Source organism: Mus musculus, chromosome 7, assembly GCF_000001635.26.
Source record: "Mus musculus strain C57BL/6J chromosome 7, GRCm38.p6 C57BL/6J".
Taxonomy (NCBI): Eukaryota; Metazoa; Chordata; class Mammalia; order Rodentia; family Muridae; genus Mus; species Mus musculus.
The window spans coordinates 70,496,633-70,640,811 of NC_000073.6; the positions used below are offsets into that span (position 1 = coordinate 70,496,633).

Consider the following 144,179-nt stretch of genomic DNA (forward strand, 5'->3'; position numbering starts at 1 on the left):
AACATTCTACCTCCCATTAGAGCTCCCCAGTGAGGATCCCATCACAGACAGGAAAGAGTTAATGTGGTGAGGCTGCCTCCCTCCCTCCCTCCCTTCCCCACTCTGGCCTGGGAGCCCTGCACCAGCTTTGTCCAGCCTGGCATGCATTTAGGTTCCTAGTATGTATTTTCTTTTCCCCACTCTGTTTATATCTCTGTTTTCTGTAAAATCCCCTAAACTTTAGCCATGTCTTCCAAAATCTTTGACAGTGTTATAAATTTCATGGAGAAGATGGAGCCTTCTGGGGCAATTAACTCCAAAAGTGGCACAAAGCAAGAGCCTGAGAGATAGTGGTTCGTGGTACTTAGCGCTGAGCTCTGAAATTGAGATAAGCCCTATCCACCCCGGGTTGTGTTTAATGTTCGCTGCCGCTTCCACACCACTGCTACAACCTCTCGGTCACCGTGCTAACACTCCCCAATATCTATTACAATTAGTTTTTGATTAAGAGGCCTAACATGGCTTTTGAAGCTTTTTATGTTGTGTCAAATGGCCGGTGATGGAGTGAGCCATGCAGACACCTCCCAGTAACAAAGTGTATTGTAAAAGGTTTCAAGTGAACTATTTTATCATCCTAATGGAAACCAGATGAGTTGGACTCTCCCCTTAATTTCAACTATTTACTGAAGAGTCCTTGTTTTGAATTACTGAAAGATTTATTCTGAAATGACGACCTCATGCATTAAGAATCGCTAATAACAGCCATTGGAAATTTGGGAAAGCTTTTAAAGATAGCCCAAGAGGTTTTTCACAGCGGGTTTATCCTCGTTTATTTTGTCCTAAGGTTTTTAAGAGAGCACATGCCTTTGCCCTTTTCTGGCATTTAATTATTATTCTAATTATTGTTTATGAGGATTTTCTTTGTCTAACCCCCTGCTTTTCCTGCCAGGGTTTCAGTCCATACTCTTGGTTTCTTACCTAAGAGAAAGGTCATGGATGCTTTGTGAAGAAAGAGAAACTTTGCTTAGTTTCTTAAGATATAATCCCATGTGCACTGAAAATGCATGCATGTTTTATAAAGGTTCAGATGAAGCAGAGAAAGATGACCAAACAAATTCTGTGGCTCTGGAAATGGCTCTGCAAGTTGGGTGCTTGTCATGCAAGCGTGAAGATCCGAGTTCAGTCCCCTAGGATCCCCAAGAATAAAAAATGGGTGCTATGGTGCGTGGCTGTAATCAAAGCACTGGAAAGAGAGATACTAGATCCCTTGGGCTTGCTGGCCCGTCTGGCTTTAGCTAAATTGGTGTGCTCTAGACTGTGTGAAAGACTTGTCTCTTTCAATTAGCTAGAAAGTGATTGAGGAAGACACATGACTTCAACTTCTGGCCTCTACACACAGTGCGTATACATGTACAAACACATACAGACACATATTTGTGAACCATAAGAGACATTTGTAAATAGAACGAAGATTATTTGTAAATGGGGAATAACAAACTTGTGAAGTAGACTCAAGCTGCTTAAATTGTTTTAAAAAATAATTTCAGGGGGGAAATCATGGTGTACACTCAGGGTTACAGTGTAGTGATTCTGTCTATCTAGCAAATGTTCTCTAATCACTAGAGCACTGCATCGACACCCTGAGTACTTGCAAATTATTTGTGTAAGAACACTCACAATCCTTTCTGTGAGCTATTCTCTGTTACACAATGAATTGCTGTTCACCACAGCGATAAAGCTTGCACGTTCATTGTTGCCCCGTCTAAAGCCCATGTGTTAAAGGTTTGGTCTCCAGGGTGGTGGTGTTTGTTAGGAGGTATTGATGAATGGGAGTTCCTTGGGCCTTTGGGGGCATGCCATCCAAGAGTCTGTAGGACTATGGTCACTTATTCTTTAACCTTCTAGCCATGAGGTTGGCTCTGCCATGTTCTCCTCGCTGTGGCCATCTGGTCTCCCCACTGGACACCTTAAAACAGTGATTCTGCCTGTTCATGGGGAAGGGCTTCCAAAAATGTCATCCAAACATTCAAAAGATGCTACCCTTGTTTAAAAGTCTGTTATCTTGGGCATTGCATTCTAGTGATGGAAAGTTGACTAAAGCTATTATCCCATTGAGCTACAGAAGACCAGAAGCCATTTCTCCTCCTCAGGTGCACCCTTGTACACACTAAGCAACCTCTGTACATCTCCCTCCTTTCCCTACTTCCCAGTCTGTGAGGTCCATGCACTGCTCTCTAATTCCCTGAGATGCTACATGGCAGACATGCTATAGCTTCTGTCTTCTGGTGCCTGCTTTTTCCACTGAGTATAATGCTCTCTAGATTATCCATGCTGCCATAAATGATAGGGTCTCATGTTTTTATGGCTTGAATAGTGTGTGTATGTGTGTGTGTGTGTGTGAGAGAGAGAGAGAGAGAGAGAGAGAGAGAGAGAGTCCTCTATAGAATAACATATATTAATATATAGTAATATTACTTTATCCAACCACCTGCTGATGAACACCTCTGTCAAGACCTTATCAAGTCTCTCTTGAGTACTGAGGCATTTCCACAGCCTGGCATTTTCTCACATACATTTTGTTACTCTCTTTCTCTGGCTTTGACAGTGTCCTTTTCCTTGAACCTCAGCCTCCTCATCTATAGTCTAGAGGTTAGACTAAAATCACAGTCATTGATTCAGTGAAGACAGAGATGCCGGAGACACTCTGCTCCAGGAGTGTAGGTCTTGATATAGCAAGGCAGTTTGGGATTCTGGGTAAGAATGCTGGCTCTTCCTGGGATTAACTGTGTATCCTTTGTATGATAGCCAATTCAGTAAGAATGGATTCTTTCCATGGAAAAGAAGATCAATATGAGTTACTTAATAGGCTTATAGGACATCTCCTAGTAAAATAAATAAAACTAGTTATCTAGAAAGCAGAGCAAAAGAGCCTGTTAGTAGGCTCATTTTTTTTTCTTCCTTTCCTTTCCTGTCCTGTCCTGCTTTTGCTTTGTTTGAGAAAGCATTTCAGTATGTAGTCCTGGTTTACCTGGAACTCTCTTTGTAGACCAGGCTAGCCTCAAACTCAAAGAGATCTGCCCGCCTCTGTGTCCTGAATGCAGGGACTAAAGGGGTGCTTCACTGCTCCTTGCCTGTCCTGTTCAGTATGTCTAATATTTGAGTGCACGAGGACACTATGATGCTTTCCAGGCCATTGTCATAAACATTCAGTGAATGTTGGCTCTGCAGTGCATAATGTTAGAAGTTTGCAAATCTTGAGACTAGAGGCAGAGTGCTGCCTCTGTACCAAGTAGGTGAAAGACTGTGGGCAAAGACTTATGAATTCTATCACAACATCAGATAATGGACTAGTGCGGCATGTGATCTAATAATGTAAACAGTACCTCCTACCTTCACAAAGGAAGCAAGCCACCTGGGGAATCACAAAGGAGTGTCCTTGTAACCCAGTGGAGAAGACTCAGCTGGGGTCATCTGGAAGAAGAGACATGCAGAGATAGCTAAACTTTAGAGATGCGCATGCCCCAAATGAGGAGGATGTAGAGAAGACTCTGTGAGGCCAGAAAAGATAACCCATTGTATTGGGCCTAGGATTCCTGATGAGAAGATTTCACAATGTAGGCTAGGGATGAAGTAGAGAGGGACCAGACTATAAAGCCATTAGACCCTTGTAGAACCTCCAATGGCAGGCTCAGAAGCAACTACCCCAGTTTTATTCCACTTGCCACCAGGAAGCAAGTTTGTGTCTTAAACTTCATGCTCCTCCCTTTGAAACACATCTCCTTTGTGCTGCCTTTGGCTTGCTTGGTTTTATAGTCCACCTTAGCAGATGGTTAGTGGCTGTTATTAGTATAACCAAGCTTAAATAATTTGATTTTCAGGTTGGGTACTTAACAATTTCTCCTGTGGGCTTGATAGTCGAACTATACATTTATTGAAAAAAAATTGGTTTCTTCACATTTTATGTGAAAGCAGTGCTGGCCATTCATCTGCAAGCCACATATTAAAAATATCAGAGTGGAAATTTTACTCACATGGTTCTGAGTAGTGTTTTTAGTACTTGGCTGATACTCTGTTTCCTTATTACATGTATTGACTTATACATAAATAGTTATATGTATATATATAATATATATATATATATATCCTCATATATTATAAGTTATATCTGTGCTCTTATAGACTACTATAGTCACACATTAGAAATTCGAATAAAAAAGATGCGAACTCTGGACTGAGGTGCTTATGTCTGTCACTCCAGCATGTTAGATTAAGACAGGAAGATTGACATGAATTTCAGGTAAGCCTGGGCTATATAAGGGGACTGTATCTCAGAGATGGAAAGTGGGCCAGGAGGGGCAGAGGGGATGAGGAGAAGGAGTCGGGGGGGAGGAACAGAAGGGAGGAAGAAAGAACTCTATAATCATTTTGAAAGATCCCTCCTCCCTGCTTTTTCTTGGCCAAGTTTTGAGAACTCCACTTTATTTATTTATTTATGCATTCATTCATTCATTCATTCATTCATTTTTTTCAAAGTGAACAGATTTCAATGAGCCTTATGTCTTATAGGTACTGTCTAGTGTTTAGCTTTAGCAGGGTTTCCATGAAGTCAGAACATTTAAAAGTCTAGAGATTTCAAAGACTTTGGGTTTTTCTAAACAGTTCCACAGGTGTCAAGCCTTTGATCCCAGTGACTCTGTGAGGACACAGGTACCTCTGTTCCCAGGTTCCTTTACACCCGTAGGAGACATGCCCCAGCCACCTGCTTTCCTGCCCTCTCAGGCTTTGCCTTCTGGGCCACAGTTCTGGACTTACCTTCCCTCCCCAAAGAACCTGGAGTGAGCCAGGGATAGTGGTGTATGCATGTATCTCAGTATCAGAGAGTCACAGAGGATAGGGCCAAGAGTTGAAGGCCATCCTTGCCTACATAGTGAGTTCAAGGCCCCCTTGGGCTATAATGAGAGCAGGGGACTAAAGACACTAACTAGTCTTAGAAGTTACACTTAACTTAGAAGTTTACATATGAGACACATGGTATAAAATACCGTGAGAAAGCTTATGTTTCTAGAATCTCAGAGTTTGTAGGGTAGTGATAAAGATCTGAGTGACTTTTACACGTCACAATAAAAGGAAAACAGGGCGGGGGCTTAAATGTTAGACTAAGCACTGTTCTCTGAACATCTTTTCACTGTCTTCTCTATCAACCTACTTTTCTTTTTAACATGACCATCTTTGAAATGGGTTTTGGTATCAATATGAGAAATGCAAAAAAGAGTTTTTCAGCCTCTGGCAACCAGGAAGTACGTCATCATCTGAGCTTTTCTGGGCTTGCTCCTGTGGGCTCACAGTTGCCCAAGTATAGTTGAAAGTGCTGCTTTTCCTGCTGTTAATTATTAATGTGAGTTGCTTACGAGCCAGTTATCGGCTAACCATTAATATCTGTTTACTCATTGATGACCTTTGCAATCGCCTACCTAGCTCCTGGCTGTAAATGTCACCCCCCTCCCCTTTTGTCATATGTTAAATGCTTTCTTCCTATCTATTAAGTACCTGGAACAACACCTTAAGAAAGTAAAATGGTATCAAACCATACAAATATAACCTTTATGTATGTGAAGTGGGGGAGGATAATCATGCTCATTTTCAGAGGACTCATAAATGGAACACTCCTTCTGGGAATGAACAAGAGATGGACACATGGGTTCCTCTTCTCTTCTCTTCTCTTCTCTTCTCTTCTCTTCTCTTCTCTTCTCTTCTCTTCTCTTCTCTTCTCTTCTCTTCTCTCCTCTCCTCTCCTCTCCTCTCCTCTCCTCTCCTCTCCTCTCCTCTCCTCTCCTCTCCTCTCCTCTTTCCTCTTTCTTTTCTTCTTCTTCTTCTTCTTCTTCTTCTTCTTCTTCTTCTTCTTCTTCTTCTTCTTCTTCTTCTTCTTCTTCTTCTTCTTCTTCTTCTTTCTTTTCTTTGAGACAAGATCTAATGTAGCCAAGGCTAGCCTCTAATTCCTGATTCCCTACCCCCACCCCCACCTCCACCTCCTAAGCTCCAGGATTATAGTCATGAGCCACTGAGAGATGATGAGAGGGTATAGCAATGACAGCTACACTGACAAGAAAATAAAACATTCTTTTAATTCATGGGCTTCCATGAGTGAAAACCAAGAAAGGAACTCTGATCCTGTCCTCACCACTGAACTCAATTTTCCTTTCTCAAAATGTCTCTGTTAAACACTCGCCTAGTCACAGAAGCCTGCAAGATTTTCCTCAAGCTATCTAATCAGTCTACACTAACAAGGACAACAGGTAGCAAGCCCTTTCGATTCCATGCCGTTGGAGTGGCTAAACCACTAAATGCTGGAATGAAACAACGAGCTGGATGAACAGTGCAATTGGTGACCTTAAGTTTACCCATCACTGGAGCCTGTGTATATAGAATTTCCTAATAGCATTTGCCTAATTTAAATAGGTAGTAGCAACCCAAGGTATTTTCTTTTTTTTCTTTTCCTTTCTTATCTTTTATCTCTTTTTTCTTTCTCTTTTTCTTTCTTTGTTTCTTTGTTTCCTTGTTTCTTTGTTTCTCTATCTCTTCCTTTCTTTATTTCTTCCTTCCTTCCTTCCTTCCTTCCTTTCTTTCTTTCTTTCTCTCTCTCTCTCTCTCTCTCTCTCTCTCTCTCTCTCTCTCTCTCTTTCTTTCTTTCTTTCTTTCTTTCTTTCTTTCCTTATCATAGTTTCCTCTGGCTACTTCTGGAGTAACCAAAGTAGTGGGTTTCCTTCTTTTTACACCATTAGCATAGCAGCGCAGAGAAAGATCCACTGAAATATTATTATCTTTGTATAACAATACCATTTCAAAGTCTCAGAGTGCTTCTTAGTGAAATCTTTTAAAATATTAATATCCTCCTGACCATAAATAACCATTATGGCTTTCATGGAGATTAAAGTTTAGAGCTATGCCCTAGGTGTTCATTCATATTTTCTCGTTCATTGAGTCCTAACTTCAGTAAAATTAGTTTTTTTCTTTTTTTTTTTTTCTTTTTAGGTAGAGCTGGAAACACTCGCTGTGACTGTCACTTCATGTTGAATTTATCATATAGAATTTAAGGTAGAAGACTGGGGAGCAATCTGTCACAAATGGTTGTCTGTGTAATCTTTGAGGGTTGGCCTGGGAGTGGGGGAATGGAGAGGAGATGAGCTTTGTAGAGAGCTTCTGTTGTCAGGCTCATTCATTCAGTCCAGGTAGCTACTGCAGTGTGGTGATTTGCTGGGCTGTGTGTATGACACGTGTTCTCTAGGCCTGCCTGGTGTCTGTGCTTTGTGAACACAAACGCCTCCCAGGTTTTCTTGGAGAAATGTAATAAATAAACTCACTTGGGTTGTTGTGACGGAGGTTGGTCCTCCATCCTTTTGTGTCTTAGAACAGACAAGTGGATTCAGTTTTGGTGCTGGTAACAAGTCACACCTTTCAAGGAAACTCAGATGCTGGGGATCTATGCTAGGTTTAGTTTCATATGCACTGAAGTCATTCAAAGTGAAGGCTGGTGTTGCCAGTTCATATTGAAGCCCCTGCACTTAGGCGGGAAACAGCCAAATGGCCACATCATTGTGCTTTAAACCCAATCATGTCTTTGGGGAGCTTGGAGTCGGGGAAGTCTCTCTTTCGTGGGAAGTGAGGATCTCTTTGCTGTGGCTGTGTGTTCTGATCTCTGACATGCCAGGGGAAAATTCCTTCACAACGCTGGCCCTTTGGAAATGGAGTCCATGATTTTGATAGCTTATAGATCTGTATCGGGGAAACCCAACTGGAGGCTTTTGAACTTGGCCAATTAGAATCCTACATTTACACTTCCTGTCTATGTCACCTGGCCAAAGAACTGAACTGACCCATGGGAAATTCCCTTTGTACATCTCACTCCAGAGAAGGCTGGAAACTTAGGCTCGTGGAATGCACTGGTTGCCCGGAGCTCTCTTGGCTTCTCAATAGGGTTGGTGTGGGGCTCCCAGCTATGCAAGTTACCCATGACTTAGAGCTCACAGATTCACTGCTGGAGCCATGATCAGAGGATGCTTGGACCCAGAAGCCATTGGGGGAAAGGGAGCAGCAGTGGCTCATGCTTTCACCCCAAAATGAGGTAGAGGTCACTGTTGCATGCAAAGCTTTACGCCATTAACTTCTGCATGAACCTCCCCCTCACTCCCAGTATGATTAGAGTCACACAACCTGGGATGATAGATAATAGCCCTTCCACTGCACTGAAAGCCTGTTGGTCAGTCTCCCACCAATGAGACTGTGGGCACTCCTCAAAAGTGTCAGACACCCTGTAGCTATAACCGCAGCTCCTAACATCATCCAATGACTGGACTGTTGTGCTAGGTGCTTCATGGATATCCATTTTACAGATGGGAAAAGTAAGGCTGAACAAGGAAGAGCAGGCAATGCTAACAGAATAGGAAAGGGAAGTCAGAGCATTGCAGAAGATGCTGGCGTTCCATGCAATCTCTGCTAGCTGGTTTGCTCTGCACCTGTACACTGCTGCTTCATTGGAGGAAGGCTATCACCATCCTCAATTCATTGAAGCAGCAGGTACAGGGTTAGTGACATCTATGCGACCCGGGTCCTGGCTGCAGTTTTCACAGTGGCACTGTTAGTTTTGTGACAGGCACTGTATGCCATTCTGAACATCTTACGATACGCTGATGGCTTTGTTCAATAGTCCTGTCTGACTCCCTTGTCCATGCTGTGTGATCTCAGACAGATCACTTCCATGTATCTCAGCTTCCTTTCCAACACCCATGGGAATCGAGCATTGTCTTCAGAAGTGCCTCGTCCTTTCCTGTGGATCCTGGAACTGGGCTTGGTGATTAGCTGATGCCAATAGTAGGCTTCACAGTGGCTCTCCAAGTCTGTCTCCTCTACTTTCTACTATTTCCCTGTGCGCACATTCTACATCCTGCTGCCCATAAGGGCACCGCTGTTCGGTCTGGAGGCCTGGGCCTGAGGCCTGGTGGTTGATTGTGACTCAGGAAAGGCCATCCTCTTTGAGACACTATCACTTTTCCAGAGGTCTGTCCCTGCTGGTGGCCTGATCCTCTAGCTACCCTTGTCACCCCTCCCCCCTCACGCGAAGCCTCTCTCTCCACTTTCATCCCTGTCTTCCTCCTCTCTAGGCTTCCATTCCTTTCCAGCTGCTGGCATGAACTCCTATGGGAGTCTGAGCTTTGGGGAAACAAAAGCCAGGTGTCTTGGCTTTGGGCTCTTAAAACAAACCTCCCCTGAGGCAGGGCACAGAGAGGCCTGGCTTCCTTTGTAGCTCAGAGCCAGCAAGTGCTGAGATTAAAAAAAATTAATATATCAGTAAATTATCCTGCCACACTGACATACTCTGTAATCAGGAAGACAGGGAAAACAGGGAGAACATGCCGGGGAGGAATCTGCAGGAGGTGGGAGGAGCTGGCCAGACAGCAGCAGGGCAGGCCCGGCCCTTGGGAGGCTTCAAAGCCTGAACTTTTCCCCTGCGATTTTACTAGAGGTTCAAGGGGCACCGGGCCCCAACGCCACATCAGTGACAGCAGGAGACAGATGATGGCACCTTCCCAACTTCTTAACCTAGGAAATGACAGAATCTGGCTTGGAGGCAGTTGCTGCAGTTAGATTTCATTTATCTGAAGCACTTTAACAGCAGCCTCCCTATTGAACAGACCTGTTCTGATCGAAGCAGCGATCTTATTGTAGGCGCACGGAGCCCAAGCAAGAGCCGGTTAGAACCTGGAGAAATTGAGGCAATCAAAGAAATTGTAGCTCTGCTCCTATGAGTGCAATGGTTTCAAAGTTTGAAATTGGACAAATAAAGCTGCCACATTCTAAACACAACTAAGAGCTTACCCAAACAGGGTGACAGTGCTTAGTTCAACCTGACGACGAACGTCAGGCTGAGAGTAGTAGACTCATTTTAAAGTTGGGCAAACTGAAGTCTAGAGAAAAGTGGGCCCAAGCTGAGTAGATAAAGTGTGAGTTCAAGACTGAAGATGACTACACTGGCTTGGAAGTCAAGGGTGAGGTGGTACCACGATACCACAGCCCCACGCTAAGAGCTTGGCCAAGAAGGGCTCTCTCTTTCCTCACTGAGGCCAGTGGGGTGGGCCAGGACTAATGCACAGTGTAGATAGTGTGGCAAAGATTGTACAGACACACAGAGAGTGGGCATGTTCAAGTGTCTTCAGCTGAGGATGAGATCTGGCAGAAGGGAGGTCTCCGATGTTAGAGACATGAAGAAAACAAGGCAGAGAGAGGAGAGCTACAAAAGTTATAGGGCGGTAGCATTGGAAGTGAACGAGGGAAGCATTTCAAAGCAGGGTCCAGGCTAGTGAGTCCTTTAACCGCAGATGGGGGGAAAGGCATGGGGAGAGAAAGGACATGAGTGCCTAGGAAGACTGGGCGTGTGGATGGTTATAGGAAGTTGTCCTGAGAATTTGCACAAAACAAAATGAATATAAAGCTCTGGGCAGGAAACATCTGTGAGAAGAAGGGTGTGGGAAAAATTAGAGCCACTTCCCAGATCAGAAGATTCAGGGAGAATGAAGGACTCCGTTATGATGGGAAGAGAAAACCTTTATTCGTGTGGTCAAAGAGCAAAGCAAAACAAATCAAAACTTAGAGCAGGCAAAAGAAAGCAAGCCAGTATTCTTTTCAGGGTTTGCTGAAACCACAGTGTAAACATTGACGTATTAGATCTGAGGAGACTATCTCCTAGATATAGCTGATGATGTGTCCTCCTACAGCTTTATGAACCATCATATACTATCTCATAAAGCTTTGGTTTTAGCACCATGGTTTGTAAAATGGCATCTCAGTCGCTGGGTAAGTGAGCTTTCAGTTTGTGCCAAAATTCTCCTAGTAGGAGGAATGGTTCTTTAGCCTTGTGGTCTTCCAGTTTTCAGTGCATGGTTTCTAGACCTTGTGTTTCTATTGTGTGTGGCTGAGGAAGACTGTTCGCATCACAGAGGCCAGGAAATGTATAATAAAAGGCTCCAGTCTCAAAATCTCCCTAAAAAGAAAACCTCTATTCTCTCCACTGGATACCAACTTCTAAAGATCCCATCCCTTTTCTGTGGCACCAAGCTTGCCACCAAACATCTCTGGTTTTGGGGGAACACGTAAGACTAAAATCATGGCGGTGGTATTTAGATGGTAGACCAAATATATTTTTAATCTCACATTCCATCTGCTCAAATTGTGTAGCTCTGAGGATTGGAATCATGGCTACTAATTCCTTTGGCTCTTGCTGTGCTCTCTGTGTCTGCAGAGATGCCGCCTCCCTTAGTATATGTACTGCAAATCCTGGCTCATTGGGATTTGAACTAATTAAGTGTCATAGGATTTTAAGTGTTGGTTTTGGCAATACGTAAGTGGCTAAGCTTGGCAACCCCCAGTGTTTTTCATGGCTCTTTTGACCAATCTCAGGACTTTTCTACTCACTTTCTTGATTCTCGGCCTCCAGTCTGAAGGCAGAGCTTTCCAGATACTTGGCCTCCAAATGGGTGAAGCATGGTTGTGTTAGGACTGCTAACACCAGCATTTCATGAAAGGAAAGGTCAGCCTGCAGATTGTGCACTATAGAGACCCTCTAAGGAAATACCGCATAAGGAGATGATACTGTGTATTTCAAGGACTGTTTTTGAATTTTTTGTCATGCATACACAGTCTTGTGATGCACGCTTACAATAGTAAGTGTTATGTACGAAAACGATAGTCTTAGGAATACGGAGCAACTGTAGGTGAGGTTTAAAGGCCAGGAACTCAGCCACTACCGAGTAGACTGCTTCTCTTTAAAGAGTCTCATCAGACAAGAACTCAGTTGTGGAATTTGCCCCGTGTCCTACAAGTATGCTTGCTCCAGACAGCTTACGGAGGATGCTTCTGCGACTTCCATTTGATGAATCTGTTTATAGAAAATTTAAACAGAGAAACAAAATCTGGTTTCTTTCTGTGGACTTAGACTCTACTGGAGAATATACTTGGATTACAGCCAATGGGCTTCAGAGTTAATCTCAAGGAAGATATACTTTAGCTCCATTTAAGGAAAATAAAAGCAACGGAACCAAGCACTATAGAAGCTAAAGCAAACCCACTGAGAGTTCTAGGCCAGCCTAGGCTAATAGAGCATTCCTTTGTCTCAAACAAAACCATACCTAACCCCAGTATAAGTGTGGCCAAGGAAAGGGACACTGGTCATTTTGTGCTGTATTTTGGGGATTTTTGTTCTATGCCTCTTCCCTACTTTGATGTAGGTTTTTTTTTTGTTGTTGTTGTTATTTTAGAGCCACTATTTAATTCATAATTTCTAAAGCAGTGGTAAAATATGTTATGAGTTCACCTTTCTATCTTATTTTAAAATTTTTTATTTATTTTATTTTGGCCATATATATGTCTATGTATCATGTATATACAGTATCCAAGAAAGTTGGAAGAGGGTGTTGGGTTCCCAGGACTGGAGTTACAGACAGTTGTAAGCCACCATGTGGGTACCAGGAAATGAACCTGGGTCCTCTGCAAGAGCAGTCAGTGCTATTACCTGCTGAGCTATCTCTCTTTCACTGAGTTCACCTCTTAAAATATTCTTTTTTTGAAGCATGATTGGCATGCAATAAACTGTGTCTATTTAATGTCTATGATTTAGTAACTTTTGACATAGATCTCAAACTATGACATCATTAGCATAAGAGCAAAGTTTTATTTTTCTCAAAGCACATTTTAGAATTACACAATTAAAGCACAGGAACTGAAAGAATTTAGAGGCTAAATATTCAAGTTCAGTACTTCTGCTTTCTTACCATAATGAACACTTCTCTTCTTGCTCGATCTAATGTCTTATCATCTACCTCTATATCCAACCTTCTGATGATCTAGATTTCCTTATGCGTTTCAGAATAGGCTCTACGACATGACAGCCCCAAGGTGATCCACATGCAGCTCACTGATTAGGGGAGAGTGTGTATTCACGAGATCTTTTCCTTTGGAAGCACAACAGTACAGTGTATAAGCTGTAAGTGTACAATTTGAGTTTTGTTTTTAATGTTTTCATTATATTTATTTATTTAGTGTTTGTATATATGTGTGCAAGTGCACACCTGTGTATACCCCATTGCACAAATGTGAAGGTCAACAGACAACTTGTAGGGATAGATTCTCTCCTTTAACTACTTAGGTATTGAAGAGCAAACTTGAGTTGCTGTCTGGCTTGGCAGCAAATACCTTTATCCACTTAGCCATCTTGATGGTCAGAGATGTTGACTGATTTTTGCCAAACAACCCGTGTTCTGTTTTTCTTTTTTACTAAATGACTATATTATTTTTGTTATAGATTCATTTTGTGTGCTTGGAAATTCCATAATCCTAGAAATACCCCACAAGACAATCTGTGCAAGGCTTTTTCCTTCAAATTCTGAGAATGAATTGTGTATTTACACCACCAAGCACCATTTTAAGAGGCATGAAGGATGTGTGTTACAACAGAAATGCTAGGAGATTCTAGGCCAGAGTCCAAGGGTGAGAAAATGCTGAAGAATTTGAAAAATGTTACCATAAGAAGAGCTTGGGGAGGGGGGGTAGAGTAGTGGTGGTAGAGAGATGGCCCAGTTGGCAAAATGCTTATGATGAAGGTAAGAGGACCTGAGTTCACTTCCTAGAATTCCATTATGAAAAATCTGGGCATGGTGGCAGGTGGAGCACATTTGTAGCCTCAGCGTTGGGGTGGTAGAAGCATGTAGACTGCTGGAGTGTACTAACAGCCAGTATGGCCAAGCTGGCGAGCTTCAGGCCAAGAGAGAGACCTTGATTCAGGACAACAAGGTGAACAGCAACTGAGGGCAACGCTAGATGAGAGCCGGGCAGTGGTGGCACACACCTTTAATTCCAGCACTTGGGAGGCAGAGAGAGGCAAATTTCTGAGTTTGAGGCCAGCCTGGTCTACAGAGTGAGTTCCAGAGAAACCCTGTCTTGAAAAACAAAAACAACAACAACAAAAAACCAACAACTACTCTGCCGTCTACACTTATACACACATGCACACATACACATGCGCACACACACACACATTCACACACACACACACACACACACACACACACCATTTTAGGAAAGAGCATGCATGAGAACGACCTACAACCGTTTAAAGCAGCAAACATTTAGTACAACTCACCAGAGAGCAGATATTCTAGGTTTCACTAGCCATAGAAAACTGTGCTGTAATTACTTAATTCAATCTGGAAGTTAGGTGCACTCAAGCCATAAGTAATACGCAAATGAAGTCTGACTCTATTTCAACCAAACTTTATTCATGGCTACTCATATTTGAGATTACTAATTTCAAGTGTTGTATAATATTCTTTGCTTTTGATTTTTCTCCTGGCCGTTTGGAAGTTTGAAATTTATTCTAATCTAGCCAATCACATAAAGAGATAAGCTATATTTGCTAATACTTTATATATAATGGGCTATCAAACAGAAAAGGATGATCATAATTATTTGTATTACAGTGATACCTATCAGCCATCTCTATCATCTACTGTCTATCTATCTATCTATCTATCTATCTATCTATCTATCTATCTATCATACATCTCTATCATCTACTATCTATCTGTCTGTCTATCTATCTATCTATCTATCTATCTATCTATCTATCTATCTATCTATCTATCTATGAGTGATGGAGAGTGCATTCCTATGACAGTAAGCCTGTGACAGTCAAAGGACAGTTGGCTGGAGCTGATTCTCTCCTAGGGATGGAACTCAGGTCAAAAGCCTTGGAGCCAAACACCTTCATGTCTGAGTAATTTCATTATCCCACACAAAGGTAAAAATTATTCTTCTCTTTAAGGCTAGTGTGCAATATATGAAGAGTCAAAGAAACCGCTTCCACTAGAATACTGAAGCTAAAAGACTGCAACAATTAGAGTAATTCCAATGGAATTACCAGTTTCTTCCTTTTCTCCTCTTGGGAGCAGAAGGGTAAAAGGCAGATTCCATACCTGCTCTGTGTAACTTAACGTCCCCTGCCATGTACTGTCTACTCTATGAACTTGGGATGATTAGTTAGCCCCATTCTGCGTCCAGGGATTCATCCAAAAATAAGAGTAATAATAGAACCATATATCTAAAGGTATCCTCAAGATTCAGTAAGTGAGTGTATATAAAATCCTGAGAACAGGGGATGACATCTTTGTCACTGTCATCATCATGATGGTTGGCCATGGTCTTGTCCCCGAGAGGCCGTATAGCTATGTGTGTTGCTCAATTGTTTATTGTTATCACAAAATACCTGAGGATAGCAACTTATAAGGAAAATTTATCTTGGCTCGGAGGGTTCAGCACGTACTCTGTAGTGAGCAGTATATTATGGCAGGGTTATGTGCTGGACGAAGCTGCCTATATATTGATGACCGGGAAGGAGAGGAAACAATAATTAGAGAGCAGGCGAGCTGGGGGGGGGGGGGAGGTGAAGCACATCAGTGAGCTGAGAATCCCAGGATCCCATTCAAAGGCACACTCTCCACAACCTGGCTTCCTCCCATTGGGCCAAACCTACTAAAGGACCTACGCTTCCTGGTAGCACTACAAATAGCAGGCTCAAGCCTTTAAGATGTGGACCTATAGGGGACAGGAAGACACGTCACATAAAAATTAGAGCAGTGTGTGCATTTTACTGAAAGGACTCCTTCTTTCCGTGCGCTGCCATAACAGATGGACTGAGATGCTTCCATTTATTAGTGACTATCAATCTCCTTAAGTTACTGTCCAGGGCTGCAATCCTGACACTCACCTGCTTTGAAACTTGAGAAGAAACAGCACCGTGTTTCCAGCCATACTATTAGTGTGGCTCATGTAAAAAGGATACAGAGTTTCTACTCAGTCTTGGCTCTTGTCCTTCGTCTCAAGTACATTATTAACTACAGGGCCCTATGCAGATACTGCCTGCTTGTAATTCTACTCGAACTTTTTGTCTCTTCATGAGAACATGCGATTTCTAGTGATCTTTGCTTTGTAAAGGGAAATGTGTTCAGTTGAACACACTAACCGTGGACAGCACTATCTCTTCAGGTTGTAGCCACTTCTTAGGCCACGATTAACCTGAGGAATGATTTGTAGTTGTGTCTGGATGTCACATGACCAGTGTTGTGGGCATTTCAAGCCCAACCCGATTCGTGGCAAGCCTTGGGAAGAGACCAGTCAATGTAGAATCAACAGTCAGAGCTCCCCATTTCTCCTTTGTCCCCTTTCTGGTGGGTGTCTTATATTACTGTGCTGGTTTGATCTCATCCATTACCCAAGCCCATTTATCTTTCCTTTGATTTTTGACCAAGTGCCTCGCTTTCTGTTATCTAGCTGGAATGATAATACCAATGTCCAGGAGCAGTACATACTACAGGAGTCGGCAACCAGCAGAAAAGGCCCATAAGGCTTTTCATAGGGTCATTTCCGTCTTTTAGATGAGGAAGCAAAGGGGCAGATGGCATAGAAACTCTTCTTGCCACCTTCTTAGCTTGTCTCTAAGTAGGATCTGATTAGGGGCGGGGGGTGTTGTGAGGGAAGTCAGAAAGGCCAGGTGGACATGAATTGGTCATTCCCGCTTTCAGGAGTGCTTCTTTACTATTTCCATTTGGAGCTATACAATGGCTGGAGTATTACCATGATGATGCGTGCTCTCAGAGAACATTAGGGAATATCAGTTAGTCAAGCCAAGCCTATATGTAAAATCATGTTTATGTTTTCATATAGGAATCTCAAACAATGTCAGTCTCAGACTTTCTATATACAAAAGCCCTAGCCAGTGAGAAAATGAAGTCCTCTAGTATTGACATAGATGTTTAAATGCCTAGATAGCCACATGAGCAGATGATTCCAGAAAGAGCTTTAAGGAGCCTGAAGCAACGTGGAGGGAGAAATCAGCTGCTGGTGGATGAGTGTTTGTCACATGGGATATATGGAAGTGGTGGCATAGGGCAAGACACAAGCAAAGCAGAAAGCAAAATGACAACGTGCAAGGAAAACCAAGAGTTAGCAAGGAGGGACATGGGTAAGAGCAGTGTGTAGGAAGTTAAGGTGGAGAAAGAAACCATGCAAAGCACTCCAGGAAGGGGTGTCCACCTTCCAGCTTATCACTTCATACACTTCAAGGTCCCAGGGGCTTTTTGAAGTGTCAAAGCATATGTGTGGTCTCTTTACCATTTTCTAGTTTGACTAAAAGATGGGTGTTTCCAGGTTGTAGAGAAACAATGACATTTTGAGTACAGAGGACAGTTTCCTAACTGACTGTCTAAATTTTCAATTTAGTATGTACTGCCCTGAATACAAGTGTACTCTCTCCATATAAAAAGGCTTTTCAGAATGTAATATAAAGTTACATACCGGTATGGACTTAAATGCTCAACTGATGCAAATTTTTATGCAAAATATTATATCTATAAATTTGGAAACTTATTTTACTTTCTCATGTAAGACACAAATACTAATAACTATTGATTCATTAAAAAAAACTGAAAATCCTCTTTATTTTGGAAGAGAATCAACAGCTTTATTGTACAAACAAGTTGAAGGCATAAACATACTGGTGTGCAAGTTCTAAGGCCACTCTTGTTCTTTGGAGCTTTCACTTTAGGGTCACAGTAAGACCTAGAAGAGATGGTAATTAGGTCTGTTTTCCTTTCCTAAGTCCTGTCTATTTTATTCACCCTTTTTAAAACACCCTTCAGAAGATAGATATATCATGAAAGTTAAAAGAAAAGAAAAAAAGACTAGGAACAACGAGAGCTTTCTTTTATAACCTAGTAGTCATGGGTAGCATAACTACCCATCCTTAGCAAGCGAAAAATGAAGCCATTGTTTGATAAGATGTACAACAAGGTATGTTAATATTCCACTTTGTCAAGGCATAAGTAGAGAAGAGCCAGGGAGGGGCATAGCTGTTTTCCCACAGTAGAAAAAAGATGGCTTCAACATTGCAGCTCAAGTATTTGCTTAGAGTGCGGAGGATCTAGACTTTCTGGTATTTGCAGTGAAATAACAACAGCGAGGCAACCTGTCTTTTCGGAAAGGAATGCTTGCTTAAATTGGCTCCACTCGGCCTTAGCAACCTCAACTCCCAGGCCACATTTTTCCCTCTCTAAGAAGCAAGTGGAAACTTGAAAAGTATGTACCACATCTCGAAGAGGGAGCAGTGAACTTTGCCCAGGTCTGCAGCCAGCTCTGAAATCTGAAACTTCAGACACTGCACCACCGGGTTTCCCTCCCCCTCCCTCCTTTCTAATCCTGCACATTTCTTGCCTTTGCAAACTCCCTTGGCCAGAAAGCCTAGGAGTGTCCCTGCTAAGAGAAAAACCTGTTCTTTAAGTCTTTCTGGTGTCATTAGAGAGGAAGTACTAAACAGAAAACAAAACATTAGACCCGACTTTATGCCTGGAGTGACAAAGTTCAGACCGTAGGCATTATGCACAAGGATTTATTTCTCATTCACTTTCAAAGCTAATCAACAACATCTTCAAGATTCCCCCATGTTGAAATGATCACAGGGTGGAAAGAGTTCCCTCAGTTTATTGGGGAGGGAGAGAAATTATGAAAAGCCCCGTGTTTGGGGTGCTCTCTGTATGAAAGGCTCACAATTGTTAAGTGACTTGGTAACGTGAGCTGTGTTAGCCGCTAAGATTCTTTGGCATAATTGAAGATTAATTTGATTCCTCAGATTGTTGAGGGTGGCTGACAGTGGGGGGCTGGGCTGGGTGGAAATACATTATTCGCATCACAAAGAAGTAGGTGTACCCTAAGTGGCTGCCTTATGACTGCTCATAAATGTTTGCCCTCCTAAGTAGTCACGGGGCTCTCTGTGGCAGAGATTGGATCCTGCTGCTTGGGAGGAGGGCGCCCTGCCAGCATGGATAAGGCAGGTGAACCCCAGAGCAACTTCAAATATTTTGTAAAGAAAGTAATATGTAGTAATGGCTACTCCAGAATCCATTAACTTGGAACAAGCCGACTCAAGGGCTCTGGCTTTCTCAAGTGTCTAATGTAAACAATATGAACGTCAATAGTGGGGGACATTCCAAGATAGTATTAACACGATTGATTTATTGATGGTTACACAATGGGAGGTTATCTTTCGTTAATTGACTCTGTAAATAAGCTTGCAGGCAGCGGTGCATGGGAGTGGAGGGAGGGGAGTAACCTGAAAAAGCCAGGCACCTGGATTGTAATTTTTCAACTCCCAGACTATTTTGGTAAATCCCAGGGCACTTCCTCTTGCAGTTTCAAACTCAGTTTAGCAGTGTTAATTCCACTCAAAGTTTCATACATGTCCTTCACTGGAGGGACACCTGCAGAGTGATGTGTCACTGTGGATACACTAAAATATGTCCAGTTAAAGTTCTGCTTCAGGAAGACATAAAGTCTAACGATTGTAGGGGTGGGAGACAGCAGGAGTGTGTGTGTGTGTGTGTGTGTGTGTGTGTGTGTGTGTGTGACAGAAATGTCTGAGAGACAGAGAGACTGAGAGACAGAGAGACACAGAGAGGCAGAGAGACAGAAACACACATAGAGACACACAAGGACAGGATGGAGAAACAGAATCCACCCATTTGAGTTATTCACAAATCCAGAAACAGGGAGCGAGTGGCAACTTTAGTTGAGGGAGTCTTGGAACCTCTGAGCAGTACACAATGACCTACGAACTCAACTCCTTTGCTGCTGACGCTATTTCTGCAGCCCCTTTCTGTAAAGGTGATTGCAATTTGGTAGGTCTTACTGGGAAAGAGAAAAAACCCTTTCTCAGTTCTAGCCTCTTCTAAGATTGATCAGCTGAAGTGGGTCTTTCTGGATGCACATCAACACTGTGAACGCTTCCATATGGATCTGTGGGTGCATGTGTGTGTGCATGCATGTATAAAGGCTAAGCATGTCTTTGCAGATGCATGGCCCGCATGGCCCTGTGTGTAGCTGTTAAGGTCAGAGTTTAACCTCTTGTGGTATCTCCCCCCCCCCCCACACACACACACCTCTTTTTTTAGATGAGGTCTCTTTCTGCCTTGAAATTTGCCTAGGCAGCTGAGCTGGGTGGTCAGTGAGCTCCAAACATCTGTGCGTCTCTACCTCCAGTGCTAGAATTCCAAGGGCCCACAATCACAGGTAGCTTTCCACAGGGGTTCTGGGGCTCAAACTCAGGCCTTCATCCTGGTTAGGCCAAGTGCTTTCTCAGATGAGCTGTCTCCCTAGCCCTGGACTGTTTCCTGGAAGTTTCCACATTCATCAGAGATCGTCTGAAAATTGAAATGTCCCACTGTTCATCTATTTACATTCAAAACAGGTCGGCTCTCCCTTGATGCTGCCTTTCCATCCGGCCCATCTACTTTGATCTGACTCTTTCTGACCTTGGCCTTTCCTTCTGCCTTGTTGTTTGTCAGATGCCCTGTTTCTCTTCCACTGGGCAGCTATGATTCCTTGCAGGAAAAGGCAGAGTCACACCTGCATCAATCCTGGCTTACTCTGTCTCCACTGAGAACCTGCTCTGGGTTATTTCTTCTAAGGCAATTCTTTGTTCTGGTCATCAATTTCCCTATTCCTTCACTGTTTGCTGGTTTGTTTTTTGTTTGTTTGTTTGTTTGTTTGGGAGGAGAGGGGGTGTGGGGGGGATTAGTTGTTAGTTGGTTTTTTGTTTTGTTTTCTTCTTCTTCTTCTTCTTCTTCTTCTTCTTCTTCTTCTTCTTCTTCTTCTTCTTCTTCTTCTCCTTCTCCTCCTCCTCCTCTTCTTCTTCTCCTCCTCCTCCTCCTCCTCCTCCTCCTTCTTCTTCTTCTTCTTCTTCTTCTTCTTCTTCTTCTTCTTCTCCTTCTCCTTCTCTTTCTCCTTCTCCTCCTCTTCCTCCTCCTCCCCCCTCCTCCTCCTCCCCCCTTCCTCCTCCTCCTCCTCCTTCTTCTCCTTCTCCTTCTCCTTCTCCTCCCCCCCCTCCTCCTCCTCCCCCCTCCTCCTCCTCCTCCTTCTTCTTCTTCTTCTCCTCCTCCTCCTTCTTCTTCTTCTTCTCCTCCTCTCCCTCCTCCTCCTCCTCCTTCCTCTTCCTCCTCCTTCCTCTTCCCCCTCCTCTTCTATTTTGTATTACATCTACAATTTATTTTTCTTGTAGTCTCTAGTATTAACCAGATACACTGTGCTTTGTATACAAGTTTAATATATAATTTTTTTCTTTTTCTCTATTTGTTTTACTGACGACTGATGCTACTGATGCCAAATATGCTGTGCTTTAAATAGATGGTCTTCAACTAAAGGTTTAATGTACAATATTTTTCATTCTTATTTATTTATTTGCAATACAGAAAGTTGTCATTAGGGCACCATTTTACTACTAAGATGGCTGAATCCCCAGCTACCTTTTACACTTTTAAAGTTTTATTTGAAATTATTATTATTCAAAATGTCTTCAGAGTGTTTTTTTTTCCTTTACACCACATTCTTGAATATTAAAACCCCATTAGCTCACTGTGGTCTTAGTAACTTCTCAACAAGGTCTGAGTAAGATCCCCCTCTACCCTTGAACTCTTTCTTCAGCCCCAGCTAGTCTTGAAATTTTGCTGCCCCTGCTTCAGCCTCTTGAGTAGCAGGGACTACAGTTTTGCCCCACCCTGTCTGGCGTTACTTACACACTTTTGATGCCTGGTAGGAAAGCAGTAGCCTTCAGTCCAAAGTGAGTCTTCAGTTTCCAACTTTAGTCTCCACTCAGGCTCGTGACTGTGGTATATTCTCTGTCAGAATGCTGGCCCACCACGGTGAGCCACATCTCTGCCAACCCCATGCTACTGGCTGTAAATCACTAGACACTCCGCAGTGTTCTGTGCTGCCAGTGTATTTTGGATACTGGCCTTCAACACATTCAGACAGGAGCTGGTCAGCACATCATTATAAAATGGGCTTTGTGTTAGATTGTTTTGCTTAGTGGGAGGTTTTTAGGTATTCTAAGTGTGTTTACAGACAGGCGAGTTTAAACTTAGATGTTCAGCAAGGTATCTCTTCTAAGTGTATTTGTTTTATATTCTCATTTGCCATGGATTTATTAGAAATAATTTTTGTCTTAAATCTGAGTCTCTGCATCGCTCATTTTCTACAAAACTTATACCTCTCCACTTCCTGGTCTTAGCTCATCTTCAGCTTTTCAACCTGGATGCTTATCTATCTATCTATCTATCTATCTATCTATCTATCTATCTATCTATGTATCTCTAAGACAGGAGTTTCTCTGTGTAGCCCTGACTGTCATGGAACTTGCTCTGTAGAGCAGGCTGGCCTTGAACTCACAGAGAGGTCTACCTTCCTCTGTCTCCTGAGTGGGTATGGGTATCACAGGCATGCACCCCCATTACCTAGCTCAGCTGTCTTTTGAGGTTGACTTTTTCCTGGGTTTTTAAGGCACATCCTTGAATGCTTCTTGGTCCATGGAGTTATCTTTGGTTCTCCACATCTTGTTCTCTATTGGTGACTTACTGCATTCAGCTTGTTCTCTAGTTATTTCTAGACTTGGATTCATTCTTTTCCAGAAGAATGTAAACACTTGGGAGACAGAAGCTAAATCTTAATTCTTTCTTCATGACTATGCTCTTCATGCCCCACACATAGTAGGTACACAGAATGTTATCACTCAATTAATTGATTTGCTGCTGCTCCTCCTCCTCTTCCTCCTCCTCCTCTTTTTCTTCCTATTCTTATACAATGTAGACATATTTCTTTCCCCTTGGATTGCATATTAGTGTTCAGTATTCTGGTATGTGTGTATAAGGGGAGTCCCCATGGACCTGTTGACTTGACTCCTTTAATCTGGAAGACCACATTTATTAATGATTGTATGAAAGTACTCTTCAGAATAAACTCTTCAGATCATGGGCAGGAACCTCCTTCAGTTTGGATCCAGGTCCAGGAAGCACACTTTGCGTTTATCCTATGCCTTTCTCATCTGAGAACAAGCTACACTGAAGCCCCAGGCTACACAGAGTTGCCTACAACTCAAAAGGCAAATGCCAGCACTGTGGGCCACTGGTTAGAAGCATGTGGTCATCCAGAAAACAAAGGCATCACTGTTTCCTCTTCTTGATAACAATGAAAACACACGATTAATAGAATCTTTCAGTTCTCTGAATGATGCTTGCAGACTAGTTTGTGTTTGCTTTAACACAAAGGAATACTTTCGAACTCTAAAGGTCACCTAAGAACTAGGAGAGAAACAGCTTATGAATATGTGCTGGTAGAATTTTCAAGAATGACATGAGTCCTTCGCAGTGTATTCTGGCCTAGAAGCTCCATAGCATGGGAGTTCTCTGTGATTTACCCCAGACAGGCATTTCCTGGGCCGAGTCCCCTGTATGGAAGGGCACGGCACTGGGAGGAGAGGATGCTGTGTTGGCGTGTGGAAGATGGCTTCTCAGTTCACATTTTAGAATTTACGTAATTAGCATAACGTTCTTGCTAATGGGGTCTGCCACAATTCCTTTCCCTAACCCTGCCTCCACAGAGGAAGACTAAGAGTCCTCTTTCCAATACAATAGTGTCTGCTTGGTAACTGAGCTGAAATCTGCTTTCCTTGTTTTCAAAGTGCTAATCTCAGAGTCATCCTGGCTCAGAAGTAAATGAGGAGCAGGACTCAGGTTTCTCTAAGGGGGGTGTAAATGAAGCAAGGATTGAGTGCTAGTGTAAGACCCTTCCTAACAGTAGACAAGGTGTCTGCTGCGAAACATTCTGTCATAGAGTGTTCTTAGTTCTCATTTTTTCACAAGGCTGGCAGTCAAGTTTTCATAGGGAGTAAATCAAGGCAATTGAGGTCCTTTCTAGAGTTGCTGGTTGGAGGGACAGGACTATATTTAGCTCTACCAACTTTAGGCAATTAAATAGTAAATGCTGTGGTGTGTGTGTGTGTGTGTGTGTGTGTGTGTGTTTATGTGAGTGTGTGTATGATGGTATGTAGGAAGAGGGCAAGGTGGATGATGATACCATAAGCTTTGGAAAAGGTCTGCTCAGGACAGCTACACTGGTGTCATGTAGATGAAACAGCTCACGGACTGATCCCAAGTCACACACGTTTACTCTGACATGATGTATGCAGAACCTGATTGGCTGATTCCAAGCTAGCCTGTTCCCTGCATCCCAGGCCCTCCACACTAGGAATGGAAATCATAAATTCTTTGCCTTTTACTGAGTAGCTAGTAATACCAAACATGGTACCTCACGTTCATTATGTTATTTGGTGTTGACAGCTGTGCTCTGAGGAAACGGGGAAGGGGAGGGTTTTGCTCAGAGGACAGGGCTGCTACGTGGTAGATACAGATTGGGGTCTAGTTCACTGACTCTGATTTTAGTTATTTTTTCTGCCCAGCTTTGCATGCTGTTCTACAGCATTTTAAATTCCTATGTGAGAGAACTCTTGGAATGTGCATGAATACACGGACACATGCACACATGCACTCACATGTGCACATATGTCTGTACATAAAAGAACAAAAGACTCTCATTTACTACATATTAATCTATATGCAGATCTCCTGAAGCTGTAGCTTGCTCTTCTCATTCCTGGTAACTCTCCCTTCTTGTCTCATGTTTATCAGGGTTCCCATGGATTTTTGCACTTAGTACATTTCAGATATGGGATGTGGGGAAAGGGACAGAGGTGGCAGTAAACCTGTTAGAACAAGAAACAAAAGAGCAGAACTGAGTAGTCCCTGGTGTTTATTCTGTTCCCTACGCTACATGATAAAACTAGTTTAGTGTCTTTTTGTTTAAACTCCATGCCAGATACACAGTAACCAGTGATTTCAAATGGAAATTACTTATTTCTAGACAGTTATGTAATTAGACCTAATCTAATTATATAATTATTCTTCTAAGAGTAGCTTTCAAGACACCCAGGGCAGTTCATTGGGTAGAGACCTTGTCTGTTCTTATCTATCTTCTTGTTCTTTTGTTTTCGTCTTCACTTTTTGTTTTGTTTTGTTTTGTATTATTAATATTATTTTTATAGAATATTACTGTGTAGCCCTGTTTGGGCTGGAACTCATTATTTAGACTATGCTGGCCTCAAACACACAGAGATCTGATTGTTCTTACTAGGATTAAAGGTATACCACCATACCTGGCATCTTGCCTAACGTCTTTATGAGACAGGTTGGATCCAAGTCTTGCTACTTTTGGAAGATGAATAAACATCCTGTTTGAAACAACAAGAACTGAGTATATACAAATGCTGCGATTGCTAATTTAATAAATTTGAGATTTAGAAATAACCGTTCCAGTTCAGAAAGCCTACCAAGGTTTCAGTAGAAGTAGGAAAAAACAAAAAAGAGTACTTGGCCCTCTTATTGGAACTGGGTGGACAAGACCATCTCTCAGGATTTGCAGATATGCTATGAATGGTAACTTTCAACTTTTCATTGCTCACCCTGTTTCTCAGGGAGCAGGGTAAGTGACCAAGGGTACAAAAGGGGCTGCTGAGCCCAGCTATGGCTTCGGATCTGAACCAGAGTCCTCCTCTCAGATCAAAGGGTAAGAGTCTTCTGATCTGTTGCCGTTTGAAGAACGTGAAGAGGGGCATCAAAAATCATGGTGAATTTAAAAAGCAAGGCTTACTACAGACACCTGGGAAGCAGTTCTCAAGGGACACTCTGGACGCCAGGTACCTGGGAGTATTTAATTAGAGGTCACCCATGAAAGAGAGGGAGGGAATGATAGAAAATAAACTTAGGTTACCCAAGATATAAGATACAACTTGCCAAACACATGAAATTCAAGAAGAACGAAGACCAAAGTGTGGACACTTTACCCTTTCTTAGAAATGGGAACAAAACACCCATAGAAGGAGTTACAGAGACAAAATTTGGAGCTGTGACGAAAGGATGGACCATCTAGTGACTGCCATATGCAGGGATCCATCCCATAATCAGCTTCCAAATGCTGACACCATTCCATACACTAGCAAGATTTCGCTGAAAGGACCCAGTTATAGCTCTCTCTTGTGAGACTATGCCGGGGCCTAGCAAACACAGAAGTGGATGATCACAGTCAGCTATTGGATGGGTCACATGGCCCCTAATGGAGGAGGTAGAGAAATTACCCAAGGAGCTAAAGGGAACTGCAACTCTATAGGTGGAACAACAATATGAACTAACCAGTACCCGGGAGCTCTTGTCTTTAGCTGCATATGTATCAAAAGATGGCCTAGTCAGCCATCACTGCAAAGAGAGGCCCATTGGACTTGCAAACTTTATATGCCCCAGTACAGGGGAACGCCAGGGCCAAAAAGGGGGAGTGGGTGGGTAGGGGATGGGGGTGGGTGGGTATGGGGGACCTTTGGGATAGCATTGAAAATGTAAATGAGGAAAATACCTAATTAAAAGGGAAAAAAAAGAAAAAAGAAAAGTAGCAAAAAAAAAAAAATCCTGTAAACTGGCTTGGGACTCGGCTGCCTGATTTCTCTCCCTTAGAAATGTGCCTTCCTAATTCTGCTTTGTTTGTTCCGATATTAAGAATTAGTTGGTTTCCCAGGAGTAGCTGGGAAGCTAAACTGAGAAGGGAGTTGGTTGAGGAGCATGCCAATTGGAATGTGGAACATGAAACATTTTCTGGCATTAGCGTAGCAAAGCTATCCCCAGAGTTATTTTCATCTTAAAGAAAAGCATAATTGTGAACATGTCATCAGCCTCCCACACTGTGGGAAAGGTTTTTAACTGGTTTGAATGGGAGCTGTCCCTCAGACACTTGTGTTGTTGGACTTGGTCTCTAGCTCCTGGTGTGGCTTTGGGAGGTCATGGAAGATTTTTAGGAGGTGGAGCCTCACTGGAGGAAGTGGGCCACTGTGGACAGGACATGCCTTGAAGGTTTTGAGCCCGGCATCACGTTCTGTCTGCTGCTTTCTGCTTCCAGAGTGTGCATGCAATGTGACCAGCTACCTCATAGTCCTGTGGACTGGAATAAACCTTCCTCCTTGAAGCTGCTCCTTGTCAGGTATTAAGTCTCAGCAATGAGAAAAGTAAAGTGTATGATTTCATTTATTTGGTTGAATACTTGTGAGTCCTGCTTTGAGTATCTGTGACTTTGTTATCACCCTTCTTGGAGACTATAGCAAACACTTGGCCAGAGTTCTCACACCCAAGCACACGTGCCTGGCAAATATAGGGGCTGGGAATACAGTGAACGCTATTGTTTAGGATGATCTTATTGTGTTGTGTTAAGGCAATAGCACAGGCTAGCTCTGAGGCATGTAAACTAAAGATGATAGGAACTTGAGGTTGTTAGGCTTTGAACATATTGTCAGTGGGTTTGACAGCCCTTCTCCTTTTCGTTCTTTCCAACACTTTATTTTATTTTATTTTATTTTTTTGAGGTAGAGGTTTATATAGCTCAGGTTGGCTCACATTTAACTCACTGTGTAGCTGAGGGTGACCCGGATCCTCCTGCCTTCACCTCATACATGGTGGGATAACAGACAGTGCTGGTTTATAGTCCTGGGGATCAGACCCAGGGCTTCCCAGATGCTGGGCCAGTGCTCCCAAATGCCAGGGCTTCCCAGATGCTGGGCCAGTGATCCCAAATGCCAGGGCTTCCCAGATGCTGGGCCAGTGATCTATCAACTGACCTTAGCCCTCTTCCTTAGCTCCTCCTTCTTTTGAAAGGGTTTTTGAAATTTGATTAATTTCACATTTTAATGTTTCCTAAGTATGGGAAAACTCCAAAGTGGGCAAACATTTCTTAAGCTTATGTCTCTCCTACAAGTACAAATCTGAGATAAATGTAGAGATTCAGTTAAAACAGATTGACAAAAATCAACACTCAGTTGAGCAATGTTGAAGTGATGCATGAAAGGTCGATTCGATTTGGTCACCGTTCATAACTTTGGGTTATGTCAACAGGTGACTCACCATACTTTGTAAAATCTTGCCTAGCTTCTCTTGGGATGGACTAGATGACTCCGACCCTTTACTTATACCACTGGGAATCATTGTTGCTACCTGCTGGCACATCCTCTAATCATAAGATAAGGATAAGGACTCAGAATTCATTTTCTATCCTAGAGACAGCTTTGTTGTCTTAACAAGTATATAATTTATGGAAATACTTCACTCAATGTGTGTATCTGTGCTTGTGTGTGCGTGTGTTCTCCCCAGTGTCTTCCTCAATGACTCTCCATTTTATGTTTTGAGGCAGAGTCTCTCACTGAACCTGAAGCTTACCCATTAGCTAGACTGACCGACCAGCGAGCCCCTGAGATTCTCTCCCACGCCAAGAGTTCAAGCATTAACGATTGACTGTGTCTGGCTTTTCACCTGGATTCAGGGCATTGAACTCAGGTTCTCCTGTTTGTACAGCAAACACATTTCAGACTGAACTATCACCCCAGAGCCTGAGGGCTACTTTTAATCAAACAAAATTAAAGATGGTGAAAACAGAGTTGGTAGGCCCTGGTGAGGCCACGGGAAGGAACGTGCACACAGAGGTCCTGAAGATCAAGCTTTGTGAGCTCCATATCCGTCACGCTCAGTCACCTCTCTGCTGTCCTATTGTTAGCAGTAGAGGAATCTGAACCGGCCAAAACAGGGAGCATTTCTCTTTTTAAGAATATAACTTTAAGTGTACACCAGAACATCTAGAAATAATTCTGAAACACAGAAATTTGAATATTTTTGTTGGTAGCACAGAGATGGTTGAGAAATACCTCTATATTCAATATTTCTCTACAACACTTCTTAGTTGGGGCCATCTTGCAACAAAAATGTAGGGCTCCTGTCTTGTTTTGCTCCACTGAAGACCCAGGTAATAGAATGTGGAATAAAGACAGATTAAGCTCAGCTTATTCTTCATGCACAGTCACCAAAACTATGCAACCCTGGGATCAGGATCTTGCCTACCTTTGGTCTAATGATCTATGGTCAGCTAGGGCCAAGGTAAACATCAGATTATTATTTCTTTAGGGATCAGAGGGACAAACAGAAGACAGAGGTCATGATCTGCTCCAGGGACAATGTCTCAGAGTTCAGAGGTGTGTCGTAAGTTAGAACTGTGAGGCAAACAACAGGGAGAGAGGACCAAACAGGTCAGACAGGCAGGCAACAGAAACAAGGCTGAAGAGAATTCAGGGATGGCAGTAGGCAGGGTGGGGCGGGATAAAAATATCACCCACCAAGCAACTTAATTTCTTTGTGATCCAAGATATTTCTATTTTCTTTTTCAGTCTGCAAGATTGTCCTTGGTCTACTGGACACTTGGTAAGAAACCTGTAAAAAGATAAGAAGTAGGCGTGCCAGCACTCGGGAGGCAGAGGCAGGCGGATTTCTGAGTTCGAGGCCAGCCTGGTCTACAGAGTGAGTTCCAGGACAGCCATGGCTATACAGAGAAACCCTGTGTCGAAAAAAAAACAAAAAAACAAAAACAAAAACAAAAAAAAAACCCAAACAAACAAAAAAACCCAAAAAGAAGAAGAAGGAGGAGGAGGAGGAGGAGGAGGAGGAGGAGGAGGAGGAGGAGGAGGAGGAGGAGGAGGAGGAGGTGTGGCTTTCCTTATTGTGAAGAGTTTAAAATTATTGCTATTTAAAATGTTTTAATATTTTTTATTTACTCCTCCTCCTTGTGAGTGTGTGTGTGTGCTTGTGTGTGTGTGTTTGTGTGTGTGTGTGTGTGTGTGTGTGTGTTTGTAGGGTGTCACAAGCATATCACAGCACATGTATACCGATCAGAGGACAACTTGCAGAAGTCTCATACTATCATGCAGGTTCCATAGATCTGACTTAAAGTTGCCACTCTTGATGGCAGGTGACTTTACCCACAGAACCATCTCGCTAGCCCTTGAAATTGTTTTGCAGAGAAGCCTGGAGAATAAAATGGGCTTGACAAAAATCAACTTCTCCCTCACGCTTTCTGCCTTTTCCTCTTAAGACTAGAGAATCCTCTGCAGTCTCCGCAGATGGGAGGTCCAACTGCACGGGATTCCAGGACTCACCTCTAAGAAAATATGTACATCTTGGAACATGTGAATCTTGTCTTCCAAGAGTCCTCACTTCCTACATCCCTACCTTACAAGCTCCCGTGGGCTTCACATAAGATTATGTACTGTTCCCCCATGTCACATGCCATATATGTACGTATGTGTGTTTTAGTGATGGATACCCATCCTTTACCATTTCTAATTTTGTCTTACCTAAAATTTATTTCTAAGTGATATTCTTTTATCTGACACTTTATACTTAAAACACTTTTTTGTGGTTTCTTACTGCTCTATTTGTTTATCTCCCCCTGTTCATAGTGAGAAATAATTTTTGCTGGTTTATTAATTTACTTATCTAGGAGGCTTGAACTAGAACCTCCAACGTTCAAGGCAAGCACTGCACCTGTGATCCCTACCCCGAACCCTGCCTGGAAATGTTCCATGAAGCGGGGAACACGCTTTCAGAGAAGGGGAGAGCTTCTACGATTTACCTCAGAGCTGTAAGATCTAGAATGTCAACATTTATCTAATCAACCAGATCTTTAAGACAATGCTTGGGTAGAAGATAAGCCCTCGGTCCCATTCGGCTTTATCAGTTATAATACCTGAAGAAGAATTAGCTGTTCTGTTTTGATAGAATGATGAGTGTGGGGCATATTCATTTCTCCCCAGAAATATTTGGGGGATTTGCAAGCTTAAGGGTAAACAGGTTGTTTTGTTTGAGGGACCTCCTTTGAGTTAAGAAGGGTTCATCTGCTGACATCAGCTGGAGATTAAAGAGGGATTGCCATTAGCTCGCACCATCCAAGATTCATGGGAACTTGACTGGGCAGGCTCCACCTTGACTTGGCACCTTTTCCACACCCAGTCACAGACCATTCAGGTTGGTGATGCTAGCTGCTCTATATTTTCGGAAGCTGACAAATGTTCAGCAGGGAAAATAGAAAGCTAAAGAAGGATAAGGAAGTCTATCTTAAGGAAGGATGGAGTGTTTGTTTGTTTTTGTTTTTTTCCAGACAGGCTTGTGTGTGTTTGTGTGTGTGTGTGTGTGTGTGTGTAACCCTGGCTGTCCTAGAACTTGCTTTATAGATGAGGCCAGAACTCATAGAGATCCACCTGCCTCTGCATCCCAAGTGCTGGGATTAAAGGGGTAGTGCCACCACCTCCTGGCTAGACTTCTTGATAGAACATTTCAGAACAACTTGTTACTCAGACCTGCTAAGGAGCCTTAAGACATAAAGGGGAAATATGTTGGGGGAGGGGACATTGATTTTTTTTTTATAATGTTTTATTTTCTGTTTATCATCCTTCCCTGACTTCTAACTTTTCACATATGCCTCTTGAAAACAATTTAATCCTTGATGTTCTTATCAACTACTTGGGACAATGAGGTAGGTCTACCTAGGAACCCCTCTGAATAAAGATGAGTTTACATTTTTAAAAACGGAAACAGCTGGATAGCCCCAGCCAGGCAGGGATGTGGCTTTTCATTAGCAAAGGGAAACGGCAGGGCCCAGAGTGAACAACTGGGCTGGCAGCCACCACAGGGAAAAGAAAAGGAAATGCGCCATCATAAAGAACTAATCGTGAAAAATGGAAAGTGAGATGGAGCCAAGATCAACAGGCAATAAATAGATCTGGAAGCAGGAGAGACTAAGAGGCAAGCAAAGTGGGGCTCAGAACAGGGGCAATGAGATCAGGAGCATTCAAACCACTGGAAAGTCCTCTAGATGTGTCTGAAGATGCCATCAAATCCAGCCTGGGTCATTATTCAGTCTGTTTCAGTGCATGAGCTTATGAGTCAAATGGAACGAGAGGTAAAAACTTGATGTATAATAGATTTCTGAGTGACTGTTTTTTCTGCTTTTTTTTCCAACAAAATAAAGAAATCCTATGTAATATAGCCTGGTGGTTGGAGGGAAGAGATCAGTTTGACTCTGTAGTTGGAAAACTATATCCAAACAGTAAGTTAGGGTCTCATTAGGGGCTCTACAGGCCTAATTTTTTAGTGTGGGTTCATATATGTATATATGTGAATATGTGTGCACACGCATGTGTATATGTGTGTGTGTAATGGTATTGAGGCACATGCGTGGCAAGGAAGTGAAGGTCCAGAGGACAACTTTAGGAAATGCATTCCCTCCTTTTGCCAGGTAGAGCCTAGAGCTGGAAGTCAGGTAGGTAGGTTTGTTCTTTATCTACTGTGCTGGGTAGTTTTTATGGTAACTTTACGAAAGCTGGTGTCAGTTTGGAAGAGGAAATGTCAATTAAGAAAATGCCCCACCAGACTGGCGTATTGGCAAGACTATGTTGCATTTCTTTGATTGATAATTGATGTGGTAGAGCCTGCTCAACAGCCCAGAGCGTGCTACCTCTGGGCTGGTGGTCCTGAGTTGTCTAAGAAGGCAGAGCGAGCAAGTCACGAGGAGCAAGCCAATAAGCAGCATCCCTCCATGATCTGTGTATCAGCTCTTGTCTCCCGATCCTGCTCTATTTGAGTTTCTGCTCCAAATTCCCTCAGTGATAGACTGTGATATGAAAGCCAAAATACACTCTTTCTTCCCCAGGTTGCTTTTGGTCATGGTGTCTGTCACAGCAATGAAAAGCTAAGGAGCTCGCCAAACCTTTGCACCAGGTAGCTTCTAGTTTCCATCAGTTGTCTCACCTCCTACTTTATCTGTGGAATAATTATGCAGTGTCCATTTGTGAAGGGATGATGGGTCAGGACTACAGCTCTAAACAGTCTCAGGTGAATTAGCATGACTTTAAGGAGAGCCTAAGAGAAAAACTCAAGCCTCATATGACAATCATCCTGAAATTTGTGAACAATATGAGCAAACATGCAAAGGTGACCAACATTTCAGGCTTTGCCAGGAAGAAAAGTGTTCCCTAATTATTTCAGTTTTATATTGGTTATGGATACTACCTCACCAATGAGAGACATTGACCTTTCATTTTTTTTTTGAGGGGGATGCTTATAAGGTTTTTTTCTTGTAAAATTAGTTTTTAATGGCAGCATTTGTTTAAGGAGGAAAATGCTTGGTGGTGTCTTCTGGAATGCACATTAATCTTGTTAATGACATTGCAGTTCATGGTTGGCCAGACATAACTTTGGAATTTTGGAATCAACCTTTTTGTCTTTTTCTTTTCTCTTTCTTTCTTTCTTTCTTTCTTTCTTTCTTTCTTTCTTTCTTTCTTTCTTTCTTTCTTTCTTTCTTTCTTTTTTTTTTTTTTTTTGTAGTTATACTTCAGAAATAAAGCCAGGGAGTTAAAGATACATGAAGAATCTATGAAGACAGGATACAGGATTTCCTATGATTTTATGTTGTTCTTAATTAGGAAGTATATTGGCAACACATGCTAACATATGTTAGTATGATTAGTTATAGCCAAATAACTGTTTTATATTACAACTCTGAATTCCATGCTTCCTTGGAAACCATCCTGCTCTGTTCATGGCTCACCAAGTCCTCTCACAAGGTATCTTGAGGGCCAACTTTCTCTTGGCTCCCTGAGAAACAGTACTTGGACTCTATTCCCCTATAAAGTCATCTACAACGTGAGAGGAGATGGAAGGGTTGAGGGGAGAGATACCTTCTCATGCTGGAATAGTTTTTCATGTGGTAACAAGTGGCTCTTAACTAGTAACTGAACTTGAACTCAGAGTTGAAAATCAAGACCGTGTTCTTGCAGCTGTGTTTCTTTTTGTCTTGATGAAGGTTATTCTAAGGCAAGGTAATATGCAGTCTAGCATAATAAGTGATAAATCAGGTGCATATACCAGGAAAGTAGTTTGCTAGGTACAGGGAACAATATACAACTGTGATCATTGAAACTGGTTTTGGCAGTACTAGGAAGTTGGACACAAAGTAAATGTTTATCACAAGGGAATGGAGAAATATATTGTGACCTAGTGACCCCTGGAGGAACACTGAGAACTAGAGTCTCCACTACTTGTAACAATGGGGCCAGGCTCTTACTGCCACAAAACACAGAGGGAAATAATCATGTATCAGAATATAAACATTATAATATCATTTGATATTTTTTAAATACAAGGTTTTATGTTCTCTAGGGTATATGTAAAAAACTGTAAACATTTCATGTACATTAAGGTATACAACAGATCTAAATTCTTTTGTCTCTGACAAGCTGAGAAGAGAAAAATAGCTAAGAAGGTCAAAGAGAAATTTTATTCTCTAGTAGTCTGTATTACTGGTGGGAATAGTCATTCTCTATTTCTAAAGTTAGAAACAAATTGAAAAAGGTAGACCAAGTGAATGATGATGAATTAATCTCCTGAAATAGAATAACAAGATACCTTTTCTATCTTGGATCTTACATTCCATTTTGACTATATCATACCCACTGTGACTCCTGGGGTACTTAGTGCATAGATTGTCTTATCTGTGTTTGACAAATATTAAGAAACGTTTTCTTTAAAATTTGAGTTATATCATATGTATGATTCTTTTGCCTGTGAGAATATATGTGCACCTTGTGCTTCCCTAGTGCTTGTGGAGACCAGGAGAAGACCTCATATCTCCTGAAACTGGAGTTATGCATGATTGTGAGCTGCTATATGAGTTCTGGTGACAGAACCCTGGGCCGCTGCAAGAACAGCAAGTGCTTTTAAGTCGTGAGCCATCTCTCCAGTTGTAAGACAAGGTTTTCTAACCATGCATGTTTCCTTGCTGTCTCACAGAAATTTTATACCCAGCTGAAGTAACACAGCAGCTCCTCTGTACCTGTGACTCAGTTGGAGACTGTTCTCTTTTTAAAATACCACTGAATCAGTGAAACTCAATTCTTAATGCAATCCTGGGCTATCTGTTTACCTCGCTAGGAACACATAAAAAAAAAACTCTGTGTTTTTTGTTTCTTCAGTGCCCTCATACATGCTGATTCTGCCTTCTGGGACAATCTTCCTTTGGTTTTCACATATCTTCTTCCCTTAATCTGGTCAAGTGTTTTCAACTGTCAATCACCATTCTTGTTCCTACTTGCAGTTATTTGTTTTTATTTCACACTTCACTTCCCTCTCCTCTTGTCTAGATGTGCATTTTAGGAGGAAGAGGATTAGGTTTTGTTTTTGCTACTGTCCCTCAAGACCTAGAGCCATGTGAGGAACATAGAAGATGATCAACAAATACTCTGCTCAAGGAATTAACAAGCCTGTGGTATTTTTTGTTATTTTTTTGCACATCCAGTGTTAACTGTTTTAAAGCATTTGGAATTATTTAGTCAATTCTATGCATTTTATATGCAAACTCTTATTCTTACTAAGACTCAGCCCTACATCTAAATTGCCTTTTTTTTTTAAGTAATTCTATTCTGTACATGGGCTCAAAATATATTCCATAAAAAAGCTCTAGTGAACAAAACCAGCTCTCCCATATTGAGAGGCAGGGCTATTTCTATATTCTTAAATGAAGACCTTTACCAAATATATCAGCTCTTTTGTAAACCATGAAATGAAATGACTGGCTATCAGAAGTAATTTTGCAAAGAAAACCTGTCATCTTCAGAGCAGTAAAATCTCTATAAAACCACATAAACTAATTACCAGGTTAAGTAAAATCACTGGAATACATCAGGGCCTTCTCTTGTCTCCAGGGCAGATATAGTACAGTAATTCCCTAATAGTCACTCTGGGAAGATCCTGTAATGGGTGGGATGAGCTTGTTATAATCTGTTCACTCAGTTTTGGTCCTGAGAGTTATAAAGAAAATATCAGTGGAAGATCACAGAACACAGAAGAGATGCCTATTAATTTTGCATGACACTAGCTGGCCTTGGCAGACATTTGAGTCATGAGCTCAGAGGAACCCAGGTGGTGGTAGCACACTCATTTGTTCTGCTCAGAACGTGGATATAGATATTATGTACATGGTTGCATACTTATTACATGCTTATATGAGCCAGAGGAGGAGAGGTGTGCATGAACACACACACACAAGAGGGAGGGGAAGAGAGAAAGAGAGAGAGAGAGAGAGAGAGAGAGAAAAGACAAAGTGACAGAGAAACAGAGACAGAGCCACAGAATAACAGAGATAGAGACACAAAGACACAGAGACAGAAAAAAGATGACTGTAACTGAACCCCACTTATACATGCTAAGCAATCGCTATACCACTGAGCAACACCTCTATCCCTCAGCGGATGGTTATCACTCTTGTAGGCTATTTGAATATGCCTCTTACCCCCCATCAAAGGGAAAAAGACAATATTTTGTATATAGCACTTTTATGTTAGGTCATTCAGATACTTTTTGCTCAGAAGAACAACAAACAAACAAACAATTAAACAAAACAACCAAATACTAGAGGCCTCCTCAAAATAACAGACTTTGTTTTTTTGATTTACTAAAAACATGATTTTAAGTAGGTTTGTTGATAATTCAAGGTATATCAGAGGATTAAGCTCAACACAGTGGGACACTGGTTGTTTGTTTTACCTTAATTAAATACTAAGATGACTAAATTGATGGCCTTCTTTTCTCAAGTTCTGATCCAATCTTATGCTCAACACAGACAACAGTCAGTTCATCATTCAAGGTTGTGAGTGGCTGTATTGTTAAGTCTCCCTCATGTATCATGCAGGTAAGCACTGTCCTGTTTGCCTTACTATGCCACATCCAGTGAATGGAGTGGTCAAATCCCTCTGAAGAGAGACCTATCAGGAATCCCCATTTGCAACTATTTCTTTTTAGGGATTTAAATTAGTTACATTTATTTTTCAGAAAATTGCTACTCCTCGGATTCATTACATGTAAAGGTTGATTTTCTCATGGTGATCTCTACGCTGGCTAGAGGCTGTGATTCGTGAACACTGGAAAGAAGCAGATTGAATAGAAGCATGGGGATTGGCCTCTAAGCTCCAGGATCATACAGGGGGACAAAAATCATATGACATATTCACAGCTATTTGTCCAGATACCTCCTGCAATAAACCCAGATTGCACCCCCTCCCAATTAACATTGAAGTATATCTTTGAGCTGAGTTGTTTTTTCTTCTGTGTTTGAGCCTGCCACTGCCTGGCTAGGCTGTGAATCCCTTTGGATTTGATAATGAGGTTCAGGACAGGAGCATAATACATAGCCCCCACTAAGCATGTCACCCCTATTTAGCACCTTTTCCAGGATGGCAGCCACTATTGTTTTATTATGTCCCTGATCAGCTGTCACTATTCATAAAGTAATCACTGCCATTAACACGTCATGCCTCAAGCCATCTGCTGCAGCATGGCACATACCAAGCTGTTGGTTCCCAGGAAAGCAGGTGTCACCTAAGAGTGACAATACCACTATTGCCAGAGCAAAGGTAGGAGGTCATTGTGGTGGGAGGGTATGTAGCATCAAATAATTCAGTGTGTGTGTGTGTGTGTGTGTGTGTGTGTGTGTGTGTACATGCGTGCGTGCACGTGTGCGCACTCAATAGCATTTCTTGCTCAACTTGAAGAAGGCTAACCTATGAAGTTTTTATATGAGATACTTCCTAACATTAGTCAGTTCTGGAAACAAAAATGTGGTTGTATGTGTCAATAATAGATCTAGATTGTAAGATGTCTTCAATACTCAAGTTGCAGTGAAGCCGAAGGCACATTTGCTAAGCCTTTCAAATTCATTATCTGGCAAACATTTATTGAGCATATATTAAGTGATGGACACTCTTTATTAAGAGTGATGGGGCTGGTCCAGTCATAATATGAAATCTTTACTTTATCCTATTTTCTTTACATTTTAAGGGTGAGGATCAAACTCAGGGCCTTGTACTTGAGTTCCAGACACTACCTCTACGCTAAATCCTCAACCCAGAAATATCTATTAAAAAATAAAAGTCCTTAATGTATGCAATGGGCTTCCCTGATTGCCACTGCATTCCTGATTCTTATTCTACCTTAATACTTCACTTGATTTGGGACAACTTTCTGCTTCTAATAACTTTCCATGTTGACTGGATTTTATGGTGATAAGAAACTTGCTTTGGAAAATTATAATGATTGAATAAAACCTACTAGACAAGATTGGCCAAAGTCAGAGTGATATGGCCAGAGACGAACAATAAAGCCTGCCCCAGTAGACAATGCCTCCATAGGATAGTGAGTTATTTATACCACTTTGTTATGAAAGGGATTTACATTTCCCCAAATATGCATGGACTTAACCATTTAACTGAAGACTTTTAATTAAGTGTCATGAGAAGTGTCATTAAGTGATTCTATAGAGGTACAAGGATTAGGTTTCTGGTTTCCTTCATTCAGAAAATTCAGTTATCTTAGCTACCTAAACCCCCAGTTAAATACATACATATAAAGCTGTAACTAGAGCAGCTGCTTCTGCCTCTATTGTACTCAACTTTGCTTCTCTTCCAGGAGTAAAAGACGCTGTGCAAGAATGGATTTACAACCCCTCAGTTACCCTCTGCAACATTTTCCCACTCTCCCACGGACTTGTGTGAATATTTGGCTGCCTGGATGGTGCCTTATTTCAATACATTTTATCTTATAGAGCTGAGGATTGAACCAGAGGCCTCACACATGCTAGAAAAGTGCTCTACAATGATGCTGTATCCCCAGCTAGGTTGTGCTTTCATGTATAAACATAATAGCTCTACTTACTGTACTACATCCATGTACACATCCCACCGATGACGCAAGAGACATTTCAAGGGTAAATTTGCCATATCCTCAAAATCTATGGAGTAGATTCCTTGACTACGAACCTAGTCAGAGTGAGGCATAATTTGATATTCTACAGAATACAAAGTTATGCACCATCAGAATCACCAATGCAATAAAACCAAGAATAGTGGGGTAACTGTGTGATTTCTGGCTGCTACCAGTCTGCTAGAGGTAGGCATGTGGATGGCATAGACAATAATGGTGTCACACATGGCTTAATGAATTTTCATAATAGCCAGGAAATTGGTATATTATGTGTAGCAAAGTCTTGATGACCTTACTGGATTGGTTCTTAAAATATCACATGGCCTTGTGGCTTTTTCAGAATGACTACAAGGGCAGAGAGGATCCTGGGTTCTACCACCAACGCAAGGACTGACTAGTGCTGGTCTCAGAAGGGCAGCGGCTACTGGCTGGTAGATACTAGGATGACTCTCATGCCATGTCTGCTAAATTTATGTTTTCAAAAGATTCTGTGTGTGTGTATTAGGGGTCCTAGGGTGGGTGAGTTCTTGCTATGGTGTATGTGGGGGTCAGAGCACAGCCTCAGGTGTGGGTCCACTCCATCCACCTTGTTTGGAACAGGGTCTTTATTGTTAGCTGGTGAGTGCGCAGGGCTATCTGTCTCCTCCTTCTCCTCCTACCTCACCAAGGGAGACTGAGATTATGGACGGGTTCTGCACTTGCTGATGAGTTCTAGGGATTCAGGCGTGTGAAGTACTTTCCCCTTAGAACCATCTCCCTACCCTAAAACTTTTATAGTTTTGAAAAGTCAGTAAGCTTCTGCGGGTTCTGGATAACATTCAGGACTCTTTTATTATTTCTTTGTGCCCAAGGAAGGAAGAACCCGAGGACTTCGAGACAACAGGCAGGGGGCTCAGAGCACAGTGAGTACTAGGGAAATGTGCTCCTGAGGCCCGTCTGTGCAAGCAAACTTTGCCTCAGGAACAAACTTGCTCTGCCTTTGTGTGACCTACTTGTACCAAAGTGGGAGGCTGGCTGAGCAAAGTACATTTGTAGGCTGTGAACCGTTTTATTGATAGATGGTTCTGTATCACCTCTTTGATGTCTTCATGGAAAACCGTGCTGGTCATTTTGCTCCTGGGTGTCTGACAGCCAGGATGAATCAAGTTTTCTTTGAGGAGAAACCTCCAGCATGCCAATTTCCTGCCATAGCTCTGTCTCAACCCACCTATCTACCCACCCACCCACCCAACTCCTCACCCTAAGTCCAGAAGTCCACCTCTAAAGAGTTGTTGGGATGACATGGAAATATTTGTGATCTATAAAATAATTCCATACTTACAATATGCTTACAGTATTTATCAAAATAGAGTTAATAAAATACAATGTATTTGCTTATTAAACTACTAATTGATACCTATAGGTACACACACATTTTGTATGTGATAAGCACTGTATAAATATAATTATTTACGATTACAAAGTAAAATCAAGTCAATACAGGAAGCTTAAGCAATGATTGGAAGTTTGAAGCTTAGTGGTGAAGGGCAAGAAGGCTTGGCTGAGTAGATTGCAGAATATTTTGAAGGGAAGGTGTTGAAGTGGGTGACATTTGAACTGGTCAGTGGGAGCGAGAAGAGTTTGTTGGGGGGAAATGGCACAAAGATTTGAACTATGAAGGAGATGCTTTCTGAATACCATAATGCTTTTCGGCTTGCCTTTAATGCCGTCTTATATATTCCTTAAGCTATTTGCCCAATTTTATGTGTACACGATCCTCTGACCTGCTATTTGGATTCTCTTTATGGGCCTAAGCCTTTTTAAAAAAGGTCTAATTAACACCATTATTCATTTGTGAGTGTGGCTAATAACTGTCTTATGGTTATTATATAATGATTTTAAGGTTTTGCTTATTCAAAATCAACTTCTCTGATCCTTAACTATGGGCATATTATTTGATTTAATTTATTATTGATATCTTTCTTCTCTCCCTTCTTTCTCTCTTGACTTAGTGGCCATGGGAAATGGATAGAAAAATGAGAAAGGAAACTTGTTAGAAATATTGTATACAACTGCTTACTATTTTAAATATTTTTAGATTTATCTGTTTTATGTTACATGTATGAATGTTTTGCCTGTTTCTATATGTGTGCCTCAAGTATATACCTAGTGCCTGAGGCAGTCAGAAGTCCTTTGATCTCCTGACACTGGACTGGCATACGCTTATGAGGTGTGAGTGCTAGGAACTGAACCCAGCTCCTTTGCTAGAGCAAAAGTGCTATTAGCTGCAGAGCCAGTCCTCTAATCCTACTCTATTGCTTATTAAATTTTTCTGATTATTTCTTATTCAAAAGTAATACTTGAGACCTCATGATTTAAAGTCAGAGTACAAGAATGTCATCCCCTTTGAAGTAAAAAGAATGACAGGCTCTTTGCTAGCCTTGGTGGACTTCTTTTGGTTTTGGTGGTAATCTATGTCTGCAATCATAAAGGGAATGTCACTTTTCCTTTGGGGACCCAACCCTGATGGTCTCAATCCACATACTGCAGGTGCTTGGTTGAGTCTTCTTTCTAAACTCTCTAAGTTGCTGCTCGTACCTCAGCTGTGCCTCGAGGTCCTTACTCCAGGGAAGCTGAGTATTGAGGGGAGGGAGGCAAAAGTAGGAATTGTCTTGAACTATTTGTTGTTTGTTTGTTTGTTTGCTGTTTGTTGTTGTTTTTTCTGTGAGCAATCTTTTGGGGATGCTCATTTTGAATGTCTTTACCCTGAGACTGGAGGCTTTCTGCTTCCCATAGTCATTCTCCAATCACAGAGTGCCTAGCAGTCTTGCAATGATCGACCTCTCCCTTATGCTTCACCTAGTCAGAATCTAGGTAGTAGGGCCAAGAAATCAATAAGAAATGCAAATCCATTGGTCTGGGAAGTTGGCTCATTTGGTAAAGAGTTTTCACATATGCAGGAGAGCTAGATATGAAATTCCCAACACCCACATGAAGCTGGGTGTGGCACTGGGCACCAGAAATTTCAATGTCAAGGAGAAAGAGACTGGACGATCCCATGAGCTCACTGCCTAGCCATTCTACCTGAACCTGTAAGCTGTAGATTTACTGAAAGAGATCCCATCTCAAAAAGTATAAGGTGCACAGGGATCAAAGAGGATGCTTGACACAAAAATCTGACCTCCGTGTATATATGTCTTCTCTCTCTCTCTCTCTCTCTCTCTCTCTCTCTCTCTCTGTGTGTGTGTGTGTGTGTGTGTGTGAGAGAGAGAGAGAGAGAGAGAGAGAGAGAGAGAGAGAGAGAGAGAGAAGGAGAGAAAGGTATAGAGGAGATATTAACAGATAACTGAACCCAGATTCATCAGTGAACATGTATTCACAGTGGACATGTATTTTGAAAACAATGCCCTCGTGCCATCTACAACTCTGGTCCCTTAATCAGCAATAAACAGAAGAAGGTATTAAGGTGAATAAATGTTTTACTAGAGAGCAATGCCCAATTTCTAGAAACAAAATTAATAGGCTAATGACATTCATTCAACCTTTAAGATAATTTTCTACACTATCCTTGATAAGAACTCCTAGTACCGTTTTCACAAACAGAATATTAACAAGAATCCAAGGAAGCCTCTTAGAATTTGTCCTGTGGAAAAAGCAGGTAGATTGTAGATTTCAATTTCTCATTGACTGAAGTGTTAAGTAATATTTGCACAGAACTGTCTATAAAACATATCCATTTAAGCAAACCTGTAAATGTGTAATGCAAAAAATAAAACTACTGAAATAATACATTTTCTTTATGCCAATTCTATTTTTTTTTACAGTTTCTAGCATGTAACATTACCCTTCATAAAAAATGGCATTAAAATGAGATGGCATTGGTAAAAGAAACAATGGGCAGTTAATGGAAGGATTGCTGAGCTGGGCTCTGCTGGATGAGGGAGATGGAAAACGGAATTCAGCTGGGCTTTCTCTGAGCCATGGGCCATGGTCCATAGAGCAATGCTCAGAGCCGAGCATTTTTATATCTTTATTTTGATTATTTGTTTCTTTCCTTAAAAGAAATCAAGCACACATCGTTTGTAAAAATGAAACTCACTTCATTATAGTACTTCATGAGTGGAGTTGGGAAATACAGGCACATACAAGACATTTTAATATTCTTCACAGATGTGTGCCTAGATGCTTCCTCCTTACGTGTAATGTGATTGACGTTCTGTGTGAGGCAGTTTAGTGCTACGGGACGGATGTAGGCTCCATTGCAGAAGGCTGAGCTCTAGCTCTGAGGGCAGCTGCATACCTATAACCCTGTGACCTTAGGCAAGTAATTTCATCCGTATGTGAAACAGAGGTCACAGTTCCTTCTGAGTAGGAGGTACTTCAGCGGTGATAGTGTCTTTCCTTCACCACCATCCTCCCTTCTGGGTGCCTTTCAAATTAGGAGCAGAGAACTAGGAGCCATTACAGGGTTATCAAAGAGTCCCACTTAAGAAGCTCAAAGCCTTTGGATATGTATGTGCCACTTAAGTACAAATCACATCACGTGCTTACGGAGACTAAACAAAAAATAAAGTTGAAATTCTTAGACTTCTGTGAAAATGAGAACCCAGACAATGGTTCATTTCAGAAAGAACCGTGCTCTGAACTGCTGTATTTTCCTGCTCAGTAAACCATGAGCACCTAGGAAATGCATGGCCTGTGCTAGGTATTTAGAAGACAAGTTTAAGTTAGGTGTGATTTTGAACTACAAAGAGCTGGAGTGCACAGTGAAGATCCCAAGCTGAGAGTTACATGCTGGAACATGGGTGCAGTCCCTCGCTGGAGCTTGGCATAGGACGTTCATTGGTTAGGGAGGAATAGAATGAAAAGGAACAATTTCCAAAAGATGGGTGTGGGGGTAGTGGGGGTATCCATATTGAGCCTTAGAGTATGGAATGAAATGATCAATGTGGGTTTAATGGGAGAGCTTGGGGTAAGGTGACATTTTAGGAAGAGGGGCAGAGAGATCATAACCATAAGTAGATGGATCCCCAACAGTGTGTATGTGTGTGTGTGTGTACATGCATGTGCATGTGTGTGCACATGTGTGTATGTCTGTTGTTTGTGTATATGTTTGTGCATGCATGTGTAGTGTACATGTGAATGTCCAAAGCTAGCAGCAAACAATGATGAGAGTGATACTACTGAAGGCAAGCTGGGACCAGAACATGGAAGTTTTCTTCTTCAGGTCAGGCTACTTCAGCCTTAGGCAGGAGAACAAGAATGGTCCTGAGTAGATGCTGAAAAGCCCCTAAATCTGCTTGGAGAATAGCAGTTGGATGATAAAGCCCATTAAGAGACTGCTGTGGATGTTGGGAGCTTATGATTGGGTTTTAAGGGCTGAATCTAGGTTAGTGGGATGCAGAGAAGTACAAGAGCTCTAGGAGTTGGCAGCATTTGGAAGTCGTGAGAATAAGGGATAAGGGGAGTGAATAGAGTTGCCCAGCTGTGACCAAGGAGACTTTAGGCAAAGCTACCTCTCAAAGTAGGAAGTACATAGACATAGCTAATGTTTAGGCCTTGATTTTCCACAGTCAACGAGTGACACAGAAAAGATGTGTATTACTGAATTGTGGGCTCCTTAAGAACTGGGCTATGATGGTGAACCATGCTAGAACATGGCTCAACTTTTACTCTGTGCCTTACTGTCTTACCTGCCAAAATTTTTAGTGTGCAATGATCCCCATAGTCCATGTGTCCTGGCTCATGACTTTTATGAGACAGTGGAATTTTAGAAGGTGGGGTCTAGTGGAAGGAGCTTAGGTAACTGCAGTTGTGCCCTGGAAGAGATACTGGAATCTCACCCCATTCTTGTCTATCTTCTCAGCCTCCCTGGGGTTGGTGGGAAACTTCACCCTAGCCCACACTCCCTCCGTGATATGTTGTGTGCAAAAGCAATAACACAGGTCATCATGAGCTGAAACGTCTAGGTTGTGAGCCCCAATAAAACTTTCCTCTTTATGCCTTGATGATCTTGCATTTTTTGTTTGTTTTGTCATAGTAACAGAAAGCTGACTCAGGGTGATAGCTCTGGGTTCATGGCTTTGTAATCCGAAGTCTCTAGATTTTCTTTAAGAAGTTTGGCAAATAATATCTAACTTAAATTTAATAATTTTGTTTATTCACTCTCATGTCCTTATGAGAGTCTGTGGCAGTAGTAGTGCATTCTCCTCACAAATGGAAAAACCTCACCATCCAAAAAGCATGCACATGATTCTTTCAGTGCTTTGCACCTTGTACAGTTTTCCTCTTTCTGAGTTTTGAGGCATTTGCTAACAGATGCTGTAAAGGCTTCTTTGTTTTGTTTTGTTTTGTTTTGTTTTGTTTTGTGTTTTGTTTTTTAAATCTTAAAGAAATTCTTAGCTCTTTCCTGGCACTCATAAGGGACAGGAGTAGGCTGAAAGCCTTTACTCTGCCGACGTTGAAAGATGTCTTTGGAAAGGATAGCATCTCTTCCACAGAGGTCTCCTTAGGTGTAACACACATCCACAAAGCTTCCCTTCTGGGTAAACTACCCAATCTAAACACTTCTGGACTGGAGGGTTCTAGGGTGAAAGAATGTATTATAAGTAAAACAATGTGTTTTTAAGTTAGCACACATACCCCCTGAAATATATTGATTTAGTGGTCCCTTAATGGCTTTCAAAAAGCCATTAGGCTCGATCCAGTGAACACTATGAGCTTTACCAAATATGCACAGCGTACTCCCACATAGGCATTTGACCCGAGCGTACAATGGAATAAGCCAGTTTCTCTCTGAATTCTGCATTCTTTTGGCCAAGTTATTTTCTTGGGCCACTTTGGTCCGAAAGGACCCATTGCCCCAAGCTTCAAGCATTCATTTGCTCTGTTCCAAAGTTCAAGGCAGAAGTAAGCCATGCCTTTGCCCCTTGTTGAGTGGCCCAAGAGAAGAACATTCTACTGGTTAAGACCTACAAGAGTCATGGTATTCACAAAGCAAAGTGGAGAAGGCCCACAGCAATTCGTGGAGAATATAGACATGTCTATAGGATGGGATAATGGCCTGGGAAAATATCTACCCCCTACTCCTGCCATCAGCAATTCAATCTTGAGGCTCTTTAATTGGACAGATTCCATGTTCAGATTGGGAATGTGTCCAGTTGCTAGCTGTCACCGGGGAGAGAAGATGGGAAAGGGTTAATAATTACCTAAGCTTTTTTTTTTTTTTTTAAACAAGCAGTTTTATTGCAGAAATGGGAGCTGAACCAGAACATTCACAGTCAGAACGAAAGGGCAGGCAGACAGGTCCGGAGAGTTCACTGTTGTGTGGGGAGAATGGAAGTTGTCGTGGATTTTTAGAAAGGCCAAAGAAAATGGCTTATATTTATCTCTGAGAACATAGTGGAATTCAGATTCTTGAAGGAAAAGTCACCAAACATTTACAGGTCAGACTTTTATGGAGAAAACAGGAATACTTCCATTTTACAACAGGAAGGAAAGCTTTCAAAGCCATGCTTATAAGACATATATATCTCTAGGTAATTTTATAGGAGCTCAACATGCAACTTGACACATTGACTTTTATTGATAAAGAGTTGTGTCAATAGCCGGTCTACTTAGTGGTTATTGAACTACCTCGAATCCTGGTACCAAATAACAGACCCATCTGACGACCTTCCCAGTACCTACTAGAAACACCCAGCAGCAGAGAAATCATTCTAAGGTGATGGGTCATGAGAGAAAGCCCAAGAATTTGGTAGTGAGATAGGATTCAGTCTCAGCTCTTGAATGCATGCATGTTGGAGAGATCGCCCAGTGGTCAAAAGCTCTTGTTACTCTTGTAAAGAACTTGAGTCCAGTTCCCAGAATGCACACCAATGGCTCACATCTGTCTGCAACTCCAGTTCTAGGGGACTGAATCCCCTTCTGGCTTCTCAGGGCACTGGGCATACACACAGCATGGATACACACTTGCGGGTACTCACACATGGTCATGGGGGACAAGTAACTCATTCCATTCGACCGCAAACATAACTTACAACAAAATCATCTATTAAGCTTGTGCATGCACACAGCTACCTGTCTGCATCTAGTCTCCTGGGGTTCTGGCTCAAGGGATCAAAGATCTGTCCTTATTGTTTGCAAGTAGCCAAGGTAAATAACAACTGGAAAGCCACTGTAACTCAGTGTCCTCACTTGTAAAATGAGAGTAGCATTTCCTACCCAGCATGTAAAGGTGCTGTAAAGACAAATCAGTGGCCTTCCTCTACAGAGGATAAACAGGCTGAGAAAGAAATTAGGGAAACAACACCCTTCACAATAGTCACAAATAATATAAAATACCTTGGTGTTACTCTACCGAAGGAAGTGAAAGATCTGTATGATAAGAACTTCAAGTCTCTGAAGAAAGAAATCGAAGAAGATCTCAGAAGATGGAGAGAACTCACATGCTCATGGATTGGCAGGATTAATATAGTAAAAATGGCTATCGTGCCAAAAGCAATCTACAGGCTCAATGCAATCTCCATCAAAATTCCAACTCAATTCTTCAGAGTTAGAAAGGGCAATTTTTAAATTCATCTGAAATAACCAAAAACCTAGGATAGCAAAAATTATTCTCAACAATAAAAGAACCTCTGGTGGGATCACCATGCTTGACCTAAAGCTGTACTACAGAGTAATTGTGATAAAAACAAACAAACAACTGCATGGTATTGGTACAGTGTAGATCAATGGAATAGAATTGAAGACCCAGAAATGAATCCACACACCTATGGTCACTTATCTTTGACAAAGGAGCTAAAACCATCCAGTGGAAAGAAGACAGCATCTTCAACAAATTGTGCTGGGTCAATTGGTGGTTAGCATGTAGAAGAAGGTGAATTGATCCATTATCTCCTTGTACAAAGCTCAAGTCTAAGTGGATCAAGGAACTTCACATAAAACCAGAGACACTGAAACTTATAGAGGAGAAAGTGGGGAAGAGCCTCGAAGATAAGGGCACAGGGAAAAATTTCTGAACAGAACAGCAATGGCTTGTGTTGTAAGATCAAAAATAGACAAATGGGACCTCATAAAATTGCAAAACTTCTGTAAGGCAAAAGACACTGTCAATAAGACAAAAAGGCCACCAACAGATTGGGAAAGGATCTTTACCAATCCTAAATCAGATAAGGGACTAATATCCAATATATATAAGGAACTCAAGAAGATGGACTCCAGAAAAATTAAATAACCCTATTAAAATGGGAAACAGAGCTAAACAAATAATTCTCAACTGAGGAATACTGAATAGGTGAGAAGCCCTGAAAAAATGTTCAACAACATAAGGGAAATGCAAATCAAAACAACCCTGAGATTCCAGCTCACACCAGTCAGAATGGCTAAGTTCAAAACTTCAGGTGACAGCAGATGCTGGCAAGGATGTGGAGAAAGAGAACACTCCTCCATTGCTGGTGGGATTGCAAGCTGGTACAACCACTCTGGAAATCAGTCTGGTGGTTCCTCAGAAAATTGGACATAGTACTACCGGAAGATCCAGCAATACATCTCCTGGGCATATATCCAGAAGATGTTCCAACTTGTAATAAGGACACATGCTCCACTATGTTTATAGCAGCCTTATTTATAATAGCCAGAAGCTGGAAAGAATCCAGATGTCCCTCAACAGAGGAATGGATACAGAAAATGTGGTACATTTAAACAATGGAGTACTACACAGCAATTAAAAACAATGAATTTATGAAATTCCTAGGCAAATGGATGCATCTGGAGGATATCATCCTGAGTGAGGTAACCCAATCACAAAAGAACACACATGATATGCTCTCACTGATAAGTGGATAGTAGCCCAGAAACTTAGACTACCCAAGATACAATTTACAAAACACATGAAACTCAAGAAGACAGACCAAAATGTGGATACTTTGTTCCTTCTCAGAATTGGGAAAAAACACCCATGAAAGGAGTTACAGAGACAAAGTTCTGAGCTGAGGCAGTAGAAAAGATGGACCATCCAGAGACTGCCCTACCTGAGGATCCATCCCATATACAACCACCAAACCCAGATTCTATTGCATACGCCAGCAAGATTTTGCTGACAGGACTCTGATATTGCTCTCTCTTGTGAGGCTATGACATTGCCTGGCAAATACAGAAGTGGATACTCACAGTCATCTATTGGATGGAACACAGGGCCCCTAAAAAAGAAGCTAGAGAAAGTAACCAAGGAGCTATAGGGGTCAGCAACTCTATAGGAGGATGAACAATATGAACTAACCAGTACCCCACAGAACTGTATCTCTAGTTGCATATGTAGCAGAAGATGGCCTAGTTGGCCATCATTGGGAGGAAAGGCCCTTTGTCTTGCAAATATCATATACCCTAATACATGGGAATGCCAGGGCCAGGAAGCAGGAGGGTGTGGGTTGGGGACCAGGGCGGGGGGAGGGTATAGGGGACTTTGGGGATAACATTTGAGATGTAAATGAAGAAAATATTTAATAAAAAAGTATTAAAAAATAAAATGAAGGCATGAGTAATTCCCAGAAAAAAAAATGAAAAACAAAAAACAAAAGAAAAACCTCTTGGCAATGGTACAATGGCCAGATGAGTGTCATTTGTTTTTTGTTTTTTGTTTTTGTTTTTGTTTTTGTTTTTTGTTTTTAAATTACAGTGAGGTTTGGCTATTCTAGGCTAGGGCTCCCTAAAGGGTATTCTAAGGACCAGTACCCACATAGGCTACCCACATTATGTTCCATTCCTGGATCTTAATGCAATTATTAGAACCAGAGGTCCCTAACAGGATTAAAAGAGAGTAAACTGGCTGAGCTGTTGAACTCAGTGTTTCCTAACTGCACTGCATTATCTTTCTTTGGGGTGTGATTGTCAATTGCTATTCACTATCACACACTTCAGGAAACACTTCTCTTGATTATTTCTAACTAAATGCTCCATCATTCCAAAACCTTCCTTGGGGTTTTTACTACTTGTTTTGGTCCAAGAGCCTGGCTTTCTGATCTTGTAGATGTGCTCCCGTCTGAATGGCTAATGTAAATGGACTCTCATATTATAGATAATTCTATTTAATGAGTGTAGTTTCTGTTTTAACTGGCTGATCATCTGACAGTAGACCATGAGCAGTCTGGGAAGGAATTAAGCTATAAATGTAGATGAAATTAATAACTAAACTGTAGAAATTCATAGGTTCATAGTTGGAAAAGGAAAGCAATTACATTTTGAGAGTTCATAGCTTTCCCTGAAACTGGTGGGACAAAATTAGAACAGTAAGTTATCCTTAGAGCTAATTTAATGCACTAGGTGAAAATAAATAGATAGGAATTTACATAGACACAATAAAAATTAAATAAATAAAAATGGGTGTTGGAGAATTTTATCATTGCTTTCAAGTCAGCAGTTTAAGAGCTTTGGGGGCAGGAATCAGAACATAATTATGTAGATTTGGGACAGTGTCATTTTAGAATAAAAGGGATATTGCCTTGAAGAAAATCCTCCTGGGGAAGAAAACTTCATTTCTGGTTGAGGCATGTTTGTAAGAAAATCATCTACTCAGTCTAGTTTGAACAGAAAAAGATGTACCTGTATAGATGCACAGAGTTGGGTGCGTAGCCAAGGTAGCGCTGGATGAGTGGAGAAGCCAGAGGTTAGTTTAGGTGAAGTTCAAACAAGAATTTGCTTCAAATACTCAAACACACACACACACACACACACACACGTGAGAGGGAGAGAGGGGGAAGCAGGAAAGGGTGTGTGTGTGTGTGTGTGTGTGTGTGTGTGTGTGTGAGAGAGAGAGAGAGAGAGAGAGAGAGAGAGAGAGGTGGGGGGAAGGAGGGAGACAGAGACAGAGACATAGAGAAGGGTGGAGAAAGAGTGCTTTTGAGTTTGGTCTGAAAATCTCAGCACAGCTTTGCTCGTGAGCTTTCCGATATTTCTGCTGTGGGCCTGGCTAGAAACCTTGTGAGAACACCCTTTCATTTGGTATTTGAGCCCTTATGCCTCCTTCCTGGCTGCAGACCAGAAGGAATGAAAGCAACTGAGCATTTCAGAGCTTTAGAATAGGGAAGCAAAACTGGCTATATTTTTGGTTCTAAAAAGGACCCACCCAAACCTGGCTCTTAATGTTCTCCTTGATCCATCCCTAGTGACAGCTACAAGAACTTAGAAACATTTGGAGAACAATTTCCTAAAAACAGATAGTTAGAAGCAAAGAAAACATTCAGCCAAAATAGTTAAAATGTAGGTATCCAGTCACAATAGTTAAAGGCTAGACCTAACAAACATGCGTTCTGCTGCAATGTGAAGTATTTGAAAGACTGTCTTTAAGTTCACTGCGGCATATCTGCTCTAGAATCCTAACCTACTTGGTCCATTTCTAGTTGGATGACTAGGACATATTTGTAAGGCTGAGTCTCCTATATGAGTGAATCAGAGGAAGTGAAAAATAATTATACTCAAACTAGATCCTTATAAAGAGTGCAGTATTTAAAAAAAAATTTAAATGTATATTTCTTATGTCCAGAGAGATGACCCAGCAGTCATCTCTCTTAAAATCACTTATTGTTATTATAGATGACCTGTGTTTAATTCCTAACATCCATACCAGGAAGCTCACCACTACCTATAACTCCAATTCCAGGGGATCTAAAAGACCTGCTCTGGTGTCTATGGGTACTATCTACACATGGTGCACATGTAGTTAAGCAAATACACAAACATATATAAATAAAAATAAATCAAATTATAAAATGTTTAGTTTCTAAGATACTATGGAAACTAGTGAATCACTGTTGGTAGGAGTTTGATTGTTACCATCAAACACCCCTGGACTGCCCTCTCTGCTCCCCTTTCTAGCTCTGATGTGTATGTGTCAGGTAGACTCTTCTACCTGTCATTTCATTATCTGTGGTAATGGAATAGATAGAGTTATCAGAAGAAGGAAATGAAGGCAAGCTTGTAAAATGTTTGACCTATAACCAGTGCCAAAATTAACCACTGGCTATTAATACATTATAAAATGATGACAATAATGAAGTTGCATATTTTATAGTCATAATAGAGGCAATCTCTGAGAGACCTCAGAACGGTTCTTCGGTAGACTTAGTAACACGTGACGTTCAGAATCCTTTGGGTTAACATGAGAGCAATGCCGGCTACCTTGGCCAGATCCAAAGTATGCATTTAGCTCAAAGGAAAGATCCCACGAGGGCCGAGGTGTAAATGGAAGAAGGGGAGGTAGGAAATCCTCACTGTGCTAAGGCCATGTACGAAGTCCTGTTGGCCTTGGCAAGTGCTAACATCTATTTTTTACCAGTAAAGAGAGGAAGGTGGGAAGGTGTAAATATTTGCAAAGACCAAAATAAAATCACTATGGGATTAATACACTAAACTCATGCCCTCTTATATCCAAAGTAGCAGCACATTGCTTCTGATATTTATTCTTATATTAGAGATCGGATGCTGTTGTCTTAAAGATACACAGTCATTGGAAAAATGCCAGATGGCTCAAAACATGACTCGTATCTTACGTTATAGTCCCATACACATGAAATATAAGAAAACTTAATAGTCATTGGATCTGGTAGAATGTCAAAATGTCATATCCTTTCTCCAAAGAGGTATTTTTTTAACAAACAAACAAAAAGGAAAACAAAACCAACGACTCTTTGCCCTCTTAGCCCATGACCTCTCTGTGGTCGTGGTTATGTGGGGGTTCTCTCTTCCTCCCTTCACATACAACTTCTTGAAAGAATATTCTCATTGGTTTTGAGATCCTGGTGTCTCTGGATACCAGTGAGTCCTCATCCCCACCCTCACACCCACCCAGTGACGCCTTTTCTGTTATCTTTATCCCTTGCCATTACACATTAACCTTGGAAACCTCGCTGGCTTTCTGCCTGCTTCCCTGCCAGCCTGAGGAACCCTTTCTCTTGCCAGACATTCCTTTCTCAGGATTTCCCCCTCTATCGACCATTCTTTGTTTGATACTTTATCTTTAAGCAAACTCATCCATTCTTGTTATTTTACTTATCTCCTCTACCCGAAGGTCTGGGCCACCATAATTTCTCTCCTAAATTCTTATCTATCTCCACCTGGATTTCCTCAGGCTCAGCAAAGAGTCAAAGTTCAGAGCTGTCTTTACAGGTCACTGCCCTGTCCTCTTTGTTGAAGCCATTTTGTTTGTATATGGTATAAATTTTTCCTGGTGGAACAATCTCTATACTTAGGCCTTATCTTAATCCAATGATCGTGTCTGAGCTCTAACGCCTTTCTGGGTTTAATTGTAAGCTCAATCAATTTTATCTAGGTATGTTGCCCACACTCACAGCTAGACAGACTAATGGAAGGGTCTGTAGTACCTCTGTGATGCTCATTCTTATGTTCCCATGTTAGCTGCTAGAAGCTTTCTGATATCAAGCAAGAAGGGAGAAGATCGGTTGGCAAATGCCAATTGAGTCCACAACTTTTTACAGGGAAAATTTCCAAAAAGCTCCACCTAGAAATCTTGGCATATGTAGAGGAGACCAGAGGAGTGTTACACAACTATCTTGATCGACCAAAGACACAGAGAAATACAGTTAAAGGAATTTGAGCATGATGCTGCTCCAATATATAATGATTCTAGTGGCCAAGAGAAAATTCATGATACATAGAGACAGCTGTTGCACAATTAACAATATCCACAGAGATCCTCTTCTTTCTTTTCCATGTTTGCTTACAATAAACTCCTACTAAGACCAGCAAATGTAAATGTAAGTAAATGAAAAATTAAATTGAATTCCTACTGAATATGGTAATATGAATTGAGGCATTTCCTACCATTGTCGTTGTCGTCATCATCATCATCACTGTCTTCCTCCTTGTTATTGTCATCATCATCATCCTCAACAACAACAACATGGCCTCTTACTTAAGGGCACAACTGTTGCTTAGTCTGCTGCTACTATTTTCCCTGTTCATTAAGTCACTCATTCAGAATAAAAGCACTGATGATGGACACCATGTTACACGCTATGGATGAATGACTATGACCTTTGTCTTAAGTCTGATCATTACACATAGCAAACACACATCCAGTTAGCACAGTATACCATAGAAATATGAATAGACACTGTGCAGCTCTTCAACATAAATAAATAACCATGACCTTTCTCTTCAGGGACTTACCGGTTGAGTTGAGCAGCCCAACACAGAATGAGTGTCTCTCGGTGCAGCACAATAAGCTACACACTAGAGATGGGTAAGAGAATTGTAGAATCAGAGAGAAAGTCCTGAAATACACCGGGGAATGGCTGAGAAGACTTCACTGGAGAGGAGATGTCAGTAGAGCTGTATGTGAGTAGGAGTCTACCATGCCAACATCTGGATGATAAAATTTGTTTCACAACTATTTTGAATGAAAAACCAAATAGTCACATACTTAACCTCCGTTGAATCTAATTCTTTAAAAGAAAGTCATTGCAAGAGAAACAAGTTAAAATATAACATTTGGGGGTCACGGGACTGATAAATGAGAGAAAAACTGGCCTTAAAGAGTGTACCGTACAATCACCATGCCCTGAAATTAACTGAGAACACATTTGTCAGGAGTGCATGTACCCTACAGAGAATTCCTCCAATTAACATCAAAAGCGATCATTCTTAACCTCTCATGCATTAAGAAAAGCTTGTCGGCACCCAATGTTCTGTTCATAATCAATGGAGCCCTTTATGTATGTTATTTCAAATTTATCACCTTGCATATTACTAAAATGAGTGAATTAAGAGATGAATCTGCTGTAGATCTAGAAAGTAGATTTATTTGTTGTCCGCAGGCTCTCGTGGGCTTTTCCTTTGGTCTCTGAGACCCTTCACTCGACAGCTTCTCATAGGTCAGGGATCTTTATTGACACCCACTGACAGCATGTGTTGGTGCTCATAGACGGGCAGCTAGATCAGAACATGCAGGTTTAGAAGGGTTACTTATATTCTGAAAAGGTCGCCCAGGGCACTATCAACCTATGCTGAGGAGGCAGGAAGATGTGTCAGCCCAACCATAACACATTGTTATAAAAAGCATGCATTACAATAAATAATGCCTGATGCTTTTAAGGTGATTCAAAGATCAACATATTCATAGTCTAGAGTAAAATAGTGCAGCATTCTTACTGGCTATTATACTAACATTAGATTAGGATATATTTTTCAACATAGCCCCTAAGCACATTTAAAAGAATCTACTTTCGAGCTGGATGATAGTGGCACACTCCTTTAATCCCAGCTTGCTTAATTAAATCCCAGTTGGGATTAAAGGTGTGCACCACCATCACTCAGTTTGTGAAAGGCAGAGGCAGAGGCAGGTAGATCTCTGTGAGTTTGAGGCCAGCCTGGTCTATAGAGTGAGTTCCAGGACAGCCAGGGCTGCTATACAGAGAAACTCCAAAATTTGAAAGAAGTGGGAGTGAGTGGGTAGGGGAGCAGGGTGGGGGGAGGGGGGTGAGGGTACAGGGGACATTTGGGATAGCATTTGAAATGTAAATGAAGAAAATATCTAAAAAAAAAAAATTAAAAAAATAACAAAAAAATTGAAAAACAAAAGACAAAGCAACTACAAAAAAGTCCACTTTGGAGATGATACCTGCAATGGTAACGATTAGGAGCAGGAGCAGGACCAGGAGGATGACAATGAGTTTGAGGCCAGTTCATGCTTATCGCAAGACCCTGTCTCATAAATCAAACAACGTAGGTAAGACTTAAGAAGGACTACCACTAGGGCCATTAAACAAAACGCAGAGTATCCAGGGCTACAGCACTTTGCAGGCATAAGAATTCGTGTCTTTACACAAGTTCTGACTGCATGAAAAAGTCCCCACTGTGGCCGTGATGTAGACAAGAAAACAGCCTTCAAATGCTACCAACGCTTTGACACTGGTTTCTGTTATCTTTAGAATGCTCTACAGCCTATAAATAACTGCATCTAGAAACACGAATCTCATAATCTGGATAGAAAGGGAAGTCTTGAGAGGAAAACAAAGAAAGAACATGTAATAGAAGACCAAGGAACTGCTCATCGGTCTTTGCGTCCACGGGCAGTTCGGACTTGCACGCCCCAAGGTCAAGTTCATGGAGTCAGCTGTACTCTGTTCCTGGGCTGACTATTCCTCACCAACTTTCCTCTACACTGCTGCCTATGTTTCCTAACCGAAGACCCTTAAAGCTTTGCTAATTGCTCACTGAACACAGTGACAAGGCCTTCCTAGTTCCCAGCTCAAATCTTCAAACCGATGCCTCTCATGCTTCCTCATCTCTTTTAGTCCAACACTTAGGAAACTCGTCACCTGTCACCTTTATGACATTCCTCTCCTTGCCCCTCCCCCACCCCAGTTTGCTTCCAGTTCCCAGAATGTTCATCCTGAATTAACCTCGCCCTTATTTCCTCTATGTAATTTACGCCTCTCTTCTATTGCTTTCACGAGGATTTCGTTTCCTGCATGGTGACTTGTGTCTCTACTGAGTTGAGACTCTCCTCTTCCCCAAAAGCCATGGCATCTCTTGTGTTCTTTACAGAGTGATAGCCTGTGTTACAGCCACCTGAGAGTTTGTGAGCACTGCCTTTAAATGTTCCCACTACAAGGCTCCTAGAGAGCTGCCCCAGGAGCCGGCCTTCCTAACAAGTTCCTGGGGTTTGCAGCTGTTGCTGCTGACACAAGGCTGACACATTTGAGAAACACTACTTGCCAAAATACAAAGAAGAGTGGAGGTCAAATGTAGAATCCTCTGTCTGGGTGTAGCAGAGAAGACAGGTTTTATAGCGTGCTGTTTAAACGTGGAAAGTCATGTTTGGTTTCCGCATCCCTAGCTTAATCTTTGATCAAGCAGCTAACCCTTCGAAGTTTTCACTTCCTGGTCAGACAGCTGGGGCCATCCTTAACTCTGTTAGAGGTTTGTTCTGCAAGGCCAAATCCAAATCCAAAAGGGATCATGCTACAAAATGTTCTGGAAATGCTTGCTACTAATCCTTACCTATGTATTCCACACGTTTCCTTTAAAAGAAAGGGTTTTTTTTTTGTTTTGTTTTGTTTTTTTTGTTTTTTGCCCAGCTACAGCAGTTTATCTCAAAACATTTTCTTGGACTTTTGACTAAAGAACATTTCCTTTGAGATTAATGCAATAGTAATTTCCATTTCATTTGAAGAGGCTTTGAAAAGTAAGGAATCAGGTACATCAAAATAATTATTTTATAAAGGAGCTAGCATTGAAAAAAATATAATGTATAAAACCAGGTTGCTGAAGCAAAATGTCATCTCCCACTGCTTTGTCAGTCCAAGGCATTTAGTCGTTGCAGGAACATTATAAAACATAGTTCAATTTTCTTTATTGTTACTTTTCTTGGGGGGGGTTGGAGTTATTTTTTTTATTATGGATTTTATGATAAATAACTGAGCTTCAACAGCACTTTTGAATTTGCTAGACATTAAAACAATAGAGAAAGACCATCTTATAAATTGAAACTCACATGTGTGAACACTAAATGCTGGGATTTGATTTCTTTGTTTCTATAGAAACAAAAGAAAATTGAGATTAAAATAAGCTAAAATGGAATGTGTTTTATGAAATAGATAAAGGAGCTTATTTTACTTGTGGGCTGTGCAGTGTGGTAAAAATTTTTACATTTAAAATCCAAGCTGTCTTTGGACCATTCTGCCTTATTATAAGGAAAGGGCCAATGGAATGGGGGTTGGGCTGGAGACTCCAAAGTAGAGGTTCAGTGTAGGATGCCATGCTGCTATGGTGAATAGGTAGTTTGATATCAGCAGAATAGCCAATCTTTTTGTTGTTTCCTTCTTCTTAGAGACATTTCAGTGGCTGGCTGGATAAGGGGCAATGAAAACAGTCTTCAATGTAAAAACCAAGGCCAATAACTTCTGTGGTGTTAAAGTCTTGGAAACAGTTTAGCCAAGACTGTTATCAGTGATAATGAGTCCTTGTGTTGCTAAAAACAGACCAACAGCCAGGTAATAGTGGTGTATTTCTTTAGTGTCAGAACTTGGGAAGCAGAGACAGATAGATCTTTGTTCAAGGCCAGCTTCATCTACAGAGAGTTCCAGGACAGCCAGGGTTACACAGAGAAACCCTTTCTTGAAAAAGAAACAACAACAACAACAAAAGAAAACAAACAAACAAAAGTAGTAAAACCATAACAAAAGACAGACCAGCAGCAGAATATATCAAAGAACCAGCGTTCTCTGTAGCAATGCAGAAGAAAGAGAACCAAGTGATGATGCCCAGGGAAAGAGACCAAGTCTTGTGGGATACATGGTGCTGTTTGTGGAGGACTAAAGGGGTGGGGAGAATCATCTCAACTCAAGGTCATGTTCAGGTGCATGTGTAGTTGGGGTGCTGTCCATGTGTGTGGAGACCAAAGGGTAACCTCAGATGTTATTACTCAGGAATACTATTCACTTCGCTCTTTGAGTCAGGGGACTCTATCTGACATGGCATACTCCAGGTAGACTGAAAGAACCCAGATGCCCCTCAACAGAGGAATGGATACAGAAAATGTGGTACGTTTACACAATGGAGTACTATTCAGCTATTAAAAAGAATAAATTTATGAAATTCCTAGGCAAATGGTTGGACCTGGAGGGCATCATCCTGAGTGAGGTAACCCAATCACAAGGGAACTCACACAATATGTACTCACTGATAAGTGGATATTAGCCCAGAAACTTAGGATACCCAAGATATAAGATCCAATTTGCTAAACGCATGAAACTCAAGAAGAAGGAAGACCAAAGTGTGGACACTTTGCCTCTTCTTAGAATTGGGAACAAAACACCCATGGAAGGAGTTACAGAGACAAAGTTTGGAGCTGTGACGAAAGGATGGACCATATCTGGGGATCCATCTCATAATCAGCTTCCAAACGCTGACACCATTGCATACACTAGCAAGATTTTGCTGAAAGGATCCAGATACTGCTGTCTCTTGTGAGCCTATGCCGGGGTCTAGCAAACACAAAAGTGGATGCTCACAGTCAGCTATTGGATGGATCACAGGGCCCCTAATGGAGGAGCTAGAGAAAGTACCTAAGGAGCTAAAGGGATCCGCAACCCTATAGGTGGAACAACAGTGTGAACTAACCAGTACCCCCCGGAGCTCGTGTCTCTAGCTGCATATGTATCAGAAGATGGCCTAGTCAGCCATCAGTGGAAAGAGAGGCCCATTGGTCGTGCAAACTTTATATGCCTCAGTACAGGGGAACGCCAGGGACAAGAAGTGGGAGTGGGTGAGTGGGGGAGCATGTGGGGGACTTTTGGGATAGCATTGTAAATGTAAATGAAATAAATACCCAATAATAATAATAATAATAATAATAATAATAAAGAATGTGCTGTCCCTGCCTTTTCAGCATTAGTTTTACAAGGATATAGCTATGGGTTTGGCTGACCTTTGAAAAATAGGTTCTGGATGATTGAACTTAGTCTTCATACCGGTACATCAAATGCCTTACTGATTCCGCCCTCTTCCTAGCCCTATCAAAGAGCTTTTTACACGCAGTGTTTAACATGCTTGTTTGGCTGGAGTTACTTCAGTGTAAAACTAATTTATTTGTTAAAAATGGTATGTGTGCCAATATGTGTGAATGGATTTAGAGAAATAAATGCTGGGTTGTTATAGTAACGGGTAGAACAATACTATAGAAACAATCTATAGTAGATGACATGTGGGTATTTAGCATTTGAAGGATGGGGAGACAGAAATTCAGAGGTCACCACTGTTATATAAGTCATTAGGAATTTACAGAAATACTTAAAAAGGGGTGCTAGTCAGCTTATAGTTCTATTACTATAACAAAGTATCCAGGATAGTTAACTAGTCAATGGAAAAGTTGCATTCTCTGTCAGAGTTATAAAGTCCCTAGTATATGGCTGACTGCCCTCTGATGTTTTGGGCCTATGGTGACGTGATCTTTGGGAGGACCATTTCATTGAGGAAAATTGCTTATCTCATGTCCAAGAAGAACTGGCATGGGGAGGGTAAGAGGCTGAGAGCCCACAATTGCCTCAATTAACTGGACTAGACTTCTTACTAGAGCCAGCTTCTATAGATCCCATTGTCTCACTGTGCTGCCATTTTGAGGACCAGGCTTTTAAAACTTGGGCCTCTGGAAGAAGTGTAACTTCTGAACTCTGTAGCCAGAGTGTGGACTAAACTGATTCCAAGGTTCCATCACTGATAGTTGGATAATATTAAACACACCCATGTCTGCTTTCAGAGCCTGTTGATGCTTTGTCCTTAGTGTCTAATTCAAAAATGTTTTCATGTACTACAAAGATTCTAATCAAGTTATATATAATGACTCTCTAATTCCACCAATGACTTGCTGCTGTCATTTTATTAAATTGCAAGTGACTTGAAAAATATCTTTGAAGACGTAAAAGCCTAAAATCAATATCTAAGTGAGTGATAATATAAAAAGTAGAATACTTTACCAAAAGTCAAAACCAGCATTTGGAATTAATTGCTGTATCTGCCGATATTGGGTAAAGGTTTTTTACTGCCTAAACATTTTTTTCATGTAAGAAAGGGAATATCCATAGCACAGTATCACACACACACACACACACACACACACACACACACACACACACACACAGAGAGAGAGAGAGAGAGAGAGAGAGAGAGAGAGAAAGAGAGAGAGAGAGAGGGAGGGAGGGAGGGAGGGAGAGAGAGAGAGAGGGAGGGAGAGAGAGAGAGAGGGAGGGAGAGAGAGAGAGAGAGATTGGTTTGCTTTGCTTGCTTTTCAAGCTTGGTAAGCCAACTTTCACAAATTCTTACCACATTAAGAATTCCAGAAGATGTTTAGGGTCAGCTTCTTAAAGCTGCTCAGAAGGGCCTTATACATGGTTGAACTCTCTGATGCTCAGGATTATAAAACCAGAGGCTCTTCATTTCCATCTTATTGGGTTCTACAGTTTATGCAACCAGCACTAAAGACAAGCATGACTCCATAAACTTTAGTCATTTTGTCTTTGAGTAATCTCATCTTCATTTCCACTACAGCAACCTCAGCCAGATGTTTTATTCCATGAGATCTGGGTGGTCTAATTCCCAACCCCAGGGAAAATTTGATTGGTTTAAAGGTAGACTCTTGAAAAAAAAAGCTTGAACCCCTGGCAGGATATTGCTTCAGAGATACTGTAGCACACTGGTTCTCAACCTCCATAATATGGTGACCCTTTAACACAGCTCATTATGTTATGGTGACCATAAAATTGTTTTCATTGATATTTTATAACTGTAACTTTGCCACTGTTATGAATAATAATGTAAGCCTGTGTTTTCCAATGGTTTGAGGTGACCCTTATGAAAGGGTCATTCTACACGCAAAGGAGTCATGACCCACAGGTTGAGAACTGCTACTGTTAATAATGTGTGTGTCCCCACTGGTTGCATAGGGAAGGTAAGCAGATTAGACATACATGGCTTTGGTCTTCCTCCTTTAATAAGCATAGTATTGAGAGTTTCAATCTGACAGGAAAGTCAACTGTTTTTACAATCAAGGAACATCCAACTTAATCTATCATCCATGAGAAAGCGTGTTTGCTAGGATACAGGAGCTCAACAGAAGAGAAACAAAATGAAAGGAAATGAAACGAAATGAAAGAAAACAAGCAAACAAAAACAAAACAAATCTGCCTTGGAGAGTTGATAGAGTAAGTATTAAGAATTCACGTTCCATCCGTATTAATCCTTCTAAGCACATAAAAGAATGATGATTCTATTCATTCTTCTAGACCATACAGCCCAGTGGGGAAAGTTTCAGATTTACAGCTTACTCTTCTGTAATTTATGAGGTGTTCTGCTCTTGTAGATCTCAGCTAGACAGCCTGCATGAACAGAATTCATACTTTCCCCTACCAAATCCACAGTACGGTATCAGAATTAATACTATGGTGTAGAAAACGGTAAGAACAGGCATCAGGAAACTTCATGTGCTTCTGCTGGGGCCCAACAGGAACTGAGCCGTAAGCGGTGTTTTACATCCATCTATACGTAGGCATCCTTGTGATTGATATACTTGTTCAATATTAGACAATCTCACACATAACTTAAGATACAGTTTTATTTAAAGTAAATTAGGAGCAGTGCTGAATAAAATGCATTTATTCAATATGCACAGTGTCCCATGAACTACACTGGTGGGAAATTTCTCTGTGTATTCGAATGAGGAGGTGAAACCAAGTGGAAATGAAACCACATGTGACAGAGACATGCACAACTGGGTAAGGAATGGACATCGCAATGTGTCTGACAATCACTGGGAAGGTTAAATTCTCTTAAATGATCAAAATATTGTTGTATGATGTGACAAACAATTCAAGAGGACAGATGATAGCTCTGAGATAGTTTGTTGTTATTGGTTTTTTTTTTTCCAATCAAAATGACACCAATGGACATTCAAGACTATCCATTTCTCTGCTTTACCATTCTAAGTATAGCCTTTTCCCATGCTGAATCGGAGTTTTGCCGCAACTTAAACATCACTTAGCTGAATTTAACTCTTGAGAGGAGCAATGTATCTTGCCCAAACCCTGACAAAAGCATAGTATTTCTGTGATGGCTTCCACTTGGTAACTCTTGGAATCAGTTCTCTCCACTGTGTCAAGGAGCCCAGCTTTTAAAACTAACTGTGGTTTCACCCAACAGTGGTGCTGCTGCTGGTGGTGGTGGTAGCAGGGAACAAATCACAGATAATTATTGACATGAGCAAGATTCACTGAGAAGATACTTGCATTCTAAAAATATTCAGAGAGTGTCTGCATACCCCCATATATACATGGAGTATATGTATAGGTTTCCAGTAAGGGAAATATGGCCTTCCCTAAAATGGTATTTTTTTCCTACATCCAAGTTGTAATAAGGAAATCAAACAAAGTTCCTAGATTTTAACACAAAGGAAACAAGAACTCTGAAATAGTGAGATCCCTCTAGAAGTCTCCGCACCCTCTCATGTTTTAGTGGATTGCCTTTGATTCGGCTGGAGGACTTGTGAAAGACTGTCTTGTTTGCCTTGACCACACATGGCTCCTCTCATTTGCCCCATTCTCCACTTGCTTGGTTTTATAATCTTCCAACTTGCATCTTGAAGAAAGACTCTTTACAACTGAGTAGGTGAAGACGCTGGTTTTAAAATTGTATTAAACTTTTTAAGCTAAAAATTTTCAACTGCATTTTCGATGGAAAGGAGTAATTTGAGCTAGAACTCAACCCAGGAAGTACTCTATTCAGTACTTAGATTGGCCTTAAATCTTTTGGGTGATGCTTTATAAGAGAAATGTAAAATTTAACCAGTTAGCTGACCCTTGACAGGAAATGGAAATCTGGACAGATTTGCAACACATTAAAGATATGATGTAATTGGATCTTGTTACCATATATCCTGCTTTTAACCCTTCCATGAGCACCCTACACTGCTTTTGGCATGTATATGTGTCTTTGTGTGTGTGGTATACACACAGGTATGTATACACCTGTGCCTGTAGATGAGAAAACCTGCATAGGGAAGCCAAAAGTTGACCTCAGGCACCCTCCTCAAATTCCTCTCCACCTAATTTTTTTTTTTTTGACATGAGTTAACTCGCTGAACTTGATAGTTCATCAATTTAGTTAGGCTACCAGTGAGCTTCCAGCGTTTTACTTGTCTCTATCCCCAGACATTAGGACTGAGGGCTGGAGCTATGTACTACCAGCCCTGGCTTCTTATGAAAGTGCTAGATTGAATCTAGGCCCTTGTGCTTGTATGCAGCTGCTTGACTTACCAACCTGTCTTCTCAGCTCTGAGCACCATCTATTTCCAGGATGTTATATTGTCCTGTTGATAAACTCATCATAGTAAGAATATTTTCTCTCACATTAACTCAAATAACAAAGCTATCGAAAGTTAGATGGGTTAGTGAAGGCTCAGCATGCTTTAACATTAGAATTTTGACCCAGAAGAGATAAATCTTTGTACGTGTTAAAGAATTTCCACTTATTACTAGGAATCATGTGCCTGTTCTTAAAGACAAAAATTTTGATGGCACAGACAGCTACGTTATAGACTTTCCCTTTTTCTGTACTTGGAGTCAAATCTAGGATTCTTTCAGCCCTGTGGATTGCATTGACTCTCTAACATGAATGGTATATATAAGTTGCCAATAAAGTTTGATGATAAAACATGTTGTTGTTGTTCAGAGATAAAGTAAAGTGTTTTTAAAAAAGAACAATATTATTATTTCCAATCTTAACATCATGGAGATCTTGGACTCTAATTTCCTCCATTCCATTCCTTAAGCTTGTTAGGTAGGAAACTATTGTTAGGAAACCTACTGATCTTTGACATTTTCCAAACTGTACCATATGAGTTTACACTGACTGACTATGGTGACACAAGCCTGTAATCTTAGCTACTGGGAGGCTGAGGCAGAAGAAGATTAAATCCTGGGCTACAGAGCAAACCCTAGCCCCATTGGTGCAGCTTAATGAGACTATCTCAGAATAAAAAGTAAAACAAAAACAACAACAAAAACAAAACCAAACAAACAACCCCCCCAATAAAACAAAAAAAACAAACAAACAAACAAAAGGTCAGGGTATAAATCAGTAGTAGAGTATTTACCTACCATGCATGAAGCCTTCAGTTTAATCCCCAGTATGAAACAAAGAAAGAAAAATAAAAAGATATTGAAGCTATAATATGAGCTTTAAAGGTATCTGTCAGAGGGCTCTCTTGTCTGGCCTCAATGAGAGAGGATGTGCTTAATCCTGTAGAGACTCGATGCCCCTCTGCCAGGGTGCACCCTCTTGGAGGCAAAGGGAAAGGGGAGGCAACATTTGGGATGTAAATAAATAAGATAATTGATAATTATATATAAGTATCTGCTGAATGTATAATGAACTTAGCAATATTAATTACTTTTATCATTACAGTGTCTGCACAATGGGGGAATATTCATTTTCAAGTACTTAGAACACAGAGAGGGTTTATGTTACAAGAGGGGAACTTTTTTGTAATGGTCATTCTTTTTTTTTTTTAATAAAGCATCAGTGTGGAGGTCCCCTTAATTACAGGAAGCCCTCCCAAATGTGTGTTTGCAGTGGCATGTCTGTGTTGGCATGCAAGAAGTACAGGGATGGCAACATCAAATGTTTTTTTTTTCTTTGTCATTAGACTGAAGTTACAGAGTGTCAGTGAGACATTTCCTTCCATTGTTTTGTATTTTAAAAAAAAGGCAATGAATAACTCTTGGCAATAGAGAAGACACTTTTCAGTATGTCAGTTTCTAGGCCAAAGGTCAAACTTCCCTCTGCTGCTGACATATAAAACTTTTTTTCCAAGTTTTTAATTACAATACAGTTACATCACTTCCCCTCTTTCTATTCTATACCCAGGCCCTCCCAGGTCCCCACACCTGTTCTCTCTCAAATACATGGCCTCTTATTCCTTAATTCTTATTGATATTAATTTATATGTATATGAATAAATTCATATAACCTGCCGAGTCTACTCAGTGTTGCTTCCATGCATATGTTGTTAGAGCTGAAGTTTTGACCATTTTACAATTCCTTGATATCTTTTCGATGGTGGGAACAGAGTGAGAGCCAGTCACAGATTCTACTCTTTTCTGATAGAATGTTTGTCTGTGAAGATGCCGGTGTGTGGTGAGGGACAAAACATCTAGAGAAAAACATTTTGAGGGGGGATCATTTTAAACAGAAGTACCTTGTACTTCAAATTCATATTGGTTTGTAGCTGACCCAAGAGGCTCTCATTCTGGCATGGTTATGAGAATCCATATTTCTTAATGGTTTATTTATCCATGCATCTTATGTATATGAGTACTCTGTCTGTATGCCTAGCTGCCAGAGGAGGGAATTAGATTCATCATAGATGGTTGTGGGCCTCTGTATGTTTGCTGGAAGTTGAACTGAAAACTTCTGGAAGAGTAGTCAATGTTCTTACCCACCAAGCCATCTTTCCACTTCTGAGGATTTACTTATTTTTATGTGTGTGGGTATTTTTCCTGCATGTATGTTTGTGCACGATATTGTTAAAGTGTCGGCAGAGGCAAGAAGGGGGATGTTGGATCCCCCTGGAACTGGAGTTATAGATGTTTGTTAGCAACCATACGGGTGTTGGAGATCAAATCCCCATTCTCTGGAAAAGCAGCCAGTGCTCATCATCTGAACAATTGTCCAATTGCCAAGGACCTTCTTCACATCTCAAAAACACCAGTTGAGGTAAATTCAAGGTGGTCAGCGAATGAAGAGGATCTCTTCTTCTCTGTGTGTGTGTGTGTGTGTGTGTGTGTGTGTGTGTTTGTGTGTGTGTGTGTGTGCGTGTGTGTGTGTTGATGATCTCACTTCATTTTAGACTGCCATGATGTGGTCCCAAGTAGACTTTAAAGCAAGGATACTGAGTTCCGGGTTATGCTACCAGGGAGGTAGCTTAACTACTTACACATTAATAATACCAATGCACACTTTTCAAGACTCTGCAAGGGTTGGAGGGTAAAGGGTTATATATATATACATATATATATATATATATATATATATATATATATATACTGTTTAGAAGAGCATCAGGCACATGGTAACTTAGTTCAAACTATCAATGCCAGTTTTGAAAATGTTCCTTCTTTCACTCTGTCCCAGGGCTGTTGTGCAGCAATTTCTTCCAAGATAAAAAAAAAATCCACCATGGAAGAAAGCTTACTAAGTCTCAAGATGTTCTAATGGGAGACAAGTCAAGATTCAGGAAAGAAACAAGACAAAAACAAAACAAAACAAAACAAAAAACAAAACCAGGAAGTCCCTAAAACTGACCAGATTCGTGAGGTTCCTCCTTGTCTAGGCATGTAGAAGCAGTAAGTTCTGCTGGACCCCTAGACCATCTGAGCTGTCTGGAAGAGGTACTTTCCAATCAATTAAGCTGCCAATAAGTCTCATACCAAGCCGTGATCCATGCTAGGGTAGACTTTTGGTGAAGTAGCTGTCTATGAACCTCTTCTACTTTTTTAGGTAATCCCTCACCCAACTCCCATAAGTAGTACCAACAGAACCCACTGGTTCATCAAGCTGACCTCGCTGGTGGTATCTTTATTTGGTCTATTATTGGTTCCTTATTTGGGGTGGATGGATATTTGTTCATATCTCCCTGGAAATGGTGACATATCCTTTCTTTGGTAAGCCTGTTTCTGAAAGCCAAAATATTATCAACGTACAAGAGTAGGTGTGAGTATTTGAAGACATGGTTGACTTTTGCTCTGTCATGAAAAAAAAAGAGATCTCTACTATAAGAGTGAGAGCATAATACTATGGATGTGTGATTTATATAACCTGAAGACATTCCAATAACATCTCCAGGAGATGTTATTGGAATGGAGCTCCAGACAAAGAATTTGTGTGATCTAGAATATATTAAAATTTGAAGATGCTTTGCTTCAAAAATTATCAGAAAAGAAAGGAAAGGCCACTCTCTGTGTCTCGGTCCCTCTCTTTTTCTGTCTGTCTGTCTGGCTGGCTGGCTGTCTGGCTGTCTGTCTCTGTATCTTTGCATGTCTCTCACCCTCAGGCTAGGGTAGCTTTATTAATGTAAGGAGACTTCCCTGTTTCTACAACCCTGTTTTGGCAGCCATTGTACCATTCACAGAATTGGCCATTTTCTAAACCAAGTTTCTGATTTCTATTTTGAATTGTTGTCTATGGACGCCTATGATAAAAAATGTCTCCCTCCCTCATAAGATACTTCTGTAAGAGGTGGAAAAGAACTAGAACAGGAGGAAATCAGAGCTATTCTGAGAAGTAGAGCTTTCTCTAAGAGAGGAGGTGTGTAAAGGTAGATGAGTGTGGATCCCAACAAGAGTCCTGTGATCTCATCAGCTATCACCCCAACTCCCTGCCTTTGTTATTTATTATCATCATATCCAAATCTAATAAATATAATATCCATTAGCCTCCCTCCCTCCCCCCCTCTAGATTTGATGCATAGCTCAGGCCAAGCTTGAACTGGTAATCCTCCTGCCTTATCCAAGCACATCTTATTTACCTTCCTTTCTCTGTAAAAACAAATCCACAATGGATAGCCATTCTACAGTTGCTCTTATTGACCTAAAAATAGAAAACCAACTCTAACAAAAAGCTAGAGAGAAGTATTTTCCTATGGGTGATTCATGTCACAGGCTCTAGGGACAGTTGTCATACTTGGCACAGGTGATCAAGGCAGGGGTGGGAGGGTGGCAGCACTCCAACCTAGTTCTCTCCATCTCCAGGATTGTTTAATGGCAAGAGACCTGATAGGAAGTTTGTTTGATATAGACTCACAAACACTGAGTCCAGTGAGAGATGTTGTAGTGTAGCTGAGTGGCTGGGAACTTTTAAGGGTGGGGACTCTTTCCTCCAATTCCATGTCAGCTAGAGGGGTTTTGATTTTGGAAAAAGTGAAGTTAATATGTTTGCTCTGTGCTGACAGGCTGACTGGACAGGAATTGCTTTATGCACACTGCATGTACTATACATGTTTGATCATATACATACATGCATATTTAAATGTTGAAGTTCATTCCTAAATATTTTCAAGTTCATCTTCTCTAGTGCATATTTGTCACTTATCTCCCGAACACTATTGCCACCCTGTTTGCCCAAAATAATACATTGTCTCAAGGAAAATGGAAGTTATCCAATTGGAAAACTAGAAAGAAAGAGAACACAAACTGAACTTGCTTTTGAGGTCACCCTCATGGTGTGAAAATAAAGAACAATCAGAACTAAATCAAGATTTTAGAATTATGGTAGAAGTGTGGAATTAAATGCTCTGTAGATATTCTTCTTCAGCAACTGAAACATTTGAAAACTCTTGTGACCAAAGAACTTGTTTTCCCCCAACACTAAGTTAAGGGCAGACTCACTGACTCCAGACAGAAAGCAATTACTTGGGGGATATTGCGTTGCTATTGCCTGCAATTTAGATAAAGGAAGGAGAGAGCTGGTGGATAACACACACACACACACACACACACACACACACACACACACACTTTCTCCATAAAACTAGTCTAACAACATACTTAAGCTTGTTTTTGTTTCTGGAACAAAGTAAAAACCATCCCTCTTAAAACATTCTGGGTCACAAAACAAACAAACAATAAGAAAACAAAGAAATCCTCACAACTTGCTGTTTTAGGAACAAGTAGAAACTACCTTCTCATGGGACACATAGAATTTAGGTCATATAGTTGGCACCTCACTAGCATTTCAAACATTTAAAGCAATGACTGCCCATCGCTGTTCCCATGCAGGGAAATATACCAGGAAATGCTTTTCTCTGTTCTGTTTCTTCCCTCTTAGCTTAAAAATGGTTAAACACAAAAGCTATGATTGATCTTTAATTAGATAAGGACTTATCTACATTGCCTCTCATCTTATGCCCCACCACATCAACCAGACTGGTTGCTCTACACCTCCTTGCATAGACACATAGCAGCCTCTGAATCTTAAACTTATAATGGACTATAAAATGTGACCTTCCTCATTTGGTCAGTGATGGGGCCACGACAACATGACATTTCCATTTGATAAGCCAGGGTCAGAAGTCACTTGATTGCTCTGATTGGATGTTGAAGAGTTAAATACTTTGTTTTATAAGTAAATGTTTTATTAGTAAATTACCCAAACATGTATGGACCTGTTGTATCTCTTACCCGAGGCCAGAGGGCATCTCTATCTGTGGATAGAGATGGTCAGAGGCTGTTTATCTGGTGTGGTATAACTCTGTGGAGAAAATCTGCTGAGAATTAGAGGCTGATTTGGGGGAGCTCACATGCATTATGATCATAGAATCAAGCAAAGAAGTAGAGGATATGATGTTAAGTGAATAAATTAAAGGGCTTTTTTTTTCCTTACAAATGTTGACACTGTCTATATTCTGGGGAAGAAAGTTCACTTGTCAGTAGGACCTTAACAAATGGAAGAGTGTTTTCTTAAAGTCCAATTCATTGCAATGATAAAGTTAGAATTGTAGAGATCTTCTTATACGTACAACTCTACATAAGTACTGTATGCACATATTTATGTACACACGTGTACATATTTATACACATAGATGTGATATATAATACACACACCATACACACAATGGTTTAGAGATGACTCCAGGAATGAGATGTTTTTCATGTCACTGTTTGGAATACCAGGAGCTAGGTGAGTAGGCAGAAGAGGTTTTGCCAAATCACCATGAAGAACACAAAATACCTGAACTAAAACATTGTGGGAAGAGAAGAAGGAGAATCCTTTATCCTACCTCTGGTCTCCCCTCTACTCTTCTCCCAAATCAATCTGTGACTGAGAATAGGTGGAAGCAGTATGAGCCATGGCACTTTAAGGTCTTTTAGAAAATGGGATTTATTTACAACCTTAAAATTTCTCACTTGAGCAGGATGTTTAAAATATTTAATCCTGGATGATTTGGAGCCAAAGCCTTGCAATTTTCCAGGTCCTTCCAGTCTGGTCACACTCAACATTCCAAATTTGGTGATGCCGATAGTCATGAAGGTAGTGGACATTCAGCTCACTAAACACAGAAAACAGATTTCTCTTTCCAATCCCAGATTCAAGTCCAGCCTTTTGAAATCCATGGGCTTTTTCAGCACCCGTTTCATAGAAATTTTATACACATGCGTACAGCACACTCAATGCAAAAGTAAACATTAGGTAATAACCAACCCAAACATGCCTGGTCCCCATAGGAGGCAAGGTAACACATTCTTTGCCATTAGACTGGTTCCTTGTCCATACTGTTTGACTGTATTCTGTGCCTAACCAAGTTGTGACTAAGAACAAGAAAAACAAGAATCAGTGTTAATTCATCTAGCACATCTCTTACTGAGCAGAAGAGATGCGACTTGGTGTTTCCTATCTAATCGTTAACATTCTGTCTTAGCACTGAGGCATAGCGATGCTCCAATAGCTGGCCCGGCCTCCTCTTTAAACTGTGGTTTTCATCATTACTTCACTCCTCACAATCAAGTCAGTGAATTCTTACTTCCACACTGATTTCCCCCAGACATCTGCCTGAGCATAGTAATAGAATGCCTTGGGTTTACAGTACATAAGATGAGTGCCCTTCTATATTTTATACCACATACTTGGTTTTAGGTAATCATATTAATTGGCATGACTCAGAGAGTCAATTCCACAAAGCATTTAAACAGTGAGAGCTGTAAGATTGCGTAACTGGTAAAATGAACTAGGATCCCAAGTCTGGGATTTCAGTGGGACCTTCTCTCTCACATGACCTTCCAAGACTGACCTTGCATACATCTTGCTGGAAATGTATGTTTCTGGATTTCTTTCCCTAGACTTACCCATCAAATATATTTTCCCCACAGGAATACCCAGTACCATTGAAGTGGATAATTAACATTCAAGGTGCTGAGACCATGTCCACATGATGAAAAGTGTTTTGGAAGGGAATAAATGAGTGCATTACTAATGAACGATTTTTTTCCTTTTACAAAAAGTCACTGAATTACTCTATCCAGGCAGCCTACTGTCCGATAATGCATTGATAAATGGCGGAATAGACAATCACATTAAGAATGCTAGAACATCATTTGCGATTCTCAAAGTTGCTATTCAGAATCAACAAGCAATGGGCAATGGACTTCCTCTCAGAATTAGGGGTGCTAACTCACTTTATGGGGCTGTAGCAATGTTCTCAATTGAGGACTGGGATGTAGCTCCAACATAGAATATTTGCATAGTGCAGGCAAGGCCTTTAGCTCCATCCCCAGTTTTGACAAACATCCCCAGAAATAAAAAAAATAAATAAAAAAAAATGGAACAGATAGCCTCTACTCTCCAGGACTGTTATTTCAAGGAAGTAGTTTCCAAAATGTATTGTCTGGGATGCACAATGAGAAATATGTTTCATATTGTAATGCAAATTCATATGTAGAGCTGAGAGAAAGGTCTCTAAAGCAATGCTTACTTTACTATTGAAACTGTAGGCTGGTACTTTTTCATTTCATTGCATTATATTTCACTGTAAAAAAAAATGCTAGTTGCAAACCATGAAATTTGTATCGCTGAAGGGGAGCCATGACACATACCTTGCAAAACAGTGACATACTAGTTAGACCTGATTTGTCTTAGTGAGTGAGTGAGTGTGTGTGTGTATGTGTGTGTGTGTGTGTGTGTGTGTGTGTGTGTGTGTACAGGTGTGCTCACTCATTCAGTTCAGAGGTCATCATTGGTTGTCTTCTTCTAGCACTTCCTCACCTTATTTTGGGGGGACTGGTCCTATTCCAAACCTGGGGCTTTACTGTTCTGGTTAGAATGACTGTCTGGTGAGCTCCCTGGATCTGCTTGTCACCCATCACCCTCACCTCTACCTCATGCCCACCAGCAAGCACTGGGAGTTTAAACCCATTCCACCATGACCAGATGTTGACAGTGATCCAAACTCAGGTCCTTTACCTTGCACAGAAAGTATTTCACCCACTGAGCCATCACCTTAACCCCATCTCTCATCTGAATTCTTATGACTATAGGTCATAGATGAAAAAAGTTCATTAAAAAATGTGTCCTGGTGGGCTGAGTAGGTTAAGAATCACCTCAAAGACTAAGAATGATCGACAGTGCAGGATGGGGTAGCACATGTTAATAAGAAGCTGATGGAAAAATACGGAAGAAATCTTCAGAGCAAAAGGGAAGGCGCAGAAGAGAAGTCATAGTGGACGGGCATTTATGCTGATCAAAGAACTCAAGCACACAATGGAAGTTAGGTCTTTGTGCCAGATTCTCCTCTTCCTGGCTCTGTAAACACAAGCGTGGTCGCCCCAGATCAGAGGCCTGGTTCCGTGGTCTCTAACGCTGGCAAGCTAGAGTCTGACTAACCAGAGGATAGTAAGAATTTCTAATAATAGTGTTTATAAAAAACACAGCAGGGCCTGGCGTGAAGCAAGCGTTCAGGAAGTACGTCAAGAAATACTCCTTTGCAAGTCAGATGTTGCTCATACTGGTGAGTAGAAGATTTCTTTCACCTAGAATCTGGCTTTAACATTCTAGCATCCTGGACGGAACCCCGTGCATTCAAAACATTTCATCAGGCAAGGTCATACCTCCTGTTAACTAGCAGGCAAGGGCAACAACTCACCTTCCTTCCTTCCTGACTGTAAACCCAGTTGGTTAGTGTGCCAGTGAGGAAAGGCATTCCCTGGCCGTGGCTCTTAGACATTGGTGTACATGGTGTTTTTAGGATTTAGTGTGTGTGTGTGTGTGTGTGTGTGTGTGTGTGTGTGCATTTATACATGTGTACCATATGCATGACTGGTACCCATGGAGCATAGAAGAGGCCATCAGGTTCCCCAGAACTGAATTTACAGGTGACTGGGGACTGATCCCTGGTCTCTTGCAAGAGCAACAAGCCCTCTTAACACTGAGCTGTCTCTCCAGGCCCAGAACATGATGTCTTTCTATGCATATATGTGATAAAATGATTACGGCTGTCAAACTAATTAACATATCTATCAGTTCAAATAGTTCCTCGCTTGATATGAAGTGAGGACACTTCTGATTGATACTCTTAGCAAAAGCCAAGGAGATGACGCAATATCATTACCTACAGTCTCAGGCTGTGTGCTGGTTTTTCGGAAATCACCTTAGAGTCAAACCAATATCAATTACCTATGACTCATCACTATCTGCATTGGTCACATTGATCTACTTAGAAAACGTTATTTTAAAAATCTGGTAGGGGAGGATTTAGTAATCTGAAAATTGTATTCCTGTGTTAAATCATTCTATTTAGTATTTAAATTGCATAATACACATAAAAAGTATAGTGTATAAAAATTTTTTTTCAAGAATAAACCTTTTGACCATTAGGCTGACATCTCCCCATTTCCTTACCCAGCAGCTCCTGGAAAACTGACTTTTCCATTCTTCTTTTCTATGAACCCAACTTTTGGAGATTCTGTACATTAGAGACACTTAGTACTTATATTTCTGTGGCTGGCTTATTTCTCTTAGCACAATATCCACAGTGCTTGTCCATGTCATGAATAAAACGCTTTCTTCCACAAACCAGCAACCCCTAGCATAGACTGGACATCAATCCATAAGTCACACACTGTAATTTCATATATATATATGAAATTATATGACATATATATATATGAAATTATATGACATATATATATATGTTGGTGGTCTCTTAAGATATCTTAAAGGACTGTGTTTAGATATGCACACATTATATTGGAACTTCTTAAACTCTGAGTACCCATTGCATACTGCTAAGGGCATCCATATTCACAAATATTTTACATTTCAATTTTACCTAGTAAGACAATATAATAATATATAGAGATCACTTGGTTTGGCACAGAAGTATTTAGTTACAATTAGAATATAAAGAATAAGAACATTATTTATCCACTTTAAAAGAACATGTCCTTTCAAGATGTGGATTTTAAAAAATGGTAAAAGCAGTAACTGATGATAATCTGTAGAATACTCCATTCAAATTTCATACTTCATATGAAAGAGATGAACGACTAGAGGATGGGATGTTTGGGCTGAGGACATGGTGCTGCCAACGAGGGTTGTGTTTTTTGTTGAAGGCTGGTTGTCTCTCCTAAGGATGAGGTGTCTCGCCAGAGGGTGGAGTATTTCTGTTGAGGGCAGGGTGCCTCTTTCAGATATTTTTTGTGCATTTCAAGTTTATTTGGGGTGTTTGAATTCCCACTCCAGCAGATTCTGACTCAGAAAGTTAGAGATGAAGCTGGAGAATTACTACAAGTCCCAGAAATCATCCTGACTCTAACTTGAGATATTGGTCTAGGATACTTTCTACAGATTTTGGATGCTTTTTGCTCCCAGAGATCTTGTTTAATTTTTCATTGTTATTAAATTTCTTTCATACAATATATTTTGATCATGTTTCCCCTTCCCCAAGATCTCCCAGACACTACCCATCTCTCTACTTATCCAATCTCATTGCTCTCTCTTTTCCTCTGGTATCCCTTGTACTTGTCTATTATGCAGAGTCTTTGTCATTGGATATAATACCAAGGAACAAGACTGAAGCAGCCTTCTGTGGGAATGGACTTTCAGACCCAGAGGACTTCAGTAAGATGGAATTTTATGGGCTGGAGAGATGGCTCAGTGGTTAAGAGCACTGACTGCTCTTCCAAAGGTACTGAGTTCAATTCCCAGAAATCAGATGGTTCACAACCATCTGTAATTGAGTCCGATGCCCTCTTCTGGTGTGTCTGAAGACAGCTACAGTGTAATTATAAAATAAATTAGTCTTTTTAAAAATATAATATTTTACACACCCATGGTGTGTCATTTCTAAAGTCTCCAAGGAAAGTGAGAAGATTCATGTCATTTCTGTGTCTAAGACAAATGATCTCACACGTATAAAACACTTCAGCATCTCCAGAGCTTTGTGTAGGCATCACTGTTGCCTTCATTGTTCTTGTTTTACTAGCAGTAAGCAAGCTCAAGGAAGTAAAGACACTTGTGTGCTGTTTATGCTGGTAGACCTGAGATGGGGAGTGGATAACTGTAGGCACTCCCTGGTTGGAATTATGCAGGTTTCATTCACTCAATTTCTGAGAGACTAAGTTGGTAAGCAATGTCCTGGGCTTTGGTCCAGCATAAAACTGTACCCTGCAGCCAATCTCTGAGAATCAAGCCTCTGAGTCCTATACTGACACCTTCCCTTAAACCCATTTTCTTTCCATCCATCTCCTTCCTGCACAAACCAACAACCCCTGCCTTGCACTATTTGGAAACATTCCTGCAAAGAACCAGAACATCACTCTTCCAGCATGTATTAGAAACAGATGAGAAAGAAAGCAAGGAAAGGGTAGACATAAAAGTCTTTATTTCCAATTGCACAAGCCAGCTAGCTCTCTGTGCACCTACCAAGCAAGTATGGGTAATCAATCTTAGAACCCAATAATTATGGGGGACGATTTTTATGGGAATATATTATATGAGTGTAGAACGACCAAATTCATGCTACATATTTAAGGCTTAACCCTACTTGGACATTAAAGGTGATCTCTCCCATAGAGGTTCTCAAAATGTCATAGGCAGAAATACTTCTATTCTTGGAAGAAGTGTGAGAAGAAATAACAAGGATATCTTGGGAACAGCAACAATCTCAATGCCAGGACAAAGAAACCATGAATACTGTTTGGGCACAACTCAGCAAACTGTCAGATACACCAGAATACAACTTCCTAAGAAACAAGAGATCTTGGTAGTGACTAGCCTTAGGGCTATTTTCAAACCCAAGAAACTGACCTCATTAAAAAGCATCATGTTAAATAAATATCTAATTTTTAAAAAGCATCACATAAATATATATTGTCTCTACCTGAAAGTCTTCCATGTTTTCTTCTAATAGAGGTTACTCCATGGTAGAATGGGTGGAAGGAAGCAAGGACTCTGGATAAAAGATGCCAAAGTACAGTGAGACAATGGCAGTGAGATCCTGCACTACACTGCAGTCAGATGACTATGGTTCCCAACAGCCTGCTGCACATTTTATTAAGAATTAGAGAGCTTCAGAGACCTCCCTCCATCTTGAAGAAGTGAAGAGGGCATGCCAATTCTCTGCTTTGTCCTTGCATAGTGTATCCAAGCACTGGATTACTACACTGGACTCTCAAAAATATGTCTTCTGATCTGTACTCTCCATTCTCAGTCACACACACACACACACACACACACACACACACACAAATTTTTAAAAAATATAATAAAAGTACTCAATTTGTCCTGTCAACTTATGCATTGTATTGCAGATGGGCTAGAACAGTGAGCTGATGGATTCTCTGCCTGTGCTGTATTTCTGCAATGAATGTAGACACGTGATTACCATACACATGATGGTCTAGATCCAAAGGTCAGCATCTCTAGGCTCTGTATTGCACCCAATCAATGTGTGCTGAGGGCCTCACCCAGATGTCATCATTTTCTTTTCATTGTCTCCTTTTAATATAGATTTCATCTTGCTCAATCTCTCTCTCTCTCTCTCTCTCTCTCTCTCTCTCTCTCTCTTCTTATTTGATGGGGGGAGGGGTCATGTCCCCTTGCCCCTTGACATAGTGCCAATCTTGTGGAGCAAGGCCAGTCATGACAGAAGGCTGTGTAATCAGTCTACACAGGTTACCTTCAAACCTACTGAAGATGACATTGAACTTTGGTTTCTTCTACCTCTCTATTCCTGGTTGAGATCACTGGTCTATACCAGCATGTCTTTTATGAAGTAGTGAGGATCAAACCCATTGTGCATGCTAGGCAAGCACTTTACCAACTAAGACCCTCTACCATCCCTAATGTTTTAACCCCAAACTTTGATTAATGTGTAGATGTGGTGGGTGACTGAGCTTCCATTTCTTACTGGCCATGCTTTCGAAGACCCTTAGATTTGTACCCTCCTTTCTGAAAAGGAGGACAGGGGATGGAGAGGATTAAAATTATTTTAAGTGCTGGTGAGAATATCAAAGGTCAATAAGGAGTTGAGGACAAAATGCTAAAGACTCTGGATGATCAAATAATTGTTCTTTTTCTCAAAATTTCCAATGAAATTTGTTATTCTAAAAAGGATATTGAAAAGGTGTTAATTTATCCAGTTACATTGGTGAAAGGGGAATGTTCCAGAGGCCAGAGGGCTTTTTTTTTTCCTTTTACGTAAAGGCATAGCTGTGCTCTGTGAAAAGAGCTGAGTCATGGGAACATTTGGGAGCTTTTTTTCTCTTCTTTCTTCTTCTTCTTCTTCTTCTTCTTCTTCTTCTTCTTCTTCTTCTTCTTCTTCTTCTTCTTCTTCTTCTTCTTCTTCTTCCTCTCCTCCTCCTGTGAGTATGTATTAATGAGAAGCTTGGCCCCTACTACAAGGTTAATTTCCTTGGGATGAACCATAGCTTTTTTGACTTCCTATCACACTCCCCAGAAACCTCTGCAGTCTACCATCCTCCAGGCAAAACTCATTTACATTTTTTATCTCCCTACAGTCGGGTATGAAATTCCAGCGGTCATGTTCAGGCATAGCTTAACATAAGAGTCACCTCGATGAGCAACGGCTTAATTTTCAGTGACATTTTGAGTCTGTAGATCTGGACTGGTGGAGACTTCTCTATTGTGACACGTTCATTCTAGTGAGTAAAATTTAGTGTTTAAGATACCGATTTGAAAATTCAAAGCTGTTTTTAATTCCATGGGGTTCCTCTGTCCAGGCAAGGAGGTTGGCTTCTTTCTTCCTCCTTGGAAATATGCCAGAAAGAGGCAGAAAGAACTATGAATATTCCCTTGTTGGAGATGATTTGTAATGTGTGAGACAGAGGTAATTCCATGTGGGAAGCTGGTGGACTTGTCCTGAGGGCTCAGCTCTGCCGCTCATTCACCACATGATTATCCTCTCCACTGTCCGGGGTGGAGGGAGGCAGGAGTATACTATATTGCCCCCGCCCGCCCCCCCCACCATCTTATATGAAGATTAGTGCCAAAGTGATGGTTATTATCAGTAGGCAAACTGACCAGGCATAGATTTGGCCTGATTCACCTGGGGTTATTCTAATTTCTGTGTTCAGAACAGAGGTGGCCCCATAAAGACCCACATATTCAGTATGTGCTTACACAGTACTTAATGGTTCACAGGCCCAGGTCACTGTTGAAATGCAATGGAAAGCAAGACTTCACAAGTAAAATGAATCCCTGAGAGGAAAAGAGGCTTGATCTAAAATGAAAGAGGCACATATTTAACTACTTAACAAGGCACATATTTGCCAACTTAATGTGTACTGGATCTGGTAGGTGATCCAGCTAGCAATGGCTTTAGAAGCTTTGGTCTGGGGCTACAAGGAGAACCTCTTTGGAAGTACTTTACTAACAAGCCTGTGAATCTGAGGTCAATGCCAGCACCCAGGAAAAATAGTGAGGCCTCGTGGTACACTTGTAATCTCGGGGGAAGCAGCAACAAGATGGTCCCTGGGGCTTGTTGCCTGGCCAGCCAGCCCTACTTGGCAAGTTTCAGGTCATCAAGAGACCCTGTGTCAACAAATGAAGTGGTCAGAACTTCGGGGACAACACCTAAGGTTTTCTTATGTACAGATGTACAAACACACACACACATATACAATCACACACACACACACATACATATACAATCATACACACATACACAATCACACACACTCACACACACTTAGTCTGTACTCATACTTGAGGAGTAAGTGTGCCTTCCCTTTTCTCAGAGGGTCAAGAACCCCAATCTCTGCTGGAAACCACAGTGTGGAGGCCCAACCTTTCAAACAGTTTTAAAGTAGACTTGTAATTCTTCCTTTACAGGCCTCAGGAGGAGGCTTAGTGGACTCTGGGAACTTTTCTAGAGCTGCAGAACAAAAGGTGGCAGGTGTTAGGGTCAACTGTCACATAGGTTTGGTGTGAAATCACACTCTTCCCCCTAATTCCAGGTGGCTTCTGTGGTATGAGGAAGTTAGACAGCCGTTGAGAGGACTGTGGTCTGGAAGAGGTGGCCAGGTGCTGAAGAGCTTTACCTGAGTGACTAACTTCGGAGCAAAGGGCTCATGAGTGACAAAGTGGACAAAAGGTCACAGATGCAGGAAGTTGTGGGCCAGACCACTTAAGGCCAGAGGTTTTAGCATCAAGACACTGATCTCAGTGAACACACACTACTGTACTAGGCTTAAAACCAAGATGGACTGGAACGTTTGTTCTGACGTGGCCCTTGGGGAAGGAAGGAACTGGAGCGACTCTGGCTGCTTCCTTGTGGGATCTTGACAGAACTTTGTTATTTCTATACATGTTGTATATGTTTATAGCAAATAATTTCCAGCATTAGGGCTACAACTGATAGGAATCATAACCTTAACACTTGTGAAAAATGCACAAATGTCGCCTTTCTGGTTAGGTATAAATAGAAACTGCTCTCTTTTACTAGTTTCCCTGGCTTGATCTAAACACTGCCCCGCCCCCGCCCCCTCAAGTCTATGCAGAATAGCTGACATTCTTCCTTCCCTCTTAGAGGGCAGATTAGCACCACCTGTCTTGGCTAACATTCACGGGATTCAGCAGGAAAACTAGTATTAGGGAGGGAAAACTCCCTGAATGTGGTATTTTGGGATTACTTCTTTGGTTGCGAAACCGCTACCTTTGTATTCAAAGGTGATGAGACATTTTTCTGGCTAGAAACAGAGTTGGCGCAGTGAGGTGTCAAGTTCAAAGGAGACCCTGAAAAGATCTAAGCCCGATTTGAGCCAAAGCCTTGGGAGGAAGGTGAGTGATGGGTGGCAAGGCTTGCTTACATTGTCGACTTACTGTTACAGTGGGGGGGAGGATTGTGGTCATCCCCTCGCTGAGCCATCCCACCCCTCCTTCTGTGGAAGGTATTAATGTAGGCCCTCCTTCCAACTGGCTCTTTGCCAGCTAGCTGGCACGGTTCAATGGCTTCCTCTGTGAGGCAGTGTCAGGGAAGTTGCAAGTGTCTCCAGGTTCAAAGGGCTTCGAGGTGGGTGTGCTGGATTTGGCGTTCAGAACGGAGCGCATCATGGGCTTCTTGTTTAACCTTTTGCTGTCTGTGGTTTTCCTTTTTCTGAAACGGTGATAGTGGAGTGCTGCTGCAGGCGTGTTGAGAAGATTACGGAGTTCATGTTTGGTGAAGGGCTTTGAGAGTCTCAGATGAAAGGTGTTCCACAAAAAAATCACACTCACACATTGTTTCTTCCCTGGTGCCTTTCTTCCAGGGAGCTCAGACTGCTTGAAAAAAAAAAAAAACTATTTCATTAATCCTCACAGCCTCCCTTTAGCGATTAGTATCCCCTGTTCTCATATCAGAAATTTGGAACATAGGAAGCCAGTGTCATGGCTAAAGTGACCTAGCAGGTCACTGGTAAAATCAACAGTGGGATTCAGGCCCCATCTATGTCTCCATTGACTCATTCATTGGTCAAATATTTGTCCACGGTTATAAGCCAGACACTGGACCTATTGAGCAGGAAGAATATTTTGGGAAACTAAAGTGCATTCTCAGTTACTAAAGGGGTGGAGTCTGCGTACTTGAGTTAGTAGATAAACAACAATATAACATAGACACTCTTTCACAAAGGACAGTGATAAGAGCCGGTATGAGTCCAATCTAGTAAAAAAAGAAAAAAAGAAACACAAACAAACAAACAAAACACCAAATAAGTAACTCAGCTTGACAAAGGATGTCATATGAATGAGCATCTTTTTGAAGGATGAGTTTACCAGCTCACCAGTAGAAAAATACATGCTGAAGAAACGCATCTCAAACAGGAGCATGAAGGATCAGGAGAAATCTGTGGGAAGAGATGGCCCTGGCCTGGTGAGAGCAAAGCAAGCTTGAGTAGAGAAGCGACCTAAGCCGTATGAACTTTATGAGGTAACTGAGCAGCCTCAGAGGTTGCTCCAGGAGAAGGAATGCAGTCACCTTTACAAGGAGGAGTGTTCTCTTATCGGAAGTTGGACTCTTTTACAGTTGCAACTGCCCTGGAGCCAAATGCATCCTGCAAACAGCCAAGTGGAAGATCTCACACAGAAGCCGTTTGTAAATGGTGAGCTGCATCTTTCCTGAATGGTGTGAGATATTTCCTATTGTATCCCACCAAGGACTTGTATCGTTTCTTTGCCTGGAGTATCTACCAGCCCACTAGTCACTTAGAGGCCATGTTGGTTATCAGATCAGCCATCAGGATATTACCCACTTGTGTTCAAGTAATCCTTATTTCATTTAATATACTACTCGAACACAGAGTAGTGGCCTTAGCCATTTTCATACGTCAAACAGAACCTCACAGTACTTCTTTCAAGTATCATTACTAGAAGGGTAAATTGAGTGAAATGTGTTGACAGACTTGTATACCTTCACTATAGTATCTCACCTGTTATTGTTCATCTCTTGTCAGGCCTGCTTCAGTAAATAGCATTTGCCACAGTACACATAGTGCACATGACCATCTAGGCATTATAGCATATTCCCTGTAAATACAATCTTCTGGTGGCTGATCATTACAAGTCTGCATATAGAAGGACCTGTCCAGAAGTCAGAAAAACAGCTCCCTGTTTTGAGACAAAGTCTCACTAAGTTTTACAAGTTGGCCTTGAGTTCACTCTGTAGCCCATTAGGTCTTGAACATGCAGTCCTCCTGCCTCTGCCTCTCATGGAGCTGGAATTATAGGCTTGTGCCAGCAGGTCCAGATCTCCTAAGTGGTTTTAAGACTCTGAGCCACAGTGTTGTTTTGAAATTCTACAGGGGAATGTCAAGAAAACAGCTGTAATAATGCTCTTTCATGGCTACGATGTTTCCTCATTTTAAGAAGCATAGAACTGTCTTGTTAAAATCAAATGATCTATAACACAGCTTTTCAGTGATGGTGCTGTGAGTGACTGCCACTCTTCCGCTTTGAAATCCATCAGGCAAAGTGGTTGGGCCTCCATCAATGACGCATTATAATAGAAAGTGAGCCTTTGTTAGGCTATTTATTCTGTATCTCTTCAAATTAGATACAAGAGAATGATCTTCAATGAAAATGAGTGTGGGTTGTTTTTTATATTTCCCACGATTAAACATTCTGTGATTAGACATATTTATTTTCATTTTTACTCATGCTTATAACCATGAAGTCGGTTTTAAGAATGGGCCCATTATCACTTGTATTTCTTTTTCTTTTTTCTTTTCTTTTTTTTCCCCCCTTGTCAAAACCTTTTAAATGTCTGTCAAGAAAAATTGGAAAAGTCCTTTTGCAGTGTTAGAGGCTCTAAAATGTTTTTCAGGTGTCAATGAGTGTAGAGCTCCAGGCTACTTGTGGAGTAAAAGAGGAAGGCATAGTTAGTGCTGGAACCATAGCTGTTCTGGACCTATCTTTACTTTTGCCATTCAGAGAAGGCAATGAGCTAGAAAAGGCACTGACTCAAAATTCAAAATAGTCTACAAAACTTAAATTCTGACATGTGACCATTCAAACAAGGCTGTATTTTAGTCAACCAGTCAGCCAGTAGATCAACCAACCAACCAACCAACCAATCAATCAATTTATTTATTTATAAGTATATATGTATAAGCCAGAGGACAACTTGTGTGAGTTAGTTCTCTCTCTCTCTCTCTACTATGTAAGTCTCAGAGATTAAACTCAGATTGTCAGGCTGGACAACAGGAGACTATAGCAGTTAACAGTCTCCCAGGACCCTTCTGTATCTTTTGGTTTGTGAGGAGAGCTGTTTGACCATTTATCTATTAGTTTATTTCAAGGGAATGTGTTCTGAGCAACACTTTCTATACCAAGCTTGTTCTTACATATGGTGAGGTGTATCAGCTAGGATAGGTCAGGTTATGCTGCAGGGTGAACCATCTCTAGGTTGCAGCATGTTTAATCTGAGAGGTTGTATTCTAACTCACACACAGCTCATGGCACATGGGAGAGACCTCGCCGAGTGCATTGTTGAGGGCACAGAGGTGAGGTTTCCCTTCCTAGTAGCGTACACAGCAGCAATTGCTCGCTGAAATAGAGAAAGAAAATTCAAGTGGTGGCGACTGAAAGCTTTCCCAGACTCTGAGTCTTCCTATCTATTAACATTACATGGACCAAAGCAGGTCACATATTCATGCCAAGTTTTAAGGAGATGGGGAATTACAATCCTTGTGCATGCCCACAAGATGGAAATCAGCAAAGATTGTAAAGTGTAGTGCTCATTGACAGTTAATATTTTTTCTTTGAAAAGAAAAAAAACACATTATTAGCACTTCTAAAACATGCCTCTTAATATTGAAAATCAAGTATTATCTGTGGTGTTGCTGGAAGACATACTGGTGTTGTTAATATGATATGCCCTGTGATATGAAAGTATTAGTTGGTTAGTGTTCCTTTGTCTAACTGTAAGTTTTCTAAAGCTAGGATTGGATACATGGAAGGGATGACACAATAGCTTCTAAAATGTCTGATGGCCTCCATCTTTATTTATTTATTGTGCATATGTGTGCATGTGTGTGGACATTAGAAGACAATTTGAAGGGGTCAGTTCTCTCCTGCCACCAGGTACAATCTGGGCTTAAAACTCAGATCACCAGTCTTGGTGGCCAGTGCCTTTACTTGCTAAGCCATCCTGGCCGCTCCAATGATTTTAACATCATGCACATTCATAAAAAGAGCTAGAAAATCTGAATTTAGTATTCTCCAAAGAGAGGAGGGGAAATCCTATTTTTAATCCCTTAGAAAAATCTCTAAAAATTTTCCATAGTTGGACTTCCAGTATAATTTCCAAATTGTATATTAAGAAAAAAACCCAAAATATCAAAATATCATTTTGGAAAGCTTTTTAAAATTTTTTGGCCAGAACCTGGTCAGGGTGGAGTGAAGTTCCTTATGATTGATGTTGTGGGCGATCTACATTGAGTTTCCATTTTACATATGAGTTCAGCTAACCAACTATCGGAAACCCTATCTTTCTGTGAAGAATATATTCTAACTCATTGGTTCTTGATAATCACCAATGACTTATTATTTCAGTGGTAGTTAGATGTATTAAACCTATGAAATGGTTGATGGGTTAAAAAAAAAACTTAAGACTTAGCCCACTTTTTTTCTTTAAATTCAACTCTACATATCTACTCACTCCTTTTAGTATATTTCAAACAATTCTTTTTCGTTTTTGGCAAGTGTGTCTGAGGGTGTTCAGCACATACACCTGTTAGATGCCTTACTTCGGTGTCTGCAGTAGTCCTTCTTGGGTCATTATTCCATTCATTATTCCAAGTCTTGCATATTCACATCAATTATATGGCATCAATGATATATACATTTTTTGATACAGAGGCAAAGTTATTCTCCAAGATATGTGATAGTCATTTGAGGTTATTAGATTTTTTCATATATGTGCATGTGTGTGTGTGTGTGTGTGTGTGTGTGTATGAATTTTAGGTGGTTCCCAGCTAAAATCATACTGTGTGGACTCTGTGGGAGGTCAGCGTGTTCTCTCTTGGCACATCTGGGCTCCAGAGAATTGTTCTTTGTTTCCTTTCTCTCTTGGAATCTGAAAACAAGCAAAGGATCACAAGAAAAACTAGTAGAAAACTGGAAGCTACTTTATTTTTTTTTTCTTTTTCTTTTGTGTGTATGAGTATTTTACCTCTCTGTCTGTCTGTATGTGCACCATGTATATGCCTGGTATCCACAAAAGCCAAAAGAGCGTGTTAGAAACCCTGGAACTGGAGTTATACAGGGCTGTAAGCTGCCACATGGCTGCTGGGGATGGCACTGCTTCCTCTGCAAGAACAGCAAGTGTACTTAACAGCTGGTCATCTCCTCCAGCTTTATAGAAGTCACCAGCCATCGTACGAAAGGTATAGTCCTTAGGTTTGTCTCAAAGCATAGGCTTTGTACCAAACACTTCTTATAGTTCTCCTGTCAGCAGTTCCTAAGCAACTCTAAGGGGCAAAACCAGAAGCCTTAAAATACAAGACAGTCAGCTTAAAATTCCTTAAAACTACAGGTAATCCAAAAGTGGCCACAGTAGTTGTCCTTGGAGCAGGAATAGAAGTGATGGAGACTGGATGATCTCAAGCAGTCAAAAGCAGCCACGCATCTTCTTGTGTCTGTAGCCTGCAAGAGCTGCCTTTGGTCACCTTAGTTTACTAACAGCTTTGACAAAGTCAGGTTTCAGAGTAGATGTCACAGTTAGGGGTCAGGGGGAGGAGAAAGAGGTGATGAAAACCAGAAAAGGCTAAACAGTCAGGATCTCAAAAACTATTTCGCTATGTTTGCTTATTAAACACATCTTTTGCTTTTGTGAGCTAGGGTACGTGTGAGAAGAGGGTTCTGAGGTGGGATGTCTTTCGTTCCTGATGAGCTAGCTACCTTTTGTTTCCTTTCCCAGAACTGTGTGTGTTAGTGTGTGCTAGTGTGTCCACAGTGTCACGGAACAGTCTTTAATAGTTACCTGAATTGGGATGGCTAAGTTGCTATACTGAGCTGGGTCATATGTAAATTTTCACTTTTTTTTTTTTTAGGCTAACTGCATTTACATAATGTGCGATGTTTGTGTTGGTGTCTAAATTAGATCCTGACTCTGGGCTGCCCTCTTTTCCTTCCTCTAGGTTCCCAGGTGGCTACAACACAGCAAACTTTGAGACTTCAGACTCCCAGCGCTCATCTTCCCAATGATCCATCCCAGAAAGGTGATTTCCATGCAATAATTTTCTGTGAGGAGTTTTAACCTCTTTTGGCGCTTTTCTATTATTTCTTTGTCCTTACTGGTGGTTACACCAGCTCCCAGCTTAATATCATTTGCACATTTCATTAATATGTGGCTTACTCCCTCTTCGAGATCCTTAATAAAGATGTTAAATTAGATTGTATCTGACATTGACCCCTGGGGCACAGCAATGCTTTAACGATATCCCGTTTCCCTGTCTATTGAGTTCTCGCAGAATGCACAAGTCGCAGCTTCGACCTGGGATAAATCTTCAATTTGAATTCTCCAGCAGAAGTCAAGTCATGTGGTTTGGGATAACTTGACATTGCCAGAGCACACTTGTACTTGCTATGAAGTCATATTTTAGCAATTAAGTTCAAGTTTGCCAGAATGATATGTCAGATTGCCAATCTGCTGACAATTACAGGAGATTGTCTCTCTGTCCGGCTTAATGCACTTCATCAGACTGAAAAAGGGCTTGTTGTACAAAATGAAACTCAGCCTTTTTTTTTCTAAATTTCAAGCCTAGAATCACCTTTCAGCAGCTTTTAAGCAGCATGCGTCTTCTGTGTTTCAGTGCGGATGTTTTAAAGAAACCGTTGAATCAATACACTGAGGGCGACAAACTCCAAGGAAGCTTACCAGGTGCCCAGTGAGAATCTGGATGCACAACCAATGTTCAACTTTACAAAATTTACAAGTTCTCCTTCCAAATTGGAAACATTTATGACTTCTTAAAAAAAAAAAAAAGCAGAGAGGGTATAATACCATATGATACTATTGGCATGAAATTTAATTCTTTCCTAGTGTTTGGTGAAATCAGAGGAATCTACGTATTTATTTCAGAAACAATTTTCTTCAATTAAGCTAAAGAAGAATGCTTTCAAAAATAGGTGATATTACCAGATCATTCCAAATGATCAATATAACCAAGTTCTCTTGTTATTTACCTCGAGATAGAATTTTATTTTAGTTTTTTAGCTTTGGGGAGTTATTTTTTCTTTGTCTGCTTCTAGGTGAACATATGACAATGTTTCTAGAAGAAAAGGAGTTATTGGAGACTCAACAAAACCAGGATTTGGAAGAGGACAGGCAAATATTATTTGACAGAGCTAGAAGCTCAGCTGCGAGCTCCTTTCCATCCATTGGAGAAGGGTATCCTGCTCGGTGGGGATTTTTTTTTTCAGACACGTGGTGACTGATGCTTGTGTCTAGGGAAGAAATTTTGACCCCACTGTTGAACTGTGTTGGGAGATCTGGATTCCAGAACGTTCACATGGATCTCTCAGTGATCCTGATTTGTCCCTGTGAGCCTTGCTTTCACCCCACCACAAGGAGGAATGGTGAACTTCGTCTTCACTGTGAAATGTGCTCTTCATGCAGGCAACCAAACCAAAGAAAGAGATGATCAGATCTGTGTAATGGAACACTCCAGTGCTGATTGGTTGGGGGGAAAAGACTCCCCCATGCTTGTCTTTTTATTTTGAAACGATCAATGGCCACAAGCGCATTAAGTTATACTCTTGATGTATCTAGTTGCAAGGTAAGAAGCCTGTGTAAAGAGTTGACTTAATATCTGCATAGGTGAAGTGGAGAGATACTGGATGGGCACGCATGCGCATGCCTGCTTCCCAGGGACTTGGCTTTGATCTGGAGTGATCTCCCCCTTGGTGACCCCTTGGCTGGCTACTAAGTCTAAATAGTTGTCTGGCATCCTTTCTCTTGGTCTCTTTGTTCTTTTATTCAACAATTGCGTCTTAAAACCCAAGAAGCCACCAGGGACTCCCACACAGGTGGTGGATCTTTTATCTGTTCCTCTGTGTTGTGAGATACACTGGGCCTAACACACTTCCGGGGTAATCCAGCTTTTGTATACTCAGGGCAGCTAGTTTAAAAATGTGACTGGAGGTATCTTGGCTTCTGCAGCTGGTATCTCTGGATAGTTGATTTAGCTACAGCATTGTTGACTACGCCTGTATGCCTGTATTCAAGATCGAAAACGCCAGCTGTGCTGCAATCCACACACAGGTCAATATACAGTCCTTCGTTTCAGTAATCCCGACTAGCAAGGAGAGGTGTCCCTGCTGTGTCGTCCTCACCCTTTCTGTTTTAGGAAGGTCAAAGGTGAGGTTCAATGTTGCCCTTAGTACCCGGAAGTGGAGCCAAGACCGGAGGAAAGAACACCCCGTGGCGATCTCATACCTATGATGTGGGCGAACAGTGGCCAGAAGCCAAGAAAAGCTGCAGAACCTCTGGTCTGCTCTAGGGTGAAGCGTGGTAGGTTTCCTTGTGGAGCAGGGATTGTTTGCTTCTCAAAACTGAACAGAGTGTTGTAAGCCACATTCCTCTTCAATCTTTCGCTTGTTTATATGTCTTCAACTTTAGACAACCTTCCTGGAATTATCTTCTAGCGAGAAGTAAAAAGTTATTTTATATGAGCAATAGGATGTGTTTGTAATAGATGTTGAAATATGTTTCAGAATGGGTAACATTGCTGCTATTTTATGCCATTCTGGTCTTTGAGTAAAACGCCTACAAAGTTTTGCAAAAACAAAAACAAAACAAAACAAACAACAACAACAACAACAACAAAACCCCAAACAAACAAAAAACCAGTAACAAAAATCCAAATGATGGTGATGATGATGGTGGTGGTGTTAGTGGTGGTGGTGGTAATGATGATGATGATACTGATCAATGAAGTCCTTAAGTAGCCAAGAGGCAGACGTGGAAGCATCTGAAAAGTGCTTGCTTTCTCATGCACTCTAGATTACAACCTCTTAAGCTCACATCTTTACCTTGGATTTAACTAAAGCTAAAGAAAAAGGATTGCAATGGAATTGGACTCTGTATGGCAGGAATGGAAGTCAGGGATCTGTGATGGAAATACAGAAAACATCACCGTACACATACATGGATGTGTGTTTGACCATGCACGTGCACACACACACACACACACACACACACACACACACACACACACACAGAGAGAGAGACACACACACTATTCTCTTGCACAGTATTTTCCTGAGTGTGAATGGATCTCAGGAGTAAGAGTGCAGACACCACTTAAGGTAGCATCAAGACGAGTGTAGATTCACTTGATGGTCACCTAGAAAATGCTTTTAGGAATCGTGTTAATGTGGTATTTTCCCTAATTTGGAATTTTGGTTGTCTTTTTAATGTGAGTGTTTTCCAGTTCTATTACCATGAATCCTAATCAGTCACAAGTGCCTGAAACAAGAAATTTATTAACAAAAAATGAAATTTAGGTGACCCTTTCATTTGCTGTCATTTGGAGTCAAGTGATCACTCTGCATTTTCCAACTCTGCATTTTTACATTTTTAAGACTAAATTAAAATTTATTTGGTGTGAATTGGTTTTAAACTTTAAAGTTTTTCTTTAAAAAAATAAGGCTCTAAGATATCACAACTCTCCAATGCTGTAAGGTTTTTTTACATGTATAAATGAGAACTAGTTTTATGAAACACGAGTTTTCTCACTGGGAGCTTCCATTGCAATGTTATCACATTGGAAAATTAAAACTAACGGTTCCTGTCATAGCTCGGTGAGTATAAACACATAAGGTTATCTGGTTAGTTTCGCCGTGGAAGGCAGAAGCATTTAGAGCCGAGTGTGTGGAGATGACAGGCTCTGAGATCTGACAACCGGAGCCTCGAGCTGCTCTACAGGAAAGCGTTGTATTCTACAGACAGGAATTCTTTCTTGACCAGTGGTCAGTCTGTGCAACAAGTAAATCAGAACCACGTTAGAGGTAAACAGAGGAGATGCGAAAGAGGGGGCTCAGACATTTTCTTTTACCAGTGTATAAAGTTTACCTCCTGCATCATCTATAGTGAGCTTCAGAAAGCACAACGAGGCAAGTATGCTATAGTTCGTCATACTTCTTGTTTCAAAAATGACAGGCAATCTATTGGAAAAGTCTTTATTGTGTAGCAATGAATTAAAAAAAATACAAATAAGTAGAGGAAGTATGATCATCACATTAGAACTGGCATCTGCCCCGGAACTCTTAATAGCCACGTCATGTATGGAAAATTGTCCGGAATTAGGTTCTGCTTCGTTAATATTGCACCAAAACCTCCTGTTAGTGCCTATAAAGAAACATTCATTTAAAAATATTTTGCTGAAATCTGGAAGAAATTTTTTTTTAAACCTTTGCAAAATTTTACGGATAAAGCACTTTGTCGTCTGCGGTTGTTAGAAAGGCACCGTTAGCTTCATGCTAATCCCGTTAAACTACGACACAAGATGCTGAGGGATCTAAATGAAATTCATCCAGCAAAGAACAATAATGTCCTCTGAGCAATTTTCTGAGGATGTTTGCTTATTTCCAGCAAAGGCTCTACAAATACATCCATCTCCTCTCGCTCAACGATTCCCTTTGGAAATCAACCACATTATCTTCTAATACATACCAGAGCATCTGAGACCTCACCCAAGAGCACCAGAGGGGCATCTTCTGAGAATATGGGACCAAATCACATCCTTAATGCTTCAAGTCATTCTGCAAGGAGGTGAGGGAGGGTGAGATGTGCACAAACCACTGATGTAAAGAAATAGTGACTCAGAAGTGCGTGCCTTCTCGGCGTAATCTCAAAAATATGTCTCCATAATGAGCAAAGAAGGCAATTTGTCTTTATTAAGAAGTTTAGGGATCATGTTTATTTAAAGTTATAATCTGCATAGTAATGAACAGATTGTAGGAATGTTCTGTAGGGGAGGGAGCTTTTTTTTTTGTTTAGGATACGAGAAGTGTGTTTACACAAAGATTTAAAATACAGAAACACACTTGGTTCTAAATAATTGCAATTTATGAAGACCCGAATCTTCACACTGAGGAGTGGGGTCAAGGACTCCAGGCTTAAGAGGCAAAGCATTCTCTATAGCAGTCTACACACATTAGGACTCATTCTGCCTGGTAGATTGACAGAAAACAGCCCTGTGAGACTTACAGTAATTGATTTTATATGGTATGAATAGATGCATGGCTGCAAAGCCAGCCCCATCATAGTTACGTCCTCATCGTGGGTCTTCTGTTTAACGGCGTTCCGCTGACAAATAGCCCAGTCTACCCGCCACGGAATTATTAACACATCAAATCATATTTTAAGTAAACTGTGTTCTTGGGGGAGGGGGGAGTCTTTAAGAAGAGTTTCCTTCTGTTATCTTTGAGTTTTATTATGAAAGAGAATTTAAAAAAAAAAGATTATTTAAAAATCTTTGTAACCCACCCAAACTTATTCTGTATAATGAAATCCCAAATTGATTTCTCACAAAAGTTTCTTCATCGGTACTCTTGCCCAAAGTAGCATTTCTGTAAGGACAGTGGCTCTGTCGCCCTGCCCTGGCAGAAAAGGTGAAAACCTTTACTAGCCCTTTTGGAATCCTTTGGGAGCAGAAACACAGGCTCCTCCTGAGTCTCTGTAATTGTTTCAAGGTAGTGATGTACCACCCTCACTTCAGGGCATTGGTCTCCTGCTCGGGAATTCAGGACTGATAAGCTAGTGGGAACTCAGTTCAGTTGACTCATCTGGGCTGACCTTGATACTTGATACTTCATGCCATTTCTCCCTTTCCTTCTGTCTCTCTGTTCTCCTTTTCTACTAGAGACTTTTTTTTTCCTTTCTAAGAGAAGAATGTATGCTGGAGAGGTGACTCAGCAGTTAAGAGTGCTTGCTGCCCTTCCACAGGACACATGTTTGCTTCTCTGCACCCAGGTGGTAGCTCACTGCAACTGTAACTCTAGTTCTAGAGACTTTAACTCCCTCTTTTGGCCTATGCAGGAACTGCATACCCATGATGCACATAGACATGTGTAGGGAAAACACTCATACAAATAAATAATTAAATAAAATATAACTTTGAAATAAAAAAAACAAGGAAAGATGTAAACATGGTATTCGTGTATGGAATTCTAAATAATAGTTTTTTAAAAGCTAAAACTTCAACCCTAGGGGTTATTAAATTAATATTAGGTTAGCAATCTTTCTTGGGGTTATTAAATTAATATTAGGTTAGCAATCTTTTTTGGGCCTTAAATAATTACTTACACGTTTTAGTATTCATGCATTCCCACAAAGGTTTTCTTACTATCCTTTCCTGTTTACAGTGAAAAGATCAGGTGGATTTATCTTTTACTGTTCTTAAGAAACCAGTGGTTTCAATCAACTTTTTTGTTTCCTCTTCCTTTTATGCTTTCTCTCAAAGGCCTCTAAATAACGTGGAGCCAAAGAGCTGGTGATGTGAACCTCCAGCATCTCAAGAACCACAAATACAATTTACTACCAAGGGTTTTAGAAAGAGGAAGAATCTTGCGAGTGGTGGCTCGTGTCTTTGATTACAGTGCTCAGGAGGCAGAGTCAGTAAGATCTCCAGTGAGTTCAAGGCTACCCTGGTCTCCATAGTGAGATCCTGCCTAGAAAGATGCTGTACAATTAATAAGTAAGCAAGTCAGTAAGTAAATGAGAGACAAATAGTAGGTCAACCTTTCTCTACTGAGGTTTGCTGGATGTAGAAGGAACTTTCGGAAACATTCAAGTGACTGTTTAGCAGGTTGCACTGTCACACTGACTGAAGGAAGCTCCTTGGGTATATATGACAAAAACTTTCTCCTAAAGTCAACAGGCCCAAGGAAATTAGCCCTTCATCTCCATCTTTCATGACAGGGCTGGGTGGACAAGGCTGTGGCTTCTCCACAATTTCAAAACAGACAAGTGAGTACTTTGGAACAATGGATGCAGACCAGGGAGGCGTACTGTACTGTGGCACAGTCCAGGAGTAGAAGGATCTATTTCTGAGTGTTTCCTGTTTAATCCCAGACACTAAACTTCTCTTTAGTGTTTCTGTCTTCTTTTCCTTCTCCTTCCTTGTCCTCCCCCTCCTCTTTCCCTTCTGCTTCCCCCTTCTGTTTTTCTTATTATTATTCCCCGTTCTTTCTTCTCTCCTTTTTCTTTCTTCTCTTTCTCATCTTCCACACCCCCTTTCATCTTTACTTTCAGAACTAGATCTGCGAATGATTTGAAGACCAGACAAGAGATGTACTGCATGCTTGCATGGCAGTAAGGATGTCATCTGCTGACGCTCTGGTCCATGGTGTCCTGCTACCTTATTGACTTCCTCACTCTGTGAGGTGTGGTGTCAATGTAGGACTCCTCTGTTTCCTACCTCATCTCCTTCACATTTTTTTTAAAACCACATCCAATGAGATTGGGGGAAATTACAAAAGATTTGTGCTTGTCCAAATTCAGGCAAGAAAATTAACAAGCCAGTATGACATCTCTATTACCAGTGGAAGCCAAATGTTTGAGCTCTGATACTCAGGCAAGGCCATAAATATCTTTTAAACGATTGTGGGAAGAAACTGTGGCTAGACAATGCATCTAAAACAAAAATAATTAAAATTCTTTCTTTGTGATACAATTCATGTAAAACCCGAGTTTATTTTGTTCCTAGAGAAAGCATGGGGAACTGAAAGCGTTGGTCAGACAGTGATGCGTGAGAGCACTGGACAAGCAACTTTCTTTAAAAGAGTTTCATGGACAGTATTCATCTCCATCAGAGAAAGCGCCCTTCTGTGTTTATGCTTCTGCTTCTCAGGCCCAGATGGGTATGAGGAAGTGGGACTCAGCTCTGGACCTGCTGTGCAAGGGAGATTCCTTTAAAAAACAACTGGATTTTTGCATTTGGCTCATAGGAAACCTAATTACACTCTACTCTCTGGTAAATTCTCTTCAGTCTTCCAAACATGGGGTGGGGTGGGGGGAACAGTGGCAGAAACTGAAAGACCAAGAAAGAGAAAAGAGTGTCCCTAAGACCTAATGAGTCCAAACTAAACACCTCTCCACAGAAATGTCAAACATTTCTCTTAGCACAAAACAAGGCTTAAAGAATTCACTGCTTTTGTCTCTGGCCTAATTCCTTAAGCAGAGAGGGGATTTTCCTCTGGGAGTGTTATTTCACAAAGAAAGAAACAGCAAATAAACAAAAGACTCTCAAAGAGAGAGAGAGTATAAATAAAATTCATGACTCCTTAAAGAGTTTACCCTGAAAGAATGTGGAGGGTTATTGCCACTAAAGCGGAGCCTCTAGGATAGTTAGTGTGTGCGGGGATGTATAGATATCAAAAGAGCCAGCCTTTATTTCATGTGCCTCAGAAGAACTGTGCACCTGCAAACTTTCAATGTGCAAAAGAATCACCAAAATTCATTGTCCTGACTTTTTTTGTTAATTGAAGTTTTCTTGGATCTGGATTTTAAGACATGCGTTCAGCATATAACGTTTTTATTATTATTAAAAGCTGCGGGTGATGTGTGTTATCATTTGGTTAAAACGAATGACCCTGAAAGAGGTCTTAGAAAAAGTTTCTCTCTCTCTCTCTCTCTCTCTCTCTCTCTCTCTCTCTCTCTCTCTTTCTCTCTCTCTCTCCTGTGTGTGTGTGTAATGGGGGGGGGGGTGTAATTTTCTGCATTAAACAGGCATTTAAAAAAATGATTGTTTTCTCTGGCCAAAAAAAAAGGGGGGGGGGTTGTTGAACAAAAGAAAAGTTATAATCTACCAGGAAAAGAAGTTTGAGTTAAAAGAAAAGGCGGCGCCTGTACAAGGCAAGAACTATCTAGTTCCCTGGTAAAAGTTATCCAATACAACATTGTAGTTCATAGAAATCAGGTTGGAGGAAGGGTCCCGTGTATCTGGAACAAAGGCATACATGCAGCAGGCAGGCAGAAATAAATTGTTATTAAGATAAAGGTGGAGGAAGCCACCTGATTATAAATTATAGACCAACTATTCACATTTTCAAGCGAGTGTGTGTTTATTAGACATTGGGCTCTACTTTGAGTGTGACTTAAAACAGCACTGATAATGTTAAAAGCCCCAGAACAGGGGGGATCTAGACAAGTGGAGTTTAAAGGCGAAGTTGGGGTAAAAAAACGTGGTCTTCCAGCAGGCTTAAACTCTGTGTCTGGGAGATGGGTGAGGATTTCAGCACTTGCAGAGTTTAGATTGAGACTTATCCTGACGGCCCCGTCTCAGTGAAATATCTGAAACATTTGGCCCCACGAGATTAAAAGAACAGCGCTTATATTTAGCATCTGCTGCGCCCAACTCCAACTTTGCTACTAATAAAATTCAGCTCTATGGAAAAGAATTTGAATTCCAGCTGGGCAGTTTTCAAAATAAGATGAAAAGTTAAGCAGGCAATTGGTGTGTATTTAAGGCTCAAAACACCTTTCCCCCTAAGAAGACTTGAAGGAGTTAATCCCTTCTCAAGATAATCCACTAAAGAGCATCCTTCATTATGATGTTAAAAGCAAGGATCAGTGCCGGGGAGTGGGACAATGGGGCAGGGGCTTTTCAGTCCCCACCGCATTCTTCCCAGGTTAGAAACAGAAACTGCTATGACTCTAGCTAAAGAAGAGAGGACTTTGCTCAGAGCCACATACTCAGATGGAAGGGAGGGAGGGAGAAAATCTTCCATATTAACAAAATTCCTCATTAGTTAATTTTTCAGGGCGACTAATCTTTTTGATTAAAGAAAAAAGGAAAGAGGATGAATGCTATCACTCAGTAGTTACAGGATGATGTGGAATCACTTTTGATTTCATAGGAAGGGGAACTTTTGATTAAAGAATATTGAATTATTCTGCATTCATCATAAAATCAAAGAACATGAAACCCGCCAGGAACCTTTAGCAACGCTGTGTACGAAGGTGGACACGTTATGTTTATCATCAGGGTTTCTTTCTCAGACTTTTAACCATTTCCCATGAGCCACCAGGCTACGGTTTTGTTTTTAATCAAGTTAATCTAAAATATCTGATTTTAAAATAGTATTTCTTTTAAAACCTTTTCTAGAATAATTTATTGATGAGACAAGTCACCATTTGAAAGACTTTACTCTTACAAAATGTTTATAAGGAATACATATGTGCATATATAGGTGTGCCTTGAATATAAATCCATATCTTATGTAAGTTGGGTGACAAATGTTGAGACTATTTTGTATTTGTTGTTGTTGTTTTCTTTGTTTTTGTTTTTTTGTTTTTTTGTTTTTTTGTTTTTGACACAGGGTTTCACTATGAATGTAGCGTCCTGACTTGGGACTCACTAAGTACACCAGGTTGTCCTCTTAATTTACACAGCTCTGTTGGTTTCTTCCTTTTTAGTGTTCCCATCAAAAGCTATGGCATCACACCCAGCCAGAAGTATATTTTAAAATAAAAAAGTATAAATACATTTTCCTCTGAAAAGTCATGTTTATTTTTAAGAGACATCAGCCTGGGCCCTTAAGAAAGCTCAGCAGATAAAGCAGGTTTCTATGCAGGCCTGACAACCTGAGTTTGATTCCAAGAACCCACTTAAAGGAAGGAGAGAAATGATTTCATAAGATTGTCCTTGGGCCTCTACCTGTCTGTCATGATCAGCATCTCCACCCCCCTGCAATCCCCCACAGAAACATACTTTTTTTTTAAGGCAACTTTATCTTCATTGGCATTGCATCAAGGGAGAGACAATTGCTTTGAGGAATATCTTTTGCGAGAACCCGGCTCAGTCTCCGCAGCTCAGGGTTTGTCTTTCATTCTCTCCATCCCTTTCCTGTGAATTCAAAGTTCTGCGCTATGACTTCAGCCAGTTGTACTGTGGGTAGTCTTGGGTGACTGCAGAGTTGCCTTGGTCACGTGTTAGGGTAATGGCCAACTGTCAGAACTAGACAGACTGTTTAGAAGAAAAAGAGGCGTAGATTCATATGATTTGAAGTGGAGGGGTTGAAAGAGCCATCTGGACAATGGTATGACACATAACTTGAAAGAGTCAAAGAGCCAGTAACATACACACAAGTTCCTGGAATCTGGTCAAAGTCCTGGGATTATATGGAGAGGCCTTGAAGCCAGCAGTTTAAGCGGGGGTTTACTAACATCTCATTTCCAGGAGACATCCATGGAAGAGGAGAGAACTTTGAAGTCAGATATTTGGTCCTTACCCAGAATGTGGCTCGGTTTCTGTTTATGACTTACATGACTCACTGAGGCACAGTCAATCAAACCAAAAGTTTGCCAATACGGTTAATCTCCCAAGCCAGCTTGCTCTGGGCTTTCCTTGGGCTTCATTTTCCAAGGAGAGGATTTCACCCCACCAACTTGGGTTTGGGGGAATCCGAACTCTGCTCCTCCTTCTTACACACCTCTGAGCCATCTCTCCATCCCTGCTTAATTATTTTAAAGGGAAATGAGAGAGTAATGCTTTTAAGATTGTTATAAAAGATTTTTGTCTCTGTCAGAGGGCAGTTCATTGTGTGGGCAATTCATGTGTGAATTTTGCTTAAGAAAAATAATAAGTGATTACTTCAGAGAGACCTCCCGTCTTTATTTCATCTGTTGTACTTTTATGCTGTTGGCGAGAGTGAAGCACTGTGAACTAATACAAGTACTTGTTCTTGAAGTGTGGGTCTTGTAGCCTGTGACTGGACTGGAGAGGAGCCCAGCTGGAGAACACCTGCCTAGCATTTGGGAGGCCCTCATTCACTCCCCAGCGCTGCTTTAGGAAAGGAAGATGTCTGGTCGTTTACTCTTTCCCTAGTTCCTCTGGGCTTAGGAGGAATCCAGACTCTTTATTTCCACTCTGGGAAAATTTAAGGAACTTCAAAGAGAGGCCTTCTGGTAACTCGGGGGATAAAACTTGCCTCTGCTTTGGATTCCATTCATTCATTATTATGTTTACTGAGCCGCATTTATCATGAACACAAAGCAGGGTTTATATACAATTTGCTTTCTGTTTATTGTTGCCTCACTTAATCCTCCTGAAATTTGTGTAAAATATTATTACTAGCTTTTATCCTAATAGATGAAGAGAGATTTAAAAAATATGCCCAGGGATATAGAGCTGGTGGGGAGGCTGGCAAAGCCAGAAGTTGAACCTCCAGGTTGCTTCTCTGGGGGTCCAGCAGGATGAGATGTTTCTGCCCTAGATTATTCCAGAACCAGATGAGTCTGGGGAAGATGCTCCAGATGGGGCCATCTAGGCTCTTCTGGTCACTTTATGAATAGAGCCTCCTGGCTTCTAATCATTGTTCTGCCCCTCTGGAATTTTAGTTAGAGCTGAGAGCTACTTTTCCTAGTTGACTCACCATCTAAGGCTGAAAAAGACTCAGATCTCTACATAATACGTGTGTGTGTGCATGTGTGTGTGTGTATGTCATAGAATGAAGTGTCCTGTATGTATGTGGCCTTGGCTTCTGCCTTCAGGAAAGTGTGTATCTGAAGAGTGCCCATGTTTTCTGACTCACAGTTCAAAGGCTAAAGATGAATATTTTTTACTGTTATAGATTACCTGAATTGGATGAGTGTCTAATAACTACTAATTGAGTTCAATCCTTTTGATAAAATTAAAAAAAAAAAAAAACTGTGGGTCACAAGATTTTCTTGGGTTGCAAAGCAATTTTCAGTTGGAAGCTTAATCAATAATGATTTGCAGATTCATTATTGGCCCTTCCCGGTCCATATTCCTGCTGCTCCATTATTTTAAACCTTTCCTTGGCACAGAAATACTTTTCTCTTAATCCAAATGGAGCAAAGGTGGCTTCCCTGTATTACCAAGTTCCATTTTACTTGACTGGTTTCTGGGTAAGACCTGGAATTCATCATTCATTTATCTTACATTGCCCTTATCACCATAATAATCTTGAGTTGGACCAGTAATCTAATCTACTGATTATTCTAATTCAAGGACAGTTTGCAGTAGCAAGGCCACTAAGGATGGATCCACAACAATGAGAACTGAAATCTTGGACAAAAAAGGGAAAAGCGTGATGCAGATCATGAAAATCAGTTATTGATATCAATAGGTGCCAGGACATCTGCCTCTTGCTTTGTTTTGGTCAGTAGTCCTCTTCCTAACAGGCATATTGTGTACATACATTTTAAATATGCCCCCTGAAATAGATGTTAGTGTTATTTTCCACAAAGCACTATTTATTACCAGTAATTGCACATTTAACTGCCATAAGTACTATCATTCCCATCAATATTGCTATTCAAACTTAGAACTGAAGAACAGCACTCTCTATATTATAAAGCTATTTTTTATTTTATTATATATATATATATATCATATGATTGGCCTGAGATTATATACATAGGTCTGTCTACCAAATGGAATGTTTTTAATACAACTTGATGCTAAATAATAAAAGTGGCAAGGATGGCTTAATAATTTTTAACATCAAGAAACGCTGAATGAATACTTTTTGACATTTTTTAAATACATGAATCAGACTTTTTTTTAAATAAAAAACAATGTTGATAACCTTTATGGAAGCCCACTAGTTTCTACACTAGTTTGAAATATAATTAATATGAACAAGAAGGAGCTTATAAAAGGGGGCACCCTGCAAAGGTGGACAGTGCTTCTCCCAGAAGACCTGGATTTTTAAATGAAAATCTCAGGGCCAGGCATAGAATATTTTCCTATGAGTTATTGGTCATGTGGGTCCCAGAGCCCTTCACTCCCAAAGAGTGCAGGATATTGCCATTGTTCTTGGTTAACCACCAGAAGAAGAACATAAAACCTTAACACTGTAGACACAATGCACATTGGTTGCAAGACATAGAGAAGTCAAGCTGAAATTTCTTTGCTAGGTTTAAAAATATTATCCAGGTCACTGGAGGAGAAAAGTCACCAATGTTATTCAGTACCCAGCACAGAAGCCTGCATGTTACAGTGTCAACATGCCAGGGAAGACAGGCCACTGGAGGAATAGTGGCAGAAAACTTAGGAGGGTAACCAACCATTTTTAGACTGGTTTTGAGGCCCACTTTGCAGGAAGGCATTTATGACTGGTACTGTAGACCTGGTCATAGACCCATGGCTTAGAGAAGGTGGGGCTGTATTACTGCCTTCTTGCTAATTATATATTTTGTCAACCTGCCTTCCAAATATTTATTTATACACATAGCTTAGCTCAGTCTGCAATCTTGTTTAGAGAAGCTTCACTCTGCGATGTTTATCAGTTACTATAGAGACTCATTACTGGTCAAATAGTGACCTGTAACAGCGAGAATAGAGGAGTCCTGAAGGCTCAGCTCTAACTGGAACATCCACACCTCCCTCAAGGTCTGGGAAACACAAGGAGGTATAGAAAAATTGTAAGACTTGGAGGACATAGAAGAACACACTGAAATGCTGCTTTCTGGGCAAGACATGGTCCTTGCACATATGAACTTACAGCAACTGTGGTTACCTGCACAAGATCTAGCCAACAAGACAGAATTCATCCTAAGGAAGTAATCTAATTAAGATAAGAGAATTTTCTTTTCAACAACTATTGTTTATCCCTCTAACAGTGGGAAGAATAATTGCATAGTAGTATTGGTATTCCGATTTCGTGAGAACACATAGAAGACAATCAAGAGAATAAGGTATCAGTATGTAATACTGAATATATTTTATATATTATTGAATCTGAGAAAGATGGTCAAAATAATTAGCTAATAAAATTATACCTATTTTATATTTGTAGTATGTATGTAGATGATTACTTTTAAATATGGAATGTCTTATATAGGGATGCTCATTAAGATGATATTTGCTTCTTTTGATGAAAAAAAAAATCAGACAAGAGAAAAAAAAATAGATCTGGTTTATTTATCTTCTGCAATGACCACATCTCTGGATGAAGTTTTCAAGGCTTTTGTTTTCGTTTGTTTATTTTAAAATAGGGGCTCACTATTTGGCAGGCCTGGAATTCACCATGTGAAACAGACTAGCATTGAACGAGTTCTCCAGACTTTTGAAACACTTCCATTGCTTTCAAGATAGGGGCAAAGAATGCTGTTTCTAAGAAGACATAAGGTGTAGAGCAATATTGCGTGACTGGGTTCTGTGGGATGCCATTGATACTCTTCTGCATTGCTTCTTTCTTGACATCTTCCATGCTACAGAGCAGGGCAGAAGACCAGAGTACCACCCCTCACCCAGGCCGTAGTTACAGGGTCTCATACGACCTTAGAGTCTATTTTCATTTGCAGAAGGCTTAAGTTTCTCCAGCTTAAGTGGCCCGGTGGCATCATCCAATCTTATACAGGCAATCAGCATGGCCTTCTGTGCTTTACCCTTCTTTTCATGTGGACAAAAACTAAATGTGTTCTTCTAGAACTCAGCTAGAGTTGAACCTGTAACTAACTCAGGAATTTCCCGGAAATAACATCTTAAGTATGCTTCTAGGGCAAGTCTAAAGGCATATTTTCCTTTGAAGTGAATTAAGCATGCATAAATGACTACCATGGCAGCATACACTCTCAGGCAAACCACATTTGAGCATCCTCTAAAAGCTAGCAGTCAGCAAGGTGTCGCTTTGGGCTTGATAATCCATTGTTCAAAAGTGTCCACGAAATACGCATATTCTCTTGAGCAGCTTCCCATGCCAACTCCAATTTTATCCTTAAGATGCTTTGTTTGTTTGTTTGCCAGCACGGCAACTATAAGTGAAGACTCACATGAAACAGGCAAAGTCAGAAGTGAAACCATAAAACATCTGCCCACACAAGTCTCACTTCGTGTCTACTCTCTGAGACACAGGCCGAGCCATTTATTCTATAGCGTAGCCAAACTGGACCATGCTGTGCTCCCACCCCCAGAACAAATATCTCTTGTCTCAGCCACTTGATGTGTTACTTAGGCCTGTGAGACAGGGTCTACATATGGAAGCTCAGAGTCTTTAGCAGAAAGAGGCTCTTGGGAAAATCACTTTTATCAGGTCACCCGACACATTCTTCCCCATGTACTATTTAACCTTGGACAAACTTCCAGAAGACCATTCCTGTAGAATGAAGGCTTTCCTTGGCCACTTCAGAGGTTAGTGACAAGAATTTTCTAGAAGACATCTACAGAAAAGCCCTGAGTAATTTTATTGCTGCTCAACTGGGAAGCTTACATGTGCATTTTTTTCTTAATTACTCCACGTCCTAAAAACAATTAATACACTTATTTTGAAGAGTTCAAATTATTATTTAACATATATTTAAAACAACAAAAATAAGATTACTGGTTATATAGCCTATTTTGTAAATTTTAGGGATAACACAGAAGATTTTCTATTAATTATTAATACCAGTCATTGCTCATAGTATCTTTTAGTCTGGAAGGGAAAGCAAAAAAGAAAGCCTGATGTTTATCATAAGCAATTGTGTCCACCTGGGTTGTGTAGAGAAGTTGCATCCGGGCCTTAGCCTGTTATCTTATCCCATGTGTATACATCATAGAACCACATTTTGGATATCAAAGAAGGGTGCAGTAACTCCTTGTCTTCAGAATGTCATCACAAAACTCAGTGACTCTTTTCTTTACAAACATTGCCTGGGATGAACGTCTTCTTCCCTGTTGCAAAATCTCCAATGCTTCTTAATCAACAACTTTCGAGGCATCTCATTTCATACCAATTATCTCTCAGCCTTCGCATTCTCGCTTTGGTACCCAGAAGCCGTAGCACTTCAACTTTCAGTCCTCAAGTCTGATAAAACTAATAAACCCTTACTGCCAGAGGTGGCACATTAAGCGGGTAAATGGTTTTCATCTTAATTGGATATGAGCACTGTTATCACTAATAACCCCAGGATACTTCTAATTGGACTCTCTCCTTCCCCCCCCCCACTCCTTCCTTCCCTCCCTCCTTCCCTTCTCTCTTAGTTTTGCAACACTAATCTCATTGACCAGCCTTAACTCTTCCATCCCCCCCCCCCCCAGTTCAAACCTTCAAATGCAGTATGGAATTATTGTGAATTTTGGCAGGCTTTCAGGGTTAGGTCCTGGTGCTCAGATAGAAGGTAAACGATTGTGTAAAAGTCCATTCTCCTGTCTAAAAATTTCAGATAAAACGAAACTATAAGGCTTTGATATTGACATTGCCATAAAGTTTCAAGTGTACCTAAGTGAGCTGCCTATTTCATCCAAGACTACTAAATTCTCAATTTTATTCATGCAAAAAAGAGGAGGTTTTTCTTTGTAGAAGTATTTATGGAGATTTTAGTGCAAGTTTCTTCTCAGAGCAGTATTCAAAAATTGCCACATGCATTTACACTAGATCTATGCTCATCTGATATTGTAAATGTGGCTGATCGTAAAGGAACCATAGGCACCTTCTTATTGCCCTTTAGTTAAGGAGCTAGAAGGCAATGTCCATAAGAAGCTGTGATTTGGTTGGTGGCAATGTTTAAATTGTTTGTTTGTTTGTTTTTCCCCCACAGATATCAACATGGAAAACAACTCTGCTGCTTCTTGACACTAGCCTTTTCCATTCCAGAGGAGCATACTTATAATGCCAAGAATAATAAAATAGGTTAAAAACTTCCTAGAGATAAACAAAACAAGAAAAGAGAGGAAGCAAAATCATCCCGATTCTTTACATGTGTTTCCTTAATCAAACTAAAACTGAAAGCCACCAATGTTTTAATTGTTAACAATTTTTAAAAATGTCACTGGAGACATTTGTTGGCAGACAAAAATTCATATTTTAGTAGCTATACTATTTTCTGGCGTCATATATATTTTATTAGCTTGATATAGATAATTATAATTATTACTATGTAATTAAACACTTTCATACAGATAACATTAAATAATCATGGGGGTGAAGAAAACCACCATTTCTACAATTATAAAATGGACGTTGTAAAGCCCATTGCTTAATTTATATTTACACTAACTGATCAACACCTGGAGTGCAGATGCAGGCGGATCAAAGGACTTTCATCGATGGCTTTCGTGATAGCTGTGGTGATATCATGCAGTTCTTTCCTGATCACTTCAAAATGTGTGTGTTGTCCTGACTAGAAGATAGCCAAATTTTCACTCATTTGACTTTTGTGCATGATCATGTATAACATATGTTATCTCTCTCCATCCACCCACCACCCATAATACACACAGTAACACACATCCAGGTACACGCACTTATAGGTTTTATATATATATGGAAGAAAACGCATACATTATTGACAACTTACACACACACACACACACACACACACGACAGTCAAGATGATCATGGTAGTGATGAACCCTTCATAGCTGGAACGAATTTTGAGTTCATTTGAGTCTTGCTCAGAGTTCCCCACAGTTGAAAGGCTTGTGTTACACGATTTCATCTGGAGGCTTTCCAAGGAGGGTAGCATTCCAAGGACCACGGCTTTGCTTTTTTGTTTTGAGACAAAGTGACAGAGGTTCTGGCTCTCCCTTTCTACCTTGACAGACTGGTTTTCCAGACAGTAGGAACTCAATAAGCAGCAGCAGTTTGTTGGCAAAGCATGAGTGAACACAAGCCCCACCTTAAATGAGTTCATGACGAGGTTTAGGAACTCAATCAATCCCCACAAATAAGAAAGTAACCTAGATACTGGGTGGAATATGGGGTTATATGTTACTAATGTCAGTCATACCTAGAATTTAGACTCCAAATCCTGTCAGTAAGAAAATAAAAATGAAAAACAACCAAACCAAAACAAGCCCTATAGCTGCCTATAGCCCCATGATGGAAATATAGTCATATGTGTTTGATACACTCTACTCAAATACTATATATGCATAATCCATAGTCAAGATAGTCAGTCATAAAGAGGGTACAACAGCAATAATGATAGCAGTTCTATTTGAATTTTTCTGGAGAGTCCATTTACCTACTCTTAAGATCACCACTACAGACACTGCTTGTGTTGAGTTATGAGATGGGTGAGCCAAGGTCTCCCATGATGTCAGAAGGATAAAGGACACAGAAAGCACTCATAACATTGAGGAGTGACACTTGAACATTATTGCAAGTTTCTTCAGTTCTTTGCATGTTTTCTTCCAGCTCTTTGCCTGTATCTTCACATACCTTTCTGGTTGTAGTTTCATTTGGTTGCTTTGACAAGCACCAAGACCAAAAGCAACTTGGATAAAAGGCTTATTTCATCTTACAAGTCCAAGTATAATCCACCATTTAGGGTGTATCAAGGCAGGAACCTAAAGCAGGACCTTGAAGTAGAAACCACAGGGCAATACGTCTTGCTAGCCCCTTTTCTGACTCACTCTCTTATGCTTAGTTAGCCTTGTCTTATTGAGCGCTGCCTAGGGATGGTGCTGCCCTTAGTGGGCAGAGTCCTTCTTCATCAATTAAAACTATTAAGAAATCTCTCACAGACTTGTTTACAGACTAACCTAACAGAGACAATTACTCAAATGAGACTTATTATCAGTGATAACTGTCAGGCTGTCTAAAAGGAATATAGCAAGAATTTCAGATTGCCCACACCATCATGGACATGTCTGGTTGATAATATATTCTTGAGCAGCCATTTAGGGCTATCAAATGATTAGAGATAACAGTGTCAGTCAGTTAGAGATAAAAGAAATGCAAATGTTGACTGTACCGATGTAAAGAAAACTCAAGTAGAAGAAACTGCTGAGATAAAAGATGAGAGACCAGAGATGTAGAGATGAGAAAAGTAGGGAAAGAAAAGCTTCCATGTCTTTGGTGTACCACTTAGGTATGTAGGTGATAGGGGATGTACCAGTAAGATTTACCTACCAATTTGACACATCTTAGAACCACCTGGAGGGAAGAAGAAGAACAACAACAACAACGTTCTTGTATCTCTTTTAAACAGTAACTTTTGTTGTGCTGCCTCGGAATTAGAGTTTAGTTTTCTCAGATGCATTTTTCACTGAAACAGAAACTTCTTTGTGAACAGTGAGTTCTTCAGAGTGTCAGCGAAGACGAACAGCCCAGGAGGGTGTCCCCCTCTTTCCTATCTCGTTTAAGGCCAGAAGAATGCGGATGCCTCAGAGCCTGGTGGCTTACTTCCTTGATACAGCTGTCCTTCCCCTGGGCTCCACCAAATTGAGCTGACCTTCAACTGAGGACTGGTGGATTTCGTCACCCGGAACACGTATGTATGAGGTCCTGGCTGGTCCATGTGCCCCAGGACAAGGACAGAAGCAACAACATCGAAAGCCCCGGGTGATAGGAAGGCCCTGGTGGTGAGTATGTGGGCCAGCAGGCTTCCTACCTGGGCTACAAGGGAAATGGGGAAGAGAGTCAAAGTTGAATCCAGTTTGCATTTACATCACAGGATCCTAAGAACTCTTTCCTGCTTCTTTGTCACCATGTCTGTCAACTGCCACTCCTTTCCTGCAGCTAGGTCTAACACTTCCTTCCCTCTCCAGCTGTCTAGTAGGTTCTTTAAGGAAATTTGCAACTGATTGAAAAAAAAATATATATATATATAAAATCAAGAAAATCCACTTCTTTATTTGCTCCATCACAGTGTCTTAGGAATAAAGGCTGAGCATCCACAGGAAAATACTTTTAGTTTTATATTTTTACTGCTTAAGGCTTTTATACTGACTATTGTATATATTTATGTATACCCAGACAATATCAGTGTCTGAGTATTGGTCCACACTTAATTTGTAAGTTACTGCGTGATGTAGGGGATTTTGAAAAGCAGCAGCTGTGGACGAATTTTTAATAGTTATGTATCCAGATGTATCTTTTTGTCTCCTTGTTGCTTACACTCAAAAATTATGTTGCCAACATGTAGGTGACATTCCATTGCGTTCGTGGTTTTACTGTGTGTCCTTCATAGCAATGAGAGCACCATTCTTTATTAGAGTGTGTGTGTGTGTGTGTGTGTGTGTGTGTGTGTGTGTGTGTGTGTGTGTGCGCGCGCTCATGTGCAAGCCTATATAGTTGTGAAGAGACCAGAGAATGGCACCATGTGCTCTGATTGATCACTTTCTGCACTGTTCTTTTGAGACAGGTCTCTCACTGAACTAGAAACTAGACTGGGGTCCAGCAAGCCCCAAAGATCCTCCTGCTTCTACACTGCTTCTACACTGCTGGGTTTGCATGCACACAGGATCACACCCCCCTCCCGCATTTTTCTTTTTAACATGGGTGCTAGGTATTCTAATCATATCTTAATACATGTGTAGTAAATATTCTTATCCACTGAGCCATCTTCCCTGCCCCCATAATATTATTTTTAGCTGGAAGCAGCTTGCTAAGTTGGATTTGGTTTCCACATTGTTTAGTCTGGTCATTGGAGGTATTGGGCCTTTCTATTCCATTGCAATTTCTAGCATGTCTCTGCTACACCAAGTCCTGACTGACTCTATTTCTTAGCAAGTCCATTCTACCTAGGCTGGCTGAGCTATTGAAAGATTTGGCAGTGGCCAAGGTCCCTGCCTTCATCTCTCACAGGGGCACACATTTCCGTTCCTAGGGCCCAGTTCCATTTCTGAAGTTCAAAAACCATTATGTCACATAAACCCAGACCACTTGTAGAATGCAAGGCTACAGGATCTCAAGGGTTTCTTTTTCTTTTTCTTTTCTAAGACAGGGCCTCTGTATGTAGCTATGATTGTATTGAAGCTTGCTCTGTCAACCAGGCTGGACTTAACTCACAGAGGCCCACCTGCCTCTGCCTTCTGAAGGCTGGGATTAAAGGTATGCACCACCGCTACTTGACTGACTTCAAAAGACTCATAGGCAGATGCTGGTCACTAAAACCCAATGAATATTACTAGCAACTGTAAGTAACAACTGTCAGGAACACAAACATTTCCATTTACATGTTTTTTGCATTCACATTTACATTTATTTGGGGATGAGGCGTCTCATGTTACAGAACACACATGGAGGTCAGAGGACAACCTGTTAAACTGGATTCCTTCTTTCCATTGTGTGGGTCCAGGGTATTGAACTCAGGCTCTGTGGTAAGCAGTCCTCCATCCTCAGAGCCAGCTTGTGACCTGCCAGGGATATTTTGAAATCACTTTTGTTTAATCCTCACACAGGCAATTAATATAACTGCCTCAGTTAGGCAAAATTTTCATACATTGAAGAGTGGCCATGGCCTGGTCTACAGTTGGATGTGGAAATGTTGTCTTCAATTGATAGAGTGTTTGTAAATTTTAAATATGAAAATCACACCTTAAAATTGTGAGATATAAGTACAAATGTATTTGTATTATACACACTAATTTATATACACACATTCCTATGATACTAAGATATTCCTGAGTTGGTTGTAACCCTTGGGCTCTGGGAACACTCTCTGAGTTCTATTTTCTACTCAGAATCTGGAGAAGAGCCCAGAGTTTGGCTACCAAATAGGTCGCCAGGCTCTGCATGTCATTGCCCTATAAAGTCCTAGATTAAGAGAGACTAATGGCCCAGTATCAGCTCAACAATGATTCTCCAGGCTCCGGCTGTGCACCCCAAGAGTTCACTAAAACTCCACTCACACTAAAGCTCACTGGAGACACATACTAAGCACACACTCAAGCACTGAGATCCACCCATAGCCACTAAACAGATCCAACAGTGATCTCGGAAACAGAGGTCACAGGATTTTCCTCTTTGTCCTCTACTTCTCTGGAGGACCCATCCCAATCAATTGTTATGCAGACTTGAGAAACTTCCCCATCTATATCTTTAGTGCACAGGAATGGGAATGAGCTTTGGGAGGACATTCTAGCTTTGGCAAGGATCAGTGTCTTCTGGACCCTTTCACAGACGTTCACCTAGAACTTTGAATGGGATGAGAGAGGTGACGGATACACACCTACAAGGCATGGCTGATCAAGCCTTTGTAGCAGTTTCTCTTACACTGATGCTCCGAATATTTCCTTTTTGAGGGTTCTAGGTTTCTGAAGAGATGGCTCAGCAGTCAAGAGCATGTGTTGCTCTTGTAGAGGACTCCAGTTTGGTTTTCAGCACTCACACCATGCAGCTAACCACAACTAGTAATTCCAGCTCCAGGGAAGCCCTCTCCCAACCTCATGTACACATAAGCCCACCCTACAGCTAAGACATGCATATATACACATGCTAACAATTAAAAATAAGTCATAAAAATGGGTAATTTTATTCAATAAGGAAAGTACTTGGAAATTTTAAATGCAAACACTCAAGTTTGATGTATCCATTATTTTTTCTCAAGTCCCAGAAGTGAGTGTGTGTGTGTGTGTGTGTGTGTGTGTGTGTGTGTGTGTGTGTGATGTTTCCTATTTTTGAACAAATTCTAGAAAGATGATAAACAGAGAAGCGTTGAAGCAGGCTTTAATTTTCAGGCTTAAAACTATATATGATCTACATTTTTCAGCTGGAATTCTGAGATGTCACACCAGCCATCAATAAAGTGCCAGTGTGATGCACCTACTGTTTTCCTGGCAGTAAGACTGCATGCCTATCCCAGGAGCATGCCATAACAACAGGACAGGGCTCTCTGCTGAGACTGTAGTGCTGGGAGTCAATACTAAGATCTCTTTTGTGCCAAGAAGACTGGCAGGTTTTAAGGGGTCTCATTTATTAATACAATCAATAAAAAGCAATTCACAAATACCTAGTTCATGGGTTAGTTCATCTTCCCTCTATAGAAGACCACTAGCTTCTATAGAGGCCAGTTTGACTAGAGAGGTATAGGGTTCGATGATATCCTATTTTGGAAAATAGTACTACTCTTTTCTTTCTACATCATTGTATATTAGTTGCCTGCAATGATAGCTTAATTATGACATTTTCATGCATGTTGTACAATGTGTATCTATCATATTCATGCTCCTTCACTCTTCCTTGTCTATCTTACCCATTTTACAAATGTCCCTTGAATAGTCTTTTACTTTTGTGTCTTCCAAAGACAAAATTAGTTCCACCTAAGAAGAAACATAGGGTATCTATTTGTCTTTCTGAACCTGACTTTAAATTTGTTTAACATGATCATCTTCAGTTCTATCCATTTTCCTGAAATAATATAATTCTCCTTTATGGCTGAATAATACTCCATTGTATCTATGTACATCATGTGATCATTTATTTATGCATCGTCCCTTACAAGGTATCGAAGCTTATTTTCTCCAGCTTCATGCTCAATCTCTTTACTTTGCAACAGAGTCCTGGCATCTTAGTAAGTTAGGAGAGGACTGGTGCCATAAAGCCAAAGACGGGCAAAGGTACCTAAATGAATGTTACATGGCCACATCCCGCTCTCCATGTCTCTCCTCTTCCCCAACAACCTTTCTTTTCCTTTTTATTTCTGTTGCTGGAGAGCCTGGAGCCCTTGACTTCAGCCAAGCACACACATTCCTTTGAAGGGAGTGGCTCTCGCCACACAGACTTGCAGGTTGAATGGTTGTTGACACTGTTACCTTGGGCACCTACCCGGGAGCACCTGCCAGTGTGACTGTGTCAGACACAGACGTGGAATTGCCTGCTCTCCCATAACTCTTCAGAGCACTCCTTATGCTGGAGCATGTTCCCGATTTACTTTGTAACTCAAAGGCACTTAACTAAGTTATTGCCTCTGAGATTCTACGATCCCCTTGGTTGTAGAATATCCACTACCTCTATTAGGTTCATTGTGCGACTTAGTTGAGGAAGAACCAGGGTATCTTAAGCTTTTTAGAGTGTGAGAGTTAACCTTAGCATTTACTCTGCCCTTGATGGGTATAACGAAGGGCTGTGAGGACCCAGGTTTGCTGGCTCCTGTGATGAAGAACAGCACTTTGAAAAGGAATTCTAGAGTCGGAGCTGGAGGCCTTGCTATCAGAACCCTTATTCCTGGTCAAGTAAAGAAGCAACTGTTGAAGCTCGAGGCTGCGTCCGGATTCTCAGTTTTGTGTCTTTTTGTCTTTGCCCTGGAGAAGGTGGGAGCAGATGCCCATCTTGTAGCCTTGGCTACAGTAAAGGTATTGTTTTGATTTCTATTTTAAGACCTGGTCTGACGTTATCTCAAGCTGTTCTTGAACCTAGCTTTACGTTTGGACTCCTGACTCTCTCGTCTCTACTTCCCAAGCACTGGCATTATTGGAGGGTACTACTCTATCTGGCTAAGAGTGTAGGTTTTTTTGTTTTTTTGTTTTTTTCTGATACAAATCTTAGATCTTAGCGAAAAGTTCATTTTATCTTGAGTTGACTACACTACAAAACTTTGCCGACCTGGACAGGCAAGGAGACAGATTATGGATAGCCTCTCCCATTTCTACTGAGCTGATTTCCTGATGCCTAAATGGCTCTTTACACAGGTACATCAAAGCAAACACATCAGGGCATGAGACTCTGCTGTGGGTCTTGGATACCTGTTATCATGGCTTGAATATTTCTTAAAACAGGGTATTGAGTCTGGGACTCTACTTGATTACTACTGAACTAAAACCATACTACATTCCAAAGATGTTTTGGAAACAACAGATTTTGATACTCACTGGTGGCTTCCATCCTTTCAACAAACGTGTATTTAGGGAGCAGGTGGTGTCTGGGAGCTTAAACTGCAAACTGGTGTTTAGTGGTGAAGCTGATAATTCCCTCACTTGTTTACAAGACTGAACAGAGGGAAGAGATTTCTCCTGAACATGTCTCCCGCCACAAAGCCCGAGAAGCATACAAGCCTGGGAAAGTTCACGACATAGATACTTATGTTAGGTCACTCCTAAGTGATGGCACCTTTCTTTGTCTGGGACAAAAATGCACAACTGTTGAGTGTAGTGGGTATTTGAGAAAGAATCATCCTAGGTAAGAAGTAGAGGGCTTGGCCTAATGGCTCAATCAGTAAAGCGCTGGCCTTGTGTACATGAGGATCTGAGTTCAGTCCCCCAGAACCTATGTTAAAACAGCAAGCAACCAGGCATGGTAGTGTACCCTTGTAAGAGATGGACAGATTCCTTGAGCTTGCTGGCCAAAAAGCCTAACTTTCTTGGTAAGCTACAGGCCAGTGAGAAACACCTTTTCACAAAACATTAACAAATGAAAGTTGGACCATTGAAGCTGATCTCTGGCCTGTGTATGTACATACAAACAAGTTGGTGTACTCCCTACACCATGAAAAACATGAACATACATAAGTCCTTATCTAAAGAATAACACTGAGTATATAGAGAGCCACCATGGTCAATATAATCTGATTGAAACCTGGGGTGAAATGCCTTCTACAGAGAATAGTAAACTTTAATCAGCTAGAACATACATTATGGATTTCAGAGCTCTTTCTTAAAAAATCAAACAAACAAACAAACAAAGAACTCTGTGATTCTTCATAGAACAATTGAAGAGAATGTTCAATATTCTGTGGTTGAACTGTGTCAAATTTGTTAAGAGTGAATCAGTTTTGGCCTCAAGATACAGTGTTTCATGTTCCTGTCTGAAAAAGTGAAGCCCTCATTCTACCTGTTGGGAGTGAGCTAACAAGGTCGTCCTGTTCTTGAACGTGTAGTCAGTAGTCAAAGATTCATGAAGACCGCAGCAGCTCATTCGTTCTCACCATCTCTCAGTCAGTTGCTTTCTGAAGGCCTTTAGCCTTTGAAGGTGTAAGGTCAGGTGGAAGGGGAGGGAGGGGGTCTGAGGCGATGTCCTCAGGCTGCATTTGTAAGCATCATTTTTCTGGTTTTTAAAATACATACAACTGTCAGGGAACTGGAAAAAGAATTAGATAGCCTAAAAATAATACCAGCTTTTACAAGCTTACTTTGCTTGAGAATTATTTCCTGAGGCAACAGGCCTTTCTAAAATAAATTTGCAAAAATATATCTGTATTAAAAACTGGAACTTGGAGAGGCTAAAGAACTTGGGCCCTATCAGCGCTGTCATTCTAAATCTTAAAATATTTAGTCTTACTTCAAGAGAAACAAGAACAATTGAGTTTAAGAGACCAAGAAAAACAAACATAAAACTTCATGAAGAAATAACTGGGCCAGAAATGTCTTTATTTTTAATAAGTCCTAAGTTAGACAGTGGCCACATATTGTATTTATTTCTGGCTGTAGTCACACTGTAGCCTGCTGTTCATGAGGTTCAGCCTTCAGGCCATTTGGGTCCAGTGGGTGGATCTGAGTTCTGGGTGAATAAGGATGTAAGAAGTAAGAAGGTAAGATTTAATAGTTCCATTAGGGACAATTGGATGCTAAACTAGTCAGCATTCCTCAGAGGGACAGAATCAGTAGAATGCATCCAAACTTTTAAAAGGGATTTCTTAGGTCGGCTTACAAAATAAGAGTCTATGTTTCCCCACAAAGGCCATGATTATGGGTTGGAGAGCCGGGGGAATCAGTAGTTCCTCAGCCTTAGAAGACGGAAACCTCTGAACAACAGGGACCTGTGAGGTAGCTCCAGTCTATGGCTGAAGCTCATCATGCTTCTCCGAGAGTCACTGGTGTTGAGTATAAGAACCTGGAGCCCCATCATGAGTAAAAGCCCTGCCCAAGAAGAAGAGCTGTGCACTGTGTGTAGGCATCACCTTCCCCTCCTCAGCCAATCTGTGGGAGGATGCCAGTTACACTCAGAGTAAGTTTGATGACCACATGCCAGTCAACTCTGGAGGCACCTTCCCAGACACACACAGTGCTTTGCTAGTTCTTAGCCTGTATTTCAGTTCTCCCAAGTTGATAACCAAGATTAACCATCACAGATGCAAGAACACCACCTATTCCAGAGTTTGTTTTTTCTTCTTGCAAATCTTTCTCATATGGAACCAGTCTTCAGAACTTTAGGAGCCTAAAGGCAGGAAACCACAGGGAATCACGGGAGAATAGAGATCATGGGGAACCTCACTTGACCTGGCCATTGATGGGGCTGAGTCAAGGAGTGCCTCAGATGAGCCATGATTTGGGGAGCTGGTTTCGGCATCTTGCAAGCACCTGCTATGCTGTTGGATGACAGATAAAAGTTCTGGCACAAGACTTTGTTCTGGTTCCTTCCTGTTCTTAGGATGAAACACCCGTTTTCAAGCCACAGTCTATCATTGAGAGAAGTCAATGGAGGAATTCAAACAGGAACTTGAAGTAAAAACTATACAAGAACGCTGTGTGCTGGTTGGTTCACTGTATCATGATTAATTAGATCATACTCTCCTGCATAGCTAGCTTATGCAAACTGTGCTACCTGCTTCAGAAATGGTTGTCCTCATAATAGTGGGAGGCTTCCTATATCAATCAACAGTTAAGACAATACCCCACAGACATGGCCACAGGGCAACCCTATCTGAACAATCCCTCAACTGAGAGTCCCTTCTCTGGAAACTCTAGGCTGTGCTAACAATTAAAGCTAACTAGGACAGACTTGAATTTAAATCTCTCCACAACCACACAGGTTACTGTTGTTTGACATGCATCTTTTATGTTCAGAAGTTAGATCCGTACCAAGCTTAATGATGTACTTCTATCATCATTTTGTTTGTAGTGTCAAGATCATCACAATGATGGAAGTGTTCTTTATATTCTAATATTTATATAGCATCTAGTTTCCCAATGAACCTGTGCTAAAAGTCACAGGTGCTATATGTAGGCATATATTCTTCACAACCTACCTTAATAAGGGTTCAACTTCCTCTCTAGCCTATCACCTACCAGGGCTAGTGGAAAAGAAAGGGAATTAGGATATGGGGAAAATGGAACTGTTTAGAAATAGCTCTTTAGGGCAATTCCAATCTTGGTTGTTCTCAGTCCAGTCCACCAGCAAACACCAACCATGAATCAGCATCTACAATCCAGTCAACTCAGAAGACACTACACACAAATCATCAAGGGCAGTTCAATCCAGGAAAAAACCTTGAGGCTTGCCAATCCACCCGAGTCTATGAAATTGGCAAGCAGCTGCAGGAACCTCACAAGAACTTCCTTGATGAGTTTCTCCCTATGGCATCACCACAAGCAGAGCTCAACAATGAAATGTAAAATGAACCAATAAGTGTGTGTTGGCAGTGAAAACTAGTGAGGCAGAGCCAAAAGAACCAACTCGCTAGCTGGCATTGTGTGTGGGGTCACGTCCTTTCACCTGTGTGCTCCAACAAAGCATCGTTATAACCTAACCGAGTCTTCAAAGAAGCCAGAAGTTTCCACTTTAGCTATAGATTTGTGTCTTGTGAGGTCCTATTAAAATCAGGGCAGTTTTTCCAAATCAAAAATAAGATAGAAAACAAACAAACAAACAAACAAACAAACGCCACAAAACAAATTTCAATAAGCCTTAAAACATAGCATTTCACTCGGAAAACACTTCAAAGACCTGGGCCCACTTTTTTTTCTTTCTGCAGAACATGGTGGTGCAAAGCATGCTTTAAAGACATAGTTCCTTTAAGTGCAAGTCAACTTTCCAGTATCTAGTGTTTTTCACATTAATATTTATTTCTTATAAAAGCATGAGAAGTACAAAGGGAACCATAGCATAGTAGTTTAAATGACTATTAAATAACATTTTAATTATCAGGCATTTTCTTTTTAAAAAAAATCTCTCAATTTCTAATAATTTCCTGTTGCCCCATAGTACTTTTGAGTTTTGATAATAAAACTGAAATGCCAGTTTTCCCTTCTGATCATCAAATCTCAAGTCAAAATAGTCAGCTATAAAATTGCTTCAAAAACCCAGGATACCCAAGATATAAGATACAACTTCCTAAACACACGAAACTCAAGAAAAATGAAGACTGAAGTGTGGACACTATGCCCCTCCTTAGAATTGGGAACAAAACACCCATGGAAGGAGTTACAGAGACAAAGTTTGGAGCTGGGATGAAAGGATGGACCATGTAGAGACTGCCATATCCAGGGATCCACCGCATAACCAGCATCCAAACGCTGACACCATTGCAAACACTAGCAAGATTTTATCGAAAGGACCCAGATGTAGCTGTCTCTTGTGAGACTATGCCGGGGCCTAGCAAACACAGAAGTGGATGCTCACAGTCAGCTAATGGATGGATCACAGGGCTCCCAATGGAGGAGCTAGAGAAAGTACCCAAGGAGCTAAAGGGATCTGCAACCCTATAGGTGGAACAACATTATGAACTAACCAGTACCCCGGAGCTCTTGACTCTAGCTGCATATGTATCAAAAGATGGCCTAGTCGGCCATCACTGGAAAGAGAGGCCCATTGGACACGCAAACTTTATATGCCCCAGTACAGGGGAACGCCAGGGCCAAAAAGGGGGAGTGGGTGGGTAGGGGAGTGGGGGTGGGTGGGTATGGGGGACTTTTGGTATAGCATTGGAAATGTAAATGAGCTAAATACCTAATAAAAAATGGAAAAAAAAAGAGTGATGAGAGATAAAAACCTTAAAAAAAAATTGCTTCATAATAGCCTGGCTCATTTTCTGCCTTAGCATACGACTTACCTAGAGAACGTTGCTGTGAACCTGAGCCGGCATGCCACGCCGTAGCTGAGGGGACTGCTTCACCAATGTCTGTTAAGTCTAGAACGGCATCAATACTGCTCAAGCCTCTGTTTCCTTTTTAATCCTCTAATTAGTCTGTTATTAAAAGTAGGACATAGAAATATCTATTGCGGGCTGGTGAGGTGGCTCAGCGGTTAAGAGAGCTGACTGCTCTTCCAAAGGTCCTTGAGTTCAAATCCCAGCAACCACATGGTGGCTTACAACCATCTGTAACAAGATGTGACTCCCTCTTCTGGGTTGTCTGAAGACAGCTACAGTGTACTTACATATAATTATAAATAAATAAATAAATAAATAAATATTTTAAAAAGAAATATCTATTACTATTTCACTTGTTGATCTTTTTCTTAAATTATGTCAATTGGTCCATAGAATTTGGGTCTCTGCTTTGGGTACTTATTTATAACTCATATATATCCCTGAGATCATGAAACGAATTGCTTCCTCTCACAGAAGAATCTTTAATATAACATTTTTGAATGTGTGTGGTGTGTATGCATACATGAATGCTTGGGATATATATGGACACACGTGTGTGAAAATCTATGAACACGTGCACTTGGGTATGGAAGACATCAACTTTTGAACTCAGAGCTGGCCAATTTAGCTAGACCAGCGATCCAGGTTGCTTCTGGGACCCCCTGTCTCTGTTTCGTTTACGCTGGAATTACAAGGTGTCCTTGTCTACACAGCATTTGGTGTTTAGAATCTTAGCCTAGAGTCCCTAACTTGCACAGCAAGCCCTTTCCCCACTGAGCCAGCTCTCCACTGTCCTCTACCAGTTTTGAGAATGTGTTTCCCTTGCTGTTGGTGTAGCTGGAGATACACTACATGTTTTAGTTGCTGTGTTTATGGTGAATCTTTCTTACTTATCCATCCTGTTTATGATGTTGAGTCTGAAGCATGCCCCTGGGCTAGTCATGCTTGTAACTCTGGCCCTTAGGAGTCTGAAGCAAGAATGCTGCAAGCTTGAAGTGAGCGCAAGCTACATAGCACGTTCTATATCAGGAATAAGAACAAATTAATTTCGCAAATAAACTTGTCTATTGAGCAGCTTAAAAAAAAACTTAGCCTGGGTTATGGGCAAAATGGCAAGACATTAAAAAATATTCCTCCCCATGTATGTTACAGTGCCTTTGACAATAGCCAAAATTGGAGACAACCTAAGTATCCATTGTCTAATGGGTGGATGAAGAAATATGGTATAAAATCAGATTTGAGCCTCATTCCATAGGAGAGAGGCCATGTTGGATTCCGTAAAACTGGTTAAAAGCCTGTAGCTAGGGAGGTCCTAGCCCTGAACTGGGAGGCTACTGATGCTGTTGACTAAATGAACACAATGTGCTTCTCAAATTGCATTCATAGTAACTGTGTTTGTGCCCACAGATGAATGCTGCTGCCAGCTATGGTCAGAGAAGCTTCTTTGTCCATAGCCAGTAGTGTCTACTGTGACTTACAACTGGTCAAAGAGACTAAAGGACTATGGAGTGGCCAGCCATATGGGGATAAGACTTAGGAAACCCCAGGGAAGATAAGATAGAAAGAATGTAAGGTTCAAGGAAGGGCTGGAGTGAGCTAAAATGTTGTCCTTCTGAGCACTGCTATTGCCTTTTTGATTTCATAGGAACTAGGCTTCTGGTACAAGATTGGGCTGCTCCGCATCCCATTGTGGAGGAAGAAGAGCTTATGAGCTTTCATATGGCCCTGAAGATCAACAAACAGATAATAGGAATTAGGGGGTTGGAGTGCCCTCTTCACAGCATTCTTTTGCTGGCTTCATCTTATTTCATTGTGATAACTCGTAACACCATTAGTATTATTTGGGCCCTGTGTGTCTTTCTAAAGGGCCTTAGTGAACCATGGTGGGTCTGCAGAGCCTTATGAATTATAGGAAGTTTGATTTTCCATTTCAGTGGGAAGGCTAAGAAAGGGAAGCAGAGCTGAGAGACAGGAGAGATGCATGGAAGAAAGGAGGGCTGGGTCAGAGAGAAGAATACCATCTCTAAACGTTAGCACATCATTTCCCGGAGAGACTGCTGAGCATAGGAATTATCATTGGCTCTTCCCAGTCTCTAGGCCCCACCTCCCATCCTTCAGATAGTTTATATTGCATTTATGAAAAGCCTTTAACTGTTATTATGTAACTTTTTTTTTCTAGAGCAGTTACATTTAATTTTTGAAAATTGCATTTCTTTCTTTAGAAAAGTCAGTGCGATCAGAGTAAAACCCAAACAAAATAAAGTCTAGAAAATACTTTTTGTACCTATCAACAAACTCACTGAAAAATATAGTCATTTTAAGTAGATTTTCTAGAAATGTGGATGTCATCCTGACAGGTCATTTTAACCAGCACATGGTTTCTGAAATTCTGTTCAAATATGAGATTCAAAACCTGAATTTAGTTTAAGACTTCTAGCTTTATACTTCTTGTAAGAACTTTTGTGAAGAATATTTTTTCTTTTGTGAAATAAGAGAAGAAATCCCATCACTCTAGGGAAGTAAGGCTAAAGGCTAGCAATAATGCTCAAGAGAGATCTTTCTAAATCCAGTGAGGCTGTTTTTATTGAAAACCCTACCTTCTGCCACTTCTATATCCCATATTTTAAGGACCAGAAGAATCATCAGCTAGAATGCTTTGTGTAAACAATGACTACTTTAGATGCTTGCAATCCACTGGTCTATTTGGAAACGTATTTCTTCATTTGGTATTTGCAAACGCCATGAAGTTTATATTTAATGTTGCAAGGTCAAAAATATTTTCCAAAAACAAGGAGTCTGGTCATGTTCTTTACGCCTGTGCCTGACATCTACATAGTGTGATGTGCCACTGAAAGAAACATGATTGCTTCTTATAAGAATAATGCCACAATTATAGATATCTAAAAATTTGGTTTAAAATGTCAAATAATTCATTGGAAATGTTATATATACAAGTCTATATATCTGTATCTCATGGGATTATGTCTCTGAACACAAGAAGAGACCCAGGAAGAAATATAATCTTTAAAAGTCCTCTAAGGCAGTACAGAAAAGCCTAATAATAAACGTAAGGAGAAGATGACATGATAGAGACCCCAGTGTGCCTGTTTGAAAGGACACAGTAAAGACTTATAGAAATGGATTTATTTCACAAGCAAGAAGACTATATTTCCTAACAAGATTAATTATCCCTTGAATAATATAACATCTTAACTAAAACTTTAACACCGTTGGTATTTTGACTCTATTCAGAATTAGTTAGGTTGTCTTAGAAGAGTCAGAGTCCAAAATAGCTAGGCAATTTTGAGAAAGAAGAGTAGGGAGGGGCATGTGCCCACCTAGAGATGAAGATACTACAGAGCAACTCTATGCAAAGAAGACTTTGTTATAGGGGGCTGGTAGGATACAGACCTTGGAAGCAAACCCACACAGAGAGATGCTGACCTGGGCAAAATGTAGCCTTATAAACTAATGGGAGGCCAGGAAGTGGTGGTGCATGCCTTTAATCCCAGCACTTGAGAGGCAGAGGCAGGATCTCTGAGTTCGAGGCCAGCCTAGTCTACAGAGTGAGTTCTAGGAGAGCCAGGGATACAAAGAGAAACCCTGTCAAAAACAAACAAACAAACAAACAAACAAACAAACAAGCAAACAAACAAAAACAAACTGTTGGGAGAAAAAGTCACTTTCCATTTAAAAGAAGACATAGGTTTCTTTGTACGTATACCAAAATATAGGGCTGGGTTGATGGCTCAGTCTATAATGCTTCGCTACCATGATGACAAAAGCTGGATTCCTCAAAACCTACATGAAGTTACTGGGTGAAGTGATGAACACTTGGAAGACCAGGGACTTGCTCACCAGACAATCTCATCCAGTTGGTGCAGTCCAGGGCAATGACAGTCCCTGTCTCCATGCCGATGGATGGCATTCTTAAGGATGACTCCTGAAGTTGCCTTCTTGCTTCTACACATACATGCACACGTGTATACCTGACACAAATAAACACATGCATATGCACCCTCATAAAATATGTTCACATACTAACATCTGGAAACAAAATGCTAAAATAACTTCAGATAAAGCAAAGAGAAGAGGCTGATGCAGTCATAAGAAATATTTTTGATATGTCAAGGTGCAAGTCATGTATTACTATATTTGAATAAATCAAACTAAAGCTCTCTTATTAACCCCTCTTGTTTATGTATACACTAAGGCATTTTAAAACCCTACATTCAAAGATAATATACTTTGGTACTTAAGACATAGCAGCCATATATAAAACTCAAAGACAGTCAGTATAAAATTGAGCAAGTTTTGAGAGACTTATTGAGGAAGAAGAACCTCAAAGTAACAGAAAAACACAGAGAAATTCTCCCTTTGTGGTTGGGAAATGAAGACTACAATAATGACAGTTCATTTTCAACCTAACCTAGTGAGGAAAAACATCTGATGATATCAGATGTTGGAAGCACGAGGAAAAGAGAGTTTTCATGCATGACAAGTTCCTTACAACTTGTCACAGGTGAATGAGGGACATCATTCTGAAGAACGATTGAAAAAAAGACATAACAAGAATGGACATGCTCACCCACTTGCACGGGAATCCCACTGCCTTACACAAACACAAGATGAAATTGAACTGTGGGTGTCAAAGTTGGTGATGATAAGTCACCGTGGACACAAACATAGATGAATGAATGAGGGTGACCTATTCGTACCAGGGTTATTATACATCAGTTAAAATGAGTCAAGAAGATGTCCTAAGTGTATGCTGGTCCTCTCTATTCTGTGCTCCTTCCAATTCGATTTTAGAGGGTAATTTTTTTCTTAGCTTTATTTTCATTTCTGCTTTCATGTCAAAAAGACCCCTGTGAAAACATAATAGAACATGGCGTCTCCTGACCCTAATCATCCTGAGAGCTTCTGCACCTGAGCTGGTAGTCACTCTGCCCTACAGAGATAGAAGCTGGGTGGGGCAGAAGTCTTCTCTGCTCCTCACAACTCTATCCTGATCTAGGAGAACATTTGGTACACGGGAGGAACTGAATCTCTCTCTCTCTCTCTCTCTCTCTCTCTCTCTCTCTCTCTCTCTCTCTCTCTCTCAAACTAAACATATCTCTGTATCTATCTGTCATCTATCTATGTACACACACACACACATATATATACACACACATATATATGTCTACACACACACATATATGTCTACACACACACATACACACACATATAGATATGTATGTGTGTGTGTATGTATTTATTAGAGTAACCTGTAGTTAGAGGAGCACTGTTGAACTTCACTGGAGCACAGGGAAAGTCCCTGAGCCTCCCTGAATGACAATCCTGTACTTTTCATCCTAACATATTTCTGTAGGAGCAAGAACCAGTGGCTCCTCTTTCCTTCACCCAGCCCTAGATGAGCAGGAGGAATGAGCAGTGTGTGGGCAGCCTGTGACTCCTTCAGCCTCCTTTTGCCCTCACATCTTGCCCTCTGGGGTGTCTTCAGGAGGCTGCTGTGGGCATGGACTAGCAGCCTGTCCAGGCCTAAGAGTGTGCTGAGCTGCAGAGATAGGATGTCTAATGGCATCATAGATAATCAAGGGGAACTCCTGTCCTCATCCCTGTGAACTTGCCTGCTTCTCTGTGAACTTTTTGCATTGTCATCTATGCTGGAGACGATCATTGAAAGCCACAGTCTATCACAATGCGTACATCCCGAGGGTCGGAAAAGGAGGGTCATTAAGCTCTTCAGACAATCAATTGCTGTTCTTCTAGGAGGGGGTGGCATTTAGCTCACTGCGGGGTGCTGGAATAGAGACTTGAAGGGCTCCAAGCCTTTAGTAACTCTCCTCTGACCTAGGGTTCACCCTGTTGTCTCCTGGGTAGGTGGAAAATTTGAAGTCCCCATTTCCTTATGTTAAAGAGCTGGTTTTGCTTGAATTAGCCATGCAAGAGGAGAAAAGGATGGAATAAGTGTTCAGCTAGACTTGAATCTCAACTTGTCTTCCCAGTCAGAAGGCACTAGTAAGTGATTTAATTGTTCTTGGTCACCCCTTCTTGACAGAAATCTCAGGGGTGAAAGTCTGTCTTATGATAGACACACACACACACACACACACACACACACACAAACACACAGTGGATGTGCGTGCACGCATGTATGTGTGTATGCATGCTTGTGTGAATGTGTACATGCACACACATAGACACACACACACACACATATCTGCACATTCCACAGTATGTATGTGGAGGTCAAAGAGCCACTTCCAGAAACGGGTTCTCATCTACAATTGCACTCAGGTTTTCAATCTTGGCCACAAGTGTCTTCAACTAATGACTCACACTGATAGGCGCTCTTCAAGTTATTTTTTTGAGACTGGGTCTCTCACTAAACCTAGAACTCAAGGTTAGATTGGCTAGAGAACTCCAGGGATCTGCTATCCCCCAGCTCAGCATAATTGATTTCTCCCAACTCGATAGCCCAGAACGGTAAATGCCTTGTCTTTACTCATGAGGCTGAATGGTGTGGAGGTCAGAGAAAAACACCAACATACCCTCAGTTAGTCCCTTATGCAACTGGGTAACTTCCTTCAGCCATGTGTGTGAGCCAGTTCACTACAGAAAAGGACTCATCATGGCACAAGATGTGAAGAGAGTCTGTCTGGGGATAGCAAACAGCCTCAAGTGGGAGAGGCATAAACGCAGTTAAGAGTTTAAGTCTACCTTTGGGGTGAAAGTCACAATGGCTGCTCTTCAGACCAGTTTTGTTCTCCTATTAAACGTCAACCAATCTAAAGAGTCCTGATTCCGAAGGTTTGCTGAAAAGGCGAATGCAGGAAACCAAAGTCCCTTTTTTAGATAAAGGAGTCCTTCAATAACTAGAAGCTGTGTGCAGAGTAATGAGGAAGAAGCCGACCATCGTACCTCCTGTATCAGCTACTTTTCCTGGTTGTCGAGACAACATTTCTGACAAAAGCAATTTAAGGAAGAAAGGGTTTCTTTTGGCTCATAGTGTGAAGGCAGGACAGTCACCCTGGCAGGAGCATGATATGATTTGTCACACAGAAGCCACAGCCAGGAGGCAGAGAGCAACAAGTGCTGGTTTTCAGCTTGCTTCTGCTTCTCTATCGAGTCCAGGGTCTAACATAGCTCACCACACAGGGCTGTCCATATTTTGGGTGGGTCTTTTCCCTTTTAGTAACTCAATCTACAAACTTTCCAGGAGACGGTAAGATTTGCCTCTTTGGTGGTTATTCGAGGTTCTATCACGCTGACAATCAGTATTAGGTATCATATTTCCCATGTTTCAGTCTCTATATACAGACTAATTATGCTTATGCAGAATTATCTCTTCTTGGTCTTGTGATACTTAGTACAGAAGTGTGAGGAGAACCCCCAGGAGCTTTGGGCTCCTCAGATGCAGTTGACAGTCACACCCCACAGGGTTCTGAATGTCACTCCTTCTCAGAAGAACTCAGTTGAATTTGCTGGGTTGTCATGACCCTAGTCCTCAGTGGATGCAAGGCACCTTCTACCTTCCTTCACTTATTAGGGAAGAGGAGACCTAGAAGGGTTAATAGTGGCTTTGAAAAGATCTTGACAGGATGGGAATAATCTTGATAATATAAATAAGACCTGGGACAGAGGAGGCATCAAATAAATAACAAGCATCGTTATCCTGACCCTAATTGCTTTTCTATCAGGCAAAGATTGAGGGGCTGTCTCCTTCTTCTCTCTATTTACAGTAAAGAAGCTAAGCAATGTAAACTTTGCAGCAGACCTCTATGGTCAGATATCAGTGAGTTTCTCAGTGTCCCTCAGGAGATGGTATGTAGCTTCAGTTGGTATTTCTGGGTATAGACTCATCAAGGACCCTTGACATTCAACTTTCAATTTGTTTCTTCCTCCATTTTCAGCAGTGTGTTTGTGTGTGTGTGTGTGTGTGTGTGTGTGTGTGTGTGTGTGCATGCACACAGGTGAGCACACACAGTAAACCTTGGGTGACATTCTTCTGGGGCCCTTTTGTCCAGCATCTCGCCATGGGATGCTGGTCTCATCCAGTAAGCTAACTTGTCTAGTCAGCAAGCCTGAGAAATCTGCGTGTCTATGGCTCAACAGCACTGGGTTTACAAGCGCTTATCCTAATTCTTAGCTTTTCCCTTGGCTCTGGGGTGGAGTTTAAGTCCTTGGCTTGAGGGGCAAGCACTTTAGTGAGGAGCCCTCTCTCCAGTCCTGTTTTCATCTCTTTTATATGTGCGATATCCTCTTTCTCTTTTGATAGACTTAAACTCCTCACCTAACATGCTGACCTTCAGCATTTTTAAAGTCCTGCATGTCTCTCAGCATTCCTATCCATGTCTGAAGACAATTTTGGTTATTACAGCTGAGCGGGGCATGACTGACCGAGTGTGCTAAGTCCAGGCCCAGAGTACTGCTGTGTACTTGACAACATAGAGGACAGACTGCATGACAAAGAATCCTTCAGCCTAGATGATTGTCAAGGTAGAGAAAGCTGAGCTAAAGTGACTTGTAAACTCCAATCCATCTTGGCCATTATAGAACATGAAAGAGATAAGCTCAACCATCAAATAGATCTATATCTATGAATGGCACAAAAAGGTCCATAATTCTGATCTTAAGTTTGTTTTCTTTTGGACTTCTGATAGATCACATGTAAGTGTAAGTCTCCTTTACCCTCTTTCCCTCTCCACCAACTATATCCTTAACGACCCAGATGTGAACACGTGGCTCCTGCATTCTTTATTTCTCCTTCTGGTACTTTATCCACAGCCCCTGCTCAACAAGCCTTCCTGACTGACTATGATTATTTATAATCTCAGTTCAACCCTAGGTCTTTGACAAAAACCTACCATACACTTTTAAACCATCAATTATATTATGCATCAAAACTGTGGGTGAAATGATGGAGAGGAATCCGGCACATACCGCAGCTCACTAGACAGAACCGATTCTAGTCTATGTAATTTGATGAAAAACACTAAGGAAGGTACAATCCCCTTAATTGGTACTTATTTAACTGGCCTGTGTTTACTGTAAATATGCTTTACTGTACAAGATGTACTTCTCTTGATTAGAGAACATTTTAATGTTGAAAGAGTGGTTGATACATGTAAGATGAGCAAAAAGTGCATAAACTTTTCCAAATAGGCTCATGTCACACAAGTAAGAAATGCAAGATCTTCTTGAATGAAATACTAAATGGAATTATAAGTCATCTATATTAATTCATTACTGTTTTACTTAAAGTGTTAATGCTAGGGGCCCAGAGAGATAACTCCGCAGTTAAAAGCATTGGCCACTTTGCCTAAGATTCTGAAGAGTCCGGTATCAGATAACCTGGATAGCAGATATTTACAATACTATTCATAACAGTAGCAAAATTTCAGTTATGAAGTAGTCACAAAAATTACTTTCTGGTTGGGCATCACTACACCATGAGGAACTATATTGAAAGGTCACAGCATTGAGACTTGAGAACCATTGTTCTAGAGGGTATTTAAATTTCCCAACATGGTGCAAATCAACATATCAGCTAGGGCTCTTTTAATCAGTCAACAGAGACTGGTGGGCTCCAACAACTGGAATCTGCTGTGGATGATTGCACAGGTCAGGAGTCTAAACAACTCCAGAGGCTGAGGCAGGAAGATCTCAAATTCAAGTCCTGCCTGACAACTTAAATGTCTTATTAAAGTGATGATCGGTGGTGGAGCACTTGCCTAGCTTGTTTGCCTAAGCTCAGCCCCTGGTACTGAATGATACTGAAAAATCAAACCAAACCAACTCTCAACTTGGTTTAGTATATATCTAGAATCTGGACGTATAGATGTGAGGATGCTTGCTTTCTTCTTATTTATTCTGTGTGGGTGTGTCCATGTGTATGCTCCTACACACATGGAGGCATGCAAGTGCCATGGTCTGCATGTGGCCATGGGAGTCAGTTCTCCCCTTCTATTATGTGGGTACTGGGGATTGAACTTACTTTGTCAGGCTTAACAGTAGGCACCTCGCCCTCTGAGCCATCTCAGTGGCCCTCCTAAATAAGAGGGTGGGTAGCATTCTAAGGGCTACTGGGGGCAGGCAATCTGTGTCTTTGGCTCCTTTCAGGCTTAACTGTTTGTAAATTTCCGCCTTTTACAAGGATATCAGTCATTTAGGATTAGAGCTCACTGTAATGAACTCACTTTAACTTTATTATCTCTAAATGGAACCTAGCCAAGTGGTATTCTGAGGGACTGGAGGCTCTGCACTCTCAGCTAGGAATTTTGTGGAGACAAGAGTCAACTCATTAGCAACTGCTAATTTAAAATCTCCCATAAAGAGTTAACAATCTAGGGCTACAGAGATGACTTAGTCAGTAAGCGGTTCAGTTCAATCTGACTTCTATCCCCAGAACCTCTGAGTAAAAGCAAGACATGGAGTGTATGTAACCGTAATCCTCCAGTGCTAGAGAGGTGGAGATGGTTGGATGCCTGAGGGTTCTTGGACTCATGCACAATGGTTGGACTCACGAATAATTGTGAGCTCCAAGCCATTGAGAAAACCTTTCTCAAAACTGGAGACTGACCTCCACAGTTATGCACCCACACACATAGGAAAACTTGAATACACACACAAGCACACACACACACACACACACACACACACACACACCAAGACAATAATCCAATTACATTGTAAAGAAGGAGTCATTTTAGAATGTTTTGTGTAAAGATATTTGTGGAGATGTTACAGTTTGGAAATATGGATCACAGACCTTATGGTGCCCTAGACAGTGTATTAGAATAGTTTGTCTCAGCCCAGGGGTAGTGAAGCATGCCTTTAAGTCCAGAACTCCAAAAGCAGAAGCAATAGGACCTCTGTGATTTTGAGACCAGCTTGGTCTGCAAAGCTAGTTCAGGAGTAGGCTTTGTTCCATAGAAGAATTCTGTCTTGAAAGAAAAAAATAAGAAGAAAAAAAAGGAAAGAAAGAAAGAAAGAAAGAAAAGAAGAGAAAAAGGAAAAGAAAAAGAAAAAGAAAAAGAAGAAAAGAAAATGAAAATGAAAAAGAAGCAGAAAGAGAAAGAGAAAAAGAAAAAAGAAAAGAAAAAGAAAGAGAAATACCCTGCCTTGTTAGTCTCATAATAATATCAAAGACCTTTTTAGACCTTCTTAAGGAAATCACCTGGACTCCAAGTAAGCTCATTTTTCTTTTGAACAGCTCACCCTACTTGGCTAACCTTTTACCTCCCTGACCCCCTCAGTATCTCCTGGAGTAAATCAGGGGCATACTTCAGGTGACAAAAATTAGGTGAAAAGAAGCAAAAATATTTACACTTTCTAAAAGCAGAAATCAATTTGTCCGAGGCCTGGCCTTGATTGGAGGTATGTCTGCTTCACTGGTTAGAGCACGAAAGGGATTATGGGATTCTGCGTTTGTTGATCTTCACGTGGGTTGTATTCAGGAATTAAGCAGGCTGGAGGTGGGTCTTAGAAAGCCCAGGGATCACCCAGGCTGGGAGCTGAGCCAGGTGAGGGCTTGGCAGGTTCCCCAGTGTAAGAAGAAGCTAGAGAGCTGCTGTCTGCCTGCTTCAAGTAGGAAATTTAAATATCTGTTTGTCTGCCTGGAACGAATAACAGATAGGGAGCTGGCTTCCAGCTCATACACTGCCACTAACCTTTCCAAGTCACTTTAGGCACCTTTCTTTAATCTTCTCGCCTGCGGTTTTGGCTGCAGACTCAAGGGTATTCACCAGGGTGCAGGGCAAAGTCCCCTACAACAATAAAATCTTTGGAGGGCGATTGTTCCAAATATTAAACGTGACTTCCCTGTGGTTAACGACCCTAGGACAGCTGTGGTTCTTTGCTGAGGCCCCGAGATGTTAACTATCTCTGTTCGTCGGGTTGGGGGGCAGGGAAGTGTCCTTGCTACTAAACCAGGAGGAGGAGAGTTCTCCAAGATGCCTACGGCTGACCTTCTGACCCGGCTAGGCAGCTGCTCTCCCCGCCCCCACCCTGCCCTTCCAGTCTCCACTGCTGGAATTTTCATCAGCTTTGCAGTAGACTGCCTGAACAGCCAGGGCTTTTGGACTATGAACTCGCAAGTTGGGGAGCAAATGCCAGGGCACCCAGGGCTTGCCTCTTCTGGGCACTTTTCACTGACTCTTCAGTCAAGGAGTGAGAGAGAAGTGGAGGTCTGGGCTGTTTAACAGTGGCGTCTTTATCTGCTTCACCCACCGCTGACCAGGGCAGCTCTAGAGTTATCAGAGTGTCATTAACAGGGACAGCTGCTGGTAAACAGAAGGATGTGGACACCGGCTCTCCAGTCAACAGGAATTTAACTCTAATCTGCTCCTTACTTAAAGAAACACCGCTCTCCTCTCTGTGCAGGGCCAGCGTGTGTTTATCTCCTTTAACTTTCAGATAGAAGACTGGCATGGGCTCAGGAAACCCCCGCCGGCTACAAAATTAATAAGGTGTTAGGGACATGCACCTTAGGTCGATTGGAGGAGACGCTTGCCCCAGAGAAGGGTGCGGGGGGGGGGGGGGGAGGAGATCTCACCCAGGAGTTGTCTGCCTAGCTGGAAACCGATCCTACATATTTATAAAGGTAAACTTGGCTCGCGGCCAAACGCCTGCATTTAAGTGATTAACAAATGCGTCTCTTTAAGCGGACACCTCTTGTTCTAAATATATTTGACAAGAATGCGAAGAGTCATCTGGTGGGCAGAGAGGGAGCAGCTCCGGCCTTCTCTGGCTAGGCTGGCAAGCCCGCCCGGGCCGTGCTCCTGCACGCTCAGTGCCAGCCGAGTTCACGTCGCTGGTGGGCAGGCTGCCAGAGCCAGCGGCTCCCCACTGTTTAACGACAACGGATTTACGGCTTCCCTCCATATTGGTGTTATTTTGTATAAACAAGGTTAACACTCCTTTTAAATTAAATGCACCACCTGGTGACTGAATGGCTGACCTTGCCAGCTTCACCTGCCCTGCCCTAGATCGGGTTCTAGCTCTTCTGTCTACCTGTAGCTCCTTGGAATCGACCCTGCTTCCCTTTTAAAGAGACGGAGCTCCTGGGGGCAGGGGAGACTGGCAGGCCACTAGCCCTGGGTCCCGGACCTGATGGGATCAGAAGGGTCTGGAAGTATGACATGCACCCCAAATCCTTCTAAGTCCCAGATCAGACTGTGACCGGTTGACTCTGTGCCCGCAGAGTCCGGAGGAAGGTCCTTCAGAGCTCTGAGGCGGGCCCCCAAAGAGAGCTCTCCAGAGGAGGTCGTGTGGTGAAAGAGATCTTTGTGTTGTTGCACTGAGGCAGTAGTACTGATCTTGTACAGGGCTCTCAGCCTCTTCCCCACCCTCTAGGAATGTGAACACCTGGAAAAATTCTCCTGGCTTTACTTGGAAGAAATTTAATGGTGTAAACAAACGCAGCAGGAAGTCCCCTTTGATACAGAAGGCAGTGGGATGGCATGCTGAGCCAAGGGGGCTCTGCCTGCCAAGGTCCATTCTGAAAACATTTCAAGAATAGCTTGGAGTTGTCTAGGAAAATTTAGGTGGACTGCTTGGCAGTAGAAATCTCTAGAAACTCCATCTAGTAACTTCCAGCAAAACACACTTGAGTTACTCATTTAATTGGCAGCATGGCGGCCACCTTGCCTTGACTTTTATTTTTTTTTAAATTTGCCAGTGTCACAATAGGGCAAAATTACCCCCGTGGTCTTTGCTATGCCATGTAGCATGAGGTATTCTAGACAAGCTGTCAGCCCTATTGCTAGGCAAACATGGAAGTGGGACCTGGAGAGGGACTTGACCTCCTCAAGGGTTTAGTCCCCAGGCCCTGAAGTCCACCCATCAGGCAGGCCGTTCCTCTGTGGAAGTCTGTGGGCCAACTGTGCAGCAGGCTAGCAATTCTAGTTCCTCTGGAGCCCAGAGGCAGGAGGATCAGGACTTAGAAAACCAACTTTTATTACACTAAGTTAGAGCTCAGTCTGTACACAAAGAGACTGAAACTGTCTAAAAAAGAAAGAAAGAAAAGAAAGAAAGAAAGAAAGAAAGAAAGAAAGAAAGAAAGCCAACCAAATAGGCACCAGGAATCTGTCTTTCATAGCAGCTTACACTGGTATGAGAATGTCTTTATAAAGAAGCAGCATAAATAATTCTAGCAAGTGATATAGCCTTTTAAAAAATTAAATTGATTTAGTGTGAGTTTGTGTGTGTGAGAGTGTGTATGTGTGTGCGTGTGGGTGAGTGAGCTGCTGTGTAAATATGTGGAGACCAGAGGCAACTTATTGGAGTCTGTTCTTTCAGTCTGCCCTGTGGGTGTGGTGCCAGTGGATACCTGCTCTGCTTACCCGACTTGGTGACAAGCGTCTTTAGCAGCCGAGTCAGCTCACTGACCCACAGTGATAGAGTTTTAATTGATAAGAGCCCTAACCATTTTACATTCATTTTAATAAATTAGTTAAAACATCTCAGTGCTTAGGGAAAAATGTTTTATCTCTCCTCAAATTTCCCTAAGGGGTATATCTTGTTGTAAGAGGTCTCCCAAATATTCTAACACTGGTAAGCTCCACTGTCCATGTGTGCTAAGTGTGGCAGTCTAAACACATCTAGAGACTCAAAATGTGTAGGCTAAAAATCCTGAGCACTCAGTTTTGAGGAAACTGAAGATAAATATGGCACTAGAAGAAGAGAAGGAGGAAGAGGAGGGAAAGGAAAAGGCAAGGAGGAAAGGGGGAGGAGAGGGCAGGGAGAGGAGGGGAAGGAAGAAGAGAGAAAGAGGAGAGGAGGGGAGAAGGAGGAGAGGAGAGGAGGAAGAGGAAGAGGAAGAGAGGAGTAGGAAAAGAAGGAAGAAGAGGAGGAAAAGGAAGAGAAGGAGGAAGAGGAGAAAAAGAGGAGAAGAAGGAAGAGGAGGTGTAAGAAGGAAGAGGAGGTGTAAGAGAAGAAGAAGAAGAAGAAGAAGAAGAAGAAGAAGAAGAAGAAGAAGAAGAAGGAGAAGGAGAAGGAGAAGGAGAGGGAGAGGGAGAGGGAGAGGGAGAGGGAGAGGGAGAGGGAGAGGGAGAGGGAGAGGGAGAGGGAGAGGGAGAGGGAGAGGGAGAAGGGAGAGGGAGAGGGAGAGGGAGAGGGAGAGGGAGAGGGAGAGGGAGAGGGAGAGGGAGAGGGAGAAGAAGAAGAAGAAGATCTATGAGATGGGTGTGTCCATCATGACTCAATGTGGAACAAGGGACCTCAGGCGGCAGGCACCTTGGATATGTAAACAGACTGGCCAGGATTTCATCTGTGCTAAGTGGAGTGAGAGACCAGAACCTTCATCTTGGTTTACAAGGAGATTGTGTCCTAGTCTTGTCCTGAATACATTGTGTTAGCATTGTTACAGTTATTTGAAGTAAGAGCTGCTTATCAATGCCAATTGACATGGGGGGGGGGGCGAACTGAGGCATGGTGGAATTAAGTAACTTGGCTGAGATTTCACAAGGAAGAAACTTAAACTCAAGCAGTCTAGCTTAAGTATGTGCTGCTGTGCTGACCCTCCAGAATTCAGTGGCCATAGTCCTGGGATTGCCCCTTACTTTCTTCTGTGTCAACATCCTGCATTAAAGGTGCTGACTATCCCAATGAAGCATAAACTTTAAAAGATAAATGATTCATTGCCAAATATTATTAATTACAACCATATCCCCATCTTCTCCACCAACCCCTGAGAGATAGCATTCCTTCATTTTATAGGTGAGCTACACTGATCCATTTATCTCCATCCTCAACAGCTCCTCCCACTTTCCTTTTGTCATAACAAATACACATGTATATAGGCAAGGACTGCACAGAGAATGCAATGGGGAACACTGACAGTTGGGCCTACCAAGAATAACAAGGGGTTGTTTGCAACTCACCGCAGAGTAGGTCTTCCTGACAGCAGAGAGATTTCTGTAACCTTCTTGTACCGAATCTCAGAAGATCAGGCAAAAATTCTCTTACATCATAATGTTTCTTAGTCACTTCTCTACAGTTAACTGGAAACGTCCCCTTCTTTCTGGAACCACACACATGGCTCTGAGATTCTCCAGCAAATTGACTTCTCATTAAATCACTTGGAAAATGAAAGGTGTTTGTCTGGTCAGAGCTGGGTTTTTTTCTTTCTTTCTCTATAAGTTATATTTAATAACTTTCCTGATTTTATATTAATATATAATTTTCTTTGATATACTACTATAACACATCCTGTTTTGTGATACAATAATTTAATAATACTGTACATGGTTATTATTGAAGAAAATAAGTCATTAAAATGCCATCACTGCCAATATTTTTGAGTCTATTTTTTAGTTAGTTTTTTTTTTTGATGAGCATCTCTATATTTTAAGAAAACAAAAAGTGTGTATATGTTGTTTCTGAGAGTTTTTCAGGTTTGCAGTGGCAATACCTTTGAATAAGGCAAGTGGAAGACTGATATTTTAGTTCATGGTCTCCGAGTGTGCATGGTCCCTCCTCATGGTGGGAGGCAACAGTAGAGCCTGGTAGAGAATGCAGAGGAAGCTAACTTCCTCTTTCTCCTTGCCTCCTGCCTGCGCCCCTAGCTTATGTGATGGTGTGGTTTGGCCCACATATAAAGCAGGTATCACCTATGGTCACTCTAATCTAGAAAGAGTCTCTCAGACACACTTGGCAGTGCATTTTACCAGTCCCCTGGGTGCTGAGTGTTCCTCAAGCCCATAAATTTGGCAATCACTATTTGCTATGACAGTGAGCTAAGATCACTGTCATGCTGCTCTGTTTGCTTTGACTTGTTGAGACAAGGTCTCACTGCCTAGTTCAAGTCGGCCTAGACTTTGCTAAGTAGACTAGGCTGGTTTTAAGCCCAGGCTTCCCTTGCATCCATTACCCACTATGGGAGCACCTGGCACACAGTTTTGAATGGCACGTTTTTACTTTACAAACATTTTCCACTATCAAATACTGTTTAAAACTTAAAGTGTGTGTGTAGGGATACTGTGGAATAAGGGGACCATCAGGAGCAGGAAGGGAACAAAAGATGATGGGGGAGGGGAATGAAGTCCATGTGTAAAAGTGCCACAATGAAATCCATTATAGCCCATAGTTAATGTATGCTAGTAAAAAGTTACAAAATAAATGCTAATTTTAATGATATTATGACTTTATGGTAATTTATAACTAAATTACAATTTTTTTATAGTTTCACATATTATAGATTAATAATTCTATTCTTGGACATGGGAGCTATTTCTAAGTGTTGGCATTATAAGCAGTCTCACTAAGACATTTTATTTAATTTTTAGAAAAGAATGTACTTACTATTATTGTATGTACATAGGACGTGGGTGTGTGTGAGTGCAGATGTGTGCGTGTGGAAGTCGGGGGACAACTCTTGGGAGCTGGCTCTCTCCTTCAACCCTTAAATGGGTTCAGGAGGTGGACTGCAGCTCACCTGACTTGTTCACATTCCTTCAATGGCTGAACCCCTTTGTTGGCCATTGTACAGAACATTTTGGAGTCTGTGGATTATTTCTTCTTAAGTTACCTTTGAATTAGTCTTCCTTTTAACGACTTCCTTTAATTTGATGTGTGTTTGTGTGTTGTGTGCATGTATGCCTGTGTACCACATGCATGTCTAGTCCCTGTATAAACCAGAGGAGGCCAAGGGCCAACGATGTCTTAACTCTGGAGTTATAGATATTTGTGAGGGGCTACATGTGTGCTGAGAACCACATTTGGTTCCTCTGGAAGAGCAGCCAGTGCTGTTCACGGATGAGTCACCCTTCTAACTCCATTAGTGGATTTTTTTTTTAAGAAGGCAAGTTATTGAATCAAACATGTTCATTTTTGTTGCTTCCGGAATACCACATATAAGCCGGACAGAAAAGCCCAACCACTGAAATTTTGTTGTTATTCTAATTGATTTGTCTAAAATCTAGATATTTATAAAATATACTTGGTGAGAGCTAACGATTAGGTTGGGTGGTTCTGTTTCTGAGTCTTCCTTTCTTACTATTTAGACTTAAGAAGAACGAAAGGCTCCAAGAAGCGTGTGCTGCTGTGACGTTTCAACTCGCAATGGAGTTGCCCCAAGGGAACTGCGGTGTTCCTGTCAGTCAAGAATTTTCCCAGGTTTCAAGCATTCATGTCAGGAGAGTAGGAGAGTACCATAGCAAAGCTTCACTAGAATCGATAAAACTCATAAAAGGAAGGTGGCACGGACCATTTGGCCAAGAAGAATCAAACCAGTTTCTAAGTCCCTGACCCATTCCTTGTCTTTTGTCTGAATAGGTTTACACAAGAGTCTGCATAGGCATTTGCTCTTAGGTTTGGTGGTGTTTAATGAAACTTCCTCCAGCATGAGAATAGAACGACTGTCCATGGGTTTTCCAAGGTTTTGAGGCAGCCTTCTAGCTGCTTATGCTCTCAAATGGAGGAGGTCTTTTCTCTAACCTAGGCATTACCACAAACCTGCCTGACAGCCATTCTGTGGGATGTTCTTGGTGAAGTCCAGTGCTTGCTGGCTGAATGCCTGTGCCTCAGTACTTGAGCAGCACTGGGTTATCTCTGAATTCTATGTGGTCCTCTTCAAGGTCAGTGCCTGCTTCACCTCTTCAGCTCTAGACTTATTCCTGTGTGGTTGGACAAAAGTGACATTGGAATGGAAACTGTTTCTTTTTGATGTGAATACACTTGGACAGAGTTTTGCTTCAGTGCTATAAAGCATAGCCTAGTTTTCTCTGGAAATGTGGGGAATCAATGGGGAGAGGTAAACAAAACTACTAGGAATGGAAAAGCATTATAGACAGCTCAGATTTGCTCCCTCCTGGGAATATGGAACATGAGTGCGCCCAACGATGCTGTCTAGTGTGCTACAGCCGCACATCTGAGTTTACTCTGAACTATGCCGCCACTGATAAAGTTGAAGTTCTTTTTTGCTCAAATATTCAAGTTTTTTTTTCCAGCCCCAAGATGTTCTCAGCTTGCATGCCATATTGCCAAATAGGTTCTAGATCCCTGAGAATTGATTCATCTCCTCTAGTGTGGCCTCAGAGGCACTTCTATGGTGGTGATGGTGGGGGGGGGAGTTACTAGAGTAATATCCCAGCCTGCTGTAGTTTGGATCTGAAACTTCCTTCAAGGTTTATGTGATGAAAACTGTGCCCCAGCCTGTGGGCCCATGGGGGCGATGGCAGAGCATTTAGGGGTAGGGGCTAGGTGGTGGACATTAGGTCATTTGCGGGGATGCCTGTGAGTGGCTCATTGGCCTTCTAACCCTTTCCCCTCACCTCACACATGGAGAGCAGCTTTGTTGAATCACATGCCCCTTGGCATCATTTTCTGCCTCATAACAGGCCCTAAAACCACTGAAACAACTGAGCACGATCTTAGTGAAACCATTGATATTGTTAGCCAACTGGTGGCTAAAGAGATGGGTCAGCAGCCAAGAGCCATTGCTGCCCTTGCAGAGGACCAGGGTTCACTGGGTGCTTCACCTAACCCAAATCACTATTAATTCTCGTCACAGCACCCCTCTTCCAACTTCCATAGACCTTTGCACACACATGGTGCACAGACAGACAGACAGGCACACATGCATAAATGCATTGTTAAAAAGTTGTAAATGGAAAAATAAGTCAGTTTACTTCATTCAACCTATTATCTTAGGTAGCATGTCAAAGGCACATGACTGCCTAACACAGCAAATGAGAGAAGAGCTACCCAGAAACTAGGAACATGTTGATTTTGTTCTCTTTTTCCTGACTGTGATTTTAGGGTTATAGGTTGCAAACAGCAGACTCCATTCTGTCCAGGAGAGAGAGAGAGAGAGAGAGAGAGAGAGAGAGAGAGAGAGAGAGAGAGTGAGAGAGAGAGAGAGAGGGAGATTTAACAAAGTCTGTGAAATGGTAGCTCTCATTAGGTGACTGGGGAAATAAATTGGAGGCTCAGCTTTCCGAAAGACCTGCCACAAAACTGAATGGAAGCAGTCAGTCCCCATGATGCTCTAATGAACAGGAGACTTAGGGACTTTTCTATAGTCGCGCCTGCTACCTCCATGGATGGATGCTAGGGCTAGTGTGCAAAACTCCGTCTTCTAGCTAAAGCTGCAGGTATGTTTCACCACCCAGATTGAAGACATGGCGAGTCTACTGGGCCCGGAACTCACAGGGAAGTGTCATGGGACAGGCAGCGCAGGAGAGGCTGGGAATGTGAGTTCTGCTTTCCTCCATCGCAGCAGCTATGTGTTCTAGCGTATAGTCTCCATCTTTGCATCTTACACACATGTTAATTCAGCAGGAATACACCTTTCCCATTCTGGACACGGTTCTTGAGAAACCATTCCTGAACATTCTTGGGAAAGTGGTTTCTTAACTTGGACCGCATCACGAGTCAAGCATGGGGGCCTGTTGCTCTCTGAGCAAGTACAGGCGATACTCTTTCCCCCTCTCTTTCTCAGCTGTGCTTCAGCTCCTTGTGTGCAGGACCCCAAGAGTAATTTTTACCTTAGAGGCACGCAGCGAGGATTTAAAGGAGTGTTTATGAAAACCCTTAGCAAACTGCTTCTCTATATTACTAAACTTTCAATACATAGTAATCCTCATGGTAGTTATTCCTCATAAGTCCAGAAATGTACAATCTAAGAAACAAAGACTTATGGCCAAAAGCTAACTTGCAATAAACAACAGTGATAATAATCATAATACATTAATAGGTACCATTGATAATCAAAATGAGTTTTGGCAAGCGTCACACAAATTCCTTTAAGTATTTATTATAAGATACTTCTGTTCATATGTGGGGTTATGTGGTCTAAGCGGAACAACGGGGAAGTTTGAGACTGAGGCTCTCAACCGTTTCCAAAATAAACACTTCCAGGAAGCTGGGTACCCTATGCTTACAGTTCTGGGGTGAGAGACAGGTAGCTCACTCACTCTGTGCTCACCGCAGGAGGTGTGGAGCAGATCAATATGTGGGGAAGTGTTTCCCTTGCACTTTTATTACGTTTGACAGTGATGACAGCGTAGTATTCACTGAACGAAATGACTAATGCACGCACTCTCCCACCCCGGCCTACTGCTGCTATTTTTTGAAACCTCCGGAGTGAAAGGTAGTCATGCAGAAAACATGCCGCTGGCAGGTCTGAATGGCCAGAGCCCAAACTGCCCACGGATTCCAGCTTGTCAGAGCCACAGAGGAGAAGCTACACGAAGTAAAAAGAACAATAGCAACTGAACCTTTATTTTATGTTCAGGAGTGGGTCGAGTGAGCTGGGAAAGACCTGCCTGCTTACAATAGCTGTATTTCCTCATCCTCAATTTGTGGCCAATTTTTTTTAAAAATATCTTTTTATTCGAGCAACTTTTCTCAATCACATTTAGATGCCACCCAGTTCTGCCTGCTGTTCCCTGAGGCACAGATGTTTCCACTTGGATCCGAGGCCCCAGCAGGCAGCTTCCAGATGTTGTGAGGGGGCAGAGGAAGTTCTTTCATTTGTGGTGAAGTTGAGACGCGAAGATCCGCGGACTCATGCGATATTCATCTTCCCACGCAGGGAAACCGGAGCCAAGCCAGTTGTCCACCCCCAGTTACAAGTGGGGTCAGAGATCTGGGGTGAGGCAGTGGGGCCTCTTCGGCTGGAGTTTTATAACAGTGGTGCTGAGTTCCAAAATACCTACCAGTTTCTGGTTAGCGCTTTGCAGCCCTTTCTGTTTGCTTGAAGGGCATATCATGGAACAGAAAAAGGAAGCTACAGGCATGTCTGGAGTAGCTCTCCTGTGTTTCTGGTCCACACTGCCGTTATCAGCAGCACAGCCATTTCCCTAGTAGACACCTGCATTCCTTCCTAAATGTTCACCTTGGACCATGCTTCTAAAGAGTACAAAGGTTTTTCACTTTGTTTAAGGACAGAGTCGTTGCTCAGTGGGTAAGAGCACCGACTGCGGATCCAAAGGACCCCGGTTCAAAACCCAGCTCCTGCTTGGTGGCTCCTAGCCACCTACACTGTCACGAATCTCTGAGATCCTTGCTTGCTGGACTCAGATGCACACCCTCTATGTGCCTATTCAGCATGCCTATACATACCAGAATGGTATATATGGGGTTAGAGGGTGAGCTCTTTGCACCAATTTTTTGCTTTCTCCACTCTAGACCTTCCCATGAGCATCACCCGTTCCCAAGGCTCACATATTCGGCAAAACCTTTCTTTCTCCGCTCCGAGTGAAATTACCAATGCTCTAATGAGTATCTAACTTCTTTTCCCATTTTGAGCCCTTCTGTATCACCATCTGACCTAACTAAGGCTGTTTGTTTACTCCCTCTTGTCCGCCATTCCCCAGTAGATTGCAAACTCTGTGTGCCGCACACTTGCCGTTTCTCTCTCTATGGCCAAGAACCATTCGAAGCACAAGCTGCACGCTCACTTGATAAAAGCAAGGGTGAACAAATGCAGTTATCATTATTGCTTTATGTTTTCTTATCATCTATAAAAGACATGCTCACACCCACAGACACTGAGAGGGCCATGAACATAGCTTGCTGCTGTATCTATTATCTCAAAGACTGAGGCAAGGAGTGGTGAGAGTAAGCTGCTTCTTATGTCTTTAGAGCAAATCCTCCCTCAGCAAAAAGGCTGCTCTCTTGCTGTTTTTCTGGAAGGAGCCAGTTCAGCTAGCTAGCTCACTTTAAAAACAAATAATTAGCTGAATTTACAAGGAAGCAAAATATCCTAATTCCAATGTGGCTTTGCCTTTCTGTTTTGTTTGTTGTTTGTTTGTTTGCTTGTTTTTGAGGCAGGGTTTCTCTGAGTAGCCTTGGCTGTCCTGAAACTTGCTTTGCAGACCAGACTGGCTTCAAACTCATAGAACACCTGTCTCTGCCTCCCAAGTGCTGTGATTAAAGGTGTGCACTAACTACCGCCCAGTAGTTGCCTTTTTCAATTGTGATGGCGACCAAGGCCTGGGCTTTCTGCTGAAAATTTTCCATGAAGTTGTTATTTTTAAAATGTGATCATTTATGGGTATATAATTTAAAATTATATGAAAATTTAAATTCATTTCCATTTTCTTTTATTGTAATCTTCTGTCCTTTGTTCTTTACAGTTTCTTCCAGGTAGGTTTGTCAATCCAGCACTTACAATGTGGCCTCTGAGGCATGGGAAGTTCTCAATGAATATATGTGAACCCAACAAGTGGCTCTGTAGGCTCTACTACTACAGCATAATATTCCAAACTTGCACACTGAGTGAAGCCTACAGAGTGCTCAAGGTGGCGAGTGTTCCTTGGAGTACCCTGTGCAGGTTGCTAGCAGAGACTGTGGAAGAGGAGGGTGGTTTTATACATCTTGAGCTAACACAGGGGATAGGGTGAAAACATTTTTTTACAACCAACCAATTCTCCATGTCAAACTAGTTTCCATTTCCATAAAATACATTTTTACTGTATGCAAAAAGGAATAATCTGTTAAAAGAGGGAAAATATCCCAAAGAAAAAAAGTCTACCCACACTAACCTAAAGGACCTAAGAAGCACCAAGCCTTGCTGTGGGTGAGCGCTCGCATAACAACAAAATGGTTGATTTACACTTTTTATCTAATTAAGGACAAAGGTTTTATATATATATATATATATGTGTGTGTGTGTGTGTGTGTGTGTGTGTGTGTGTGTGTATATGTGTGTGTGTGTATATATATGTGTGTGTGTATATATACATACATATATATATTTGTGTGTGTGTGTGTATATATATATATGTGTGTGTGTATATATACATACATATATATATTTGTGTGTGTGTGTGTATGTGTGTGCTCCCACATGTATGATCATGTTCACGTGTGAGCCCACACGTGTATGTGCCTATTAAGTCAGAGGTCAACATTGAGTGACTTCCTCGATCTTTCTCCATACTTTTTTCTGAGTCAGGGTTTCTCCCTGAACCTGGAGTTCCCCTATTCAGCTAGACCCTCGTGCCTCTGGGTCTCCAGCACGGATGATATTACAGTAATGCACCTTCATATGTGAGTGTTGGGGGATCTAAATTCAGGCCTTCTTGTCCTCATGGCAAATACTTTGCCGGCCAAACCCCTCTCTTCAGTGCTCGAGGACATTTTAGAATTATGACTAGCTCTGCGATCTTTAACCCAGAGACACACTGACTCAACTCCCTATGCTGGAGGCTCATATCTGACAGCTGTCTTTTAAGGGTGAGACAAATCCCGTATCATTGTGTTTGGTTTGGATGAGATCCACAGAGAAGAAAAGAAAAATGAAACGAAAAATACGAGACATCAAACTGATCTCCATGGCAGCAGTTTTAATTTTCCAAGTTATACAGAAAATAGAGATGCATTCCTGAGAGTTTGGGGAAGCCTTGACTTTCCACATGGTCTTTGTGTGTTTGCAAACTGAGTTATGGAGCTCAGATACTTTAATGACAGTATGCACATCTTTATATTTTTCAATATATAGAATAAATGTATATAAAGTGCACTCTACTGGAAGACAGATAGTTCATAGTTTATTTGTTGCTTTTAAAAACTTTGTTTTTGCCCGTTATTACATTAGAATTTTACTATGCCGACTGTTCCACACTGTCCTGAATGTCCTTTCATTCTCTTGACTATACTTCTTGTAGATTGTTCACATAACATCTTTTGATGTGGCTTCAAAGACCCCTTTTGTAGATGCACAGAGGTCTTATAATTGGTTGACTCCAGTTATCCAGTGTGGGAGGATGACCTTTCACCCCCTACCTCAAAGAACCTTTGGTCTGGAGAGAAAGGTGTCCGAAGCTGGATTTAACATGTGGAGAACGCTTTTCCTGTCCTGTCTACAGTAGTAGGAGGAACTCAAGCATTAGCTCGATGTTAGCATGGCCTCGCTTAAGAAAATACACTTCTCAGAGGGAAAGAAGGCAGCTTACACTGCTCCTCCATCACTGGGTTAAAGTACAAGCCTACAGGTCCTCACCACCGGTTCCAGGCAACTGTTCCAAGGGTGAAAGGGAAGAGGAGATAACAACTGAAAGACGTCAGAAGGTTTAAATCTGTGCCTAAGCTTCTAGCTCTGACACTCAGTCTGGTTGTAACAGTAGGCAAAATGTCAGCCCTGGACTGATTCACCTAGGGTATAGGGCTTGTTAGCTCGATAGGCAGAAAGATACCTGAAGAGCTTGGAAAGCAGTAGAGGAAGTTCTTCTTCCTGAATTAGGTTTAGGTTGGCAAACACATCTCCAATCTCTCCAAAGGGAGTCCATACCCACAAGGGACTTAGTACCCTCTCTCTACCTCCAGTGCTTGACTCTCTATCCTCACAACTTTTGATTTTTATATGTTATATATTTGCCAACGTGCACAAATCATCATTCTGTGTCTGATATTTCTCCACTTACAAAATAATGTTTAAAATCAAAGTTTACACATACTGTGACATTTATCAGAACCCTACACTTTTAAAAACTGGTGAGTAATATTCCATTGTATGGATATGTCATGTTTAAAAAGTTCTTTCATTAGCTGATGGACTTCTTTTGGTGATTTTATGCATATCTTTAGTTTAAATACCTTTTTTAAAATTATAATTGGAGTGGAGAGGAGTTTCTGAGTCATACGGTAATTCTCCTTGGACTCATTCAAGCATTGCAAAACTGCATTGTTTTCTATCCCTGCCAGCAATACAGTAAGGCCAGAGTTTTTTCCCTTCTCGCCAGTGATCATTACCCATTTCTTTTGCTAGTTATCTTGGTATGTGTGAAATAACATCTCATAATAGCTGTGATTTGCATTTCTCTAATGGTTAATGAGGATGACCATCTTTTTACAGGCTTGTTGGCTGTTTATATCATCTCTTTAAAGATATTTTCCAGAAAGTTGTGGTTTTTCCGAAGTGCATATTACATATAAAGTGTGATAGTCATTTTATCCCAGCCTGGCCCGTGGAGAAGCTACACTGGACCCTGAAGCAAACAGCGCAAACTGCCAGGTGCGAATGTCCATGGAGTTACCTCCCCTGCTTCTGGGTTCTACCTGGGTCCCCTCTGTGTCTCTTGACTCCTGGTGCTAAGGTGTACAAAGTCTCTTTGTATGGGGTCAGCACTGTAACCTTTGCAGGGTCAGCACAGGTCTTACACCTCAGATTTGCATCTAACCTGGCTCCCGTGGTCAACAGCTGCAGAAACTAATAACCTGTATTTCCGGTGTGGGCTGTGGTTTCCAAACCTCTGAAACTCTGTTCAGCTGATAGGGGACTTTGAAAACTACTTCCTTGCAGTTCGTTTTCTTACTTCTCCTGTGCCCTTGTCAGTATGGCCTCATGAGATTGTCGTATTACACAAGAAAACACCTATACATCACTAAGCCCCAGGCCCATGCATGCCTAAGTCCTCCCTGGAATGTGCTTTAAAAACAACTCATTTGTTCCTTTGAATGGCATCTACATTGATAACCTGAGGATTCAACCTGGGTCCCCTGATAAATACTGGAGAATATTACTTTCTAGTATCATTAAGGTGCTATTGTTAGAGCCAGGGGTACAGGGAGTGGGACTCTGTACATTCTGACGAGCGTATGCATCAGCAAAATAGTTTATAAAATTTTACTTATATCCATTTCTAGAACTGTGTGTCTATGTGTGAATGAATGTGAGTTTATGTGTGTATATGAGTATGTATAGATGTGTATACATGTGCACATGTGTGTGTATGTGTGTTTGCTTATATATATATGTGTGTGTGTTTGTTTATATGTGTACTTGTATGTGTATCTATGAATATGTATGTGTGTGCATGTGTATATATGTGTGTATGTGCATACATGCGAGTATATGTGTTTCTGTTATAGATGCTTTTATATGTGAGTGTATATTTCTGGGGTTGTGTGTATGGTTTCTGAACTGAAAATTGAACATTCTCATCTACTTCTTATTGGGTAAGTAACATAGATCCGGAACCTGCCACGAAGAATATGTGCTTATTATGTACGTTAATGGCAATTCTGAAAATTGGTTCTATTTATCTTTATTTTACAGCTGAGGCACAATTGACGTCCAGCCATGGTTGGTATCTGAGCCACCTTTCGCACACAATCCTAAGTAAGATAAACTTAGCATCAGACTCTCTGACCTCGGCACTCTTTCCTGCTCCTCCCCCAGCTCCATGGTTGTATCATTAAGATGCCACAGCTACTGAATAGAGTCTGAGCTCAATCCAGGAAACTCCAGCGGTCCAGGAGCAGCAGATACTGTTGGTAGCTCTCTACTGTCTAGGCACACTCCATTCCTTTTCTATGCTCCCTGCTGGCTCTGAAAGGGGGACCTGAGTTTGCTGGAAAAATCTGCAGATGACTCTCCAAGAGTGAGGAAGCATCTACCTGGAAGTGACATACACAGTATCTAACTCTGGAAAAAGTAGACTAGATAGATCGCAAGAGTATTGAAAATTGTCAACCACGTCAAGAACCTTGTACAGAATGAGAAATTCACATCACTAAGCCACATGTAATCATAATGCTGAAGTTAAAATCAATCCAGCCTTAAGTCCTCCAGATAATTAGCTAAACAATTTATATTAATCAGATTTCATTAGCCTGTTTTCCTATATCAATTTCCAAAGAAGGAAAATATATGTTGTCTCTATTTTCTTATCATATGGGCCTATGCTGGAGAAGTACATTTTCCCCTGGGCTGTTTTCTATAACCTCACAGATGATTATTTTTTTATTACTTTTGTTCTTCACTGGCAAATCTACACTTGGATCTCTGTGGCTGTCAGGTGAGAGAACTCTGTTTTTATCACATGAACCTGAAATCCGAGCTCTATCTGGCTACTCAGGGCAGGAATGGATTTGACTTGCCTAGGGTTTTGTTTTATTTTTTTTTTGCCTGTCTTGGCACTTGTTTGTCCTCGTTGTTGTGTTAACTCTAGGCCGTGATGACTCACGCTGATACCTTTGAGAATATAGAAGAAATAAAATGAACATGAAATGTAATGGATGCTGTGACAGAATTTGTGTTCCCTGGAGTTATCTTGAGCACGGAATGTCCCTGGTGTGGCCAGGTTGCCTGTGGTACTTAATGAGCTGGATAAGATGTTTGTGTCATCCAGAAGGGATTGCTG

General features: G+C 41.3%; 1 protein-coding gene and 2 long non-coding RNA genes across 8 annotated transcripts; 2 read left to right on the forward strand and 1 right to left on the reverse strand.

Moving 5' to 3' along the window:
- The first annotated feature begins 12,524 nt into the window (after positions 1-12,524).
- Gm44812 (predicted gene 44812) lies at positions 12,525-88,329 on the forward strand. 6 transcript variants are annotated; one of them, XM_030243182.1, is made up of 7 exons: positions 12,525-13,009; positions 25,430-25,651; positions 26,899-26,979; positions 29,204-29,237; positions 81,178-81,253; positions 85,790-85,870; positions 86,904-88,329. In XM_030243182.1, the coding sequence occupies exons 2-7, from the start codon at positions 25,479-25,481 to the stop codon at positions 87,083-87,085; spliced, it is 627 nt and encodes a 208-aa protein (XP_030099042.1). In that variant the 5' UTR covers positions 12,525-13,009; positions 25,430-25,478; the 3' UTR covers positions 87,086-88,329. The 6 variants fall into 6 exon arrangements, 2 of the variants coding, with proteins under 2 accessions (XP_030099042.1, XP_030099041.1); XM_030243181.1 differs by lacking the exon at positions 12,525-13,009 and having other exon boundaries at positions 21,062-25,651; XR_001778173.1 differs by lacking the exons at positions 12,525-13,009; positions 25,430-25,651; positions 26,899-26,979; positions 29,204-29,237 and adding exons at positions 66,241-74,841; positions 76,466-77,818.
- Gm35842 lies at positions 50,442-60,259 on the forward strand. Its single transcript, XR_003946797.1, has 2 exons — positions 50,442-53,951; positions 55,544-60,259. It is a non-coding gene; the product is annotated as a predicted gene, 35842 (long non-coding RNA).
- Positions 88,330-89,820: 1,491 nt separating the features above from the next.
- On the reverse strand, positions 89,821-90,810 carry Gm35894. Its single transcript, XR_391594.3, has 2 exons — positions 90,328-90,810; positions 89,821-90,003 (listed from the first exon to the last, which is right to left on the reverse strand). It is a non-coding gene; the product is annotated as a predicted gene, 35894 (long non-coding RNA).
- Positions 90,811-144,179: the final 53,369 nt, after the last annotated feature.

Coding starts and splice junctions, on each gene's coding strand:
- Gm44812 (XM_030243182.1), top strand. CDS start 25,479: ATGGCTTCGGATCTGAACCAGAGTCCTCCTCTCAGATCAAAGGGTAAG. Junction 26,980..29,203: donor TTGAAGCTGCTCCTTGTCAG/GTATTAAGTCTC, acceptor TTTCTTTTTCAG/TCTGCAAGATTGTCCTTGGT. Junction 85,871..86,903: donor CAATGATCCATCCCAGAAAG/GTGATTTCCATG, acceptor GTCTGCTTCTAG/GTGAACATATGACAATGTTT.